This window comes from Hemitrygon akajei, chromosome 6 (genome assembly GCF_048418815.1).
Source record: "Hemitrygon akajei chromosome 6, sHemAka1.3, whole genome shotgun sequence".
In the NCBI taxonomy this organism is placed as follows: domain Eukaryota; kingdom Metazoa; phylum Chordata; class Chondrichthyes; order Myliobatiformes; family Dasyatidae; genus Hemitrygon; species Hemitrygon akajei.
Window position 1 is genome coordinate 133,896,917 of NC_133129.1, and position 128,190 is coordinate 134,025,106.

The window sequence follows — 128,190 nt, forward strand, 5'->3', positions numbered from 1 at the left end:
CTCCTCAAACTCCTAATGAAGTATAGCCACTGTCATGCCTTCATTGTAATTGCATCGATATGTTGGGCCCATGGTAGATCTTCAGAGATGTTAACTCCCAGGACCTTGAAACTGCTCACCTCTTCCACTGCTGATCTTGCAATGGGACAAGTGTGTGTTCCCTCAACTTCCCCTTCTTGAAGTCCACAATCAATTCCTTGGTCTTACACCACTCACCAGGAAAACCTATCCTGAGCCCAATATATTGATGCAATTACAAAGAAGACACAACAGTGGCTATACTTCATTAGGAGTTTGAGGAGACTTGATTTATCACCAATGACTCCCACAAATTTCTACAGATGTATCATGGAGAACATTCTTCGAGGGATGAAATCTTGTACACACAGCTCAAATTTGTCATCAACAGCACAATATCTTTATTGAATTCATCTTTCAGTAGTTGACAGCAAGATACAGTCAGATCCTGTTAACAGTGAGACCAGGGTCTATTTAACACATTTGTCATCAAACCCACAATTGCAAGACATTTTTATACCAAATTCCATCTTTATTGTTGCATAATATATTTGAATGTGTTTTAACTCATAAAAGTTTAGAGCAGTAAAAAAGTAAAATAATAATGCAATAAGTCTCATAACTGAGGATCTCCTACATTTACTTCTAGAGACATAGTATTGGCAAAACAACAATCTTACATTATTCCATATTTCCTTACATCATAGATGGAAAACATTTCAACTCATTGAATGTATTCTGGCTCACAGAGTCACTTCATCATCTCGCTGATGTTCTCCCCAACCTATTCTCCCCACTTTACAATTAGATCCTCCCAGATCACATCACTTGTCTACATCAAACTGTAGTTTCCATTTGGACAACTCTCTAGATATCCTCCAATTTTCAAATATGAGTAACTACTACCAGGACAAACAACAATACCTGCCCTAGATTCCATGGGAAAGGAAAAACAAAATACAGTTCCTGGCAACCAGAAATAAAAACAGAAAATGTTAGAAATATCCAACAGGTCAGGCAGCATCTGTGGAGAGTGAAACAGAATTTTTATGTTAGGCCTTCAATCTGAAACATTAACTCTCTTTCTCTTACCACAACTAACTTTGTTCCAGATTCAATGGTTTCAACAGTGACTGAGTGAAGTTGATTTCCATATCCCTGCATCAGTGAAGGAAAAAACACTCAACCAGGATTGACTGACTTCTTATGGAAAAGTTGTGTGATATTTGCTGAGGATGAGCATGATTAGCAATTAGCTCATGGCTTTCCATCATTAGCCTCACACATGATGAAGGACACCAGCATAATATTCAAAACTGTTCATTATCTACACAGATCTGCTTCCCCAACAAGAGTTGGACTTTCAGGACAGGACAGGGGGAGTGTGTCCCTAGACAGTACCTAAAGTAAGTAACCAGTGCCTAACACTCTTCATATTGCATGAAACCTGGCATTGTGGAAGTTTGCAAAATATCGAATATGCAGGTGTTTAAATGGTCTAAAACAAAATAATTACTGTAGGATACAGAGACTCAAATAATCTTACAGTTTACAGTAATACAGTTTCTCAAATAATCTGAGTGTGCATTTGAACTTATGCCTCATGTGTGAAAGAAGGGAAGTGACTACAACTTCCTCTGTCCAGCACAAACCAAAATGGCTCCTCTTATGACTTACCTGTGTGCTGAACTGCTGGCCTCCAGGCTGCGTGATCTTCTTTAACCTAAAGCAAGCAAACTGGTTCCCTCCAGACACTTGTTTCAGATAGGCAGCTGGCCTATCAGATAAACAGCCTGCTATCTCCTCTACTGAACACATCATCCCAAAGCTATTAAGCACAAAAGCTAAATCATCTGAGAGAGGAAGTTCCATGCTCTCCGCATCTTGTTTAAGTGTGGAAAGTCCCCCAATAGGGAATGCATGCATGCAAATCCCCTGATTGTGTTTAAAATGGGAGTTTTGATGTTTAATGATGTTTAAAATGGGAGTGAACTATACAACCTCTGACCCAACCTACCTTTCCCCTACAAGGTAACATATTAAAGTGACCCTCTGTGTGTTTGGTTTGTCTCTCATGTTGGTTTAAATAACAAGAAGAAGATCACTCACTCAGTTTGTCATTAAATACTGGGTCCCACCTCTCCTCTTTCAGGGATGAATCTGAATGCAGGCAATTTTATCAACCATCCAACCTTATCGGGCACGAAGTAAGCTGGATATCATTAGCAGAAAATGTGTGGCAGAAATCATTCCTCCAAGAAAGATTCTGCACTTTGTGACAGCTACATTACCTTATGAATACTAACATTTATAATTAAACACATTTTTAAATTATAGATAGATGTTAAGACTGCATTACAACCATTGGTGATAAGTAACAGCTTTCTCAACCTGCCATAGAGCACCACCTCTCTGTTCCTGTTCATTGATGGTCCAAAAATGAGCCATGCACCAAATGTTTCCAGTCTGACCCTCCTGATTTGTCCTTGGAGACCACAGGGAATTCATCAATGCAGGTCTCAAATTATCGGAAAAAAAAATCAAACCATGCAGACAAAGACTGATTTAATACAAAATTTATTTCATGCTAGAATTTTTTTTGCATATTATATTGTGCATGCACGTATTCAGAACTAAATTGCATACAGTGCCGAAGTATTGATTCCAACTTTAGGAGACCAAATTTCAGTAAAGATATTCGCTGACTTGGACTGATAGTCCTGCCATGGAAAATGGTGCCGATAAATTGGTACTGTTCAATGGAATGCACGCTTCCTAATTTAGAGTCTGCAAGTCTGAAATACACACTTTTAAATGCAAAGAGGCTAAGACCATCTGGATGAAGAGTTAATATTTATAGATACACATGATGTCCAGAAAATACAAGATTACTAGCATGCCAACCTAATCAGATACAGGGTCAGAAATGCTTTCTGAATACATGTTTTAACGGCTTGTTTCAGATGAAGATCTGAAGCATGGATGAGTGGTCAATATGACCAATCGCCATCTACATACAGTTTTCTCTAATCTTGCACTGTTTCATGAATATTACAAAAAAAAGCTATCCATTGCAAATAAATATAGTTAATTCTGACATTACTGTATGATTACATCAAACTTTTGTAAAAGTAAATTAGTTTGGAAGGAAATATAGCTTCTGATTTAAAGGTTACTCATAGAATTACATTTTCTATAACATGCAATTCATGCTAGCAAACAAATATAAATCTATCTTTTGTTTTAGAAACATTTGGGCTTTAGAAAGCCGACAATTCTGGGTCAAATCTGTTACATACAATGGTCCTTAGAAGCCTGTTTGGCTTGAAGTAGTTTTGCTTGTCCTAAAGAGGTGGGTCTTCTTCTCTTGAAATGTTCCCAATGGGCAGATAATTGCCCAGAGAGCGTCCAATTCTGTCCCAGCTCATTAAGTTACTCTGACTGCCCCTGCTTGCATATACTTAGCAATGACAGGAGTGCCTTTGCAGAAATCTGCATGCAAAGAATACAGTGAATACTTGACCTTCTTTCCCCTGCTTTTCAACATAAATGTGGCATTTTGTTTCTACTTTAAAAAAAATATAGCTACATGCAGCGGGGGCAGTGTCCTTCTTCTAGAGACCTTCACATGCACCCAGATTAACTGGGACCTCTACAGAGTATTGCTCACAACTGGTTTGGCTTCCATGCAATGGCATCTCAAACTGCATGTTTTGCGTGAACTCCCTCAGGGTTATATGGCTCAAAAGGTCCTGAGAAAGAAATCTTCACTCGTTGACCAGGTGCACTAATAAATATAAATGTTACCCATTTTCAAAGAGCCAGTGTTTCCACAAACGGACAAATGCACACCCAAAGCAATGGGCTGGATCATCAATGATTTGAAACTGCATGTAGCTGCATTATTTCCATCTATGCACCAAGCACATGGAGCATACAGACCACTGGTGCCATCATGTGCCTGTGCGATCCCATCTAGAAATCAACGAGGATTGTCCCACCTAATGTCAACAGTAGAATCACCAGCAGCAAGGTGCTACCTAGAGACATGCAATCTTCAGACTTATTACCTGGTTTTATGCAAGACAGTATAGGCTGTAGGACTAAAGCTTTGGACCATTCTCAGCTACTAATCCATGCTATAAAATGGATGGTATGGGAGACGGAGAAAGCCTCAATGGACAAGGAGAGCTGTAGAGTGAAGAAGACACTGAAGGCAATTTTAGTATATTTCTGCTCATGCCAGCTCTGTTGCTTAGGCTCCTTGAGTTTTCAAAACCTTTATGTAGGAAAAATGCAAAGTACAGCATTGGATCAACAATAGAATGGATAATGATGAGTCTACATCATTGCCAGTCTGATAAAGCATCTCCATGCACTTGCATGCTCAGAGTAGTATCAATGTTAATGAAAGACAAAGAGAAGCGGTTACTAGGGATTGTTTCTACATCCCTAAGTTAACAACCATTATTTCACCAGGCATTGATTTCTAAGGAAGAACTCAGGCGATGTGATAGGCTGTGTTGGATGTTAATGCTCTCTTCGATATTGTGCTGCTTTGCTAAATAGTCTATAGTTTTGTTTCTCTGAGCTATTCATTTTTTTTACTTTTATTGTGGTTTTATGTTCCATTTTCAGAGTTTTTCAGTGTAGGTTTTGGGGCAAGTTTCTACTTCAGCACAATTATAGGTTCAAATATTGTTGATATTATCATGTCTTCATTTCATCCCTGAGGTAGTAATATTTCAGTTATTGGTCCAGATCAAAGTGCAATGAACAAAGCAGCCAAAATCTACCCATCCTGCAATCAATTGCCAAATCTGCCCAGCCTCTGCTAGCCAAAGGCAGGCATGAATTTGTCATGCACTTGCACTTCTTTGCTTTATTGAATGTTTACCATACAGAGTGATTTATGAAGCAGTTGGCCTTTTATCGCATGAGCTGAGGGAATTTTTGTCCAAACTAAAATAATTCTCTAATACCAATATAGTTGACAATCCTGACTAAAACATGAGCTATATGCCAGGTTAAGATGATAAACAGTTTTGTAATATTTAAACTGTTATGTGCAAATACTGTGAGGAAGACCAAACAGGGAAATTGTGTTTTAAATTAAGTTTTGATTCAAAAGCAAGAATATAGAAATCAGTTTACTAGTTCCCACAATATACTGAATCAAGAGGTTGTTCAGCATTGGAGCCTACTCAGTCTGCATCACCGAATTTTTCTGAAGGAGGAGTTTGATTGTATAAAATGAGAAAAAAAAATTCTTTTAAGAATCTATATGTTAGGAGGCAGGGGAAATTAAAATTCATCCAAGCAATCACCATTGCAACCACACTGGCTCAGTGGGGATCATGGCAGAAAATTCTTTCCAGAGGTTCTTTCACACTGCTTTCAAGTCAAACATGTTCTGTGAATTGTGAAGAGTTAGGGGAAGGAATGGCAGTGTTGAAGAATCAGTGATTTCTATCCATCATTACTTGTATTCAACAACATCAGTTCAGTTAACATATAATTCATAGTCTCTAGTGAGTACCACCAGCAATCTTACCATTTCCAATACATTTCAGAATGTGAAATTGCCAAATAAGAGATAGGTTTGGGAGTATAATGGCCATTCTCATGCAGAAGTGCATTAAGGCCAGTCAGAACATCAGCCAACTAAAGAAGGATTTAATACATTGATAGAGTTTTGTGTTGATCCAGGGGACAGAGGTGAAAGGCCAACACTAATTCACCAAATGCCCCTGTCCCATCTCCTTTTCCCATTGGCAACTCCCCACTCCAAATGACAATTCACTCTTTTCAAATTAGGAGGTACCTAAGCCTCCTATTTTGAAAACATGATTGTAGAAAAAAAACCATCCTAGATAACAAGTACATCAGAAACACAAAACTATTATGTTAGTCTTTCATTAATATAGTAAACTAACCAGCAAGATATTGAATAGTTTATTCTATGTAGTTATTCTGTTTTGTAAGACACAAACATGCAACCCAACTAAAGTAAATGTTGAAACGATGTATAATTAAACCAACTGAACAGAAAATCCAATGTTCAGTCTGCATTGGTTAGATAGGCCATGCCAAAGTCATTTCGTTAGTCTATTTCTTTTATTAACAAATTTACTTCACCAAATTTAATTTAATGAAAACCCTTTTATAGGATATTGACGTCATATCAGTGGTGGAAATTTGATTAATTTGAGTTTGATCTGATATCTCACCCCATACAAGGTATGAATTGGCTTGAAGGAATGCCTGGGAACTCTTTAGTCTTTCATCGCAGTAAGAATTGGTCTCATTTTGATGCCAATTTGATACTATTCTGAAGTCCATTGAAGCATTTAAAGACTAGACATGCAACCAATTCCATTTCAAACATGCACAAGAACTTAACATTGAACAGATCTACAAGAACACATACAGGATGGATTTAAGCTGAAAGGTTTCCATCGTTCATGCTGGTAGAAACATACTTCCACGGGCCAACAATATGCTGACATTGAAACACACTAGTGAATTACTCTTTAGCCAATCTGTCCAATACGGAATCAAATTCAACACTTTGCTACAAAGATAATTTTAGCTGAGGTTTTCAAGCTACTTTCTTATGAAAGTGTTGTGATCAATTTTTTTTAGTCTGGCTTTTAATTTACTTTATAAATTATATTTACATATTAAGTGTTCTCTATAGAAGACTGTCCATCAGAAATGGCACATGAAGCTCCTATATACCACACCAATGGCATGGTTTGGATAATACTGTCTCTCTATGTATAGATCTATATATATATATATAATTTTATATATATATATACACACATACAATACACCAGTGAGAGGACTTGAATGAAATTCTACACTTTAATTCATGGCGCTTAGCGTCTTTCTAAAATCTCTATGGAATTTCATAGACAATTACTCTACACAGCTAAGCATTGCTTATTAATCCATGATAAACCTTCCCAATGCAGCTGTATATCCTAGCAATACTAGATTAACAGATTGATATATATACCTATAAGGTTACGTATCTTGCCTGTGTGTTACGTACCCTTTCTTATTCCTCCATCGGGTGGACATGCAAATTCCCCGGTTGATAAGAGGAAGCAGGGCCCGTCTCTGGCATTCCTCTCCCTGGTGTTAGAACGAGTGAAGGGGAGGTGATCTTCAGGCGTCATTGCCTGGTCAATATGAGGACAATCTTCGTTTGCCAATGCTGCATTTGCTGCATCACCGTTCTGTTTAAAATCTTCAAATATACAAGCAAAAGCTGAATGAAATGCTAAGTAGTATGTTTGTGTTTCTTACTAAAGGTTAGCAGAATCTATGGTTTGTAACACTCTATGCAATCAACTAAAGTTACTCCAGAGGCAGCACATTCAGCCAATAAAATATTTTGCATTGGCAAATAATATCACATAAATATAGTAAGCAACGGCACCAAAATTGTGAAAGATTGATCTCAACAATTATCAGCAAAAGCAACTACTCTTGGTGGCATGGAACAGAATGAGCAGGACTTTATAAATGAGAGACAACATTCTGTCACGACAGACCGATGGAGGGACAAGGAATCCACTGTTACAACTCATGCTTTCTGCAGTGGATACTTCAATGTGATTTCTATAGTTGAAACACCACCATCAAGGAGTTTAAACCAAGGCTATTGGGCTTAGTAAGGAAATAATGGGGCAGAGTCAAGTTATGCCTGTAAACCATCCTATTTGTTAAATGCTGAAGTTTTATGTAATATTTATTCCAACAGAATGTTATGCTCAATTTGTTTTAGGGACAACAAGCTTTTAATCACCTGCGCAACCAATTACCATGTGGCCCAGAACAACAATCATCTGAACTGTTAGCCACAAGCATCCTTTAACTGATTCCAATGTCAGCTAAATTTGGGGGCCACTCCCCTCATAGAAAGGTGCTGAAGTTACAGAATTGCAGCACAGAAGCCCGTTTGGCACATTGTGTTTTTTCCAGATCATTGATAAGGCTACCTACTTAGTCCCTTTCCCAAGAGTTATATAGCAAAGTGTTTAAACATCTAGCAGATAAAAACTAATAAATAACAAAAGCAGTTAGTGAAAGATGCAAAATGTGTTTCTAAATGCAGCACCCTGTTCCCCATTAATTTTCTTCCATAGGATTACTCCCTATTATCCCTCCCTTCTCAGATTCCCATTTGCAGCTCATTTCTGGCTTGATGCATTAAAATGCATTGAAGCACTTCATCCTAGGAAACACGGTGTGTGGGAAGGTAAATGAAACAAGCCATGAACAACAGGACAACAGATCTTTTTGCTCGAGGACCTACTGCCACAATCTTTCCAAACCCAAGCCACCCTGGAAAGAGCCTCATGCAATAAATATACCTAAAGACCATTTGTCTGATGTCACGAGACTGGTTCATGGATCACAGGTCAGTGGGGAGGGGGACAGGGAGAGAAAACCCCAAGCAAAGGAAATTACAAAACCTGGCCATTAGTTCAGAGGATTGAGGAATGGGCAGTTGAAATCAAGGTTGGAGAAGGTCTCATCGGGCTCTACAGCACACTACACAGTGAAGTCAGCCTGCTGTGTTCCTTACCCTTTAAGCTACAACAAAGCAGGATCGCAAGTCTGCCAAAGTCACAGGCCATGCACGTATGCATGAAAACAAAGCAAGCGTGCCTGTATGTGCAACTCAGGACTTTGGATGCTGCAATGCATACAAAGCACTCAGATGTCTTTGTGTATCTGACACACCAAGCACCCAGAAAGGAAAATCCCAGACTTGGCAGAGCACTCAGCAAGTCTTAGAGCATCCTTCATGAAGGATTATCTGATGAAATTATATCTTATAGCGCACATAAATAATGTGCTATAAGATACAATATCTTGGCCCTCACGTTATCAGTTGTTACAATGAAAAGAAAGGATCTCCCTCCTTCCCAAGCCTGCCAAATATGGTGAGTAAAATAGTGTAAATCAGTACAAATGGCAAAGACTATTGTGAATGGGGAAGGAAATACTGTGTTTTAGTGAGCGTAGTATACAACGGAAAACAGAAGATAGAAGTGTGAAAAATATTAAGGGGAAGTTGCCGATGCTTGGAAAAGCACACTGAATTGGAGACTAAAATACTGTAGTTCTCAGTAATTGAAATGGTTTTGGTTACATCATAATTGGACAGTATAAATACCAGCTCAATAATTAAAGAACGAAGATTTTATTCCTTTTATATAATTTAGCAGCATGTAGCTTTGCTTCCATAGGTCAAGATGTAAAACAAAGTGCTTCTTCTCACCTTCTCTCTTGCTCTCAGTTAGCCTTCACATATATTTTGATACATTCTGGTCTTTTGTGGAGTGTAAATGGACAACACATGGGAAGGGGAACAATGCCAGCTAGAGACTGCTAACTTTAGAAACATTTCAAAATGTGTATTATCCATCGTCCACTGGCTTCGTTCAATTAAATACCATTGTGCCTGCTCTGCCAAGGCACTTTTCTTAGAAATATAAGAGCAGATGTAAGAAGTTGAAGGTGGTGCAGGCTATTTACCCACATGTTGACTTCAATAAGATCATGGTTGATCTTTTACCTCAGCTCCACTTTATCCCCTTGATTCCTTTCATCAATAAATATCTATCAACCTCAGTGAAGGAATTTCTTATTTTGAATCAGCGTATCCTACTTATAAACAACCCAGTGTCATAAATGTATCCTTCCTTAGGTATAGAGATGATCTTGTACTCAATATTGCAGGAGTACCCTTACCAAGACCCTATATCATTATAGTAAGATGCATGGTGGAGCAGACTCGATGGGTTGAATGGCCTACTTCCTCTCCTATAGCTTATGGTCTTACGCCAATACTCATTATCAAGTGCTCTTGAAATAGACTTTTGCCTTCCCAAATGTTTTTTCTTTGTTATCTTTCAGGGTTTTGCATTCATGGATACACCAACAACTTTCAGTCTCTCACCATATAAAATGTTCTCTGCTATTTTTGCTTGCTTTATTCTACCACACTGGCTGAGCTCACAATTTTGCCACATCCTTTGGAATAGTTGAATTTTTATACAGCACGGAAACTGAAGCACACAGCTGATCATTCTCATCACTGCTAGTTCTACCAAGCAAACTAAGTTCAAAATTTCAAATTTAAACTTTTACTGGTAGGCGCAGGTTGAAAGATGTTTAAAAACAGAGGGGATCATGTGCCCCATAGAATATGAGAGTAAGAATCATGATGAACCATTATAAAGCCTTTATAAAATACTGGCTCAACCACTGTTGAAATATTGTTTGCAATTCTGTGTGCTTCCCTCTAAGTAAAATATAAAGCTTTTTAAGAGGGTGCAAAAGAGATTTACTAAGTTTATTCCAGGGATAGGGTAGACTGTAAAAGCTACAGTTCTTGAAACTGAGGAGGCTGTGAGGGGATCTGATAGAGAAATTAAAAAATCATGAAGGAGACAGACAATGGATAGAGAGAAAAATTATCAGTGGCAAAGGGCTATGAACTAGGGGTGAAAATTTGAAGGTGATTGGGAAAGGAATCTATAGTTAGATGAGATGTTTTAAAATTATGGAGTAGGTGAGTAGGGTGTTCAGTACACTGATTGGGATAATAGTAAATTTGACTGTGGTTTTCAAAAGCAGCTGAAAATTTATCCAAAAGGAAATATAAATTGCAGGACCATTAAGAGGGCAGATAAATTAGAGTAAGTAAGAGTGCTCACACGTAAGTTTGGTAGAGAACTCAATGGGCTGAATGACATCCTTCCCTGTTGTAACTCTTATGATCACATTCTTGGGAGTTGGGAAGGGCACGAGTGAAAATGGCCATGGTGCACAGATATGGAATTGGGAATGGGAATAGGACAGGAGACAGAATGTCTTGGGATCTGTGTGGAATAAAATCACTGGGCTGATTCTGAGATTGAAGGAATTGCAAAGTGAAGCAGGACAGAAGAAGATATATTCACTGAAGCTTGAAATAATGTAAGTAATCTCATTGAGGCATGGACAATTCTGAGAGGGAATGACAAGCTGGATACCAAGAAGTTGTCTCCATGAGATGGAGAGGTAAAGCTCATGATCATAATGAGATTTCATGGTGCAGAAGGCTTGAAAAGTTATAAGACCTATTACTGTCTCAGTTTCTTTCATTATATTCTAAAGCGTGGAGGCATGTGAGAGGACTGGAATGAGAAACAGGAGTGTGGAACTGGAAGTGAAGTTGACTCATCTTTGTAGAAAGTCTCATTCCGTTACCAAAGAACCCAGCAGGCTAGGCAAGATGAACAGGGTGGAACTCTGGATGTTGATTGCTATGAAAATATTGTTTTACCAAAGCAGAAATATTAAATACATTAGAGAAAGGTACATAATCAAACAAGAGTGAATTTTAATCAGTAAAGTGAAAATTGTGTCTATGACTTCTCCCTGCACTCCCTGATACTTTGTCTTTGATGATAATTGGTTAAAATTATTAGCTCATATCCCTGTTACAAAAAGAACAGAGAAAAGAGCATGTTGGGGTTGCAGTAATGTTATGAACCATAATCTTTCATGTCTGAGAAACACAGTTCATTGCTAAATAAACTAAAATTAATCTCTATATTTTGACGTTTCTTCAGAAGACTATTTGTAAAAGCAAAGTAAGACGTTACTGCTGTGATATTAGCAAACGCACAATTAAAGCATTTGATTGACACTCCTCTGTTAATGCTGGTGTTAACCTGTTTATTCTAAATGCTTCCATTAGTATACAAATAGCATTTTTAGACTAAAAATCTTTAATACTAAAATAGGTGTTAGAAACATCGTAATCTGATGTGATTATATGAGTATATTTCTCTCATTGAAAGAGTTAAATATTTTTTGTACTAAAATGCACAATTATTTTATGCTAATTCACTCAGAAACAGCAGGGAAGTGGCTTCTCACATTAGGTTACAAAGATAGAGCATTATTTGCACTATTATACTAAGTTATTTTGTAATTATAATGCATGGCAAATTTTTAAGAGCAACATTAAATATATTTACAAAGAAGCTACTAAGATCTGGAGTGAAACACTTCAATACTTTTCAGGCAGTAAACTGTACTACTTTTCTAGGAGTTTGAAGTCTATATTTGTATATCTTTTCATGCAGCAAGTTTCCTGTAAAAGAGCCAGTAATTAGACTATAGACAAATATTTAGAATCCTACGTCCTCAGTTTAGCCTGGGGTATAGTCTTTTTTAATCACACAGTTTTACCCTGATCTTGATCCTTACAATTGATCAAATAAAACCACACTCTGTTCTAAATCCACTTGATACTTCATTTTAGAGATTAGTAACCAATAAACTATGAGCAGTGCTAAATACTTCAGGGAAATATAGTAGATTCTGGTAGTCATTCTAAGGTATATTCGTATGCATTTTTGCTTTTCTTCTCTACAAGATAAACTGTCAGAAGCCATAATTTAACATATCATACTAAGATTCCAGGAGGAGCTTACCTCAGCAATGCATGGTTTCATTCCAATAAAGAAAGTTGCTAGACTGGCTGCACTCTATTTGGTAACGTGCTTACTAAAAGAATGTTTGATACAAAACACTAGCATGGCTTAAATGTGCTGCCTTTCCAGAAATCCAGAGCTGGTTGAGATATAAAATGACTACCAGGGGTAGGTGCAAAGGAGGCATTCGAGGGTCAGATGGACATTCCTCTAAGAGGTTTCCTACCTGCTCTGTTTATTTCTAAAATCTCTTCCTGAGCGAGTGGGCATGTATCACTCTGTGTACTGTGATGTGGAGAGTTTACACCAGATTTACAATAATTGGGGGATCCCAGCTGGGGCGGTCTCGGTATATGCTTCTTTTTCTTCTTTGGTAATTTTTGTTTGGCCATCGCTAAGGAGTAATACATTCCAAAATTATTGACAATGACAGGGACTGGCATAGCAATGGTCAGCACGCCCGAAAGAGCACAGAGGGCTCCTACCAACATGCCCGACCATGTCTTAGGATACATGTCTCCATAGCCAAGTGTAGTCATGGTTACCACGGCCCACCAAAATCCAATTGGAATATTTTTGAATTGTGTGTGGTTATCGGCTCTCAGGTCATGGGGGCTAGCACCTATCCTCTCAGCGTAGTAGATCATGGTGGCAAATATCAGGACGCCAAGTGCCAAGAAGATGATGAGCAGCAGGAATTCATTGGTGCTTGCACGCAAAGTATGTCCTAAAACTCTCAGTCCTACAAAATGACGGGTCAGCTTGAAGATTCGCAGGATTCGAACAAAGCGAACCACTCTCAGGAAGCCCAGAACATCCTTAGCAGCTTTGGAAGACAAAGCACTGAGTCCTACCTCCAGATAGAAGGGCAGAATGGCCACAAAGTCTATGATATTGAGAGTATTCTTGATAAACTCCACTTTGTTGGGACAGAAAGTGATCCTCATGAGAAATTCAAAGGTAAACCATACCACACAGACTCCTTCAATGTACATTAAGAAGGCTTCTGTTTCTGTTTCCTGAATAGTCTCCATCCGGGTTTCATTTCCATTCCTTACAATCTCCGTTCTATTAACGATGGGGTTGAATGCCTCATGAGTCTCGAGGCAGAAGGTGCTGATTGACACCAAGATGAAGAAAAGCGAAGCAAAAGCACAGTACTGTGAAGTAAATCAGAAAAACAAATATTAGTGGCAAGAACTGAAAGATCAGACAAATGCATGCGCAGCAGTTCAAAACAGTGAAGAAAGCAACATATTGGCACATAATGTCATTATTCTCAACAAAACCTTTTCCTTCCTGATTCCTCTCAAACCTCATCATCTCAGAGGTAAATTTAGCAATCTCCTGCCATAGATATTTTACCATAAAATTAAATTCTTTACTTCATAGAAAGTTGTACAGAAAATATTCTACAAACAAAGAAAGGCAACATTTTACGACTGTACAATCAATCATTTCACTTCATGAACATCTTGTAAATAACATGACACGGGCTAATTCCTGCATATTGTGTGCAAGGGATGTTTGGAGGGTATGGCCTTACAAATTTCCTTCTACTGCCAGTAGATATTTTGTACTGGTTGCACCTTGTCTAAGTAGTCCTTAATTAGTGCTGAATGCTGATACTTGGCAACATTCGGTCCATGGTAATTCTTTGAGTGGAAAGATCAGCAGCTTCAAGGCAAAGCACAGGACCTCTTTCACTGAGTTGATCCACAACGAGCACAAGTGGTGTCACAACCAAGACCAGAGAACAGCATGTACAGCACAGAATCCTGTGTAATCAAGATGTTGCTGATGAACCAAGAATGGTACAAATTCATCTTCAGGTTGTCATCCTAACCATAGCCTTGAGACAAGCTTGCAATAGCTCTGAGGTTCTGAGCATTGAAAGTAACCACAAAGCAACACCGAAAATATTCTGGCCAAAAGGTATCACCATTACTAGGTTTGAAGTGACCAAACAGCACAGGGAGGCTGATATTCCCTATCAAGCAACCTACAACCTGATGTCTACTGGAAGGTTCTGATTATGAGATGATTTTACCAAATGGTCTTGTCAGCAAATTATCCAGTTGGACCCACTCCCTCTTATCCTCTTAGGACATTAAACAGATTCTAAGCAGACCATTGTTCCATAGTTTTAGAGTTAAATATTCCTCTTCAGAAATCTCTCCACTTGAGAAAGTTGAAGAGAAAAATTCCACCTTGCTAAGATGTGCTGAGTCTGCTTTGTCAACATGACCAGACTCAGTCTTCTCAGAGTAGATAAACATTTAACTTTTGCAAGTTGTGACACCCAGTATTTACGATCTGGGGCTTTACAAACTTCCAGAAATTTAGACAAAGGTGGCCATCAACACCAGAACAATATTGGTGATTTCCCTCCCCATTTACTCTGAGTCTTGCATATAATGTCACTGAAGAAGCATGCTACCTTGGGACTCCAGACAAAATGTCTGTGACTACAATTCATTGGGAGGCTTGTGGCATTGTGAAAAGACCTTGGTCACATGGACAACACCACATGACTCTCAATTAATTGTCTGCATTTCAGCATCTGCAGGCTTTGATTGTGGGTAACTCATAAATCCTGATTGGAATGCAGAAGTTATAAATAGCAAGATACTGTCTGCAAAGCTCCTCCCTTTAATAAATCATGAACAACAGTGACCCACATTCTATATGGCTCTTAGATTCCTAGAAGATATATTGAAATGGAAGGCGGAAATTATAATTCAGCAGAATCTGTATCTGCCGCAAGGCCTTTCTTCAATTTCTATCGAAGAAACAAAACAATCACTATGAGAAAAGGCAGGGTGCAAAGTGATAAGCTATTTTAGTTCACAGTGGGGTGTGGGAATTGTGAGTCAGTTATGAGATGGTAATATGCAGACAAGATAATGTAGAATTTTTAAAATCACCGGTGTCCATGTTTTCTCTCATGCCGTAGTCCTAAGCTGTTCTAACAAAGCTCACACTTCTAATAATGGGTCAGGGATCTGAAGTATTCTCTGTTTAGCTTTCACAGATACTGTCTGACCTGCTGATTTTTTCCTAACATTTTCTGTTTTTTTATAATTTCAAGCATCTGCGGCTTTTTTTTAAATCTTGAAGCTTAAAATAGATTCAAGGATCAGCGCATCATCTTCTGATAGGCCAAATTATAATCTTCCTACCTCATTATTGGCATAGCTTTAAGTTCAACCCTCCTCCCCACTTTAGCAACCAACAGTGTATACTACAAACACTCCCATCCTATCCCCCAATATCCAGCTCATTGCAAGTTAATTACACCTTGCAAGAAGATGTATGATTGAGATTAGAAGCATAAAAAATGTTCAGGCCTATCCAGGCATATTCCATTTGAACCTTGACACCACTCTTTGGAAAGAGGACTTGGGAAAATGCACAAGATATAGTGAGGAAACTGGATATTGTATACTAAGCAAATTGAGCAGTATTTAAAGCAAATGAAATGGCCAATGAATAGTGAGTGCCAGTTTTGCTGAGTGTATTGGGTTTAAAAGCATACAGTTTGCTTTGTGTTTTGACTGCTCAAACCAAACCAGATGAAATGAGCTTTGCTGATATTCTGAAAGTAATGCAGAAACATTTTGAACCCAAGCCATTGTTAACTGCAGAATGATTTAGGTTCTATAAGCAGATACAAAAGGAAAGCATACTTCAGCATATGTAGCTAAATTGAAGAAGGTGTCTGAGCATTGTCAGTTCAGTGATGGGCCTAATGATGCACTGAGGAATCTTATAAGAAATCATCCAAAATTGGCTCCTAACTGAAGCACAACTTGGATTTAAAAGAGCAGTTTAAATAGCTGTATTAATGGAAACAGCAGAGACAAAATTAGGTTGGAGTCAGAAATGAAAGTGAGTGTGAACAAAATTGCAAGGTCTTAGTCAAGCAAATGGAATTACTGTCGTGGCAGGGACTCACATGTAACAGACCAATCCAGTTTTAAAGGTGAAACTTGCAGAAAATGCAACAAAGTAGGACACAGACATAGAGTATGTCAGGCAGACAAAAATAAATTAACTGCACATGGTATAGAAAAAGATAAAAAGTCAAGTTACAGTTTCAGAAAGAGCACTAAAGTGCATGCTTTTGATGAAAAATCTGATAATGATGAAAATGCCACAGAAGCCTATAAAATAACAATGTGAAAACTAACAATAGACAAGCGATATGGTTTACACTAGAAGTGAATGGTAAATTAATTAAAATGGAAATAGACACTCTCAACTGTTTCAATTACTCCACAAAATGAGTTTAAATGTTACTGTTCTATAGATTTGCTAAGTATACTCACAGAGAAAAGAATCTCAGAGTTGTACGTAGTGAGATACTAGACACTAGACACTAGAATACTACAGCACAGTACAGGCCCTTTGGCCCTCAATGTTGTGCCGGCCCAAATATTCCTCAAAAAAAGTACTAAACCCACATTACCCCGTAACCCTCTATTTTTCTTTCATCTATGTGCCTGTCTAAGAGGCCCTTAAATACCCCTAATGTTTTAGCCTGCACCACCATACTTGCCAAGTCATTCCAGGCACCTACAACCCTCTGTGTAAAAAACTTACCCCTGATGTCTCTCCTAAACTTCCCTCCCTTAAATTTGTATATATGCCCTCTGGTGTTTGCTATTCGTGCCCTGGGAAACAGGTACTGGCTATCCACCCTATCTATGCCTCTCATAATCTTGTAGACCTCTATCAAGTCTCCTCTCATCCTTCTACACTCCAAAGAGAAAAGTCCCAGCTCTGCTAACCTTGCCTCATAAGACTTGCTTTCCAATCCAGGCAACTTCCTGGTAAATCTCCTCTGCCCCCTCTCCATAGCTTACACATCCTTCCTATAATGAGGTGACCAGAACTGAACACAATACAAGTGTGGTCTCACTAGAGATTTGTCGAGTTGCAACATGACCTCTCTACTCTTGAACTCAAAATGTATGTCCTCTAATAATAAATTTTACTTTGAAGTTTGAACTTGTAATTGCAGTTCAAGGATATTAAACAGAAGGCTGCAGGTATTCAACTAAGAACTTATATTGAAGAAAAGATAATTCCTGTTGGAATTACATTTGTATCTGTGAAATACAACAAACATTGGGTTTGTTTGTGGTAGAAGCTAGGGGGCCAGAATTCAGAGGTCATAAATAGTTGAGACAACAACTTTATTGGAGATCCATCCACCATTTGCAAGCCACATCCCCTGCAAAAGAGTTCAACTGAAAGTGAAATAAGGAAAGTACTGGATGATGCCACAGCAGTGCTGAGAGAAGGAACTGGAAAATACAAACATATCAAGGGTAAAATAGTGTTAAATGAAAATACCACACCCATGTTTTACAAAGCTCGTCTGGTTCCTTATACCATCCGTGATAAAGTAGCCAGTGAGCTACATTGCAGGGAGACTGAAGGAATTCTTTCCAAGGTTAATTGGAGCCCATGGGCAATGCCTGTGGTCCCAGTGGCCAAGAAGGATGGGACTGTCAGGATCTGTGCTGATTTTAAGGTAACCGCCAACCCAATTCTGAAACCCTCTGACCAGGATAGAGGTTATCTTTCCAAACTTTCTGGAGAGAAAAACTTCAACAAATTGAATGTAGCTGAGGTCTACCTACAGAAGGAGATGGAAGAAGAGTCCAAAGTGTTTTTTTTTTACCATAAACACCCACAAAGGGCTTTATTGCTATAGTAGGCTTATTTCTGGAGTAGCATCGGCACCTGCACTCTGGCAGAAAGCCATGGGCCAGGTGCTGCAAGGCTGCCCAGGCACTCTGTGTTACTTAGATGACATCCTTGTTACCAGGAAAGATGACAATGGGAATCTCCAAAATGTCAAAACAGTGTTAAAAACAGCACAATGCAACAAGTGTGAATTCTTTAAACCAAGTATCCCTTATTGGGGTCACACCATTGATACTCAAGAACTACACGAGTGTGCTGAGAAAATTCAAGCAGTGGTGAATGCCCCAAGGTCAAAGGACGTGTCACAGTTGTCGTCCTTTTTAGGATTTGTCAATTACTATAACAGGTTCCTGCCAAACCTGGCTACTGTGCTCTACCCCTTGAACTCATAATTATAGACTGGGAGGAAACGGCAGTGTGAGCTGCCTTTGCAAAAGATGAAGGAAATGGTAATGCCAGACGCTGTACTCACACATTATGATCCACATCGTCCAGTGAAGCTTGCCATGCACTGTTCAGGATGCCAACACAACCAGAAGATGTGTCCAGAGCCATCAGAACCACTTTTTGCAGTCCCATATTCAACTCCTACAACCACCACAGAGGAGGTCCCAGAACCTGAGATTGTTTCACAGGCCCCAGAATCTGAGGCTGTTTCACAGACACAAGTCTCACCTGCCAAGCAGAGGGATCCCTCTTGTCAAGAAAGATGTTATCCCACAGGAGTAAGAAAGCCTCCAGGCTGATTAAATCTTTAGGCTTGAATGGGACAATTTGAAATTTACCATGCTGTGGATGTCTATATTGTAGTTGCATTATATAAAATACTTTATATAAAAATATATAGAAGTATTGATACATTCTATACTTCTATCTAAAAGTTGAGAGACATTCTATATTAAGTTGGAGTTTATAGCTAAGCATCGAGGGATGTTGTATATTTAATATTTCAGTAATATTTGAGTAATATTGTAATTTTTCATTTAAATAATTCTTTACAGATTATATCTATAAGTACGTGAACAGCATATGTCATCATGCCACCACGTTATACCTGCATGCTAAAAGTAAAAACTAATTATGTTATCCCCGTTCTCTATTTTTATTTTTATTAGTTTTATGTTTTGGAACTACAATACCATAGAGAATGTGGTGCCTTGTCTTTAGTCCTGGGCTGAGAAATCCTCTAGTGGAGCACCCTGTATGAATTAGTGTGCGATAATCTGAGGGATTTGATGGCATTCACCTACTTTGATGTACTGAAGTGAGCTTGGCTGTGTTAAAAGTCTTGACAGGGGGATCAAGTGATCATAGTTCAACATTAGCATGCAACAATAAGCAATGATGAATTAGAAAATGAATCTCCTGCCTTTACTACCTCCCAACCCCGCTTCCTCACAGTTCATTCTCAGCGATCTTTTTGATAGCTTGAAAGAGGCTTTCTGGTGGTTAACTATTCCAAATTGCCTGCATCAGTGCAATAAAAAAAGAGAAAATCAAAGAGATGTATGTGGAAGGTGCAAATAATTTCACTTGATATGTCACAGCAACAAATAAATACTAGGCTAGAAATCAGTCAATTAATCAATTATTTTTGAAAAACATTTTCTCTTTTTTTGTCACTCCAAAGTTGTCAGAACACTTAAAATTGTTTTGATGAATACTTCCTTACTTGCCCCAACCACCCGCATAATTAAGGATCACACTCTGAACGGTTAAAATTTCAGGACTGCAACCTGAAAACATTTACTACCTCTTTGCCTCCACAGATGCTCCCTGACCTGCTGAGTTCTTCCAGATTCCAATGAGATTTACGGGAATGTGTTGTTTCCTACTTGGCATTGCTGCCTGCCATACCTCCGACAGGGCCCTTAGGGCAGCTGAAGGGTTGTCAGCCAGGGACCACCACTCCCTTAGCCCTGGTACATCTCCTGGTGGCGGAGCATTGACAGGGAGGTCTCCCTTTCATCCCCTGCAGCTTCCAATGCGGTTGGTTGGTCCCCCAGTTTCTGTCCTTCCTCCTCGGTGTCCATTTGCAGTCTCTCATATTTTCTTTTAAACTTTCATTCTAGTAGACACTTGCAATGTCAATGCAAAATCCCAATGTAGATGTTAAATTTATACATCATCTTGCCTATTTATTATTTTAGGGGTGGTATGGTAGCATAGAAATTAGCACAATTGCTTTTTATTGCCATAGACTCAATTCCTGCCAATGTCTGTAAGGCGTTTGTATATTCTCCCCATGACCTCATGGGTTTCCTCCGTGTGCTCAGGTTTCCTCCCACATTCCAAAGGTGTATGGTCAAGGTTTGGGTTAGTGAATTGTGGGCATGCTACGTTGGCGTTGGAAGCTGGCCACACTTGCAGACTCCCCCAGCACGTCCTCACTGATATGATTTGCCACAAACAGCATGTTTCACCGTATGTTTCAATGTTTCACTGTATGTACAAGTGAGGAAAAAAAACAATCTTTAAAGCTAACCTTTTTCTTTACCTCATTTTAAAAACTGTTATATTGGCCTGGTAGAGCTACTGATCAAGATTGTAAATTCAAATGGAAATCTGATTTGTACCTGTCCTTGTCATCCTTGTTCTGAGTCTCAAGGGTATGTAATGGTGTTATATTTCATTCGGAAACACAAGGTCAAAAGAACTGTTGTAGTAATAGAGCAGGGGATGCAGAACTGAAGCTCCATGCCATAATGTTATACTGCATTACATATGACAGAAGAATCCCATATGCTGAACCAGCTGACCCAGACTGGTGTTATATTTTGTTTCATGAAGCTTCTACTGATGGTTTGCTTTGCAATGTTACAAGATGTGGACTGGAGAGTTGCAAAGGTATTGAAGGGCACTCAGTAAAATGTGTGTGTCCAAGGGCATTGCCCAGCTTTGCAAGCATTTCCTGATTAGTTATTGAAACCATCCCCAGTAAAACTTTCCATAATTCACTTCTGGAAATGCAACCCCACTGTCTGTCAGACCAGATGGCATTTCCTCCTTCTGCTCTAACAGCCTGAGAATTATGTGTACCCCAAAACACAGTCTCTTCTTCAAGCCTTAGTGGATTTCCCCCCGTCCCCCGTATGCTCTGATTAATATTCTTCTCTTGCTTGCATACAAGTCAGTGCATGTTTTCCATTTGTGGAGTGAAATATTCATCCTCTGAGTTGCATGAAAGGAAATTGAATATTCACTCTCCATCATTACCCCTGCCCCACTCCATCGCACTTTTGTACATTCATGCTCATGTCTAGTGAAAGTTCAGCCACTTCATTTACATCAAGGGCTAAAGTTCTTGGTTCTCTGACCATTTCTTCTTTGAATTTTCACTTTTTGATTTGATTTCAAATAAGAGTCACTCTTTGGAATCTTACATTTGGTTTCCAACACTCAAAATCAAACTATTTTGAAGGGGCACAGGTAGGAAGTCCACAAATTATACTTTTGGTTGAAAAATCTTATTTGAGGTAAAGTAATCAAGAACACCAATTCTTAAACACAGATCTAAATCACTAGAAGAGTCAGGATGGTCCTGCTTAGGACAGCAGCCTTTAATGATGGTAACAACTAATCTACCTGCATAACTTATCTTACTATCACATCAAACACAACCACAAACAGTCATAATCTGTACTGTGATCTTCTCTAAATGGTTGTTACTTTAAGTAATATTCAAAGAGTTAGCTTTCTCAGAAACAAAACTGGCTGTCAAATTATTGGTAACAGTTACTAAAATGCAAATTCAAGCTTGAATCTTAATTTGGAGTAACACGCACACAAAATGCTGGAGAAACTCGGCAAATCAGGCAGCATCTATTGAGAGGAATCAAAAGTCAACATTTCGAGCCGATAGCCTTCATCATCTAGACATGCTTGTGGACACCATTTCACACATAAATTGATATTTTAATTTTATTTTGAAAGCTAAATGTTTTGTAATACAGACTGTTTTTATATTATATATTTCTGTGGGCTAGCTTCAAAAGTTGTGTTAATGCGGTATATTCGCACATTTCCTACTGTCCCAGTTAATGCCCATTAGGGAAGTTCAGTGTAAATCAGATGTAGAGTAAGGCTCCGTCTACACTTTACCAGTGGCATGTCTGACCTTCTGTTGCCCAGTAGTGGTGTTCATTTTACCAGAGCCAGCGTAACAGTGAACTGAAGTAGCCTGAGGAATGTAAGCATTTTCTCACCTGCAAACCCACTCAGCACAGATTGGCAACAACATCTCCACAATCACCATTAGTAAAAATGCACCGTGTGTCTAGACCCCTGCTCCAATCACTTCACACTTTTAACTGTGAGACTAAGCACAGATCCAATGCCATATTTAAGATCCCTGTTGTTGGCCAAATTAAAGGTAGTGATAAATCAGCGTTTTGGAAGGAGATTGAAAACCTGGTTGAATGGTGCTCTAACAATCTCGCACTTAATGTCAGCAAAACCAAAGAGCTGATTATTGACTATAGTAAGAGGAAAGTGGAGGTCTTCATTAGGGAATCAATGGTGGAGAGGCTCAGTAACTTTACATTCCGTGCAGTTATCATAGAGTACTTGCCCTAGGACCAACATTTACGTGCCATCATAAAAAAGGCATGATAGCACCTCTACTTCCTGAGAAGTTTGTGCAAATCCAACATGTCATCTAAAGCTTAGACAAACTTCTATAGATTCTCAGTAGAGAGCATCCTGACAGGTAACATCACGGCCCAGTATGCAAACACCAAGACTTAAGAATGGAAGAGCGTACAAAAAGTGGTAGGCACAGCCCAGTCTATCACAGGCAAAACCCTCCCCTTCATTGAGCACATCTTCAAGGAGCACTGCTACAAGGAAACGTTGAGGCTGCAGTTCGATTATCTATTGCAGTGGTTAGTAATTATTCAAACCAGCGTATCAAAGGTATGAAGATAAGCAGTGAAAGCTATTAGAATAATCAAGAGTTGTGTTTTACATAGATAAATTCTGTTAATATTTTGTCACCCAGACATTGAAGTAGTCATAAAATGGAGAAAAATTTTGAATTTGTACAGTCACTTATGCATAGTCCCTTAATATCGTCTGGTTCTCTTAAAAAGTGTCATTGTTAGTTAACTAATTTGGAATAGAATAAGAACTGGAAGCACTTAGTGGGTCAGTTACCTCATTGGTGGTAACAAGAGTTTATGTTTCAGGTTAAAGACTTTGATGTGTCTTATAAATGTTAGGATGTCTCATCTGGTGATACATGCCACAAATATTAAAAACACGACAAATTCTGCAGGTTGGTGACCTGAAACAGTCTGACAAAGGGTTTTCAAAGTAAAATGTTCGCCTTGTTTCTCTTTTCACAGATGCTATCTGCCTCCACTGCAATCTTTGCTTTGACTTACAAATTCAAGCATCTGCAAGATTTTTTTGGGTTTTCATTAAGTAATTTGAAAATCCAGCCAATTTTATAAAGGCAAGTGTGATAGCCAATTTTCCACAAAGAAAGATCATGCACCGGCAGATAATATATTTAATTGGTTGATGGAATTGGAGAGATAAATGTGGCTATTGATAGCTATCCTGCTCTTCATTAAATAATACCACAGTGATTCTAAAATTGTTCAAAACTCTAGCTCCGCACCCATCCAGGCATGTGAGGAGTATTGATGTGTCCCTTAAGGCTTTGGAGAGTCAGGATGTAGGCAACTCAATGTAGAATATCCAGCCTCATATTAGATCTTATCTTCACAGTAGTTATGTGTATGATCCAAATAAATTTAATTCCAAGGAATATCTCAGAGATGCTTGAAATCAAAAGCATTCTATTGAGTCTCATTTGCAAATAATTTGTCCATTCTGCATTTATTAATGTCCTCCTGCAACGTGAAGCTGCCCTTCTGAAGAGAAACCATGTCCACCAAACTTGTAACTTGGAATCATCTGCAAATTTAGAAATTAGATTTTTCATTTCCGGTTCTAAGTCATTAATATAAATTGTGAACCATGATGAACAATTAACCTTTGCTGCCACTGCTTTCTGTCCTGAGGCTAACTAGTAACCTATTCTGCTTCTTCTTCCCTCATTCCACATCATTAGCTTACTCAAAGAGCGTATGTTTTTAGAACAATACAGCACAGATGCAGACTCTTCAGCCCAAACTAAACTAGTTATTAAACGCCTAACTAAACTAATCCCTTCTAACTACACTGTGTTCATATCCTGCCATTTTCTGTACAGTCATGTGACTATTAAAAGCTTCTTAAACACCTCTGTTATATACCAGATACCCATCACTCTCTAGGTAAAAATAAAGACATGCTCTGCACATTTCCTTTGAACTTACCTTCTCTTACCTTAAATGTCTGCCCTCTAGCATTAGGCATTGCGACCCTGGGAGAAAAAACTGATTGTTCACTCTATCTATGCCCCTCACAATCTTATAAACCTCCTCCACATCTCCACTGGGCCTCCACCACTCCAGAGAAGGGCACGAAGGCTCTTTGAAAATCTAGATAAATTACATCTACAACATTACCAGCCAAGGCTGCTCAGACAAGATTTTCAATTGTGAAATCTATGCTAATTGGATGTTCTTTTATGTTTCCTTTGCAATTCCCAGGATATGCCCTATACTTTCTGTTAAATGTACTCTTAAGCTATTTGCAAGTTCTCTGGTGCTACATTTTTCTAACAGTTTCATTAAATATGTGTAATGATGATGTCACTAAATTTGATTCCAGAGTGTGAATCATTAATCATTAATCGTTGCCTAGAAATGAAATGGGACATTTGGGTTGAGTCTCAGTGGAGCAGGAATCATAATATTAGCCAGTTTGGAGTTATGAAATTGGCTAAAGGACATAAAACAACGAGCAGTGGTGAATGGCTATTTTCGATACTGCGTCAAGGTGCATTCCACGGGTCAGTGTTAGGATCAATGCACTTTTAAAGGTTATAGCCAATTCTTGATATTATATTCTAGAAAGGATTTCAAGGCTATAGAAAGATTACAGAGGAGATTCACTAAGTACTATAGGAATACTGAATTGCAATTAAATTAGCTTTGCAGTACCTCATTGGGAGTGATCATTGATAACTGAAATACTGAACTTCAATCTTCATTTTAGGAAGCTGAGGTTGTTCTTAAGAGCAGCGAAGATGATGTGGGAGTGAGTAGTGGTGTGGAAAATCTGAAGTGTATTGATAAAACAGTGGAAACTGCAGTGGTGACCAAAGGGCAGGCAGCCAGAGGGAAAAGATTCAAATTAGTTGGCAGTAAAAACAGAGATGAGATTAGATGAGATTTTATTTTAACATCGTGAGCTGTTTTCCATTGACTGAAAAGGTGGTGGAAGCAATTCCATTCTTAGTTTCAAAAGTAACTGCATGAAAGAGAAAATTTACAGAAAATTGGGAAGCTGATATAGGCACGATGGGCTGAATGGCCTTCTTTGTTGTATCAAAAGCTCTATTACAACATTAAGTGGGTGAATGCACAGCTTGTTATAATTACCAGTATTATTTATACCCACAAGTAAAAGTTCATTCAGGGCAGAGTTATGGTATAATAGTTAGGGATCATGTAGTGCGAGGTATTACTGCAAAGCGATTCATCAGTACACCTCACTCTAATGAAAGAGTATGCAGTCCAGTTACAAGTGGCCAGTGAACATTTCAACAATCAGGATGAAAGGAAAAACATTGTTACTGTGGTATAGTATTGATTACCAATCACACTATATTACAGTTATTAACAATTACCCCAGAGGAACAACTGCCAAACTAAGAGCGTTTTCAAGATTCTCAACTATTTCTGATTTATCTGGTACAAATTAATCTAATTAATAAATTACAACTGGCATAATAATCAGTGATCACCAAGTATCTGGTACAGAATTGCACAGTGATCTGTGACCAGAAAGTATTATGGTAATCAATGAACACCAAACATAACCTACTGAGTTAAGAATTGTCCATTATGCTGTATTGGACTGATAAATTTATCAGACCGTTGCGGTAATCTGTAACTAATGCAATGTATTACAGTAAGCAGAAGTAATTAGTAATCACCCTGAGTATTATGTACTGTCTTGGTTATTGAACAATGAGAAGTCCAGCAGAGAAATCTGAGATTATTCAGAATGATATATGTTTTACGGAGCAGAATATTAGATTTCCTCGGCAATCATGCCATGCCAGAGGTTTTTATCCCTTTCCACCTTGGTGTTGCAAACCTCCTCTTGACAAACTGGTTGGAGCATCAGCTTATCAGAGGAACAAGCACAAGAATATGATTGCAATGCCCACAATGCAAGCACTGATATCTGCTATATTACATCATCATTCCAGTCAAGGTGATGTCCACATCACTGTGTGCCATGACAGGGACAGGTAACTCCTAGATTGGTTGCCACCTTGTCTTTTGCCTCCATCAATGCAGCTCAAAACACCAGTGCCAACAGAAGTATTGCCTCAAAAAGATCAGTGTGGAAGTTCTCAAGGACCTCACAAATGCAGTGCTACTCAGACAACAACTCACCAACAATCTGTCATCGCCCAGCCATCAGGAGCCACAAGCTACGGACTGCCCTGAAGTATATCACAATAGGCACCTAAAATTGGCTGATTTGTAGGAGTAATAATAATAATGATAATGTTCCTAGCAATTGACAAATGAGCTTGCCTAGCTCTATCCGTACCTCAGATTTTACCAGCTTGAGCTGAGAAAAAATATTAAGAAAAGATAAATAATAATAATAGCTTTATAGAGTGCTTTTGATGTAGTTCAAAGTGCTTTACAGGTGGATAAAAATACAAATATGAAAATAAAATAAAACATTTTAAAAACATGAAAATAAAAGACAAATGATGTTAGTTAAAGTAAGATTAAATAAATAGGCTTTGAGTTGGCGTTTAAAAGTGTCTACTGAGTCTGCATCCCCGATAGTTTTAGGTATTGAAGTCCACAGTTTAGGAGCATGGTTCAAAAAAGCTGACCTGCCAGTTATCTTTTGAAGGAGATTGTTCTAATTTAGGAGACCAACAGAAGAAAACCTGGAAGCTCAACAGGATTATAAAACGAAAACAATTCTGTGAAGTACTCTGGTCCCAGACCATTAAGAGCTTTAAAAACAAGTAAGAGAACTTTAAAATCAATTCTAAAAGATACAGGAAATCAATGCAAAATAGCTAGTATGAGAGTGATATGTTCCCTCGTCCTGGTTTTGGCTAGAAGTCTAGCAGCAACATTCTGAATGAGTTGAAGTTTGACAATAGATTGATTTGCAAGGCCAGTAAAAATTGCATTGCTGGAATCTAGTCTATTCAATATTAAGATGTGAATTTGCTTTTCAGCATCATTATGTGACAAAATGAACCTACCTTTGCAAGATTTCTTAAGTGTAGAAATGCTGCTCTGGTCACTATCTTATTGTGGGATTTAAAATTCAAATCTGAATCAAGAATAACACCCTGGCCAGTTACTTCTGTTTCACAAGAGGAGCTAAGTTCCCAAGTTTATCAAGAAGTTTATTTCTTTTGGCTTTGGCCAACCTAAAGTATTTCAGTTTTATCTTCATTTAATTTTAAGAAATTATTGCTCATCCATTTGTTTATTGCAGCCATACCAGAAGTCAGAGAAGATCGGGTGTTATCACTATCAGGCTCAACCGAGATATACAATTGTGTGTTATCTGCATAACTGTGGAAATCAAGTTTAGGCTCTATAACGATGTCTCCTAAGGGAGCATGTATAAAGAGAAGAGTAGGGGACCAAGACAGTTTCCCTGAATAACAACAAAAGGAACATTGTATCTCTTGGAAAATTGATCTCCAAGTCAGACAAAAAATTTGCTCTCTAAGATATATGATTGAAACCAATTAAGGACACTATCTTAGAGACCGACCCAGTTCTCAAAGTGGTTTAGGAGAACGGTGTGGTCAATAGCGTTGAAGGCAGCAATAGATCTAGAAGTGTTAGAACTGAGACTCTGTTGGCATTAGTGCTGAGCCAAAGCTTGCTGAAATATTTGGTAACGCTTTTAGTTTGTTCTAAAACCTGACTGAAACTCTTCTAGAATATTGCTCTCATTCAGAAAGAAGTTTGAATTGGTTGAAAATAACTTTCTCAAGAATCTTGCCCAGGAAGGGAAGATTTGATGTAGGCCTGTAGTTAGCTAATACCTCACTATCAAGGTTTGGCTTTTTAAGTAGGGGCTTGACAGCTGCAGTTTTGAAGGTATCTGGAAAAATTCCATTTTCAAGGGATGTGTTAATAATTTTCCCAACAGAATTGAAAACACTACTAAAAATGTCCTTAATAAGTGTGGTAGGGACAGGGTTGAGACAATAAGTAGATAGTTTACTCTTTGTTACAATCTTATGGAGTTCTGAATCAGAAATACTTGTAAAAATCGGAAATACTTATAGACCTGCTGGCTTGATTTTCTTCCAGAAAGAAGCAAAGCTTGTTTGTTAAGATCTAAAAGGAGACTGAAGTTCTCATTACCCACATATATAAGACATTCCTCAGCCGGAAGTTCCATCTCCCTCAAAAACAAACAGGAAGAGCTCTACAGGCAACAAAAGGCAAAGGTCCAGCTGAAAACCCATGACAATTGGAGAATGCAGAAGGTTCAACAACTCACCAACAGGCATGATATGGGCAGGTTCTGCAGGGCTGTGAGAGCCAACAATAAAGGCATCCCACTGAAAGTCAGGGGCCTATCTATCAGGGACAGAGAAGGACAAGTGGCAATTTGTTCAATCTACAGTGACTGCACCCCGGAACCATGGTCACCTGCCCTCTTAGTCAGTCTGCAGACAGCAGATAGTCAAACAGCTAGCACTATGCCATTATCGACACTTTCACTGAAACATACGGGAGAATGGACCTTATGTTCGACATTCCCAAGACAGAGCTCCTCTACCAACCTGCATCCTCTGCACCACACTGCCTTCTGACAATCAAGATTTGTAGTGTATAGGCCTCCATTAGTCTCGATAGACCATGGATTTGCGCCTTGGAAAGTTTCCAGGGTGCAGGCCTGGGCAGGGTTGTATGGAAGACTGGCAGTTGCCCATGCTGCAAGTCTCCCCTCTCCATGCCACCGATGTTGTCCAAGGGAAGGGCATTAGGACCTATACAGCTTGGCAAGATTGGGCAAGGTTCTTGAGAAAGTTATTTTCAACCAACTTCAAATCCTAGGAAACTCATGGCCTTATTCCTGCCTTCCTATAACCTTCTGAAAACTGGATTACCACGGCAGACACCTTAAAACATCAATGAATACCACCAACAACGCCTCCATAAAATCTACCAAATTTATTGGCATGATGAGCAAGTTAGCATCATTGTCCGGTCCTGATTCAACACCTGCAGCATTAGCAAAAGTAGTGTGATCACCTTAGTTGAGAATTATGTTCATTGAGGGGATGTCTATTGGTGGGTTCTCAGCTAGCAGTAGAGGTTGATCTGCGATTTACATATTCTGCTGCAGCGTGGACAAGGGAAAGTTGTGGCTATGGTTAGTGGATGGGCCTTTTTGGTTTACAGTCTCTCCTTTCGGAGCTGTAGCTTGTTCTCTGCGACACAACAGAAATCAGGCTAATGTAGCACAGTTCCCTCTTGAACAGATTCCTCCAGGTGTATTGATTTAGTGCAATGGATTTCCAGTTTTTAGATGTACTGTTGACTTTCTTCAAGCTGATTTTGATGTTATCTTTTAAAGGACCTTCCTTAGACTGGGAGTAAAGGATCTATTTGGGAAGACATGAGTTATGCATCCAGATGACATGACCTGTCCATCAGAGTTGGTGTTGCTTTATCATGGTGAAGATGCTGTTCAGGGTGGTCTTCTCCAGTATGCTGTCATCAGTGCGTCTGTCCTACCAGGTGATCATCAAACTCTTTTGTAAGGTTCTTTGGTGGTTTTGTTCCAAGGCCCTCTGTAGGTGCACCATGACTCAGCTCCATACAGTAACACAGGAAGGACGATTGCTCTATAGCCCAGAGATTTCATTTGGACCTGTAGGTCGCACTCTCCAGAGAATTTTCCATCTTGCATGGGCTCCACTAGCGCTACTGAGGTGGTGGTTGATCTCCAAGTCAAGTCTGCTGTCAAGGTAGGGGAAGTGGTCTACATCTTCAAGGGTGACATTGTCAATTTCTATCGAGGGCTGAATAAATGACTGGTTGGGCAGTGACTGATATAGCCCGTGTCTTTTTTACATTCAAAACAAGACCCAGGGCTCTATATGCTTTGGCAAAGGAATTCAGGATACATTAGAGGTCTTCTTCAGAGTGTGCTGTGATGGCATTGTCATCTACATGCTGAAATTCCATGATAGTGGTGTTGCTGAACTTGATCTTGGCTATGAACCAGCTGAGGTTGAAAAGCTTGCTATCCACTTGATATGTTGTTGGGATTCCCTGTGACAGGTCTTGGCCAATGAGATGCAGGATGGCAGCAATAAAGATGGCGAATTGTGTGGGTGCAATGATAGAGCCCTGTTTGACTCCTGTCTTGACAGTGAAGGGTTCTGATTCAGCATCACTATTACTGAGTACTGTGCAGTAGCCTTGGGATTTGTAAGTACTTGTCAGGGCAGCCACGTCTAAATAGTGGTCTACTGTATCAAATGCCTTTATCAGATCTATGAAAGCCAGGCACAAAGGTTGCCTCTGTCGTGGCATTTTTCCTGTAGTTGGTGTACTGTGAAGGTCATGCCAGTGGTAGCTCTAGATGGGTGGAAACCACACTCCAATTCAGGGAGCACTTCTTCAGATAGCGGAAGGAGTTCAATGACAGAAGGGAGCTGCCTCTGTAACTGCCACGATCTGCCTTGTCTCTCTTCTTGAATATGGTCACTATTAAAGCAGCCCAGAGTTCATCAGGAGCACGGTGAGTATGTGGTGCAGGACTGCTGGTCTACCTTCCCGGGATCCCATCAGGACCAGTGGCTTTGTTGCTTTTCAAGCTCCTGATGAACCTCTTTCATTCCCCATGTTTTCACTCACAGGTCTCTGAAGGATTTGCTCAGTAACCGCTAGTTCAGCAGTACTGTTATAATTAAGCAGTTCTTGAAAGTACTGTCTCCATTGATTGTTGATATCCTTCGGATCCCTTAGCAAGTTCTTCTCATCCTTTGAGTGCAGGGGGTTTAATCTTGGACCTTAGACTGCTTTGGTTGCATTGAAGAAGCCTCCTGTGTTACCAGAGTCTGCAGTCTCTGGATTTCTAGAACCTTCTCGGGCGTCGGAGACTGGAATGTGTGCACTCTGCAACACTACAGCCCTAGTTACACTCCGAGTAAGTCAGGTGATATTATTTACATGCCTGACACATGGCTCCTGAAACAGTTCCATGCTCCATATGGGAAGAGATTACAAGGCAGTTGGAGGGATAGATACAAGAATGTGTTCATAGCTTCCTTGAAAAAATACACGCCCACTGACTCCTGACAATCTCCGACCCAAAGCATTAAAGAGGTATTGAGAACTTCATCTGTGTGTTGTGAACACAGTTCTGTGGTAAAAGCAGAAGTAACTACCCTCCCACCAAGTGCTCCATCAACATTTCTTGCCACATTAGTGGTAAACCTGTGGCCCCATCAACCTCCTTGGAACTCACAAATGCAGAGTGGACACAGCCATCACCACTGCAAAGGACTGCCTAAAAAGATCTTATTATATTAATTTCTGATCACAGGAGCACTATGGATAGGGGAAGTTATTCAGCGCAATTCATTTTGTCCATCAAATACAATCCAAAATCATCCCTCTCCAGGATACAGTTGATTTGTAAATAATTCCAGGATTTCACCGCCACCATTTTATTGGTGAGGCTACTAGGCTAATAACTTCTCATATGTAAGTTTAGCTTCGTAGAATTTTATAACTTCCTCTTGGAAAGTTTGTTGTTCTCAATTTTCCTTTGAATGTTTATATAAGAAGAGCTCATTTTGCATGTACTTTAATTTTTCACAAATTCCTGCTCTGTTTATAGTACAGCATTTTGATAGATAGATAGATAGATAGATAGATAGATAGATAGATAGATAGATAGATAGATAGATAGATACTTTATTCATCCCCATGGGGAAATTCAACTTTTTTCCAATGTCCCATACACTTGCTGTAGCAAAACTAATTACATACAATACTTAACTCAGTCAAAATATGATATGCATCTAAAATCACCCTCTCAAAAAGCATTAATAATAGCTTTTAAAAAGTTCTTAAGTAGTTTACTTAAATACATTGAGTCCTAACCCCGGCACTTTAACATATCTTACCTCCTGGCGGTTGAATTGTAAAGCCGAATGGCATTGGGGAGTATTGATCTCTTCATCCTGTCTGAGGAGCATTGCATCGATAGCAACCTGTCACTGAAACTGCTTCTCTGTCTCTGGATGGTGCTATGTAGAGGATGTTCAGGGTTTTCCATAATTGACTGTAGCCTACTCAGCACCCTTCGCTCTGCTACCGATGTTATACTCTCCAGTTCTGTGCCCACGACAGAGCCCGCCTTCCTTACCAGCTTATTAAGACGTGAGGCGTCCCTCTTCTTAATGCTTCCTCCCCAACACGCCACCACAAAGAAGAGGGCGCTCTCCACAACTGACCTATAGAACATCTTCAGCATCTCACTACAGACATTGAATGACGCCAACCTTCTAAGGAAGTACAGTCGACTCTGTGCCTTCCTGCACAAGGCATCTGTGTTGGCAGTCCAGTCTAGCTTCTCATCTAACTGTACTCCCAGATACTTGTAGGTCTTAACCTGCTCCACACATTCTCCATTAATGATCACTGGCTCCATATGAGGCCTAGATCTCCTAAAGTCCACCACCATCTCCTTGGTCTTGGTGATATTGAGATGCAGATAGTTTGAGTTGCACCATATCACAAAGTCCTGTATCAGTTTCCTATACTCTTCCTCCTGTCCATTCCTGACACACCCCACTATGGCCGTGTCATCAGTGAACTTCTGCACATGGCAGGACTCCGAGTTATATTGGAAGTCTGATGTGTACAGGGTGAACAGGACCGGAGAGAGCACGGTCCCCTGCGGCGCTCCTGTGCTGCTGACCACCGTGTCAGACCTACAGTCTCCCAACCGCACATACTGAGGTCTCTCTGTCAAGTAGTCCACTATCCAATCCACCATGTGAGAGTCTACTCCCATCTCCGTTAGTTTGTGCCTTAAGATCTTGGGCTGGATGGTGTTAAAGGCACTAGAGAAGTCCAGGAATGTAATCCCACTTTTAAAATCAACTAACAAATAATACTAGTTGTAACAGACAATGTTTGGATTCTAAAGTCCACTTACACGTAGAAAAATGAACAATAAAAATTAAAGCACAAATCAAAATCAGCAAGGGGAGAAAAGCCTCTATCCCATTAAGAGTTCCAGCAGATACAAACCTACCCCAGGTATAGTCATAGAAAACTATAGCACTGGAACAGGCCCTTTGGCCCATCTAGTCTGTACCAACCCATTTAAACTGCCAAGTCCCACCAACCTGCACCCGGACCATAGCCCTTCATACCACTACCATCCGTGAATCTATCCAAACCTCTCTTATCAGGCTCCCGTACACCAATTGCGCTGGCAGCTTGTTCCACACTCTCACGACCCTCTGAGTGAGAAAGTTTTCCCCTCATGTTCCCCTTAAACATTTCACCTTTCCCACTTACCAATGACTTGCAGTTGTAGCCCCTCCCAACCTCAGTGAAAAAGCCTGCTTGCATTTACTTTATTTAGACCCTTCATCATTTTGTATATCTCTATCCAATCATTCCCTCAATCTTAGAACCATAGAACCATAGAACATTACAGCACAGAAACAGGCCCTTTGGCCCTTCTTGGCTGTGCCAAACCATTTTTCTGCCTAGTCCCACTGACCTGCACCTGGGCCATATCCCTCCAAACCCCTCTCATCCATATACCTGTCCAAGTTTTTCTTAAATGTCAAAAGTGAGCCCACATTCACCACTTCATCTGGCAGCTCATTCCACACTCCCACCACTCTCTGCGTGAAGAAGCCCCCCCTAATGTTCCCTTTAAATTTTTCCCCCTTCACCCTTAACCCATGAAGGCTGTTTTTTTTCTCCCCTGGCCTGCCCTGGCTTCTACATTCTAAGGAATAAAGCCCAAACCTATTTAATCTTTCCCTATAACTCAGGTTCTCCAGACCCAGCAACATCCTTGTAAATTTTTTCTATACTCTTTTAACCTTATTTGCACCTTTCCTGTAGCTAGGTGACCAAAACCGCACACAATATTCAAAATTAGGATTCACCAACATCTTATGCAACTTCAGCAAAATATCCCATCTCCTGTACTCAGTACCTTGATTTATGAAGGCCAATGTGCCAAAAGTTTTCGTTACGACCCTGTCTAGCTGTGCCACCACTTTCAAGGAATTATGGACCTGTATTACAAGATCCCTTTATTCTACCACAGTCCCCTATATTCTACCACACTCCTCAGTGCCCTACTGTTTATTGTATATGACCTATCCTGCTTGGTCCTCCCAAAATGCAACACCTCACACTTGTCCGTATTAACTTCATCTGTAATTTTTCAGCCCATTTTTCCAGCTGGTCCAGCTCTTGCTGCAAGCTCTGATATTCTTCCTCATTGTTCACTACACCCCCATTCTTGGTGTCATCGTAAACCTGCTGATCCAGTTAAGCACATCATCATCCAGATCATTGATATAGATGACAAAGAACAATGGACCCAGCACCAATCCCTGTGGCATTTCACTAGTCACAGGCCTCCAGTCAGAGAGACAACCTGACTTCTTCCACAAAGCCAATGTCTAATCCGGTTTACTACCTCATCTTGAATGCCAAGCAATCGCACCTTCCTGACCACTCTCCCATGCGGAAACTCATCAAATGCCTTTTGCCTTCAAATGAAGGCCACGTAAACAACATCCACTGCCTTGCTTTCATCAGCTTTCCTGGTAACTTCCTCAAAAAAACTCTGTAAGACTGGTTACTTACAAAGCCATGCTGACTATCCCTATCAGTCCCTATCCAAATGCTCATATACCCTTTCCCCTAGAATACCTTCCAATAACTTTCCCACTGCTGATGACTGGTTTATTTTTAGAGGGCTTCTTAAACAGTGAAACAAAATTAATTATCCTCCAGTCCTCCAGTACCTCACCTGTCACTAAGGATGATTTAAGTATCTCTGCTAGGGCCCCTGCAGTTTCTGCACTTGCCTCCTGCATGGTCTGAGGAAACGCCTTGTCACATCCTGGGGCTTTATCCACTCTAATTTGCCTCGGGACAGCAAACACCTCCTCCTTTGTAATCTGTATAGGGTCTATGACCTCACTGCTGCTTTGTCTCACTTCTGTCGTCTCTGTTTCCACCTCCTGAGTAAGTACAGATGCAAAAAGATCTATTTAAGATCTCCCCATCTCATTTGGCTCCACGCAAAGATTACTATTCTAATCTTCCAGATTTTCAGAATTTTGTCCTTTGCAATCCTTTTGCTCTTCTGCTCTATTGAATCCTTTTGCTCCATCACCTTGTCTACTAGAAGGCAATCTGATGCCTTCTTTTAACCCTCATGATTTCTTTATTAAGCGATCTCTTGCATTTCTTATATTCCTAAAGTTCCACATTTGTTTCTACCTGCCTGCACCTGCTATGTACTTCCTTTTCTTGATTAATCAGGGCCTCAGTACTTCTCAAAAACCAAGATTCCCTAAACATGTTATCATACCTGTTATTTTGACAGGCACATACAAGCTTTGTACTATCAAAATTTCACTTTTGAAGGCCTCTCACTTACCAAGTAAACCTTTGCCAGAAAACAGCCTGTCCCAATCCACAATTGCCAGATCATTTCTGATGCCATCAAAATTGGCCTTTCTCCAATTTAGATTCTCATTCTGTGGACCAGACCTATCCTTTTCCATACTTACTTTGAAACTAATGGCATTATGATCACTAAATGCAAAGTGTTTCCCTACACTAACTTCTGTCACCTGCCCTGTCTCCTTCCCTAATAGCAGATCAAGTATTGCTAAAAATGTAAGCATCCTGCTAAGCTAAAAACTCCTGTTTCTCACAAAAATCGCAACTGCATTATCAGCCATTAATAATTTACACAATGTTTAAAGCAAGAGCTCTCTTAACCATTAATTATTCTAGCAAAGAAACAATGCTTCCGTCTTGTGGCCAATAACATATTTATGAAATATGGTCACTATATAATGCGGTGAGTTTGTGGACCTGATGATTGGCAAGCCTTTCTAATTTGTGGCCACGAGGGATGATTGATTGTATTCCTGGAGAAAGAAAGGGCTAATGGAAGTAAGAAAAACGCAAGCTTGATCTCTTAAAAAGGAACCATCTAATTGAACTTAATGCTATTTCCCTGTCACTACACATTCTTCATAGTAAGAATACTCAAAATGTGGTGAAAATTAGTTCAGAGTTGGTTATGGAAGCAGGCCCTGGGTCACAGCTGTTCAATTAAATTACTCCTATTGATCACCATTCGCTGTTTCACAGACTCAAACTAATTCACTACTTGGATTATCACATCTTCAGTATTCCCAAGAGCTTTTAAGGAAATTACAGAACTTTTTAACTGCCTTCTTGAAGGACCAGCTGAATAATATGCTCAAAAATTGCACACGTATTTTTTCCTTCTGTTTTTCTTGAATCCATAAACATGTGGAACCATTAGACTTGCTCGTATTTAAAGAGTTCCTTCAATATAAACTGGAAGTAAATCACTGCCCATGTCTGTGCCAACAAATATATTGCTGGCAATTGTCATTCATCTTAATTAAAAATTGGGAAACCAGGATCAAGAATTTCCTGTTTCTGTTCTCTCACCAACGTTTCCCAAAAGGTAAACACAATAAATTCTGCAGATGCTGGAAATCCAAAGCAGCACACTCAAAAGCAAAGTAACAATGAAAATGTAAGCAAAACAATTGCTCAACTTCTTGGCTGCAAACCACTTATGCTTCCATTCTTTCCTTCTCAGTAATTTGAGAACTTTTCTCCCAAAATAAGCATTAGGAGGTAACATTGCTTCACAGCAGTTTGACTCCAGCAAAAACTTTCTTCAAAGTTGACCATAGCCCATTATTAAAACTGTTTGGACACCCGGTCATGATCAAAGATCTCTGCTTCCTTAGGATACAACCTAGTATCCTTCCCAACAGGGTCAACTACAGGTCCCCCACAGTGATAACATCCAAAAGTATAGCATCTGTTCCTACATGTCTATCAATGCTACACGTGCCTATGCCACCATTATAGCCACCCCTCCCCCCCCCCACCCCCCCCCCCCCCAGTCATCTCCAATTTGCAGGCTGCTTGTCCAGCTGAGTAATGGGGAGGCAGAAGTTTCCTCCAATTAAAATTCAGAAAGACTGAACCCACTATCTTCAAGCCTTGTGGTGATTTCTGTCCTGAAGAAATTGAATCTTTTTGCCAGGTATCTTAAGACTAAATTATATGGATTTCCACATGTTTGACCCTAAAAGGAACTCTGATGTATTTACTTACCATCACTATGGATGCCTTCTTCTGTAACCTTGCTTGAATCTGACCCTGTCTGCGCAAAGCAACAAATTTCATGGCACATGCCAGTGATATTAAACCTGATTCTAATTCTCCTGTAGCTCTCCCATCCTTTATCACCAATATTTATCTATCTACCTTCTTTAAACCTGCGCTGGCCAGAAGCTATCCTGAATTCACCTAGCAACCATGACCTACTCTGATTCTTGTTAAGCATGGCTAATTTCTCAGATTTATTTTCAAATCCCTCCTCCCCTCCCTATATCACTGCCCTCTGAAATATTAGTACTCCTCCATTCTGGGCTCAACAGAGACACTGATTTTAAACCCATTATCACTGGAAGCCACACCTTGAACTCACAAAGAGCTACTTTTTGGAATTGCCACTCTGAATGTCTCCACCTCTCTTGCTTTCCTTACAGTTTATAATTTGCTATTTTGATCAAGCTTTTAGCCACCTGTTCTTCTGTGGTTCAGTGTCAAATCTTGTTCAGTAAGTACCTGCGAAGTGCTTTGGATATAATTATTATATTAGAGGTGTAGCATCAGCATGTTGTTACTGTTGAATTGCAAACAGATGGCATAGTTTGAACAATACACAGAAAATGCTGGAGGAACTCAGCAGGTCAGGCAGCCTTGATGGAGGGAAATAACCAGTCGACATTTTGGTTGACCCTTCATCAAAACAGTCCTGATGAAAAGTCTCAGCCTGAAATGTTCCTTCATCAAAACATTCCTGATGAAAAGTCTCAGCCTGAAATGTTCCTTCATCAAAACATTCCTGATGAAAAGTCTTGGCCCAAAATGTTCCTTCATCAAAATAGTCCTGGTGAGAAATCTCGGCCTGAAATGTTGATTCTTTATTTAATTCCATAGATGCTGACTGACTGACCTGCTGAGTTCTTCCAGAATGGTGCGTTCAAAATGTCCAACATCTGCAGAATCTCTGTGGCATATTTTGAAAATGTGTTTAAAACAAATATTCATTGCTTGTAATTGTGATTGTGTTTGATAGATTTAAAACCTGTAAATCCCTTCAATTTTTACACAAGTAGCTTGTAGTATCATTTCGATACTGCTATAACTGTAACAATTTCTGTACTATCACCTAGGCCCAAGATGTTTATATATTATTTGAGATGCCAAAGTGCTATTGTCAATGTATCATTATCATCAGAGGATAAAGTTCCATTTATCAGAACATTATAAATATACAGCATATAAGGAGGTCACTGCTGGCTGAAGGGCAGTTATTCATGTTAATCCCAGCTTCTGACTTGTAAACTGGAGGCACCTTATTAGGTTTCTTCTAAACCTGAAAGGATTTTCTGCCTTAGCCAACCTTTAGTAATGAGTTCCAGGTTTCTGCTAACTTCTGGATGGAAAAAAAATCTTATCAATTCTCTATTAATCCTGATACCAATTACTTGAAATCTACAGCCTCTGGTTATTAGCTTCTCAGTTAAGGGACCTCTATTAATTCTATTTATACTCCTCATAATCCCATGAAATCTACATTCAGCACCACTGTGCCATCCAATATTTCTCTACAGGATGTTCACCAGACTCTAGTTGGTCTAACTGATATCTTGTACAGTTCTAGCATGATAACCCTTCTATTACAATCTCTCACTAAAAAGAGGCCGACAATTATCTACCATTTTTCACATCATGGTAAGGTAATCTCAAAGTATGTTTCAGGTAATAAGGCATTAACTGATCAAGTCAAGTCAAGTCAAGTCACTTTTATCGTCATTTCAACCATAACTGCTGGTACAGTACATAGTAAAAATGAGACAACATTTTTCAGGACCATGGTTTACATGACACAGTACAAAAAACTAGACTGAACTATGTAAAAGACAACAGAGAGAGAAAAAAAAAACAACTACACTAGACTACAGACCTACCCAGGACTGCATCAAGTACACAAAACAGTGCAGGCATTACAATAAATAAAGACAATAGGGCAGTAAGGTGTCAGTCCAGGCTCTGGGTATTGAGGAGTCTGATAGCCACGGGGAAGAAACTGCTACATAGTCTGGTCGTGAGAGCCCGAATGCTTCGGTGCCTTTTCCCAGACGGCAGGAGGGAGAAGAGTTTGTATGAGGGGTGCGTGGGGTACTTCATAATGCTGTTTGCTTTGCGGATGCAGCATGTAGTGTAAATGATCATGATGGCAGGAAGAGAGACCCCCGATGATCTTCTCAGCTGACCTCACTATCCGCTGCAGGGTCTTGCGATCCAAGATGGTGCAATTTCCGAACCAGGCAGTGATGCAGTTGCTCAGGATGCTCTCAATACAGCCCCTGTAGAATGTGATGAGGATGAGGGATGGGAGATGGACTTTCCTCAGCCTTTGCAGAAAGTAGAGACACTGCTGGGTTTTCTTTGCTATGGAGCTGGTGTTGAGAGACAAGGTGAGATTCTCTGCCAGGTGAACACAGGTGAACATCTCTGGTCACTGAGGACTCTAGGAAATATAGCGACACACAGATGGAAGTTCAGTGGGCTGGCAATATCTGGAAGCACACACTGCCCATGATGAGATCAAAAGAGAGGCACAGAAGTCCCATTGCTGGTGTTCTGCTGAGTGGAAGGCCACACCACAGCATCCACTCGTGAATTGCCAGGTTATCATCAGTTCACTGGCTGACCTGTCACAATCTCAGAAGATTCGTCTTGTTGGCCCCTCTCCAATTAAATTTCTCTACTTTGACTTCTATTTGTAAACATACTGACCAACTAGCCAGCCCACTGATATCTTCCTCAATTCAGAGTTTTATTCCACAATAACAGACACAGAGCCAATTTTTGCACAATCTGTGAATCTTTATTTTGCCTCCTCCATATAAACAAATCCATCTTACAGTCACTAAAATACCTGTCAACCATTACCTTTTTGCTTCTTGCTATTGAGCCAGTTTTGAACAGACCTATTTGTGAAGTTGGACCTTGCCAAAAGCCTCATCAAAAACCATGTATATTACTTCAGACACATAAGCTTAATGAATTTTTCTAGGTATATCTTAAAATTTCTATTGTATCATTCTGGATCATTGGGACCTCTTTTGGGGTAGGAGTGACCTGTACAAAAAGGGCGGGTTGCACTTGAATCCCAGGGGGACCAATATCCTGGCAGGGAGGTTTGCTAAGGCTGTTGGGGAGCATTTAAATTAGGATTGCTGGGGGGTGGGAACCAAACTGAAGAGACGGAGGAAGAGGCGATTGGCTCACAAATACAGAAAGTTTGGAGACAGTACAAGAGAGAGGATAGGCAGGTGAGAGAGAAGGGACATGCTCAGATGGTTTGAGATGTGTCTAATGCAAGGAGTATTAAGCGGATGAGCTTAGGGCGTGGATCAGTACTTGAAGCTATGATGTTGTGGCCATTACAGTGACTTGGATGTCTCAGGAGCAGGAATGGTTACTTTGAGTGCCAGGCTTTGGATGTTTCAGAAAGGATAGGGAGGGAGGCAAAAGAGGTGGGGGCATAGCACTCCTGTTCAGAGATAGTGTCACGGCTGCAGAAAAGGAGGAAGTCATGGAGGGATTGTCTACTGAGTCTCTGTGGGTGGAAGTTAGGAACAGGAAGGGGTCAATAACTCTACTGGGTGTTTTTTATAGACCAGCCAATAGTAACAGGGACATCAAGAAGCAGATAGGGAGACAGATTCTGGAAAGGCGTAATAATAAACAGGGTTGTCATGGTGGAAGATTTTAATTTCCCAAATATTGATAGGCATCTTCCTAGAGCAAGGGATTTAGATGGGGTGGAGTTTGTTAGGTGTGTTCAGGAAGGTTTCTTGACACAATCTGTAGATAAGCCTACAAGATTAGAGGCTTGATCTGGTATTGGGAAATGAACCTGGTCAGGTGTCAGATCTCTCAGTGGGAGAGCATTTTGGAGATAGTGATCACAATCCTATCTCCTTTACCAGAGCATTGGAGAGGGATAGGAACAGACAAGTTAGGAAAGCATTTAATTGGAGTAAGGGGAAATATGAGGCTATCAGGCAGGAACTTGGAAGCATAAATTGGGAACAGATGTTCTCAGGGAAATGTACGGAAGAAATATGGCAAATGTTCAGGGGATATTTGCGTGGAGTTCTGCACAGGTAGGTTCCAATGAGATAGGGAAAGGATGGTAGGGTACAGGAACCATGGTGTACAAAGGCTATTGTAAATGTAGTCAAGAAGAGAAGAAGAGCTCAGCCAAGGCATTCTACAAGTATGTGAAAAGCAAGAGGATAAGACATGAGAGAATAGGACCAATCAAGTGTGACAGTGGAAAAATGTGTATGGAACCGGAGGAGAGCACAGAAGTACTTAATGAATACTTTGCTTCAGTATTCACTACGGAAAAGGATTTTGGCGATTGTAGGGATGACTTACAGCAGACTGAAAAGCTTGAGCACATAGATATTAAGAAAGAGGATGTACTGGAGCTTTTGGACAGCATCAAGTTGGATAAGTCACTGGGACTGGACGAGATGTACCCCAGGCTACTGTGGGAGGTGAGGGAGGAGATTGCTGAGCCTCTGGTGATAATCTTTGCATCATCAATGGGGACAGGAGAGGTTCTGGAGGATTGGAGGGTTGCGGATGTTGTTCCAGTATTTAAGAGAGGGAGTAGAGATAACCCAGGAAACTATAGTCTTACTTCAGTGGTTGGTATGTTGATGGAGAAGATCCTGAGAAGCAGGATTTATGAACATTTGGAGAGGTATAATATGATTAGGAAGAGTCAGCATGGCTTTGTCAAAGGCAGGTCGTGCCTTACGAGCCTGATTGAAATTTTTGAGGATGTGATTAAACACATTGATGAAGGTAGAGCAGTAGATGTAGTGTATATGGATTTCAGCAAGGCATTTGATAAGGTACCCCATGCAAGGCTTATTGAGAAAGTAAGGAGGCATGGGATCCAATGGGACTTTGCTTTGTGGATCCAGAACTGGCTTGCCCACAGAAAGCAAAGTGTGGTTGTAGACGGGTCATATTCTGCATGGAGGTCGGTGACCAGTGGTGTGCCTCAGGGATCTGTTCTGGGACCCCCTACTCTTTGTGATTTTTATAAATGATCTGGATGAGGAAGTGGAGGGATGGGTTAGTAAATTTGCTAATGACACAAAGCTTGGGGGTGTTGTAGATAGTGTGGAGGGCTGTCAGAGGTTACAGCGGGACATTGATAGGATGCAAAACTGGTCTGAGAAGTGGCAGATGATTTCAACCCAGATAAGTGTGAGGTGGTTCATTTTGGTAGGTCAAATATGATGGCAGAATATCGTATTAATGGTCAGACTCTTGGCAGTGTGGAGGATCAGAGGGATCTTGGGGTCCGTGTCCACAGGACAAAGCTGCTGCGCAGGTTGACTTTGTTGTTAAGAAGGCATACGGTGCATTGGCCTTCATCAATTGTGAGATTGAGTTTAAGACCCAAGAGGTAATGTTGCAGCTATATAGGACCCTGGTCAGACCCCACTTAGAGTACTGTGCTCAGTTCTGGTCACCTCACTACAGGAAAGATGTGGAAACCGTAGAAAGGGTGCAGAGGAGATCTACAAGGATGTTGCCTGGATTGGGGAGCGTGCCTTATGGGAATAGGTTGAGTGAACTCGGCCTTTTTTCCTTGGAGTGACAGAGGATGAGAGTTGTATAAGATGATGAGAGGCATTGATCATGTGGATAGTCAGAGGCTTTTCCCCAGGGCTGAAATGGCTAGCATGAGAGGGCATAGTTTTAAGGTGCTGGGGAGCAGGTACAGAGGAGATGTCAGGGGTAGTTTTTTTATGCAGAGAGTGGTGAATGCATGGAATGGGCTGCTGGTGATGGTGGTTGAGGCAGATACGATGGGGTCTTTTAAGAGACTCCTGGCAGGTACATGGAGCTCAGAAAAATGGAGGACTATGGGTAACCCTAGGTAATTTCTAAGTACATGTTCGACACAGCTTTGTGGGCCAAAGGGCCTGTATTGTGCTGTAGGTTTTCTATGTTTCTATGTTTCTACATCAACATTAACATAATTTAATCTTGCGGGTTGCCCCCAGCACAACCTTCAGACTAATTTGCACCTTAACACAAATCAGCACATTTCGCTGTATGTTTCGATGTACCTGTGACAAATAAAGCTAATCTTTCATCCTTAGTGAGATGCCCACTTACTCCTGTCATTGTGCAGGGGTCAGTCTAGTCCCAGCAGCGTACGTGCAGCTATCATGTCTGAGATGGCAATATTTTAGGGAACTACTATTCTTGGAAGAGGCATTTTACTGCCAAGAGTGTTTGAGATGGTGGTCTCAAAATACCATAAAATACAATTCTGGAATGAAATTTCATGAAATTAGTGTGAGTGAACTGTCCATATATTACCCTTACTTTAAGCTGCATTACAGTGAATGAACAATGTGCTTCTATTACTTTCAGTGTTTGTGCCTATGTGTGAAAGATACCCAAGCATTAATATACTGCATTTCTGTCACATTGTTATTGCCCAGTTGTCAACATCTTGCTTTCAGTATTTGGAATATGAGATTATTGCTGTCAATGTATGAGATGATGGTTCAATACTGCCATTGTGCGTTTGTTTGAATATATTATTTAATATAATATGTTATTTGTCTATGAGATATAAATATATGATGATTGCTATCTCTGCATGAGTTGTCAATATGCTGTCTGTGTGTGAACTGCTGATGTTGCTATAATTACATGAGGTGACATTATGTTACCATCAGTGAATAGAATGTCAACATATTTCTATCAGTCTGCCAATATCCTACCATCAATGAAGGAGTTCTCACACTTGATCATATTACAGCCTTCAGCAACATACAGAACATACAAAAAGGATGAATCTTGGAGATGAGAGAGCCTGCCTTAATTCTAACACAGCTATAGAAGTCCATAAGTCCATAAGACATTGGAGCAGAATTAGGCTATTCAGCCCACTGATTTTTGCTGTGTTATACTGCCTCTCTTTTGCTGTTATGTTGGCTTTGACTTCCCATGTCAGCCATAGTTGTGGCATCCTTCCTTTAGAATACTTTCTTGGGATGTATCTGTCCTGATCCTTCCAAATTGCTCCCAGAAATTCCAGCTATTGCTGCTCCGCCATCATTCCTACTAGTGTCCACTTCCAATTAACTTTGACCAGCTCCTCTCTCATGCCTCTGTAGTTACTGTTATTCCCTTATAATACTGAACATCTGCCTTTGGCTTCTTCCCCCAATCTCAGGGTGAATTCTAACATACTATGATCACTGTCTCCTAAGGGTTCCTATACCTTAAGCTCCCTAATCAAGTCCGGTTCACTACAAAACACCAATTCAGAATAGCTGATTCTCTAGTGGGCTCAACCAGAAGCTGCTATAAAAAGCCATCTCATATGCATTCTACAAGTCCTCTCTCTTGCAAACCAAAATCAGTGCCAATCTAATTTTCCCAGTCTACCTGCGTATTGAAATCCCTCATGACAATCGTAACATTGCCCTTTTGACATTTTCTATCTCACATTGTCATTTGTAGCACACATCCTGGCTACTGTTTGAAGGCCTGTATATAACTCCCATTAGGGTCTTTTTACTATTGCAAATCCTTAACTCTCCCCATAATGATTCTACATCATCTAATCCTATGTTACCTTTTTGTAAGAAATTGATTTCATTTTTTCCCTTCAGAGCTACGCCACTCCCTCTGCCTACCTGCCTGCCCTTTTGATACACTGTGTATCCTTGGATACACAGTGTATCAATGTGTATCCTTGGATACAGTATATCAATGTGTATCCTAAGACTAAAGCAATCAATGGAAAACTCACCAATTGCTAGACCATAACCAGCATACATCACAAAGCATTGCAGATTTATGGATTATTGGGATCTTTTCTGGGGAAGGTATAACTGTACAACAGGAACAGTTACACCTGAACTCAAAGAGGACCAATATCCTTGTAGGTAGGTTTGCAAGAGCAGTTGGGGAGAGTTTAAACTGGTTTGGCAGGGGTGATGGAAATGGGAACCATAGAGATACGTCAGAGGATGGGACAGCTGTTATAAAGGTAGTTGCACCAGGTGGAGAGACTGTGAGAAAGGAAAGGCGGTGGAAAGGGTGTAATTGCAGTCAGTTGCATGGGTTGAAATGCATCTATTTTAATGCAAGAAGTTTAGGAAAAAAGATGATGAACTTAGAACTTGGATCAGTATATGGAACTATTAAGTTGTGGCCACTGCCAAGACTGGGCTGTCACCAAGACAGGAATGACAGCTGGATGATCTAGGGTTTAGATGTTTTAAAAGAGACACGGAGGAGTAAATGGTATTGCTGATCAGGGATAATAGCACATCTACAGATAGGGAGCACGTCATAAAGGGATCTGAGTCAGCATGATGGAAATAAGGAACAGGAAGGATGCAGTCACTCAATTGCGAGTACTCCATACACCTCAATAGCAACCGAGGAACAGATCAAGAGGCAGATTTGGAAAGATGCAAAAACAACAGGGTTGTTTTCATGGAGACTTCAACTACCCTAATATTGACTGGCACCTCCATATGTAAACAGTGTAGATAGGGCAAAATTTGTTAGGTATGTCCAGGAAGAATTAGGTATGACTAATTCTGACTAGAGGAGAGGCCATTGTGGATCTGACACTAGGCAATGAACCTGGTCAGGTGACAGATCTCTTGGCAGGTAAGCGCTTCAGAGACAGCAACCTCAACTCCCTGACCTTTACCATAATCCTAGACGGTGTGAGGAGCAGACAGTATGGGAAAGTATTTAATTGTGGGAGGGCTAATTATGATGCTATTAGGCAGGAACTTGGGTGTGTAAATTGGGAATGGATTTACTGAGGGAAATGCATAACAGAAATATGAAGGTTGATTAGGGAGCACGCATGGGGTTCTGGATACGTTTGCCCCATTGCAGCAGGGGAAGTTTCACGGGATGAAGGAAACATGGCTGTCAAGAGATGTGGAACATCTAGTCAAGAGGAAGAAAGAAAATTACTTAAGATTTAGGAAACAAAAATCAGACGAGAGTTACAAGGTAGCTAGGAAGAAGATTAAGAATGGACTTAGGAAAGTGACAAGAGCACATGAGAAGGCCTTGGAAAGTAGATTAGGGAAGGCTTCAAGGCATTCTACACATATGTGAAGAACAGGAGAATGACTAGAGGCAAGGGCAGGGCCAATCAGGTATAAAAGAGGAAACATGTGGCTGGAGTTGAAAGAGATAGGAGAAGAGATTTGCTTCAGTGTTCAACAGTGAGAGAGATCCTGACAAACATGAAGTCAGCGTAGAACAGGTTGGTATGTTGGAACATGGTGACATTAAGAAAGAATTTGCTGGAACTTTGGAAAAACATTAGAATAGATAAGTTCCTAGGGGCGAACAGGATATTCCCAAGATTTCTATGGGAAGTGTGGGAAGAGATTACTGTGTTTTTGACAATAAACTTTGCGTCCTCACTGATCGCATGAGTAGTGCCAGATGATTGGAGGGTGGAAAATGTTATTCCTTTGTTCTATAAAGGAAATAGGGATAACCCTGGGAATTACAGACTAGAGACTCTTACATCAGTGGTGCACAAACTATTGGAGAGTATTCTTAGAGACAGGATTCATAAGCATTTGGCGATGTATAGTCTGATTAGGAATAGTCACCATAGCTTTGTGAGGGGCAGGTTGTGCTTTATGACCCTGACCAAATTCTCTGAGAAAGTCCCATGATTATCCCATTCAGAAAGTCAGGAGGCATGGGATCCAGAGAAACTTGGCTGTGCATATTCTGAGCTGGCCTGCCCACAGAAGCAGAGAGTGGTAGCAGATGGAGTTTATTCTACCTGGAGGTCAGTGCCCAGTGTTGTTCAACAGGAATCTATTCTGGGGAACCTGCTTGTTGCAGTTTTTATAAATGGCTTGGATCAGGAATTGGAAGGGCGGTTTAGTAAGTTTGCAGATGACACAAAGGTTGTAAAGTACTGCCAGGTGTAGTAGTAGAAGCAGAAATATAATTACATTAAAGGGACTCTTAGATAGGCACATGGATAAAAGATAAATGGAAGGCCATGTGGGAGGAAAAAGTTAAATTGATCTTATAGTAATAATAATAATAATAGGCATCTGTTAGTCTCGAGAGACCATGGATTTGCACCTTGGAAAGCTTCCAGGATGCAGGCCTGGGCAAGGTTGTATGGCAGTTGTCCATGGCAACCGGCAGTTGTCCATGCTGCAAGTGTCCCCTCTCCATGCCACCGATGTTGTCCAAGGGAAGGGCAAGGGCCGATACAGTTTGGCACCAGTGTCGTCGCAGAGCAATGTGCGGTTAAATGCCTTGCTCAAGGACACAACACGCTGCCTTAGCTGAGGCTCGAACTAGCAACCTTCAGATCACTAGACCAACACCTTAACCACTTGGGTGCCAACACGGATCTTAGAGTAGCTTAAAGGGTCAGCACAACATCATGGGCTGAAGGGCCTGTACTGTAACATTCTGTTCAATGTACTATGTTCAAAGCATTTCCATCAGCTACAAGGCCCAAGTCAGAAGAGTGATGGAATACTCTGCATTTGCATAGATGATTGCAGCTAGAATAATATTCAGTACAATTCAGGACAAAGCAACGCACTTGAATAGAACTACTCTCTCCAATAAGCCTCCACTCACAGCCCACTGTCGCTGCATTGTCTCACAAGATATGCAGAAATAACTTGCCATGAATTCTTCCACAATGCAAGGGTGGAAGAGTGGACAATGAATATATGAGTTGCATTATATGGCAGATTGCACCATTGTAAGAGGTGTCAATATACACTAGTCTAAAAGTGAAATTTCAGTGCAATAGCCTTATCTGTGAGTACAGTTCTGCCATTATGTGAGGTTTTAGTATACCACAGTCAGTCAGTGAGGCATCAAATCATTAATTAGTAAATATCTTACTCACAGCTAATGATATCCACATTACTCTCTGTGCATTAAATGCATAGGTCTGATTATATAAATAACGTTATGTCCATTTACAATATATTACTAAGTAATATTAAAATAAAACTGAAAGAATATTGTATGTATTCATTCTTAATGATATATATGCATTCCTGCACAAAGTGGATTTGATGTCATATATTTTAGATACCACTGTATTAATGTCTTTCGGTGTTTGAGGATTCGGCGGTTAATGTGTAAGTTTACTATTACTGTTGTGTGATATACTAGGTTGTGTCAGTGTGCATTCTTTCATTGTAAGAGGTGCATGTTGCTCTCCTATTGTAGGCAGTTAGTTTATTGCAATTAATATGTGACTTATGAGCGTGTAACCATCATTGTATGAGGAATGAATGTATTAATCAGTCCTAGTTTAATATTCCCATTATGCAAGGATTCCATTTATTACTGTACTTAGGGTGTCAATACATTAATGTCCGTCCATTGTATGAGCTATCTCTATGTTGCCATCATTGTCTGAGCTTTCAGTATCTTACTGCATGACTTGACATGTCATTATTTTGCCAACAGTGGGCCAGATGATAAACTTATCCAACATTACCATCGGTATTGGGGGTATCAATATATTATATTAGTATCTCAGGATACAGTACATACTGTTGATATGTAAGTTATATGAATACATCATTGTTTGCATTTGTGATATCAGCATATCACAATGTATCACAATCACAGTATGTCAGCTTACATACTGCATTCGGTTTAGCCTGTTTTGATTGTGTATAATAATGGTGATGTGCATTTGAGGAAACATATTACCACTAATATTTCTGGTTTCTTGCTGTAACTTTGTAAGCTGTCAGCATATTATTTACATTCTGTAAGCTATCCATATTTTTCTGTCCGATTATATCCTGTCACAATACTACTACCAGTGTTTGAGATATTAATTTATTATTACTACTGCGTAACATATCTGACTTTGTCAGTACATGAGAATTCAATAAATTATCATAAGTCAGAGGGGAATCAATATATTGCTCTTGGTGTACAAGCTTTAAGTATACAGTATAATGTGTAAATGTCTAGTACTAAAACTGCCTATTTGAGACAAGTTTCACCGTATCACAATAAATATGTTAAATAATATATTAAATGATATATTAGATTCAGTAAATAAGGTCAAATATATCACCATTACTGTTGATTTATTATGTCAGCAAATGAGCTGTTATTACAGGTCAGTGAAAGCATTTAATGTCAATACCTGTCTGCATTTGAGGTCTCAATACCTGAAGAGTTATTTATTACTAGCAGTTTGAGAGGTATCAATATATCATTGCAACCTGTGGACTGTCAATCTATTCCCACTGTTGTCCGTAAAGAGTTTGTACGTCCTCCCCGTGACCACGTAGGTTTCCTTCGGGTGCTCCGGTTTCCTCCCACAGTCCAAAGATGTACCGACTGGTAGGTTAATTGGTCATTGTAACAACTGTCCGGTGATTAGGCTAGGGTTGCTGGGTTGCATGTCTCAAAGAGCCACGCCATATCTTAACAAATAAATAAATAAAATTATTGCAGCATGCAAGATGTCATTGTGCTATTGATACTAGTTTGTGTCATTTTGCTACTGCCACTGTTTTAATATCAATATGACAGTCCAGATCAGGACACTCTTTAGCCAAATATTCTAGGGAGAACGTCCGGCATGGGTCAGTCCAGTCGTGACCCCTGTATCTCCACTATGCAGCAATCAGTTGCACGTACAGAGGTCAACTGATCTCTGGATTCAGAATTGAATCTGTTCAATAATGCTGAGTCAACAGGTCAGTTACACCCCATAGTTATACACCAGTATGTGTAACGCGATCCCATTTGTTTGAATAGAATGACTGATCGAGATGGAAAAGTGATTTTTATTTTAATTATGACAAATCCCATAAATTAATTTTTCAATTACATGTGTTTTCACAGAATTATATTAGATTTTACTTTTTTAATCTATTCCATAAATTATTTAAATCTATTTCAGTTCTTTAAAATGTTTTTGATTAGCATGATCTGTCCATTATTGTTAAGGGTACAAATTGACAGCCTATTACCATAAAATAAAATAGCAGTGTATTACAATCAGTATCAACTTCGTACTGTTAGTGGTGTTGGTGCATTAGTCAGTAAACGGATTACTCTGAATGTATTTGGTGTAGATATATTGTCATTTTTTGAGGGACATGTGATTTTTTGTTATTGTGTGAAGTACTAAGTTATTACTGACAGTGTAGGGAGCCAATTTATTGCCATTGATGGGTGTTAAGTATTCATGAATGGATTTGTGCAGAATGACTCAGTCTTGGCTGGGTCAGTACCCATTTTATAACCTCATTGGAAGAGCAGAACACCGCACTGCTGTTTAATTAACCCCAGCTCAATTAACAATAGCTTTTAGGGGTGAAATTTGCACTGTTAAGCGATGCATTCATTCATCACTCTGAATGGCCTATTGATACGCCACGAAGGAGAATTGTTTGTTTTTACTTCTTATCCAGTAATCAAATCATAAGAATTACTTCAGTTACGTTGTACCTTATCTACTATACTCAAGGGCATATAAGAATAACTTATGTAATTTGACCTAATACTCTGCCCCAATTGGATCACAGAGCTACTTTGTAAGAATGGTAATAATACTTAGTTAAAGTAGGTACCCAAACTGTAGCTCTATTAATTTTAATGTGTTACCTGTATGTGTCAATGGAATAGAAATACTCTTGCGAAATTATAAAGATTCTATGATTTCTTGTTCAACAGAAGTCAAACGTGTTGGGTTTTGTTTGAAATCTCAGTGATTTTCAAAAAGATTTACTACTGTGCTGTAATTAGGTGTTGTCATCGTAGAAGCCTCTAAAATAGTTGAATCAGATTTAGCATAGGCAATTCTTAAAGTGGAAACTAACGTGAGTAGATGTATGACTCCTCAGCTGCATTAATGCACAATATGCTCCTGATGAACGGCCAATTCTTGCTACAGTCTGGACTGTGGACAGTTGAGTCAATAGGAACTGAGTGAAGAATGCACTGGAAAAAGATAATATTCACTTTCCTTATGACTTTGTGTGGATTTGAGAAATCAGACAAAGGCTTGTCACTATTTTTGATTGGAATTACTCCAAAATATCTAGTACTTATCAATTCTCTCAGGAAAGGGGTAGAATGCATAGATACAGAGGAATTCTTCGCTGCATTGTCAAACAACAAATTCTCACTCTCCTCCTTCACTATTATCATGTCCATGAATATATAACCAAAGTGGACAAAAAAATGACCAGCCAATCATTTTAGTCGATCTCGTAAAACAGAGTACACACAAACCATACTCACCTGGAGCCATATAATATCCTGGATTAGTAACAACAAGCTAAATCAGAGAGGAAATTTCCTAACCATCTTATAACCAATCCAAGCTAATCCTAATTCTGAAGGCACAATAACACTTCAATCATCTGTATGTGGTAGCCATGCCCCAAAGGGGAGTAGAGTTTTGTGGCACTCAAAAGAATACAGGGAAATCAGTCATCACTGCCCAAACCAACAATCTAATTCATTAGTTTATGATTTCCTGAGAAAGAATCAATTACTATCTGACCTAACACAGTTGTTGCATACTTTTCTGGTTCCGTTTATAGTATTTAATTGAAATATTAATTCCACATGAACAGACTGTAGTGCCCACATTATTTAATGAACCTTGATCAAATTATCTTTGATTCCACTCTCCTAGAAGCTCTTTAAGCCAATACAGGTAGTTGAGGTGTTGAAAACTCTGTTGTAGCCCATATCTTTCCCCCTTCCAAAGCATCAAATATAGAGAACCTCTCCTTTTATTTCTGTTAATATGTGTTATAAATGGAAAAAACAAAATTGTTCTCCGTAAAAATTGCAAACCAAAGAAAAAGATCAAGCACAGATGAGTCATTTAGCCACACAGATTCATGAGCATTCCTGTCATAATCTCCATGTAGAGTTCACAGTTTCAGCCTCATTAGGAAGTGAGTCAACACTTAAAGGACTTTTCTCATGGCATCCACAACACAGTAGTAGAAAATATTGTCCTGGAGATGAGGAGACAACTATGGGAGGAGATGATATTGTGATTCCCAGTTGGCCTGGGATTGAGTTACGTGTTATGAATTGCTCCATGCCTTTGTGAAGTGTAGGCTTGCCACCATGCCAGTTGCTGCCTGAAACTTACAATAAAGGTTACAGTTAGAGAAGGGAGCTCCAATGAATTATCTACATAAACCAGCCTTTGAACAGTGAGGCTTGAGAATGCTATGTCATTTCAAAGGGACCCTTTAATTCCAAAGTTTAGCAGGACCCTTTAACAGGCTCCGGGACAGCTTCTTCCACCAGACCATCAGACTGATTAATTCACAATGACACAATTGTATTTCTATGTTATATTGACTGTTCTGTTACATATCTTACCGTATTATTACAAATACTATTCTATTTGCTATAGTATTTATTACAAATTACTAATCTGCACATTGCACATTTAGATGGAGACGTAACGTAAAGACTTTTACACCTCATGTAAGTGAAGGATGTGAGAAATAAAGTCAATTCAATTCAATAGTTATCAGGCAACACACACAAAATGCTAGTGGAACGCAGCAGGCCAGGCAGCATCTATAGGAAGAAGTACAGTTGACGTTTCGGGCCGGGTCAAGGGTCTCGGCCTGAAACAGCGACTGTACTTCTTCCTATAAATGCTGCCTGGCCTGCTGCGTTCCACCAACATTTTGTGTGTGTTGCTTGAATTTCCAGCATCTGCAGATTTCCTTATGTTTGCATCAATAATTATCATCTTGTTTTGAAACCCTCGGTGATGTGCTTATACCTTCTTTGTGAGGTAACAATGAAGGTCATAGGTTTCCCCCAAAAGATATGCTGAGCGGGCTTTGACATTATTAGCTGCGAAACTCACATCAGGCAAACATCATCCCTACAAAGCTGAATTACACCAACAATTGTCCATTCTGGTTTTCTTTCCATCATTATCAAGCTAGAAATGGTTACTTGAACAACCTAAAATGGATAGATGGGTTGTGCTTCTAAGTATCAGTATTTTCCATATAAAGAGAGAAAACCTTCACACAGGATCCTGGAATTTGCAGTAAACAATGATTAGACCACAAGAACTGCTAACCCATGCTCAGTGGGAGTTTAAGGGGAGATACCCCATCTTTTGCGGAGAGATCCCGGTTGGGTGCACTCAGAATAAACAAAAGAAGTGATTGAAGCATTGACTGCTAGCTAAACCAGGTCTCCTGATCATCCACCAGAGGAATCAAGTGTTGAAGCACAAATGTGGGAAAAAACCTTGAAGAGCTGGTGTCAACGTCAGGCCTTTCAAACAAATACCAAAGCTGATTTAGGAAATTCGGGCAAAAATACAGGGAGCTATTGTCATTTCTCACTGAATCTGAGCCACTATCTTAACTGAGACTGCCTTCTCTATCAGTAAATGCAAGGCCAACAATTATTGCCAGTCTGCCTTATCCCCAAAGAGATGACATGACCTTGAACCTGTGATGACTAGTTGGTGGAGTTCCTCCCATGGTGTTATTTGATGATTAATTCACAATCTTCAACTCAAGAAGAAATTGGTGGTATGTGTCCAAGTCGGGCTAGTGTGAAATTTAGAGGGAAATTGCTTGCAAATTGCATCCTCAAGTGCCAGCTAGTTAGTAGAGGTCATCATTTTGGTGGGAGTTGTCAAATAAGATTTTCATAGTTGCCATGGTGTGTTTTGCAGTTTTGGGACAGTTCTGCAACCACAGTGGATGTGGCCAATAGTAAATGGAGTGATTAAGTGATGGATTGAATGTCAGGCATGCAGGTTGCTTTATTCTTGATGACATCACCCTTCTTGCATCTTGTTGGAGCTGCACTCAACTAAACGATGAAGAGAGTATTACATCACACATCTCTCTTGTGCCTTGCTGTTGATTGACAGGCAATTAGTAGTCTGGAGCTAGGTGAAATGCTAAACTTTTTAACTGCTCTTGCAACCATAGTATCTATGTGGCTAGCCTTTTTTAATTTCTGATCAATAGCGGCTCCCAGGATATTGATTGCAAGGAGCTTGGCGATAATAATACACCGTATCACTCTCTCTTGTTGGAGATGGTCATTGTCTGCATTTACCAGCCTGTGTTTGTCTGGATACTTGCTACTTGTATTCATGAGCTGCCTTAATACCTTAAGTATTGTGAATATAAATGGACAAGTATCAACAAGCATTGTCACTTCTACCATAGAGGGAAGGTCTATGATGAAGGAGTTACGAATGAGTGGACATAATACAATGTCCTGAGGAATCCTTACAACGATTTCCTGGACAAAGATTAACCTTCAACAACATCTTGTTATAGGTATGTCTCTAGACAGCACATGTTTTTCCCTAATAATTTCAGTTTTATCAAGGATCCTTGATGTCACATTCATTAAAAATATCAAAGGCAGTATCTCTCATCTTGCCTCTGCAAGGCATTTATTTTCTCCATGTTTCTGATTAGTTTACTTATGGGGCTATCTGCATTTGTGATATTTTTATAGGCAGACCATGACTTGGCAGGTTTCCACATTATCAGGTGGATGTCTGTATTGTAAATGTATTGGAACAATCTAGCTGGAGATGTAGGTAGTTATTGCTATATCCAGTCAAATTAACCAGTTATAGGTATCATAGGCAGAGAAGCAAGTTGGCTTAAAATTCGTTTCTGTGATGGATATCTCAGATGGACCCTTGTCCTTGACAGATCTTCCTGAAAGTGATTACAGATACTTCAGCCACATACAGCAAATACAGATCTCTACCAGGTATGAAGAAGAGGCCTTTGTTAACTATTTAATCATCCACATGACTGGATCTGACCTTTTTGACTATGTGGTTGCATAGCTACATATGTTGTATCTCCATTCTTCTGCGTATTGTATAAACAGTATAGTTCTGCGCCATACCTCATCTTTCAATATGTCTGATGTCAATTCTGGCAAGTCTTTCTGCACATGTTGAACCAGTGTTCATGCCTCCAACTTAATCATAGGGGAAGAGTGAATGATATGCCACACCATAAGTTACCAATTGTGTTGAATTGGGATTGTGGTGGAGAAGTCTAGAATATAGGAGGAAAGGTTTGGTTCAGTGAGCACAACTATGTCAAGCTATTGGTTAGCTAGTCTGGTGGTCATCTCACCAAATTTAGATATCAACCCATATCCCTCCATTCATGAAGAGACCAGTGAAAAGTAAGTTAGGTTGGGAATATCTTTTCCATGCCTGATTCCAGAGGCACCATTAACACTGAATTCTCTATGCAATTAAATTTTTAACAGTATTGGAGCAGCTTGATATACCCAACTGGCTTGCTGGGCTTTTTCAGAGGGCAGTCAGGAGTCACCCACACTGTTGTGTGACTGGATAAGGTTTTCATAACCAGCTCAGAGTGGATGTCCAATGATGACAGGAATAGGGGATTTCAAGAAGGAATTATTTTTCTAAACTTTGGAACTCAGTTTGATGTATCATGTGGTGGAATCTTACTGTTCCTGTACTTCCTTTTGTTCCTTACTTGGGAGTGTTTGATGGCAAGGTTTAGAGGAAGTCTTAAATACACATGGAACTGCATGCAGTGGGTAGACAGGATGAATTATGTTTAATACTTCTCTACTTTGTCTTTTCCAGTTACCTAAAGAGTACTTTACTTTATCTGTGATAACTGTTCCACCCCTCACATTGAGGAGGGGCTGGATTGCTCCAAACATAGATCAAAAATTCCAAGGGAAAGAAGCTGAAGATTCAAGAATACTTAATGCCATTTCCTGTACACAAGTGTAAAGGAGAACAACATCATTGTTACTCCTGATTTGATGCAGCACCAAAAGGCAAAGGACACAATAATATATTTTTTAAAAACACTCTAATTATAAATACACATAATAGCTTATATACATAGATTGACTGAATGCCCATAAAGTGATTCTAGGCTGTACATAACGAAATGGTAAAGTAGTGGTGGGTTAGTGGGTGCAGGTGTTGATCAGCCATACTGCCTGGGGTAAGTATGGTTTTTGAGTCTGGTGATCTTGGCATGGATGCTACCTAGCCTTCTCCTTGATGGGAGTGGGACCAACAGTCCATGAACAGCGTGGGTGGGATCCTTCATGATGTTACTGGCCTTTTGCTGGCACCTTTCTGTATATATGTCCTCGATGGTGGGTAGGCTGGTGCCGATAATGCATTGGGCAGTTTTGACCACCTGTGGCAGAGCCTTCCTGTCTGCCACAGGAGAGTTTCCAAACAAGCAGTGATGTAGCTTGTTAGGATGCTCTCTACTGCATATCTGTTGAATGACATGAGTATGGATGTGTAAGGTCCAGCTCGCTTCAGCCCCCTCAGAAAGCAGAGGTGTTGGTGAGCTTTCTTGACTGTGTAGGATCTGTTCTGGGACCATGAGAGGTTGGATGTGATGAGTAGTCCCAGGAGTTTGAAATTGCTCACAGTTCCCACGGCTGTGGTGCCAACGTTAAGAAGGGTGTGAGTGGTGCGAGTTCTCCTGAAATCGATAACCATCCCTTTTGCCTTGTTGACATTAAGGTTATTTGCCTGGCACCTCAGCTCTTCCAGTTTCTCTCTGTAGGGCATCTCGTAGTTGGTGATGAGCCCCACCACTGTCGTGTCATTGGCAAACCTGACGATGTGGTTTTTCAGGCCGAGCAGTCATGCGTGAGCAGAGTGAACAGCTGTGGGCTCAGCACACAGCACTGGGGGGCATCTGTGCTGAAGAAGATGAAAATCTATCCTATCCACCTGAAACAGAGTACTTGACACTGACTCTAGGTGACTTATTTTATGAAGTCCCATTTTGAATTAGAAACTGAAAATTCATGAAAGAAAATTCATTGAATGCTGAATACACCCTGAAGAGCTTGGCATAATCCCTCTACACACATGCTTGGTTCACACACAAACTCCCCCACATGGCAATCTTGAAAAGGAGAGGAGGGGGGCAAATTCTGTGAAGCAGGCAATTATTATTACGTAAGTAATTGGATGTTACTTATATCCCAGAACTAAAACAGCACCTAACTACTGTACAATCACATTAGCAAGCAATAGATTTGATTTTAAAATGCTGCAGCAACAGCATGAAATCAGATGGCTGATAGACAATGCCCTAACATAATTCATAGGCTGGATTTTGCTGAAAAATATATGTTTGACATAATGTTCATTTTATGTCATTCCATGTTTTTCCTTGGGCTCTTTTCTCTCTTTAAGAAAGAAGTCAATGACAAATTTATGTAGGATAAATGGAGAGAAATTATCCCCATGAACAGATGAGTCAAGGGATACAAATTTTAGTAATGGCAAAAAAAATTATGTGTGGGGTTGTGAAGAAAGCTTTCAGGAAAGGAGTATAATCTGAAACTTGTCTCTTGCTAGAGTATGGGAACAATCAATTAGTAAAAAACTAAATTGCCACGAGGGAAAATAACTCATAACAGCACTGAAAAGAGCAGAAAAATTCTACTGACTAAATTATAGAGGGTAAAGAGCTGTAATCAATCTGATGGGCCAAATATCCTCCGCTTGTTCCATGACACTGTTTTGCTATGATTCTATGATACTATCCCAGGATTTATGCTTCTGTAATCACCAGAACACATTTCTTATGCGTGTTTAAATGTGTGAATGAAAAATCATGAGCTGGCAAGCTGCAAGCTGACAGCCCCATCCATTGTACCAGTTTCTGATCCCGCAGGTAAATGCATGTATCCTACAACTAATGATGGGGTTAAATTCAGAGAAAAAAAAATGCATAAAAATTGGTTTGTGTTTCAAAGTTAAAGAATTTTAATTAAAAGCACCAAAAATACAACAATATAAATTTTGAGTCCACTTTGGACACAAAATTCAGTGCCTTTATATTTTACATTATGAAATTTTGTGTCGTATTTTTATTTAATTAAGGCAAAGGAAGAAAAGTGGAACTTTCTTTGGAATGGTATCACTGTCAAACATCTCCAGTTCAGATATAGAATAATCAGATGAAGACTAGTTTCCTTGACACTGATAGCACAAAATGCCCCAAAATCTAAGAAAGCATTAGAGAACAATTAAGTGACAATTCTCACTTCCTTAATTGTGAATTCTCTAGTTCAGAATCACTGTGAAGTCGTGAATAGTAAGATCCTTAAGGTATGGAGAATATTAGAATATATTAGGAGCGTATATTTTTATATACATCATCTCACTTCATTATTGACTCAATGAATGAATAGACTATTCTAGATGTAAATCTGCACAATAGGAGAGAGTTATTAATTATAAGAGGTCTTTAGAGAATACTGATCGTAACATGATGGAATTTTATGTCAAAATGGAAAATAATTTAATTTAATCTGAATACAGGGACTTGAGATTCAAGATTCAAGATTCTTTAATGTCATGTCCAATATACAAGTGTAAAGGAAATTGAAATACTTGTTACTCTGGATCGATGCAGCCAAAAAAAACAACAAAAATAAGATAAAGAACACAATAATAAACAAACCATAATAAATATAAATACATAAAATAGCTTATATACAGTGTCTATAAAAAGTATTCACCCCCCTTGTAAGTTTTCAATTTTAATTGTTTTACAACATTGAATCACATTGGATTTAATTTGGCTTTTTTGTCACTGATCAACAGAAAAAGACTCTTTTTTGACAAGGTGAAAACAGATCTCTACAAAGTGGTCTAAATTAATTACAAATATAAAACACAAAATAATTGATTGTATGAGTATTCTCCTCCTTCAAATCAGTATTTAATAGATGCACCTTTGGCAGCAATTACAGCCTTGAGTCTGTGTGGATAGGTCTCAGTCTGCTTTGCATATCTGGACACTGCAAGTTTTCCCCATCCTTCCTTACAAAACTGCTCAAATTCTGTCAGATTGCAAGGGGATCATGAATGAACAGCCCTTTTCAAGTCCAGCCACGAATTCTCAATTGGATTGAGGTCTGGACTCGGACTCCAAGACATTAACTTTGTTATTTTTAAGCCACTCCTGTATAGCTTTGGCTTTATACTTGGGGTCATTGTCTTGCTGGAAAACAAATCTTCTCTGAAGTCACAGTTCTCTTTGCAGACTGCATCAGGTTTTCCTCCAGAGTTTCTCTGTATTTTTCTGCATTCATTTTACAAGCCTGTTGCAATGCCTGTTGCAGAGCCTGCTGCAGTGAAGCATCCCACAGCATGATGCAGCCACCACCATGCTTCAGGGTAGGGTTTGTTTGTTTTTAATGATGTTGATGTTTCATGTTGAGTTTTTTTTAACAGTGGTTTTCTCTACGCCACTCTCCCATGAAGCTGTGACTGGCGAATCATCCGGGCAACTGTTGTTCTATGCACAGTCTCTCCCATCTCAGCCACTGAAGCTTGTAACTCCTCCAGAGTTGTCATAGGTGTCTTGATGACCTCCCTCACTAGTGTCATTCTTGCAAGGTCATTCAGTTTTTGAGGATGGCCTACTCAAGTCTGATTTTTAGCTGTGCCATATTCTTTCATGGCAGTGCCGTGATTGACTTAACTGTACTCCAAGGGATATTCAATGGCTGGGAAATGTTCTTGTATCCATCTCCTGATCTGTGCGTTTCAATAACCTTTTGGCAGAGTTGCCTGGAGTGTTCCTTTGTCTTCATGGTGTAGTTTTTGCCAGAATACTGACTCACCAGCAGTAAACCTTCCAGGTACCTGTGTATTTTTACTACAATCAATTGAAGCACCTTGACTGCACTCAGGTCTCCAAAAACAGATCTCCATTTAACTAATTATGTGACTTCTGAAACCAATTGGCTGAACAGTGATGATTTGGTGTGTCAAATTAAAGGTGGTGAATACTTATGCAATCAATCACTTTGCGTTTTATATTTGTAATTAATTTAGATCACTTTGTAGAGATTTGTTTACACTTTGACACAAAAGAGTCTTTTTCTGTTGATCAGTGTCAAAAAAAAGCCAAATTAAATCCACTTTGATTCAATGGTGTAAAACAATAAAACACAAAAACTTCCAATGGGAGTGAGTACTTTTTATAGGCACTATACATACTATAGATTGATTGTACGTCCATAAGGTGATGCTAGGCATAGGAGTGTCTGTACATAAGGTGACTGACAGGAAATAATAAAGTAGTGCTAGTGGGGTGTGTCAAGGATAGGGTTAATGGATAGAAAAAGCAGCAATAGGTCATGGTATATAGGAGCAATGTATTAAAAGGTATACAAGTAATGGCTAACTATTATTAAATTAATATATAGCTTTCAAGCAAGATTTATATCCCTTCAAGACATAAAAACTCAGTAAGGAAGGTGATCACATCCAATGAGGTATTGTTAGAGCAAGAGAAAATCATTGTCAAAAAGTGCAGTAAACCTGACAACAGGGAAATTAATCAGATTAATATCATATTTTCTTTAAAATTTGCTGTTTTTATGAAGCTTGATGGAATAGATTTGAGGATGATTTTTTCCGATGACTGAACTGTCTAGGACCAGGGATTATAGTCTCAAAATAAGATATTGGCTATTTAGGACTGAGGTGAAAAGAAAATTCTTCAGTGTGGACTCTCTACACTAGAGTGCTATTGTCAGTGACATAGATTGTTCAATACATAGATGGATTGATTGAATTCATGGATATTAAAGGAAATAGGGTTAGTGTAGGAATGTAGCACTGTAGTAAAATATAAGGCATGATTTTACTGAATAATGAATGAGCATGAGAGGTTCAATTGACCTAGATATGTAGACATAGATAGAAGTTTGTTTAAAATGACAATTAGAAAGAAATCTACTGATATACCCATTACACAATCTAAAAGTGAGCTAAAATGTGATATTTAACATCACCATCATAATATTAAGATATTCAATGTAAAATTAATAATCATTTGAAAAATGGAGACAAGTTGGCAATGGTGTGTGAGAGACAAAGGAAAATAGTTTGAAGATAAGGGGACAGCTATCTAAAGTGGAAGTGCAGAAATTTCTTTTCATTGAGGATAACAAATCTCTGGAATTTCCTGCTCCAGTAGGATGGGGAGTCTCGGTCATTAGAAGTATTTAAGATGGAGGTAGATGGTTTTATGAAAGATTAAGGGAATTGGTGTTTTGGGGAACTGGCATGAAGGAGGAGTTGAAGCCATAAGAACATCAAATGATGGGGCAAGTTCAAAGGGTGAGGGGGCCTAATACTGCTTCTAATTGTTTCAGTTCTTGTGTTCTGGAAATACTTCACCTTGGTTTCAAGAAAGGAAGTGAATATTAGGATTGTAAAATCAGTAGAAGGTGTTTATGTCCATTCATTTTAATTCAAGAGATGAGAATTAATAAATTGTTCAAATTTATGGTTGACAAACCACTAGAATGAAATGGTTAAAATTCTAGATTCAGATTGGAAAGGGTTATTAATTATAAGAGAAGCCTTTAGAGAACACTGATCGTAACATGATGGAATTTTATGTCAAAATGGAAAATGATTTAGTTTAATCTGAATCCAGGGACTTAAGATTCAAGATTCAAGATTGTTTAATGTCATTTCCAGTACACAAGTGTAAAGGAAATTGAAATTCTTGTTACTCTGGATCCAATGCAACAAAAAAACAACAAAAATAAAGATACACAGCACAACAATAGACAAAATATAAATACATAAAATAACTTATTACATACTTTAGATTGATTGTATGCCCATAAAATGACACTAGGCCCCGGAGTGTCTGTAGAAATGATAACGTAGTGGTGGTGCAGGGTGTGGAGGGTTGGGTTAATGAATGGAGAAAGCAAACGAGGGAGCAGCAATAGGCCTTGGTATAGAGGAACAATATATTAACTATCTATACTTAACTACTAAAATGAAGTGGTTATAATTCTGGATTCAGATTGATATGGTGAAGAATACTACCAGTGCAGAAAGACATGAGGAAATCTGTAAAATTTGTTATAAATCTAATATCGAACTGAAAGACCTAAAGAGGAAAAACATGAAGAAAGTGTTATAATAATTTATCATTATTGAGATGTTGATCTAGCAAATAACAGGATAAATAAATATTCCAATATATTTACTGAAGTATAACTTTGGTAGGAGACAAAAAGGTGGCAAAATTTCAATTTTGTTCAAAAAATGAGCAAGGGAATTACAGGTGCATTAAGCTTCAGTCTGTAATGTAGGTAAAATAAAATAACTGGGATTAGTCCCTGTATTTTTTCTAAAAGGAAGTCATTCTTAATGTATTTGAAATCTGCTGAAATCACCCAAGAAAACAAAAACAGAAAATTCACAGAATGTAATTTTGTAGAGATGCTCTAAAATAAGTCATATGGGAGGTGCATGGCAAAGAGAAATGCATGTGAAATTAAGATGAATATTGCTAAATAGGTAGTTAGAAAGAGATGAAGAAGTGAGGTACTTCTCAGTCTAGTGAATGATGAGTTGTGCCTTACAAGAGCTTAAACTGGGATTGTCAATATATTGTCAATATACCTTCAGCTTCATTATATTTTTCTATCAATTTTCCCATTATTAATGTCTATTTATAATGGAAACTGCCTGTGTAAACTACTTCACTTACCTACAAAACACAAAATAATTTCTGTTGAGTTTGTTGAAGTAAAAGGGATTTTTTTTTTGCAGTAGCAGCTATAGAATTGGGAAATGCAAAACTGAGGCACTATAGCGTATAAATCATAATGAAATCAGAGAGTGAACATATCAATAAAAATAATATGTATCCTTTTAAAATGGAGTCTGAGTTGCATTTGCATGTCTTGGTCAGAAATTTCTTAATGTCTCATGTCACCTCAACAATACAGATGACCTTGACTACCTGGGTGCAAAAAAAGTGAAAAATTGATTCATTCCCTCTTTAATTTGGGGGCTCATGATGAGGGAGGTGTAAGCAGCAAAATTTGAGGGTATCCCAGACTGCAATAAGGATTACAGTCTTAAAGAATGGCAATTGCACCACAAATACAGTTCAATGGAGAAAATAAAATGTGAGTTTATTTTGGAAGCAAAATACAGGCATCATAAATTATATAGGATTAAAGGCTCAATAAAGTAGCTCATGACTGTCACAGCTCCCATAATTTGGGTTCAGCTTGATCTCACGTGCAGTCTGTGACAGAAAGGCTTTCATCTAGATGTTTTGGTTTCCTCCCACGTTCATGGTGGGTTGGTAGGTTAGCTGGCCACTGTGAATTACCTGATGTGCGTCGATGAGTGGTAGAAACGTTGATGGGAATGTGGGGAAAATAAAATTCAATTAGAGGAGGGCTGGTGAAAATTAGTTCTTGTTGGTCAGTGCAGACTTTGCTGGGTTGAAGAGCCAGATTCCTTGCTAAATCTACAGCTTTGTGGTGGTGCAAAGAAAAAGCACCATAAGAAATCAAAACAGATATTGTTACTTGATAATCTGAACCTTGACTGTGCAACAAAATGACATCAATTTGAATTTGCAGAGAGTTTAAGTATTTTGTTATATTGTGTGCATTTTTGGCAGCTTATTGCATGGAGAATAGAAGCTCAGTGTAAGTAAGCTATATGTGCTCAAGGGAATAATGTCATGAAGGATGATAGCTTCAGAGTCTGAAGTTGCTACCCACAAAATTTTGAGGACCTTTTGGTTTCTCTTACAGTGGTTTAAGAAGTGGTTCATCTCCAATATCTCAAGAGAAATTAAGGATGCTGAGAAATGTTGTTCTTGCTGCTGATAGTCACATGAATGCATAAAGGTGTTTTTCTCCCCTATAATGATCTGTAATTTTGTTTTAGGACAGAATTGCCATCAACCATGTGCCTTGCGCACGACCAGCACCAGTATCTGGACAATTCTATGCAGGGTCAAAGCTATGAGAATTGACTTTTATCTCAAAATTCTGCTTGGTTTTGATCCAAGTTTCCAGGGGTGAAAGGGCACCAGGTGACCTGTTGTGTGATCTAACTTCAACATGACTGCTCCTTTAAAGAAGTACTGGTGAGAAGTTGTTTGGTTTAGTGGCATGAGCACAAAGAGCGGCTGATTACATAGATGACGTTAGAAATAATGTGCTCTGTATTCTGTATTCTACCCCAACAAACCCATTCTTAACACCCATATCACATCCACTGTCAACTAGAACAAAGTTTGTGTCTAACATATTTTCTCCTTCAGATGTTGTTTTTCAAGACCGTAGAGAAGAATTAGGAGACTAAAATCTGTCAAATTATTAATTTAGCAACACTAAGGAAGGTCAAATGAAAAACCATCTAACCTGCTAGAAGCTCTTTCTGAACGCTGCCCTCCATATTTTACTAATCTTCCAAAGAAACCTGTCCATGCATATTTCCTACTTCCCCCCTCGCCTTCTCATGCCTCCCACGCTGAATCCAACCCTTGAGAATTTCATTTAGCATGAATTGTCCCGATTTTAATGTGCAGTTATCTACATTGGTCCCCTGACAATTGTGAATTCATTCAAGAATAAGAAAACCATAAAAACGCAACAGAGAGCAAAACAATTGAATGTAAACGATCCTGCGGAATTAATTATAAACATTAATTACGGAGAGGTCCTTCCATATTATCGTTTATGCCTTCGTCATCAAATTATTCCCTCTTTTTTGTTTCTTGTGCTGAAAAGACATTTTCCAAGGTATGCTATTTACAACATTGCGTTAACTAAGCCAAGTAACTTATATTGTTACTTTAAAAAAAAGACCCTCGCTGGTTGATATTGGCTGGGGCATTCTATTCATGAACGTTATTTGTTTTTTTTTCAAATTTCCTGAGATAACGATTTCATAGCAGCTCCTGCAGCAATTTGTGGACAACCTGTAAGACAAGTCTTGTTTAATGTTCAGGAAGGCGCATTATTTCAGATTCAAGGTCAAGTGCTCTGTCTGAGCACTGCATCAAACTAAACGGTTAATTGCCAAGCTTCAAAGAATCGCTGCTGGGCGACGACGTTGTCTGTCTGGCTGTATTCTGCGGCTGGTTTAATCAGCTGTTCCCCTTTCCTACTGCAGAGATTTCAGGAAAATCGGACGTTGTGCGAGGTACCACCTGCTGGAACATCGAGGAAACACTCGCTGGTTCCTGAAAGCCTCGACCTTGCCCCTTGGTGCCTTTCTCTAGGATTTCTGTGAGGTAGTACAGTAAAAACAACAGGCAGAAACATGTTTCTGGTGCAGTCAGAGGGAGATAAATGAGAGGAACTATTCCTGGAAATAATAACGGAAGGAATCACATTAGACATCTTGGAAAGGCATCCTTGTGTCGCTGGTGATCCTTCCTTACAAACACAAACACGGATTGCTGTGCTTTGTTCAGGATGAACCGTTATACACGGAGGAAGAAGTATTGACTCTGGGCTACATTGCAATCAACAAGTAGCATGTAAAAAATACTGCAAATAAATAGGGATGTCGGTCTCACGATTTGTATTTCCGCTTTCTCCTGCCCATATCCCTGTACAATACTGTAATCGTTACCTAAATTCGTTCGGAAACCAGCTCAATAAACATAGTCTGTGCTCGCGGTTGCGTTATTAGTTAATACAGAGAACGATTTTGCACCCGAGCAGAAAGCGGATTCTTAGCATCTCTGATTAAGTGGTTTTGTTCTTTGGGCGCTAAGGTGTTTGAGTGGTCTGTGTGCTTGTCCGGCACCTGCACGCTGTCGTTAGTCTCTAAATAATCTGCGAATCGATAACCTTCATTTTCTGAGGTCAGCGATAGCACAACATCTTAGAGAGCGATAACAACAAAAAATGTGTTTTCAAACTGGGGGCACGTGACAGTCGCTCCCAGGAGCTTTAAGATTAGATAAATTATCGGCAATTTAACAGGAAATTTCACAAACTGTAGAACTGCTGAAATACACTCTGGCGCTTGTGGATGCTTTTGTTTGTAATAGTGCTTGGCTCTTTGCTGTAAATACTGTTGCGTTATCCTTGCTATTTCTAGCCGGAGTTTCTTTAAGAGAAAACAGATCGAAGCACGGTGTCGTGATTCATTATTTCATTTCAGTAAGATGATCCACAATTCTTTTTTTTTTTTTGCAAATGTATTTAAACCCAGGACTTGAGGTTAAAGTGGCGACTCTCAGATTCCTCTGCAGTCTGCACCCACAGTGTGCGCCTATGGAATATCAATGAGCCCCAATCTGAAACGCACTCCCGCTGTGCATAAACACCATTTCTTCGACAAGAAGGACTAGTTCTCCGAATTAAAAATAATCCTGCTTTCCAATATACGCAGATGCTTGAACCCCGTCCAACAAACATATCAATTTAATTAACAATTTCCAATATTTGTATCTTTAGAACGAAATACACACAGGAAGACAGTTCCTCAGCAAACGTTACCGGGAGCTGAAAAAAAAAATTGACTTTCTGTGCCCATCTGAACCATATATCTGAAACCTCTTTCCACTGTATGCGCTGAGCGAGATTACATTTATTGGTAGTCGGCGCAGTTTTGCTACAAACACGACTTGGCTCCATAAACCTGCTGCAATCTGCAATCTTCTCACTTCGCTGTACCAAAACGAGAGATACAGGATCTCAGTCTGGACCTCTTGGATTCTTCAAGCAATGATTCTGCATTCCCAGGCACTCCATGTAGTTTTGACTATTGGTTTCCCTTCCACACTTAACTCCCACCCTAGCTTCACCACCCGCGCCTCCCTAAATCCCTTCTTTCCATATTAATTCAATGGAAACTTGCCACTTACATTCTTTCATTTAAGATGCTTCTAGAAATTGAACTCCCCCTGCCCCTATTCATTTAACCAACAGGTTCTTAAACTGTAGTTCATATTTAAATGTTGCAGAGCCTTGCAGAGTATTTTCCCTTACCCGTGCATATTTAGATGAATAGGGGTCTTCAAAGAGAGCCCAGATGCGGCGTTGCCATTTCCTCCACCAACAGGCTTTCGCTCCCGCTTCAGGGGAGCAGTCTCCGAGGGCGAGGCGCTTGGTGTCCAGCTCGTCCTCCGAGTCCCCCACCCCGTCTCCTCCACCACCTCCGTCGCCATCGCCGCTGTTGAGATCGGGAGACTCGAAGCTGTCCAGAGCCTCCTCGGCGTCTCGGTGTTGCCGGTAAGTCATCCAGCAGCAAGGCTCAACGTCAGTCTCGTCGATGCCCCAGAAGGCGATCTCCTCCTCGTACAGGGGTCCGCACACGTCGGCCGGACAGTGCAGCTTCCCCGTGCGGTAGTAGTTGAGGATGTGAGCGAAGACCCCTGGGTGGCGGTCGAAGAAGAACTCGCCCGCCTTGGGGTCGTAGTCGAAATTGGCGAAGGCGCCGGGCTCGGTGAGCCATGCCAGCCGAGTGCCGGGCAGGGTCTTCAGGGTGCTCCGGTACGTTTCGTGCCTAGTCCCTCCCACGTTTATCACGATGCGATCGTTGTCGTCGCCCATGCCCATCTCCTCGACCAGACATGTCGCGGAGGGAGGTCGTTTTCCTGGTGTACTGCCGCGGGAGGTGGAGACGTGCACTGAGCTGATCATTCAGCACCGCGGCCAGCGGCCAGGCATCTGTCCGCCGCCCCTCCGCCTTCTCCCCGCCTCTTTCCTCGCCCCAGCGCTGACCTTTCTCCTTCTGGCTATACCCAGGCTCAGGTATAGCCACCTCCTCTGTAGCGCAAACCGATCACACAGCTTCGATGTTGATCGATCAAGTGATGCACTTACATTGTTCGGCTCGGTGGAGGCCGGCTCTGCTGGAAGGAAGCGAGCGAGAGGAAGAAAAGACAGCGCATTGGAAGGAGGAGCTCACTGCTCTCCGCTGGCAGCAACGCTGCGCAGCCGTGAATTCAAGGTCCACGCCACCATCACCAACCCCCCTCCCCCCCGCACCCCAAACACCATCACCGCCTCCTTCATGCACCGTGCGCCGTCCTAGAAACCGTGACAACTGTCAGAAGGTTGCTTCATGAACCGCACTAACATCGAGGGGTGCTCCCAACTAGAAAATCGCAATACTGCTCAAAAATAGCGATACTTCACTGTTCCAATTCAGTTTTTTTAGAATTATAAAAAAGCACTGGATTTTAGGATGATAGTTTGACAACCCAGCGATTAGCGCAAAACACAATTGCGCACGGATATACTTGTATACTGTATATATAAATTCGTCCTCTCAGGCGCATTACCCTCCCGCAGATACACAGATTCGCACAAAATATGAAAACACACACACACACACACACACACACACACACACACACACACACACACACACACACACACACACACACACACACACGCACACGCACACGCACACGCACACACACACACACACACACCATGCCAATGCATGTGTAAGCCTACGGTTGTGTGTTCATTGACAGTGCGGGCGCACATCACATACACACGGCCTTTACGCTTTGGACAGAGGTGATTAAATTTTACTGCTCAGTAGAGCTGAGGGTTAGTTTCCCAGAGCACGCCGACAGATATTTCTGCTGTACGGACCTCAGTGTCAATCACGCAGACTCTATATTTCAAAGGTCGTTACAGTTACTGTTGTGGTATATCAATTTCAGAGTCGCACAAAACCTTATTAATAACTGTCCGGGAATGGATTACAGAGTTGTATCAAGGGATTTAGATGATATGTTATCCAAAAGAAAAGTCATTTTAGCTTCTGAATGTCATCAGAAATACAAGATAGATTTTACTATCATTAACAGTTGGCAAGGACGTGTGAGATTGTATCAAACACAGTGCGCAGGTCTCAATTCCTTTGAGGAACTGTTGCTGCCTGTTTTGTGCCTTGTGTACTGAATTATGTCATGCTGAAGAAGTTAAATGAACATTTTGTTTTTACGTGTTTTGTGGTGTGAGAGTGTTCTTTTTTGTACTTATCTGGGATATTAAAATAGTACAGTATAGTAGAATCCTTCTACATTAGCGAAATGAATCAGAACTTTTTTCTTTTATACTTTTATATTTTCCTATATACTAACTGAATGTGTAAGTGCATCACTTGCTGTGCTCATTGTATTGCACCATTCTGTAATTGATCAGGGAAGTAGCACCATTCACCTTTCCCAAACGGTGTAATCCGTTCTAAAGGCAACAAAAGGTGTAGTTGCTGTTCTGGCGTAATAGAGCTCTACTTCAAAGGGAGTTAGTTGAATTATCACTGCCGAACAGCATACGTTCCTGACCCTTGATGGCCAACCAGTATCCACAAGAGTTAGTGCAGGAATATGATGAAATATCATCACCAAAGAAGCAAAGATGGACCACCACTCACAGGATAGAGTGCAGCCCAGGACAGATCAACCTGGCTGAATGGTATTTCCACCACTGTCCATCATCTGTGCTGCATTATCTACAGCTTAAACGATTTCCCATGGTTCCTTTGTCAGCGACCCACTCCTCTCCACTGAATCAAATATTGAAACACAAAATCATCTCAAAGCCGTTTGAGTCTTTAGGACATTTAGCAGTGCTTTCATTCAATGAAATAAATTTGTTTTAAGGTAATTAAAATGTAATTCTATTGAAATATTCTCTGGTGAATTTTATGTACATATTTTGTGGGCCACATGTGTATTCCACATTGACACAGGTGTTCCTTTCCTAAGTGAATTTTGTTCATTATTTATTGTCAGTTGTACACTGTGGTTTATCTGTTATGCGTGCATGTACTCTTGCTCTCTACGGAGTGGCTTGTTTCTAAATTACACAATGGGTCAGTTCTTGTGGAATCAGCCCCTCCACTTGGATCCATCTCTCTGGTCTCAAAACTCTTTTACATACATAAGTTTTGCATATCTCTGCCCAATACAATAAATTTCACAACATATATCAGTGATAATAACCCTGATTCAGATCTGCATGACACCACCCAAGATCTAATCAGCATCTGGAGTTCACAATCTGAATTAAGGGCAGCAGATCCAAAGGGCAAACAAGTCTTGGGGGGCAAAAGTACAACCCACAGAATGTTCCTGACAGAGTTTGACAGATGGTGAAGCTGGGGTAAGAGTCATAGAAAACATTCTCCAGTGAAGCTGGTGTGCTTAAACAGAGTAGAAAATACACAAGCACACAGCATGCTGGCTCCGGCTGCAGACCCCCACCCTCATTCCTGGCCCCGGTGGGAGATTGAAATGGAGTTTTACTGTACATGAGTAAATGATTGCATTCAGTTTTAAATTTTGTTTTGTGATTTCTTTTCATTATACTGTAATTTATGTGGATGATCATTGATTATTTTCTAATGGTTTATTGGAGCTCTGTCTACTTTTTATGGGGCAGATCTGGCAATGTTCTTTGCTTTTTGTTTTTGTTTACTTGACCTATATGTAGCTGCTTTGAGTTTTTGTGGGGGGAAAAAGAACTGGCTGGAGGACCAATAAACATGGTGGTAGTAAAAGACAGTCGTGAGTGAGATGATTTATGGTATTGATGTTCTGCAATCAATGGATTAGGTAAAATCTGCTTTTCAAACTCATTGTTCAAAGCAGGAAGTGAATGTATCTCATGACTTTGAAAACTATGTAGATCAGAAATGGTTAGAAATACAGTTGGTCACACAGCATCTGTGGAGAGAGAATCAGAGTTGATGTTTTGGGTTCAAACTGTCAAATTTGGGATGAGAGAAAATGAGTTTGCTTACAGTAGGGAAGCAGGTGTGGAAGGGAAGAGTAGAACAAAGGAAATATATCTGATAGGATAAAACCAAGGGGCTTCATAACACTGTTAGAAGCAAATCATGGTTCGTTGCCCAAGCCATTTGTTGCTAATAACACCACTATGGGATGTGGCAGTAGGCCAAGCTATTCTCATGGAGAGAGTAAAGCAGAACCAAAGTCAGAATGCAGATAGAAAGAAAGAGCAAGTTGTCTGAAGTTGGCTAATTCAATATTAAGATAGTCCCTTTGCAAAGCATCCTCGTTCAGTCTACGGGAGTGACCTTGAGCTTTCAGTTGCCTGCCACTTTAATTCTCCATTCCATTCTTATTCTGATCTATCCACCTGTGGTTTCTTGCACTGCTATGAGAACCTGTCCTTTCTGCCTCGACAGGTTACAGTCTTCCAGGCTAATATTGTATTTCAGGATCAACTTAATACTCAGGGGATTACATGCATAGTCATTTCAATAATTTCTCATATGAAAACCTCTACATTCAAAAGTAGTGAATTTCCATTCCACTTCATTTTACTCAAGTATTCCTTCTTTATGTGAACTGCACCACTTTACTCCTGGCACAAAGTCCAAGGCCTGTACAAAGTTAAAAGACTGGAAATCTGTCTGTGACTTCAAACACAAAATGAATATTGTGTAGAGTGTCCTGAAAATTTCAATTGAACTGGAACTAAATTTCAAAAGCAGACTACAATGAACATACATTACTTTATCATGCAATCAGTGCACATAACAGATCATTAAATTTATTCCCTTTGCTCATGCTCTAGCACCTTTTTAGTAAAGGCAATTTAGGCTTCGTTTTCCTGATGACTTGCTACACATGTGCCCTAACTTTTTTGTGATTCGTACATAGGGATGCTCAAGCTCCTCTGGATATGTCTAATACCTCATTTTTTAATAAATATTCTGTTTTTGCTCTGAATAGTTTACTTACCATTCTATCTAAGTTTGCGCTGTGATTCAGGCAGATTGCATCTTGTTCCTTCATCTACATTGTCTCAAACAATCAAAGCCCAAGCATGGATCATTGTAGTCTACTACACTGTCTTTGTAAATGTGCCAGCTGTGTAAATATTTTCACCCATGCAATAATACAGGATAGGCTCTGCTACTTCCAGTAATGTTTTTTTTTTGTGAGAAGACATAGATACTAAGAGTGACTTTGGTGGTAGTACAAGATAGTCATGAGTGAGATTATTTATGGTATTGATATTCTGAGCTCTTTCAATCAATAGATTAGGTAAAATCTGTTTTTTCAACTTCATTGGTCAATGTGATTATATTGGAAAGGTCAATATATATTGTGCATCCCTAACTGTCCTAATGATGGTGGTAATGAATCATTTTCTTGAACCATTTCAGTCCTCTGGTGAAGTTACACCATCAATATTTCCGAGGATGACATTCCGGCAATGATGGAACAGTGATAGATTTTCAAGTCAGGAATGAGTGATTTGGGGAAGATCCCGCAGGAAACATTGTTCCCGGGTACCTTCTGCAGCAATCTCATGAGGTAAGAAAAATGCTATTGCAATAGTTTAGGCAAGTGTATTTTCTAGAATCTTCACACTTCAGCCACTTTATAAACTCGTGGAGTAATGAATGTTGGCAGCTTTAAATGGATTGTGTCAAGCTTCAGGAGTGTTATTGGACTTGCACTCATCCCTAGAAGTGGAAAGTATTCTGTCAGATATTTTGATTAGTGTCTTGGAGATCGTCACATGGAGTTTGGGATAGTAGTGGGCCAAGTCACTCAATGCAGAAGACTCAGATCCTGCCCCCCTTTTGTAGACATTTAATTTAAGTGGCAAATCCCGTCTGAACTTCTGGTCAGCGTTAGCTGATGGTCAGGCCTCAGCAATGTTAATACCAAGTAATGGACCATCTGTTTTGTAATAATTAATGCATATATTGGAACATAAATCTGAATAGAAACCTCAATATTATTTCAAGGACTTTCCTGCCCAAGGCCTGCAATGAGGCTAAAATTATTTTTACACTCATACTTAATCCACCTTCTCTCATCCCTGTTACCCTTGATCCTACAACCTGTAAATTGTGTAAGCCTGACCTTTTCTTTTCATATTCTTCTCTCTATAACCCTATCATGTGCATTCATTAGAACACAAGAAATAAAAGCAAGAGTAGGCCTGCCCTGCTATTCAATATGATCATGGCTGACCTAAATTTGTGTTATGTGCCAGTTCCCCATAACCCTCAGTTCCTTAACCTTAGTTATCTCTGCCTGAAATACTTCATTTGATCTGGTTTCCACTACCCTCGGGGGTGAATAATTCCAGATGTCCACTAACCTCTCAGAGCAGAAATTTCTACACGTCTCAGTTTTAAGCGACCTACCCATTAACTTTTAACTTGCTCATTGCTGTATTGTGGGTGAAAACATCTCAACATCTACTCTGCTAAGCCCCTTTAAGAACGCATATGTTTGAATGAGGTCATTTTATCAAATTCCAATGAATGCAATTCTCTTCTTCCAGAAATTAGTCCAGTGAATCTCTGCCTTCAATGCTACTATGTCCTACCTTAGTTAGGAGGATTGAAACTGTGCACCAGTTCTGGTGTGAGCTCACCACACTCTGTACAAAAGTAACAAAACCTCCCTATTCTTAAATACGGCCCCTCCACAATTAAGTCTAATAACCTGTTTGCCTTCTTAATTACTTATTGTACTTGTTGCTAAATATTGTGATTACTGTATGAATGTTGATCATTACAGTGTCTCTCTCCTCTTGGTAATAATTCTTTTTTTGATTCCTTTTACCAAATGCACGACATCGTACTTCCTGACATTAAATTCTACTTACTAGGTTTTCACCCAATCACTCTACTTATTTATATTCCATTACCAAAACACAATGTCATCATCACAACATTCCCTTCCACCTACTTTGACTCATCAGCAAATTGGAAAATATTTTCTTCCATCTTTCAGATCATTAATGTAGATAGTAAAAATAATTGAAGGGCACGAACCAGATTCTGGGAAGCACCCCTAGTTACATCATTCTATCCTGAAAAGGATGCTTTTATTTATCCTTCCTGTTTTTCTTTAATGTGACAGCCAGTTTTGAATCCATGCTAACACGCTGCCTTAAATACCTAGAACTCTGCCATTGTATACAAGTCTCTATATGGCACCTTGTCAAATGCCTCTTGGAAATCTAAATATACTACATTTACAAGTCCACATCTATTACCTCTTCCTGCCATATCCTCAAAGGATTTGAGCAAATTTGACAAGCATTATTTACTTTCATAGAACCAGAGAAACTAGATTTGATTATATTCAGCTTTTTTAATTATTAGACTTCCCTTCTGATTATTCCCCTCTGCATCTTGCCAACACTAAGTGTTAGACTAGGTGCTTAAAGTTCCCTGCCTTCTATCTTCTTCCATTTTTGATCAAGGGAGTCACACTGGCTGTTTTCCAAACTTTGGTAATGTCATTGAATTTAGTGAGTTCTGAAAATTTTCCATCAACAGGTCCATCATCTCTGCAGTCACCTCCTTGAATCCACTGGTGCAGTGATTGGTTCCCAATGATTTGTTTATCCTTAGCCTCCTAAGTTTCTATAATAACTTATTCCTAGTGAATAACAATTTTACGTTCCTCCGTGTTATTTGAAATTAGCCCTCCTGTATCTTAAAGAGATTTGCAGTGTAAAGACTGATGCAAATGAGTTGATTTAACATATCTGCCATTTCCTTTCTACTCTCCGTTCAGAAATCCAAGAAGGCAGTCCAGCCAGTCTGCGAGTCAACCACAAGTAAGCGAAGGTGAAGAAGTACTGTCACTGAATTTGACCCTCCCAGAGAACAGTTGAAGGACAGTTTGCATTATGTCCAAATCACATTAGAGGTGGAATCAACAGATGGTGAGTCATCAATATAACACCCATAAAACAGGTTACTGTGCAGCAGAATTTTACACCTCATGTTCTTCATTATCACTTTAAATATTACAGCTGATTTCTTAATAATGTTTCTTCTCTGCTTTCCTCCTCAATCTTCTGTACTGAATGGCTCATCTTTCATCTCAGCTCCTCTTGTTCTTTTTCCTCTGAGTTCATCGTCCTCCTTTCCTCCTTAAGTCTCTTCATACTAGTAAAATCAACCACTCCCATCTTCATGGCCTTGTCATGAAACTGTTCAAAACACCTTGTAATAATCAATATTAAGGTGATCTCAGATTATTTTGTGTTGCGTTCTTCAATTCTTCATCTATTTTCTCTTTCCTTCTCTAACCTTACCTCTTTTCATTTCTGCTTCCTGAAGAAGCAGAAATAAAAAGAATTGAGATAGCCTCCAACCTGATAGTATAAACATCAATTTTCCTTACTTCCCATTCCTGCCTTTTCTCTTTTACCGGTCTCTATTCTGGTTACCCTCTCACCCGTTTTCCCCACCTGCCCATCTACTTCCTCTGGCTCCACTCCTCTTTCCTTTTCTTCCATGGTCCACAATCCACTCCAATTAGATTATTTTTTATTCAAACTTTCCACCTATCACTTCTCAGCCTCTTGTTTCACTCCGTCTCCCCCACCCACCAGAACATCTATCTCACCTACACCTGACGACCTGTGTGCCGTCCCCTCTCCCCACCTTATTATCCTGGCTACTACTCCCTTCCTTTCTAGTTCCAATGAAGGGTCTCAGCCTAAAATATCAGTTACTTATTACACCCCCCCCCCAACAGATGCTGCCTCACCTGCTGAATTCTTCCAGCATTTTATGTGTGTTGTTTAAGATTTCCAGCAACTGCTGAATCTCGTGTTTATTAATGCTGGTCTGCCTCTCTCTCATATCTTTGTTCTTTTGACTATATTTTTATTTCTGTGGTACACTTCCAGTTCCAATTAAAGAGCCATGAGTCATACAACATAGTACAGTAGAAGCAGGACGTTCTGCCCACTTCATCTATGCTGATGCTCACGCCTGTCTATACTAATCCCTCTTTTCTTTATTAATTCTATATCCTACCATGTCCTGCTTATTCCTGAATTTAGCCCTCTCCTCTTCTTCCTCTGGCCTCTTACCTCTTCTCACCTGCCTATCACCTCCTGCTGGTGTCCTCCTCCTTCCCTTTCCCCTTTGGTCCAATCTCCTCTCCTACCAGATTCCTTCCTCTCCAGCTCTTTACCTTTCCCACTCATCTGGCCTCACCTATCACCTTCTGGCTATCCCTCTTCCCATCCTCCCACCTTTTATTCTGTCATCTTCCCCCTTCCTTTCTAGCCCTGAAGATGGGCCTTGGCCAGAAATGTGGCCTGTTTGTTCATTTCCATAGATGCTGGCTGGCCTGCTGAGCTCCTCCAGCATTTTGTGTATATTCCTCTTAAATTGTGTTAGTGTTCTTGCCTCTACCAGTCTCTGGTAGCTCATTTCAACTATTGTTGCGTGAAAATTTAAAAGTTGCCCCTCGAATCTCGTTTAAACCTCTTCCCTCTCACTGTAATCTATACCAACCGGAATATATCTGTCAAGACAAACTAGTGAAGACAAGAATGTACTGTCACTGAGTTTGACACTCCCAGTCTAGAGCTGAAGGACCACTTGCGTAATGTAACATTAGAGGTGGGATGAGCACAGGGTGAATCATCAAAATAACACGTAGAAAACAGGGAGGGAGTGGGAGCACAGGAGGGAAACCCATGTAGTCACTGAGAAAACATGTCCGCACACAGAGCACCTGGAGGTCAGGATTGAACCATGAACACTAGAGTTATGAGGCAACAGCTACTAGCTGCTCTACTGTATTGCCCTTGATAAGCTGTTTTAAATCAGGCATTGGCTTGGCTGGATTAAACATTGTTCCTCTCCATCACTGCAGCTATGTTGCCTCTGCTGACGACATGAAGATTTTGTGTGTTTCTTTTCTCATAAAGATTTAAGACCAGCCATTTGGCTTCCTTTCTGTTGTTCTCTCTCCTTTGTGCTTTCCCAGGTCTTTTATGCTCTCCTGGTCCCATTATTACATGCATCTCTTGATCCTTCCCCATCTTCTGCCTTGCCCTGAACAAGCTTATCTTGCCCGTGAGGTCTACCTCTTTACACTCATGAGGTTGATCATACTACCTCCATTCCTGACCTCACTATTCGATGATTTTGATACTGCCTCCCTCTTCTTGCTTGTAGTTTTCCCCACTTTTAAATCCAATCTCATCACCCTCATGTAGAGACCCATCCTCTTCTTTGTAAACTGCTTCTCCAACTCCAACCTCACATTCTTACCTTTGAAGCTTCCTGAATCCAAGCCCATTTGATCCTCAAATGTATATCCAGGTCTCTTCTGGCTTGACGTCTGCCTCATTACATTAACAAAATAACCCTAATCAGAGTCACAGTGATGTTCTTTGGAACCTCAACTGTCACGAGCTAGCTTTCTTAATCTCTCTCAAATTATCTGCAGCTGGTAAGGTTCGGCACGGTAGTGTAGTGGTTAGCACAGTGCTTTAAAGTGCCAGCAGTGGGTTTAATTCCTGCCGTTGACTGTAAGGAGTCTGTATGTCCTCCCCATGATCAGGTGCTCCAGTTTTCTCCCACAATCAGAAGACATACTGGTTGGTAGGTTAATTGGTCATTGTAAATTGTACCGAGATTAGGCTAAGGTTGAGGTTGCTGGGTGGCACAGCTCAAAAAGCTGGAGGAGCCAGTCTGCACTGTACCTCAATAAATAAATAATATATATACAAGACAATCCTACTCCAAGGTGAGCTACCTCTGCTTGGCTCCATTATCTATCCAACCCATAATCAATGGCTTCCCTCCAATTGCTGCAATAACCCCTGGACCAGCTTCCATTTATCATCTGTAGGGTGTTCCTTGGCTTAATGTCTGACTTCAAGTTCCACTTGTATGTTGATGACACTAAGCTCAATCACACTGTAAACCTTTTTTCAGTTTAGCCACGGTTTACGTCACATAAAATGTTGGATAGAAACATAGAAAACCTACAGCACAATACAGGCCCTTTGGCCCACAAAGTTGTGCCGAACATGTCCTTACCTTAGAAATTACTTGAGGTTACCCATAGCCCTCTATTTTTCTAAGCTCCATGTACCTATCCAAAAGTCTTTTAAAAGACCCTATCGTATCCGCCTCCACCACCATTGCCGGCAGCCATTTCCACACACTCACCACTCTCTGAGTAAAAGATTTACCCCTGACGTCTCCTCTCTACCTACTCCCCAGCACCTTAAACCTGTGTTCTCTTGTGGCAACCATTTCAGCCCTGAGAAAAAGCTTCTAACTATCTACATGATCAATGCCTCTCATCATCTTATACGCCTCTATCAGATCACCTCTCATCCTCCATTGCTCCAAGGAGGAAAGGCTGAGTTCATTCAACCTATTCTCATAAGACATGCTCCCCAATCCAGGCGACATCCTTGTAAATCTCTTCTGCACCCTTTCTATGGTTTCCACATCCTTCCTCTAGTGAGGTGACCAGAATTGAGCATGGTACTGATTATAGAGACTAAAACCATTGTCTCTTAAGTTGGACTTATATTCTTTGTGGTTTAGAAGAGAAGAACGATGGTCTTATTGGAATATATAAGACCAGGATAGGATAGGTGTTAACAAGGAAGTACAATAGAATCAATTAAAAGACTGCACACAAAGACTGATAAGCAACCAATTGCAAAAGTAGGTGTGCAAATACAAAAATAAATACATATAAAAATAATACTGAGAACATGAGTTGTACAGTTATTGAAAGTGTAGAATCAGTTCAGAGTTGAGGTGAATGAAGTTGAGTGTAGTTTTCACCTCTGGATCAAGAGCCCCATGATTGAGGGGTAATAATGAATCTGGTGGTGTGGATCCTGAGGCCCCTGAACCTCCTTCCTGATGGCAGCAACAGGAAGAGAGCGCAGCCTGAATGGTGGAGGTCTTTAATGATAGCTGTTGCTTTCTTGGGGACTGTTTGAAGTCATTGGCAATATTCCAACAATACTCATCGTCCTCCCACCCTTAATTTCCCCGGCGGCACCATCAATGAAACATTCTACGATGCAAACCTGCTAAATCTTTCTTTCTTTCTCTCTCTCTCTCCCTCTCTCTCTCTCTCTTGCCCACACCCCACACACCCCAGACCCAACACTTATCATTAAACTTACCTCTGACCGAGTTTCTTAATCATCCGTCCTTGTATTTCTTTCAGCCCTAGGTGTCAACTTTTGACAATTTTATGCTTAATAGCATATTATGTTTAAGGTGCTAAGTAAATGCAAGGTATTGTTGCAGTTGTTGTGGTGTGACTGGAAACGAACGCTGATATTTATAGTAGGACATTGAAGGAACACTGATGGTGATGTGGACTAGGAAAGAATCACATGAGGATGGTAATGAGATCTGATGGTAATGAGAGTGATGGGTTTATAAAAAATTGACAGATTACTAATATTAGTGTTAAAGTGATCAGAGGTCAGCCATTGATTGTACAGATTAATGCTGGGAGATGTGCTAAACTGTAAGAGGGCATAAATATTAATAGAGATAAGGCAAGGAGAGGAGCCTTTGTGCCAAAACTGTTCCCAATGGGAATAAATATCAAAACAGGAGTCATTATTAAATTTAGTACTGGAAGTTTACTAGGGTTCCATCTGAGCTCAGTAACAGTTATTAACCTTGTCCATTGACCAATAATACAAGCAGACTGGAAGAGATCAGTGACGTGGCAGATGATGAAATAAGAAAGGATATCCAAAAGTGGTGATATTTCATTATCAAACTGTAGGTTAATTTGATGTTTGTAATGGCAGTGTAGAGGTTCCATTACAATGGTGCTGGATCAGTAGTATTGTTTGGGAGAGAGGCAAGGGTGTGGGGGTGCTAGGCCTGATGGTCTTGCGGAGTTTCAAGAATATTTGTGGCATTGATGATGGAACTGATAGTGAGAAAGGAGCTTTGCAGATCTCAGTGTGAATGGGGAGGAACTGATGCTGATAATGAGACCTGTGGGTAATGCTGTTAATGGTTTTATTGATCCTGGGATATAAAATTGATCCAATTCTTTGAACATGGAGGAAAATTACTAACAATAATGTTACTGGGATTGGCAAGTGACTGCTGCTGTGGTAGTAGTACATGTATGAAGTATTGTTGACATCGGCTCCTTTGAGGGTTAAAACCACAGCTTCAACTAAACCAACAGAGAACACTGGCATCAAGAATTCTGAGGATGAAAATTGTACTTCCATTGTTAAGGATGGAGCTGAGGGAGAAATCTTTCATGTTGATAGGACCTAGAGAGAAAATGACAAAATCTAGACAAAGAGAAAGGTTAAGTGTTCTTTGATAATCATTTCAAGTTGGGAAAGAATACTGATCCAGATGGTGAGGAGAATGGAGTTGTGATGGAAGAGTCAGATTCCCACCCTGCTCACAAACTGTTCTGGCCAAAGTCATCAATAACATTCTGTACGATCAATGCAATATTCTATTTTGATGACTCTGTGGTCTACTGTATCATTGCCCACACTATTCTTTTCCATTATCTGTCTCCTGGAGTGATTTTCCATGGTTTTGCATTTGTATTGTTTTGTTCATACCTGCCACGGTCACCATTATGACTTCTCCTGTAGTGCCCATTCTTCATCTCTTGTGCATTTTGTGACCCTTCTCTTTGGTGATGTCACAGCTAATAATGCACCACCAATTGGGGAACCATTGTTCACAATCTTTTAAATATGCCTTGTATAATGAAGTATCAATGCCCTCAGAGTATGCAAGGTACATTATGTTATCATAGCTTGATTGTAAATACCAATGCAGTTTTGAGTTTTGATTCATTACAGTAAGCCAGTGTTTTCTGTGCTAAATGCGGCAAGTCCTGGGGTGGATGTGTGGTAGGAGAATAGGTCCAAAAAGCATTTGAAAGCTTGGAAGAATGATTCCAGTGTTCAGTATATAGGAGCTGAAATGTCTACAATCTGCATGGACCTAAACTTCTGCTTGACTCTGCCTGCTTATTTTTACCCAGGCAAAAGTTTAATGTCCAGGTTTGAGAGAATTTATGGATAGACCTGCATGCAGATTTTGAAGGAAGGAGGAATTTCACAGAAGTATGCATTCATGTCAATTCCCTAAATAGACTGCACATGTCCTTGGTTATCTCTTTATCTGTAAGGGAAAGAGAGAAAAAGAATGTGCAAAATCATAAATAAAGAAGGGTTATCCCATTAAAGATTCTTGGTGAGACAGCTGTCTGCTTCTTCCACACCATTTTCATTCCCTTCACATCTAAAATATTCTAACTGTTCGTGATGACTCAAGGATTGCAACTTAAATTAACAACTTTCTATTTGTATTTGTTGGCACCATTTATATCACGCGCCCTGCAAACAAATATAATAAAAACGTATGCTGGAGGCAGAAATCTGAGCAGAGGCTTATGTGCATCCAGAAAAGCAGGCTCCTATATATGGGATTTAGCCATCTTGGCTTTCTCAGCCATCCTTCAGGAGCAACAGATCAAACATATTGTATGACATGGTGAAACATGTTTGCATGTGGTATGAATAGCAGACAAGAGGCAATAGAAAGCTTTGCATTGGTTCTCTGTGGTGATTAGGCATGCTCAGCCATGATACCCAAACCCCGACTTAAAAATCTCCGGGTCAAAAGCATGAACCTAAAATCCAGCATGATGTTTTTATGCAGGACTTCCATTGCTGTTTGTGGCATTTTTTCTACGCACATATCAGCTTTTATATTTCTCTACATTATTTTAGAGACTAAATTCCTAAAGTACTTTATTGCTGTAAAGTCCTTTCATTACTAAGGTTGTGTGGGGTGTTGTAAAATCACAAATGACTTAATTTTTCGTTTCAAATGTATTGAACTCACAACATTTCCAATGTATTGAGCCTCTTTTATGTAAGAAATATTTTAAGTTTCAGGCAAGGTTTAGTAAGTAAATTTCCTCAGTAAATTCACACTGCCCCATTAGCAATGCACAGTCAGGGAATTAATGGGAAGAAAGGCCAACGAGGTCAGGCTTCTTCAGGAAGCCTTGATCAGGTAGCACCTACATAGGTAAAGGCAAAACTCCAGCGCAGAGTACCAGCAACCCCTCCAGCAAACTGCAGGGCATTGACTTCGGTGACTGCCAACTCTACTCTCTAAGCATTGACTTCTTCTCCAGTCAAGCAACTCTCTGAGATTGAACCAGACTGCTCACAATATTATAAACATGAGGGATTTTGAAGATGCTGGATATCTTGAGCAACACACACACAAAATGCTGGAGGAACTCGGTAAGTTAGGGGAATGAATAGTCGATATTTTGGGCCGACACCATTCTTCAGGACTGGAAAGGAAGCTGGATTAAAAAGTGGGAGGGAAGGGAAAAACTACATGCTGACAGGTGAAACTGGGTGAGAGGGAAGGTGCGTGAGTGTGGGAAGGGAACTGATGTAAGAAGCTGGGAAGGGACAGGTGAAAGAGATAAAGACCATAAGACCTTAAGACCATTAGACATAGGAGCAGAATTAGGTCATTTGGCACATCAAGTCAGCTCCACCATTCAGTCATGGCTGATCCTTTTTTCCCCTCCTCAGCCCCACTCCCCGGCCTTCTCCATGTAACCTTCGATGCTGTGTCCAATCAAGAACCTATCAAACTCAGCCTTAAATACACCCAATGACCTGGCCTCCATAGCTGGCTGTGGTAATAAATTCCACAAATTCACTACCCTCTGGCTCAAGAAATTTCTCCACAACTCTGTTTTGAAAGGGTGCCCCTCTATCCTGAGGTTGAGCCCTCTTGTCCTAGACTCCCCCACCATGGGAAATATCCTTTCCACATCCACTCTGTCAAGGCCTTTCAACATTCGAAGGATTTTAATGAAATCCCCCCCCCCCCCCATCCTTCTAAATTCCAATGAGTACAGACCCAGAGTGATCAAACGTTCCATTTATGATAACCCTTTCATGCCCGGAATCTTCCTTGTGAATGTCCTCTGAACCCTCTCCAATGCCAGTACATCTTTTCTTAGATGAGCCCAAAACTGTTCACAATACTCAAGGTGAGGTCTCACCAATGTCTTATAAAGCCTCAGCATCACATCCCTGCTCTTGTACACTAGACCTCTTGAAATGAATGCTAACATGGCATTTGCCTTCCTCACCACCAACTCAACCTGCAAGTTAAACTTTAGAGTATTCTGCACAAGGACTCCCAAGACCCTTTACATCTCAGATTTTTGGATTTTCTTCCTGTTTAGAAAATAATACACACATTTATTTCTACTACCAAAGTACATGACCATGCATTTTCCAACATTGTATTACATTTGTCACTCTCTTACCCATTCCCCTAATCTCTCTAAGCCCTTTTTCAGCCTACCTGTTTCCTCAACACCTGCTCCTGCAGCAATCTTTGTATCATGTGCAAACTTGGCAACAAATTCATCTATTCCATCATCTAAATCATCAATATACAGCATTAAAAGAAGCAATCCCAACACTGACCCCTGCATAACACCATCAGTCACCAGCAGCCAACCAGAGAAGGATCCTTTTATTCCCACTCACTGCCTCCTACCAATCAGTCAATGCTCTAACCATGCCAGTAACTTTCCTATAATACCATGGGCTCTTAACTTGGTAAGCAGCCTCATGTGTGGCACCTTGTCAAATGCCTTCTGAAAGTCCAAATATGCAACATCCACTGCATCCCCTTCATCTATCCTACGTGTAATCTCCTCAAAGAATTCCAACAGGTTCGTCAGGCAAGATTTTACCTTAAGGAAACAATGCCAATTTTGTCCTATTTTGTCTGTGTCACTAAGTACTCCATAACTTCAGCCTTACCAATTGACTCCAACATCTTCCCAACCACTGAGGTCAGGCTAACTGGTCTATAATTTCCTTTCTGCTGCCTTCATCCTTTCTTAAGTAATAGAGTGACATTTGCAATTTTCCAGTCCTCTGGCACCATGCCAGAGTCCAATAATTTTTGAAAGATCATTGCTAATGCCTCCACAATTTCTACCATTATCTCCTTCAGAACCCTAGAGAGCAATTCATCTAGTCCAGGTGATTTATGTACTCTTAGCTCTTTCAGCTTTTTGAGCTACTTCTCCCTTGTAATAGTAACTGCACTCACTTCTCCCCCCTCACACCCTTCAACATCTGGCACACTTCTACTGTCTTCCACAATGAAGACTGATGCAAAATTCTCATTTATTTCATCTGCCATCTCCTTGTCCACATTATTATTTCTCTGGCCTCATTTTCTAGTGGTCCTATATCCACTCTCATCTCTCTTTTATTTTTTACATACTTGCAAAATCTTTTACTATCCACTTTGATATTGTTTGCTAGCTTGCTTTCATATTTCATCATTTGCCTCCTAATAGTTCTTTTAGTTGCTCTCTGTAGAGTTTTAAAAGCTTCCCAAATCTCTGTTTTCCCACTAATTTTTGATTTGTTCTATGCCCTCTCTTTTGTTTTCACATTAGCTTTAATTTCCCATGTCAGCCAAGGTTGTGATATTTTGTCATTTGAGTATTTCTTCATTTTTTGAATACATCTGTTCTGCACCTTCCTCATTTTTGCCAGAAACTCATGCCATTGCTGCTCTGCTGTCAGCCCTGCCAGCATCTCCTTCCAATTTACTTTGGCCAACTCCTCTCTCATACCACTGTGATTTCCTTTTCTCCAGTGAAACACCGTTACATCAGACTTTACTTTCTTGCTATCAAATTTCATTGAACTCAATCATATTGTGATCACTGCTTCCTAAGGGTTCTTTTACCTTAAGCTCCCTGATCCCCTGTGGTTCATTACATAACACCCACTCCAGTATAGCTGATCCCCTAGTAGGCTCAATGACAGACTGCCCTAAAAAGCCATTTTGTAGGCATTCAACAAACTCACTCTCTTGAGAAATCAAATCAAATCAGAGAACCTGATTTGCTTTCCCAATCGACCTGCATGTTGAAATCTCCCATGACCTTTTGACACACCTTGTCTATTTCCTGGTGTAATCTGTGGTCCAGAGTGTAACGAGAATGGGGAATGGAAAAAGAGATAAGGAGGGAGTGGGGAGAAATTACCAGAAATTGGAGAAATTGATGTTTGTGCCATCGGGTTGGAGGCTATCCAGATGGAATATGAAGTGTTGAACTTGCAACCTGAATTTGGCCTCATCATGGCAATCGAGGAAGCCACAGACAGACATGTTCACAATGTTGCTGTGGACTTCAGGCCAATTAATATATCCACATAGTCACTACAGTAGCTCATTTCAACTGCCTTGACATTGCTAAATCCCTCCTGGACCCAACACTACTGCTGGTGAATCACAAACACAAGGAAATCTATAGATGCTGAAAATCCAAAGCAACACACACAAAATACTGGTGGAGCTCTTCAGGCCAGGCAGCATTCATGGAAAAGAGTAGTTAGTCAATGTTTTGGGCCAAGACCCTTTATCAGGAATGGAAAGAAAAGGGACAAGTCAGAATAAGAGGGTAGGGGGAGGTGAGAAAGAAGTGAAAGATGGTTTGTGGTAGGTGAAACTAGGAAAAGGGGAGGGGTGAAGTAAAGAGCTGGGAAGTTGATTGGTGAAAGAGATAAAAGGCTGGAGAAGGGAGGATCTGGTTGGAGAGGACAGAAAACCATGGAGAAAGGGAAGGGGGAGGAGCACCAGACAGAAGTGACGGGCAGGAAAGAAGAGAAGGTTTGAGTGGAAAACAAGAATGGAACAGCTGGTGAAATGCTCATCCATTCTTTTGTTGACTCTCAGTTTATCTCTTCCAATCAATTCGTGGCCAACTGTGAATTTGAGCTAATGGTGCAACTCTGGTGCTGATCTCTTAACCCACACTAATCCTATTGACTTATCACTCCTGTGTTTGTTGGCCTGTTTCAGTTCCTGGTTAAACAAAGTCTTCATTTTTAAAATGGTCATATGTGTTGACACTTCCTTTCATGGCCTGATGTCAGTCTACTGTACACCCTTCCAGCTCAATCATTTTCTGTGGTACCTACTCTACTTTCTTCTATTTCTGGCCTCTCGAATAGCAACCTTCAACTACCAAGGACCTAAGATCTAGAATTCCTTCCCTGAACATTGCTACTTCCCCAGTCCTCTTCTAAAACTCAGCATTAAACCTATTTCTTTGACTAATCTGTCCTGCCCCAATATTTTCTTGTAAGGTTGGGCCTCATTATTTTTGTTCAATAGTGCTCCTGTGAAGTACCTTGAGATGTTTTGCTAAGAATGAATACAAATACATTGTGGTTGTTATTGAAGGTGCTATAAACATTTAAACTGATATTTTTAGTAGCTGCAGAGAAAACTCAATAAAACACAAGTTATATTGCTTAAATTATTTCTGGTCAAGAAAGTTGTGTTAAATCTACTTAACAAAATTGTAAGAATTATAATATCATAGTTGATTGAGTTACTTGGCATGGAAAAAGATCTTATCATCATCTTAAGCAGAATATTGTTCAAAAGATTCTGTTTATTATCAGAGAACGTTTACAATACACAACCTGAAATATTTAGCCTTCGCAGACATTCACAAAAGACAGAAGAACACCAAAAGAATGAAATGACAGAAAAGCATTTGAACCCTAAAGCCCCCTCTTCCCCTCACCCGCAGAAGCAGCAGCAAGCATCAATGCATCAAAAGCCCCCCTCCCCTCACCTGTATCAGCAAAAAAGCACCCACCACCCACCAAGCAATAGCAAAGTACCCAAGAAGAGAGCTTAATCTGCAGTCAACAGAAACAGTTCGACATACCACAGGCTCTCTCTGTCTTACTGTCTCACATGGGACAAAGAGCTGTCACCCAATTCACAGTGAAAGGGAGACTAACAGTCGCTGTTCCAATATTACAGTCTGCCACGTTGCTTTCTATTCTGAGATCCTCCGACTCGAGAATCGGCAGCAAACTGTCCCCACCATTGAGAGAAAGAGAGAGGGAGTGTGATTGCTCGACTACAGAGACTTCTTTCTGTACATCCGCCCACAGATAAATCCTGATGTTCCTTCTCCCACGACAACTCAGTTGGCAACAGCGGCCTGGAGTCGCCATCTTCCAAGCCGTGCCTCGACAATATTGGAAAATGGTCGTCCAGCGAGTTCCAGGAACGGGAACTCATCCGCCATAAGAAAAACCACAGTTTGAGTGCTGTTGCAGATCAGGACTTCGATAGAACCCCAGCCACCTTGAAAAGGGGGAGAAAAGACAGTAAAGAGAGGGATTAGAGCTGTTTCCACAGATGAGCTCAAAGAGGCAGCCACTTGGTGCCATCTTAACTCCACTTTCAGGGATTCTGGGTTGTAATCTCCATACAAACCCAGGTGTCTAACTGAGTTGGTTCCACTAGCCTCCAATCAGTTCTTATTCCTCTAAACCTTTCCTATCCATCTACCTGTCCAAATGTCTTTTAAACATTGCAGTTGCATCTGGGTCCTACCATTTCCTCTGACAACTTGTTTCCATATTGTATACTCACCACCCTCTGAGTGAAAAAGGTTCCCCTCAGGCCCCTTTAAACTTATGCCCTCTAGTTTTAGACTTCCCTTCCCAGGGATAAAGACCGTGACTATCTATGCCCCTGATGTTTATACATCTCTGTAAGGTCACTCCTTAATTCCGGTGCTCTAGGGAAAACAGTCCAGTTTCTCCTTATAACTCAAGCCCTCCAGTCCTAGCATCATCTTTATGAAATTTTTCTGCGCCCAATTATGAACAATTACATTTACTTCAACTGGAATAACTTGTTCTAAGGAAAAGTTTTATGAACTCTTCAAACTTCACCAGATCTTTAATATCATGATGGAACAATTGGAAACAGTCCTTTGAATAGTTGGACAGAACTTTCTTTTACATGTAACCTGCATTCTACAGGACTTGAAGCAATTGATTGAGAGAAAATAAAATCTAGTTAAAGAGCTCCATTACTATGCATCTGAAGAGGACAGAACAAACTTTGAAACTTGGATAATCATGTATCCAAGAAGGTTATTTTTAAAAACAGTATTGCTGTACTTTCTTAATGGAAGGTAACAGTGTTGTGGGGTCAGGAAAATAAGACTGTTCCTGCATAATTCTGATTATTATAAGTCCATATGTTTCATTAAGCTGAGTGACTGTATTACACTCTATACTTACCTTCCTTCGGTAACGCAGCGCTGATTAAAACACCACTCAGAGAGCCAGTAAATAATGATCTTCTATTTAAAATACAGATTACAAAACAGCCATTGAGGGCTACTTTCCACAGTTTTCTTTTCCCTTCTTCTAGCTAAGTTTTGGTTTATACTGGAGTGCAGTTCCAGTTCCAGTTCAGATACAATACAGTTCACAATTTTCATTCTCACTGCAATTTCTGAAAGTGCTCTGATCTGTTTCAAAGACTTCTTGAGAGGGGAGAAATTCAGTAATGGTTTTCACTCATTTTCAGTTTCCAGAGGTGTGTCAGGAAAAGGCATTTTGGTATCAGATTAGTTGAAAACAACATCCAGGATAACTAAAAAGGACTTCATAGTAGAATACTCTGATGGGATTCATTGCCTCGGCCAATAGATGAGAAGATCTATATGGCAATGTACTTAGATTCAGTGGAGACTGTACGGTTATCTCCAGCCGGAGTCCTACCTCGACCGTGAGAATAGGAAGATTTGGGGAAGAGAGCTACATACATAGAAAGTGCAGGTAAAATATGCTACAATATTCTGTGAAAATAATCTAAGCTCCCCATTTTGTTAATTTGTATGATGCTAGTCTGTTGCCCAATTCTAGTGGGGTAATTAGAAAAACATTTAATAGCAAAAGATTGTACTGTGAAAATAAGATACGTTTGGCTTAGATCTTCAGTATTACAAGCTACTGAAAATCTTAGGTGCATTGTCTTCTGTTCCAATGCCTGACTGTGTTAAGATCAGTAATAAATGATATTTATTTTTTCTAGTACAGAAATGGATAAAGGAGCAAATAGAACATCCAAGCTGCCTATAATGTGTAGTTTATTTAGGAAATTACACGATAATAATCTCTGGGATCATCTATATAACTATGCAACATTATATAACTCTACAAAGTATCTTGACACTTGCAGTCAGGATATCACTTTTGTTATTCATTAACGCTTTGGGCCATTATGGTTAAGTTCAAGGATTTACAGATTTCCTCTGTGAGGAATTACATACCTTTCTGGGACAGGTACTGCACAAGTTGAGACGAGAATAGGAATCAAATCTACAGCTCCACCTTCAATACTATAATTCCAAGAAAACTCATCACCAAACTCTGGACCTTGGGAGTCAACACCTCACTCTGTAACTGGATCCTTGACCATTGTACCAGCAGATTGCAACAGTAGGCAGCAACACCTTCGCCAAGATTATTCTAGACACTGTTACACCATAGGGTTGCATCCTCAACCCTCTGTTGTGTTTCCTGTACACTCATGTCTACAATGCTGGATTGGAGTACAGGAAGAAGATAGAGAGCTTCGTGACATGGTATCATAAAAACAACCTTTCCCACAGTGTTAGCAAATCCAAAGAGTTGGTCATTGACTTCAGATAGGGGGGTCGTGCACACACTACTGTCTCTATCCATGGTGTTCAAGTTAAGAGGGTTGAGAGCTTCAGGTTTCTTAGGGTCAGCATCACCAGTAGCATGACCTGGTCTAACCATGTAGATGTCACATCCAAGAAAGTTTACAAGCACCTCTACTTCTCAGGAGGCAAAGGAAATTTGGTATGTTCCCATCAAAACTTAGCAATTTTAATCAGTGCGCCATAGAAAGCATCTTATCTGGATGCATAACAACTTGGCATGGCAACTGCTCTGTACATGACCACAAGAAACTGCAGAGAGGTGTAGACACAGATCAGCACATCATGGAAACCAGGCTCGCCTCCACGGACTCTGTTAAGACTTCAGTAAAGCAGCCAACATAATCAAAGGCCTCACCTACCCCATATACTCTGTCTTCTCCCCTCTTCCACCAGGCAGAAGTTACAAAAGCCTAAAAGTGTGTACAACTAGACTCAAAGGCAGCTTCTACCCGACTGTAAAAAGGCTACTGAATGGTTCCCTTGCAGGGGATAAGATGGTCTCTTGACCTCATGGTCTAGCTCACTATGATGTTTCACTTTATCGTTTATTTCCACTGCACTTTCTCTGTAGCCGTTACACTTCATTCTACATTGTTATTCTTTTATTGTTCTATATCAATGTTCTGTCTGATAATGTGATGATCAAACAGCTGTTTTTAACTCATATACTTGATACATATGACAATTACAAACCAATATCAAACACATTTACCACCATGGTGCCTTTCTAATCTCAGAATGTTCCAATATTCTATTTAGATAGCAAAATTATTTGTCAGTTTTGGAATGTAGAAAATCTGCAAACAGCAAGATTCTACCAGCAACAATTAAGTAATTAAGCACGGAGTCACAATAGAGGTTTGTGACCAGTGATGCACTGCTGCTAGGATCTTTGTTGTTTGTGATATATGTTATGTGGTGGATTGGATAGTGGACTACTTGACAGATAGACCTCAGTATGTGCGGTTGGGAGACTGTAGGTCTGACACGGTGGTCAGCAGCACAGGAGCGCCGCAGGGAACCGTACTGTCTCCGGTCCTGTTCACCCTGTACACATCAGACTTCCAATATAACTCGGAGTCCTGCCATGTGCAGAAGTTCGCTGATGACACGGCCATAGTGGGGTGTGTCAGGAATGGACAGGAGGAGGAGTATAGGAAACTGATACAGGACTTTGTGATATGGTGCAACTCAAACTACCTGCGTCTCAATATCACCAAGACCAAGGAGATGGTGGTGGACTTTAGGAGATCTAGGCCTCATATGGAGCCAGTGATCATTAATGGAGAATGTGTGGAGCAGGTTAAGACCTACAAGTATCTGGGAGTACAGTTAGACGAGAAGCTAGACTGGACTGCCAACACAGATGCCTTGTGCAGGAAGGCACAGAGTCGACTGTACTTCCTTAGAAGGTTGGCGTCATTCAATGTCTGTAGTGAGATGCTGAAGATGTTCTATAGGTCAGTTGTGGAGAGCGCCCTCTTCTTTGTGGTGGCGTGTTGGGGAGGAAGCATTAAGAAGAGGGACGCCTCACGTCTTAATAAGCTGGTAAGGAAGGCGGGCTCTGTCATGGGCAAAGTACTGGAGAGTTTAACATCGGTAGCTGAGCGAAGGGCGCTGAGTAGGCTACGGTCAATTATGGAAAACTCTGAACATCCTCTACATAGCACCATCCAGAGACAGAGAAGCAATTTCAGCGACAGGTTACTATCGATGCAATGCTCCTCAGACAGGATGAAGAGGTCAATACTCCCCAATGCCATTAGGCTTTACAATTCAACCGCCAGGACTTAAGAACTTTTTAAAAGCTATTATTAATGCTTTTTGAGATAGTGATTTAGATGCATATCATATTTTTTACTGAGTTAAGTATTGTATGTAATTAGTTTTGCTACAACAAGTGTATGGGACATTGGAAAAAAAGTTGAATTTCCCCATGGGGATGAATAAAGTATCTATCTATCTATCTAATGACTTGGATGTGAATGTAGGAAGGAATTTTAAAATGGATCTGAGGGGATTTTTTTTTAACATAGAGTGGTTGATATCTGAAATGTGCTTATAGCCAGCTATACTAATCCCATTTATCCACTAAAGGTCGGTGTCCTTAAATGCCTTGCCTATGCAGGAGCCCATCTAAATGCTTCTGAAACATAGTGATTATATCTGACTCTATCACCTCCTCTGGCAGTGCATTACAGATGTCAACAACTTGTTATTGTTACGTAATCAGCAAGAATGAATATAGATTAGAGTCAGGACTTTATAAACAAACATATAACATTTATTAAACTCTGCTCAACAATAGTGAAAAGTATTCAAACGACTAACCTAATCGGAAGTTAACTGCTATATGGCTACCCTGGAACAGTTCTTAAAGTGGTAAATTCGAACACAGTCTTAAAGGGGTAAATTCAAAAGTCCAAGTGATTTATACAGTCAATTAGGAGAGACTTTCCTGAAGTAAAGAATTTCTCGTTGATGTGACGTTACTGCTGATCCCAGCCAAAATATGCCTTGTCTGAAGGATTTACGATGAAGGAAATAAAACAGTTTAAAGGAACTGACTTTTTATTCTGGATGATAGACACTGCACCAAACCTTCCTGCTCTTGCAGAGGTTATCTCAGATGCAGGCCACTATTCTTGAATGAAGGTTCAATAAGGTTGATCCTTTCTAACACCGCTGAACGACATCAACTTTTGCCCACTTCTTTCTTCACTCTCCAATCCTGGACTGTAAAGGAAAAATCATAGGTGCAACACACAAAACTGGCAGCGATTGGTGAAACTGCCAGCACCAATCTTTGCACCTTAAATAGAAAGTAAAACTCCGGTTTAAAACGAAACTGTGTCATGATACGAATACGCAGCAAAACTAAAAACTAACGAAGTAACTGACTAACCAACCAACACAAAACCTCCTGCGTCACAGCAGGCTTTCCCGTTTTATACCAGTTGGAACATGCCATCATGTGACCTCACACCAGTGGGAAAATTACATCACCCCACCATCACAAGACATCATGCTCACAAAATACTCAGTTACATCATGGTCATAAGACAGTCACAAGATACCCACAGGGTATGTAACACTATGTTAAAAACTTACAATCAGATCCCCTTAAAACTCCTTCCTCTGATCTAAAACCTGTGTCCTCTTTTTAATGATACCCATATCATAGGGAAAAGATACTGTCTACCCTAACCATGCCTATTATAATTTTACATACTGTACCTGCATCAGTTCACTCTTCTGCTTCTGATGGTCCCTGGAAAACAAGCCCAAGTTTGGGGCAGCAACATCGTGGAGGTGGACAGTGTTGAGATATCTGTCCAGTGTCATGACTTTGCAGTAGGTCATCCATCAGCCAGTCCTTAAATTGACTCTCTGATCTAAAGAGATCAAGAAGCACAAATTACCACAGGACAAATATCACCAAAGAAAATTACTCCTGGATAAAAGCATTATGCTGAAAGCCCGGGAATGTTACTATTCTTTTGTGGTTGGGGGTGGAATGAAAGCTATTGAGGCTGATGAATTCTTGTGATTGATTCAGAGGAGGATGGATTGCATTAGATTGCACTTGATGATACACTATATCTGTAGAAACTCAAAAAATCTTTATAGCAGGTGCCAACTTGTACTAACTAATGTCATTTCAGACAAAGGTGAAATTATTGGCAGTGTTGGTGCACAAACCTTCAATAAGTTTCCATTACCACTTCTGTGTAGCTGTTTACAAGAATGACGGGGGGATCTCATTGAAACCTATCAAATATTGATAGGGCTAGATGAGTGGATGAGGAGAGGGTGTTTCCAACAGTGGGAGAGTCTAGGACGAGAGGGTGCAGCCTCAAAATGTAAGTACATGGTGAATCTGTGGAATTCATTGCTATGGACAGCTATGGGGCCATGTCATTGGGTATATTTAAAGCAGAGGTTGATATGTTCTTGATTCGTAAGGGTGTCAATGGTTATGGGGAGAAGGTAGGACAATAGGTTTGAGGGGGATAATAAATTAGCCATGACAGATTGACAAATCAAATGGCCCAATTTGCTCTGGTCTTATGGTCTTTAAAAGCTGAACCTTGAAAGTAGCTTGAGACATGTAGTTAGAATGTGATGCTGGGCTTTGTGGTCATGAGTGTGGTCATCTGGTTCAGCAGGCAAAATATCTAATTCATGGACTTTGCAGCTGTTTCCACCTGGTGTGAAGTCCTAGAGCCCCTGAGGCATTGTGGCTCAACTGTAAATGATACCGAGTCAGCCTGTAGATATTGCTTTATGGATAGTGTCTCCTGTGAGCTGGATTTCTTTTATCTGCCAATCCCATCTCCTACTCCCTTCTTTACTGCCCAGATCTGCTGAACAAGACCAAGCCACTAGCCTTTCTTGTTCTTATGACCTCTTTGTTTTTTTTTACCTTCCCTAATGGCCTGACATACCTTTTAATTTCTAGAATCTGTTTCTCAGAGGACAGAAAGAGATCAAGTTAAAGAGGCTATTTAATTTTGGAAGTATATTCATTTTAGAGCCAGCTCAACACACAATGTGAAGGTTAAGCTAAATGTCTATGTTAAAATTAATCCTACTAAATATTAGATTATATTTAACCCTGTTCTATCTGAATTAATTTTCTTTGTACCTTATTCAAGTTAGTATCCTGTATTCACAAATAAATTTTTTTTATCACTGGTGAACAGTTCCTTTCAGACTCCAAACTCCCAGCGTCCCTATTGTTCTAAGCATTCACTTGCTCTCACTCTGAACTCCTGGTACTTAGACTCCTAATTGTTCTATTGAAGACCATGGGAGATCAGAACCACGACATCTATTGATTAGGCATTTTACACCCTTCCAGACTCATGATGAGTCCCTCTATTTCAAATCATAAACAGTGTCAATGTTTTACTTGATGTTGGTTGTGTTATTACCCTTTACAGTTTTTCTAGACCCTTATGTTATTTACATTGCCCACCATTACTCACCACACATTTTTCATGTACTATTTCCTTATTATTCTTTCATCTCTCCTGGGTTCTGTTCCACCTCAAATGTTCCCTTTTGCTCTTTCATTCTATCCCATCATCTCCCTTTGACTCTGAACTTACTAGGAATTGGTTGCATTGTTGAGTTAGAATTGTAGAGATTGTTTGGCCCATTTGACCTTGGTCATTCTCCAGATGTACCCAATCAAAATTGTCCCTGACATAAAATTTCCATCAATTATCTTCCAAGCCTTCTTCACTCTAGGGAGAAAACAAATCCTCCAACATTTCTATAGAATGATTCCCATCAACCTGGCACCATTTGAGTGAATCCTTTCATCATGATATTGAAGATTTTTTTTTGTAAAGATCACTCAGAATTGACTGTACTGTAATTCCAACTAAGTCAGAAGAATGTTTTACAAAGGCTTATCATGACTGCTTTAATTTTCTATTCATAAATCAAAGAATCCTGTATATATTTTTAAACAGCCTTTGTGTCTTTTTCTGCTCCAAGAGTTTTGTGGATATTTACTTGGTGTATTTCATACATCTCTTGAAAAACCGTCTGTCCAATATCTAATGCATTTGATATACTATTTAACTTCAAAGAATTCAATCAAGTTAAATTTGCATGATTTGTTCTTAACAATTTTGTGCTTTCATTTATTAATCAAAACTTTTCCAAATGCCAATTAATTTTGTCCTGGATTAGTGGGAGTTTTGAACTGATAGTGTCAGAATTTGTCTCCTTTCCTTTAATCCAGATGTCATCGCCTGTCAGCATCAAATGGAATCGAAGTCTGGGTCCAGAGCCAGCAGAATTTCTACAGCATAAGATGCATTCATCCAGACCAGGTAATCCCTTTAGTTACATGCATGTTATTTTGCCCATTTCCTTGTCATTTACTGCTCCATGAGAAGTATCCTTGTCCCAGATGAGGACATGCAAACTTCTCTGCTACCTCAACCCAGGTTCCACAAAGACAGCTCCTTTTGGACATCATTGAACCTCCAGACTTACTTAAACTTTTACTACCTAAATGAGTGCCTAAAAATAATTCTGAGCCCTATTATAGGAGTAATTAGTTTTGTCTCATATTCACTTTTTGCACTTCATTTGTTTTTTTTAGAATTCTTCTATTTCCTATATTCAGCCTGGTTCGCTGCTGTAACATGAACTTTGCAATCATCATTAATCTCATTTCTCAATTTCTATATCTTGTCTTAGCTTTAGATGTCCTTCCTTTACCTTTCAAGGTTCATTGATTTTTGATTCCAAATCCACCTGGGCCATGTCCTTTTATACCTCACTGAAGTTAATTCACCTCCAGTTAAGTACTCATTTTACATTTGATTGCATCTTGTCATTTTCCATAATCATTCTGAATCTGATGATGTTATGATCACTGTTCTCTTGCTGAAATATGTTTCCTTACTCTTCTTCAGTCACAGAAATGACATTTCTTCTTTTCAGACTGAGCTGGAAACTTAGTCAATAGCATTCTCGTATAGACATTACAGCCATACCACCCTCCCCAAGCCATCCCCTCCCAACATCCAAAAACATGCATACCAATGAACTGGGAATATTGAAGAATTTCAGCATTTTGGTTTATTATTGTCACATGTACTGAGACACAGTGAAAATCTTGTCTTGCATACTGTTTATACAGATCAGATCATTACACAATGCATTGAGCCAGAATAAGGTAAAACAGTAACGATGCAAAATAACGTGTAAAAGCTTCTGAAAAAGTGCGGTACAGATAAACAATAAAGTGCAAGATCATAATGAGGTAGATGTGAAGCCAAGAGTCCATCTTATCGTATAAGAGGTCCATTCGAGAGTCTGATATCAGAGGGGTAGAAGCTGTCCTTGAGCCTGATGGTACATGCTTTCAGCGTTTGCATCTTCTACCTGATGAGAGAGGGAGAAGAGAGAATGTCTGAAGTAGGTGGAGTCTTTGGTAATGCTAGCTGCTTTACTGAGGAAGGTAGAGTTATAGACAGAGTCCATAGAGGGGAGGCTGGTTCCTGTGAAGTGCTGAGCTGTGTCCACAACCCTCTGCAATGCATCCAGACAGAATGCTTTCTACAGTGCATCATTGAAAGTTGGTAAGAGTCCACATGTTCGGGTAATGGCCAAAGCTGCTGCTTCCTTCTGTTGAGGAAACTCCATTGTCTGAGGGCAGCAGAATGGTACAGTTAGTAAACCTACTGCCGTCCAACACCAGAGACACAGGTGATCTCTGCGTGGAGCTTGCATATTCTTCCTGTGACCACCAGTGCTCTAGCTTTCTCCCTCAAATCAAAGATGTGAAGTAGAATCACTGATTCACTTAGCACAGAAACATGATCTTCGTCCCAACCCGTGCCTACCAAACAATATGCTTATCTGGGATAGTCCCATTAGTCCCATCTGCTTTTAAGTTTTTTCTATTCATGGACCTGCCCAAATGTCTTTTAAACATCATATTTATACCCAAATCCTAATTTTTAAATGAGACTAGTGTAAGCGAGTGGTTGATGGTTGGTGATCGAAAGCCAGTTTCCATGCTGTATCTCACTGTCTCTATGTGATATTCAGTAGTGCTTGCAACTACTGTAATTTGTGGGCTAGAAACAAAGATGTCCAGGTCAGGTTCGAACTTCACCTCCTTACCTCAGGTGGTAAAATCAATTGTTTTGAATTTTAAATGTATTTTTAATGTCCTCCAGAGAAAAACAGATCGTCGACTTTCATTGCCTGTTTTTACCTACAGAACGGGTATGGCATAAGGTAACAAATGGGGTTGCAATGCTTGTAGGACCACACCTCACCATGAGTCAGGGCAGGAGACATGTAACGAAACAAGGAAAGCCATATTATATAGATAGATAGATAGATAGATAGATACTTTATTCATCCCCATGGGGAAATTCAACTTTTTTCCAATGTCCCATACACTTGTTGTAGCAAAACTAATTACATACAATACTTAACTCGAAACCTTTCTTAAGCCTTTAAAAGCTGCATCACATCTCCCATGTGATATTGTATAGAGAATGACCTCATCAGTTTTATATGATATATAATATATTCCACAAATAAACATGTACTGAGGCCCCAAGGATTTGTCTACCTGAATAAGGAAGTTTGTTCTTCAGAGATACTGAAATAAGTAAAAAAAAATTCTATTAGTTAGGATTAATCCCATAAGAGCGCAATAAATATCTTCTGTTCCAACCTTCTCTGATGCAGATACAACGAAAGAGGCTGATGTCTAAAAGCCCTTTCAGCTCCAGTAATTGTCGTTTTTTTGGACAGTACTTATCCTCAGACAGTATTGACAATCCACCTTCTTCAATACTTGCAGTCTCGAATGACTTGATCCAACAGACTGATGTACTAAACCACTTCAGAGGACAATAAAGAGATTTCACATCAATATCTCAGTCTCAAGGTCAACTTTGGACAGTTTGTTTTAAATTCCACATTTATTTTTACTGATTTCAAATTCTCCAACTAAAAAGGCAGGATTTGAAATCAAGATCTACCGATTAATAGTCTGGTAACATAATCATTACAGTATTGGCCAGAATTTGATATAAATGTTTTAATAATTATATATGAATGTTCATATTTTAATAAAGTCTACCTGTACTCGATTGTACTTCTCACACCAAAATTTCTATTGGTGCATTAAATTTGGAAAATAGAAACGGGGGCAGAACTCTAACTTCTCCAGGGTACTTCAACATTTCATTAGACCCAGACTGGTCTGCACCACCTCTTTGACAGTCTTTGATCCCTATTCTATGATAACAATAACCCCAATAAAAAAAAATCTGTGGAGCTGTCAGGATATGTTCAAATTGGCCCACATCCACAGCACTTTAAGGAAGATTATTTCCAGGTTTTGGTGTGAAAAGTTATATACTGATTTTTTTTCTTGAAAGACCTACCTCTTGTTCTGGACTCATCTACCAGGGAAACCTGCCTTCTCTCTCTATCTACCCTTTCAAACCTCTTTTTCATTTTAAATGCCTCAGTTTTGTCACACCTAATCGCCTAAATTCAAGGGAATGAAATCCTAGCTTATGCAAGCTGTATCTCTCGAACATCAATATTCTTGTTCAGTTTACAAATCTATGAGCAATATTCAGTACGGATTTGGATAGAGGTGCTGCACAATTACATATCATATCTTCTCCCTATACTGCAGCTCCCTTTGGATGAAGGTCAAGTTACCTTGAGCCTTTTTGATTTCTTTGCACAGAATATGATTGATACCCACGTTAGCCAGTGAGCTGGGCCTGCATGTATTGCCATCATTATCCCCAGGCAGAATTAAGGTCCTTGGGCAATTCTCCCACCTTACCTCACTGAGAACAGCATTGAAGTTAATGTCTAGAAATGAGTCCACACAAGTAATTTCTGTAAAACTTTTCCAGCGCTCACTGCAGACACAATAATGTTCTATTTTTCCAAGATCTTTATGTGAATAGATACTCCCGGCTGATGCTGCAGTGCATTTTAAATATCTTTTGTTTGTTCATTAAGTTGCTTACTATAAAATCACTATTTATTGATAACAGTGAATGCATCAGAGTGTAGGTATAGCACTGTCAATTGGAACTGACAGAATAATTCAGAATGGTTTATTTCAGAGCAAACAAACTTTGTTTACTCAACAATGTATTTCTATGTTAAATTGGATAATATGATAAGCAGTCTATTGAATTTATTTTGAAAATCTTCATAACTGAGAGAAAAGCAAGTTCCTTAAACAATAAGTACAACTTCTGATGGTTATTGCTCCATGGAGTTTTTGTGTCTGACTACCAGCATAGACTAAAGTGTCACTGTCTAGTTCTCAGAGAGTACAAAGAAAAGGACAAGCACTAACTCGGTCAGATTTTAAAGAGTGAGATCAATAAGAGCTGGTGCCTGAGGGGTCATTGTGTGGGAACCTAAGAGTACATGTCAGTAGTCAGTGTGAATAGTGGATGTCACATCTTTATGTGCCTCATGTGGTCATAACACAACACCATGTTCCTTGTAGTCATTTAGCTGGACATCTTCTGCTAGACACCTCTCCTCTCCTCTCCTGTCCCTTTGCTATGTTATGATTGATTGCAAGCTGTTGCTGCCTAAATCTGCGAACAGTGCAACTCCCTTCAAGGGCCAGAGCTCCAACGTAACAGCTGTTTGAAGTTCCACTGGGTGTGTTTGCAGGGCATGTCACATTCCAAATCAGCAAGCATCTGACAAAACACAAATACAGCAGTCTTACAGCAATCCTATGGCAACTTTTAAAACCAGAACTAGGGAAAAGCATCCCACAGTTCTACCACCCCTGTTTGAAACATGAATTTTTTGGCCTCTATATTTAAAGTGAGCTTGGGCAATTCTAATGGAATACAGGTTCAATTTTCTAACCAATCTTTTTTGATAACTTGCAAATCATCAGCTGGTGAGATCTTGATTTCCATTATTCCCTCCCTGACAGTTACTTATTGTTTTGTAATTAATAACTTCCTCCCCTAATTTATTTCTGGTCTCTCGCATTCTTGATCATGTTTTTCTTCCTCTGCCGTGACAATGCATATATATGTGAATTTGACAGGACTGACATTGCCTTATCAATTGTTACTGTGTTACCAGCATTTATCTTTAGTTGGCCCGCATTCCCCCTTTAACATTCTCTTTCTCTATACTTAGCTAATAAAAACTTTTATTAGTATTGACAACCTTAGCAGCCACTTTTTATTCCATGCTCCCATTTTGATTCACCTCGTGTGCAGACTTCATTTATACCTTATGTGCATGTTACTTTTTTATATTTCTTGCAGTCTGCATGGGATTCTAATCACTTTTGCAATTGTGCACTTCTGGCTGTTTACTGCCTCTTCATTCTTTAGTCACTCATTGTGGCTGAGTTGCATACAGTAAGTGGCTGCATGTAGTTTTGACAGCACATACAAGTTTGATTTTGTACCCAGCATTAGTCTAAAATAATTCCTGCTGTTTATGTGTATATTTTTACCCCCCCTTCACAGATGCTGCTGACCTGTTAAGTTTTTACACCCTTTTCTGAAACCTAATTTACTAAGTTTCAATGGTTTCAAGTCAAAATAAAAAAGGAACTTATATGGTCATTGGTTGCAATATGTTACAGTCCTTACTCATCATTGAGTTTATCACCATCAGTTCCAGTAATCTGTTGTCTCTACCTTTTAAGCCATTCTGCTTATTCCAGTTTGTGAAAATTAGTACATATATCCTATTATAATCACATTGATTCTGCTACATACATCCGTAATTTCCGTGCTTATACCTTCCTCCGCCCTGATTGCCTTCAATTCTGCAGATCTTTCTCCATATTTTGTTTTAGCTTACATTGCTTCCGTCACCTGTCCACTCAAGCTGATATTTTAGTCCAGTGCCCTTAATTGTTCTTTCTTAATGAATCAATTTCATGCCCTTTGATTCTGTAGTAGTAATGACAGTGAAGCTATCACTGTTTACTATTGTTATTCAGTGAGGTGCAACTTCAGAGTTTCTGCATGAGCTATTTTTAGGGCCATGTGATTGGTGAAGCAATACACCTTTAAAATTCAGTTTTGCATTTTGCTTAAAATTCTCAGGGTGCTGCTGGGCTGCCTTGCAAATAGTTGAACCACCTCCATTCAAGTGATTTCTTTCATTTACAGAGGAGAAGCTGGAAAAGGCTGGGAGTTGTGACAGAATTCACAGAGATCCCAAGTTGCTCCCAGTTTCACCTAGTGAGACTGGAAAAGACCAACAACTTTGCCCTCATTATCACCACAAAATCTGGGCCATCATACCACTTCCTTAAATTATAAGCTTATCTAGAAATAGCAGTACTATAGAAGACAAATTCAATTGAAGCATGCTTCTCCAAGAGCGTGACAGATTCCAGGTTCCTAGAATGATAAAACCTTTACCGACCTGAGAGATTTATCACAGTCTGACTGACTGCCAAACACCTTTATTCCTGATGCGGACAATTTTTATCATGTACTCAGAGCAAGTAAATAACAGACAAATTAAAATTATTTTGACTGATTTGTTTCCATATCTGTCATTACCTGTTTGCTGGTGGATTTACATAGATCTGAATTATAATTAATAAAGTTGAATGTGAATTAACAAATTTGAATATCAGTCAGACAGCTGAATGAATTTGCATTTAGCTGAATACATTTGCTGGAAGAACTTGAACCTTAGCCAATTTACGCTGCAAGCATCTGAATAATTTCAAGATGAGATATTTTCACATATGAAGTGTGAAGTCAAGGTGTCACAAGGATGTGTAACTCAGAAACTGTTAGAAAATCACGCTCTGTGATATTACTGGTGAGCACACCATAGTGTGGCTCGTTGTAAGTCAGAAGATAACAATAACCATGTAATGCCTTGTGATGAATTGTGTTTATCAGGCAGACTGAAGTAACGTGACTAAATGAACCCGATTCTATTTCAATTGCATCGTCTCCCAGGATTTTTGTTTTGTCACACCAGAACAATAAATAAACTCATGGCTGCTTCAATGTTTATTTCTGCTTTTCAAGGGGCTAACCATGTCAGAATATGCTTGTTGTCAACAGGCTTTTACAAATTAGTGATTGCCCAGTTTTGGTATTAATTATTAAAAAAAATTCAGAATGTATTAGTGATAGTATTGTTCATTATAAGGAGTAAGGAGTCAGCTGTGGCCCGCTCTTGCTCATGAGTCAGAAAGGTCAATTAACACTCGAGAAAGCTAAGCATTAAGCCCAAAGTGATATCTTAAAACTAGAAAAGAAATTAAGCGAATGGCAAATAAATTGGGTGGGATGTAAATTTGCAAATAAACAAAAGCGGCTAATACTCTTTCTTCCCTGAAAAGCTCTTCACCTGCTTCTGGTTATTTGCCTAACAAAGTTCTAATATTTACTAGAATTGATTTTTAAAAATAGCTTTTCAGTTTGCTCTTCTGGTTTTTCATCAACTAATTTGGAAAAACAGCTAAATATGCTGTAAAAGAAGATGAGAAACATTCTTCCAGAGAGGAATTCTCACCTTTAATTTTAATCCTTCCCTGTTCTCCTCCCTTCATGTTCCTGTAACTTCCTACAGCTAAATCGCTACAGAACATCTTGAATTCTGGCCGTTTAAACCTTCAGATTTAGAGGGAAATATAGCAATGATTAGCTACTGCATATAGGACAATAGATAGTTCTACATAATGTATGTAGCTAAATGCGTTATACTTGAGTGAATGCCTCACGTTTGTCATCTCCAAGCCCCAACCCTGCATGATCTCCGCAGCTGCACAAACTGTTCAAGGCTGCACTAATCATCTGGAATTAAGCTCTGGAATTCCTCCCAAATTCCTCCTTACCTAGAATACGCAATAAAAGCAATTTTCAGTCAATCAACTGATAGGTTGTTGGTGCCTCTGTACTAATTTTATTTTATGAGGTTCCTTTGAAGTGCCGGTAAATATTACAACATTAATGGGACTGTATAATGGAAGTTATTGTGCTAACTCTTCTACTGCTTGTTGTCACAAGTTGCCTTCTCCCTGCTCCTGCTGATTCTGCCATTGTGAGTCGAGGCAGCCTTTTGCTGGAAAGTTGGCTTCCAGTTCATTAGAAACAGGAGACATAAGAGGCTGCAGCTGCTGAAACCTGGAGCAACAATCTGCTGGAGGAACAGCTGGTAAAACAAGGTTGATACAGTACTGGCGCACCTCAGGAGTGTGTGCTTAGCCCACCACTCTACTCTCTCTATACCCGTGACTGTATGGCTAGATATACCTCAAATACCATCCATAAATTTGCTGACAATACAACCACTGTTGGGAGCATCTCAGATGGAGATAAGAGGGCATATAGGAGCGAAATATACCAGCTAGTTGAGAGGTGTCACAGCAATGACCTTGCATTCAATGTTAGTAAGATAAAAGAGTTGATTACGGACTTCAGGAAGGGTAAGAAAAGGGAACGGAAACCAATGCTCATAGAGGGATCAGAAGTGGAGTAATTTCAAGTTCCTGGGTGTCAAGATCTCTGAGGATCTAATCTGGTCCCAGCATTTCAATGGAGCTATAAAGAAGGCAAGACAGTGACTATATTTCATTAGGAGTTTGAAGAGATTTGGTTTGTCAATTAAAACTCTTGAAAACTTCTATAGGCGTACTGTGGAGAACATTCTGAAAGGCTGCGTCACTGTCTGGTATTGTGTGCGGGGGGGTGTGGCTTCTGCACAGAACCAAGCTAAGCTACAGAAAGCTGTAAAATTAGTCAGCTCTATCTTGGGTACTAGCCTCCATAGTGACCAAGACATCTTCAGGGAGTGGTGCTTCAGAAAGGTGATGTCCATTATTAAGGACCCCCATCACTCAGGACAATTCCTTTTCTCAATGTTACCGTCAGGATGGAGGTACAGAAACCTCAGTGATTCAGGAACAGCTTCTTTCTCTCTGCCATCTGATTTCTAAATGAACATTGAACCCACTTTTTAATATATATTATTTCCGTTTTAGCACTATTTTTAATCTATTCAATATACATATATACTTACTCTAGTTAATTTACTTATTCACTTATTTATTTTGCTTTCTATATTATTACGTATTGCATTGAACTGCTGCTGCTAAGCTAACAAATTCCACGACACATGCCGATGATAATAAACCTGATTCTGATTCTGATTTCAACCTGAAGTATCAACAGTTCTTCCCCTTCTCACACTGAAGATGCTGCCTGACCCACTGAATTCCTCCTGCAGATTGTTCATTAGCAACAGTTGGGATTTGCAGGGCCACCTGTAGGTTGAATGACCTGCTGTGCTGAGAGAACAGCCTCCACACAGCAGGACTGGTGGAAGGGGTTGGGGCTAGGCAGTGTCTGTGGGAGTTAGGGACCAGTGACTTCACTGGGCCTGAAATCATCAGTTGAGTGCTTCCGGCATTCTTTTGGCTTTGCTTCCTCATCAGTTTCTTTGCTTCTTAATCCCTGACCAGTTCTGACATGAATATGTTTTTCTCTCTCCTGATCTCCCAAGCATTCTCCTTTATTTCAGATCCCCAGCAAAAACTGCATTCTGTACTTGGTGGTTCCAGCTGGTCGTTCTCTTTTCCTCTCTCCTCCCTGTACTTCCATCTCCTCCAGGCACATTAGTTGCCATTAACAAGCCTTAGACATCTGTATTTTCTTGGGCTCCAGCCTATCACAGACCTTTTCTGTTCTCTTCATCCTTCCTAGTTACTTCAAAGGGTAATTTCTCAAATCTGCCATATTTCTGAAGCAAGGACAATGACCTGCAGCATTGAAGATGTTTCACTCTCCACAGGTACTGGTGTGACTTGCAGAGTACCTCCCCTAGTTTCTGTTCTTATTCAAGTTCCTTGGATCTTTTTCTGTAAAAACACAGCAATTTGCCATCTCTGTATGTTAGATCTCCAACTGGTTGCTTGTACTGGATTACTCTGACCAGACGCTAGCTCAAAGTGGGATCCTTTGGACTCCAGAGCATCACAAGAGAAAAGAAATTCAAAGTTCCATTATTATATTCAGGTGAAATTCTTCCCTTGAAACAATCATTGTTTAAGTAGATAGCAAGCAGAAGGAAAAGGAATTTCACACCAGCTCTCTGTTTCTTAGTTCTCTGCTTTTGCCTATGTACATTCTACCTGACTAGATGAGCTTTTGTGACATCTTCGTTCTCATTTCATTTTAGAGCATTTTTTGCTAGTTTGGCATGGAAGGACATTTAAATGGAAGACTGGGTCCCTGTGCTGAGAAGAGTGGATGTCAGGTGAAAATGTTTAACTGTGATTCACTATACTTTCTATGTTGTAGACTGTGGGTTTACCCGTGACTAACCATGATTTGGACAAGGTATGAGGGAGAAGTATGGACTTCTGGAAATATAGCTGCCACTGTCTGTATTTCTCTTGCCGTGCCTGCTTTAGCACGGGAAGAGAAAACGTGACTGGCCAGCACTCTTCAGAATCTAGTTTCTAGTCAATGCATTGCAAGAGCTCCAGTCATCTCAGAATTGCAATGACACCTAATTCCACTTTATGAGTAAGTGCTGACGAGTGCATTAACATTACAGGCAGCACTGCCAGACACCTGTCATCAGTGTTCACTAACACAGGTCTGGCAGCCCAAGTTCCCTGTGATTACAAGAGCCATTTGGGGACTGGTTATTGATGTTTAAACCTGTCTACACACAGTGAACCACAGGAGACATTTCTCAGACAGTCCAAGGAGATTCACAAGACCAGTTCCTGAGATGACGGTCGGGTCTGTATTCTTCAAAGTTTACAAGAATGAGGGGTGATCTTATTGATACGGACAACATTCTAAGGGGACATGGCAGGGTGAAGAATGTTGAGATGATTTCACTAGTGGGAAAGACTTGAAGGTGGGGACAGAGTTATAAGATAAGGAGCCATTGTTCAGAATGGAGATATGTAGAAATTTCTTTTCATGGAAGGTTGTGGATGCCTGATCATTAGATTTATTGATGAAGGAGGCAACTAAATTTTAGAAGGATTGCGGAATTGAAGGCTGTGGGGAGCTAGCACATATGAGGAATTGAGGCCATAATCATGTTGACTGGTGGCGCAGTTCTGAAGGACTAAATGGCCTCCTCCTGTTCCGATATCCTTATGTGCATTCTTCTTGTGTGCAGATTCCTGGAAACTGCTAATACAGTCTTCAGTAATTCATGGAGTTTTTGTGAATGTTTTGATAGTGAAATTAGGGTACTTGCAGTCATAAACCATTGTCAAAGATACAAATTGTTAGTAATTTTGTTTGAAAGTATCTGTGTTGTCTCTAATGTTGTGCCTAATACTCATCCATAAGCTGCTTACAACTTTATAGACGGACTAAGAATGATAATTACAGGCTGCTAGCTCCATCTGCTGATGGCTTTTCAAAGCAGATTTACTGTGGATGAGAGGCTTCCACTGTCAAATGAACTCCACATAGATCTCAATCTACCAAACTTGTATTTCAAAAACTGTAGCAACAGTAATCCCAGCTCTAAAAGTCAACCTTGTGGAAATGGTGCCAACTCACAAGACATTATTAGATACAGATGTGTTAAAACCCAGAGGCCCCTCCGAGGGCAGTGACCTGAACCAGCATCCCCTCTGAGGGCAGCGTCCTGAACCAGCGCCCTCTCCGAGGGCAGCGACTCGAACCAGTAGACCATTTTGAGGGCAGCGACTCGAACCAGCCAGCTCCTCTGAGATCATCGGGACCCAACAGCCTCTCCGAGGGCAGCGACTCAAAACAGCCACATCCCACCCACCCCCCCCCCCCACCCCCATCAGCAGTGGCCGCTCTGAGAACTGCTCGCTCTCCTCCACAATTGCCTGGATGATCCAATCTACCTCGATGTTTTAGTCGGTGAGAAATGTAGTCGATCATGGCCCCTCATCTCATCTGTGAGCTTCTCCTCGTAGTAACTCTCGCTCACATTGCCCTCCTGGAGTTTTCTCAGGGACGGCAGAGCGCTATCTCACTCGATCAAACTACAGTCTGTAAGTCCCAGGCTCCAGCAGTTTCAAAACAAAACTCAGATAAAGAGAATAAGGAGAAGACGTAGAAACTCTGAAATGATTGACTATTTAGAAACATAGAAAACCTACAGCACAATACAGGCACTTTGGCCCATAAGGGTGTGCCGAGCATGTCCCTATCCTAGAAATTACTAAGCTTACCCATAGCCCTCTATTTTCCTAAGCTCCATGTACCTAACCAAAAGTCTCTTAAAAGACCCGATCGTATCATTTCTAAATCAATATATAGAGGTACCGACTAGAGAGGATGTAATATTAGATCTTCTATTGGGAAACAAGTTAGGACAGGTGACAGAAGTGAGTGTAGGGGAACACTTTGGTTCCAGTGATCATAACACCATTAGTTTCAACTTGATCATGGATAAAGATAGATCTGGTCCTTGGGTTGAGGTTCTAAACTGGAAAAAGGCTAATGTTGAAGAAATGAGAAAGAATCTAAAAAGAGTGGATTGGGACAGGCTGTTCTCTGGCAAAGATGTCATTGGTAAGTGGGAGGCCTTCAAAGAAGAAATTTTGAGAGTGCAGAGTTTGTATGTTCCTGTCAGGATTAAAGGCAAAGTGATTAAGAATAAGGAACCTTGGTTCTCTAGGATATTGGAATTCTGATAAAGAAGAAGAGAGAGATGTATGACATGTATAGGAAACAGGGAGCAAATAAGGTACTTGAGCAGTATAAAAAATGCAAAAAAATACTTAAGAAAGAAATCAGGAGGGCTAAAAGAAGACATGAGGTAGCTTTGGCAGTCAAGGTGAAGGATAATCCGAAGAGCTTCTACAGGTATATTAAGAGCAAAAGGATAGTAAGGGATAAAATTGGTCCTCTTGAAGATCAGAGTGGTCGGCTATGTATGGAACCAAAAGAAATGGGGGAGATCTTAAATGGTATTTTTTTGCGTCTGTATTTACTAAGGAAACTAGCATGGAGTCAATGGAAATAAGGCAAACAAGTCGTGAGGTTATAGAATGTATACAGATTGAAGAGGAGGAGGTGCTTGCTATCTTGAGGAAATCAGAGTAGATAAATCCCCAGGACCTGACAGGGTATTCCCTCAGACCTTGAAGGAGACTAGTGCTGAAATTGCAGGGGCCCTGGCAGATATATTTAAAATGTCGGTATCTCAGGCGAGGTGCCGGAGGATTGGAGGATCCTTCATGTTGTTCCATTGTTTAGAAAAGGCTCTAAAAGTATTCCGGGAAATTATAGGCCAGTAAGTTTGACGTTGGTAGTAGGTAAATTATTGGAAGGAGTACTAAGAGATAGGATCTACAAGTATTTAGATAGACAGGGACTTATTAGGGAGAGTCAACACGGCTTTGTGCGTGGTAGGTCATGTTTAACAAATCTATTAGAGTTTTTTGAAGAGGTTACAAGGAAAGTGGATAAAGGGAAGGCAGTGGATGTTGTCTGCATGGACCTTAGTAAGGCCTTTGACAAGGTCCCACATGGGAAGTTAGTTAGGAAGATTCAGTCGCTAGGTATACATGGAGAAGTAGTAAATTGGATTAGACATTGGCTCAATAGGAGAAGTCAGAGAGTGGTAGTGGAGGATTGCTTCTCTGAATTCAGGCCTGTGACTAGTGATGTAGCACAGGGATCAGTGCTGGGTCCATTTTTATTTGTCATCTATATCAATGATCTGGATGATAATGTGGTAAATTGGATCAGCAAATTTGCTGATGATACAAAGATTGGAGGTATAGTGGACAGTGAGGAAGGTTTTCAAAACTTGCAGAGGGATTTGGACCAGCTGGAAAAATGGGCCGAAAAATGGCAGATGGAGTTTAATACAGACAAGTGTGAGGTATTGCACTTTGGAAGGAAAAACCAAGATAGAACATACAAGGTAAATGGTAGGGCACTGAGGAGTGCAGTAGAACAGAGCGATCTGGGAATACAGATACAGAATTCCCTAAAAGTGGCGACACAGGTAGATAGGGTCGTAAAGAGAGCTTTTGGTACATTGGCCTTTATAAATCAAAGTATTGAGTATAAGAGTTGGAATGTTATGGTGAGGTTGTATAAGACATTGGTGAGACCGAATTTGGAGTATTGTGTGCAGTTTTGGTCACCGAATTACAGGAAGGATATTAATAAGGTTGGAAGAGTTCAGAGAAGGGTTACAAGGTTGTTGCCGAGACTTGAGAAACTGAGTTACAGAGGAAGGTTGAATAGGTTAGGACTTTATTCCCTGGAGCGTAGAAGAAGGAAGGCAGGTTTGATAGAGGTACAGTATATAAAATGATGATGGGTATAGATAGAGTGAATGCAAGAAGGCTTTTTCCACTGAGGTTAGTGGAGAAAAAACTAGAGGACGTGGGTTAAGGGTGAAGGGGGAAAAGTTTAAAGAGAACATTGGGGGGGGGCTTCTTCACACAGAGAGTGGTGGGAGTGTGGAATGAGCTGCCAGATGAAGTGGTAAATGCGGGCTCACTTTTAACATTTAAGAAAAACTTGGACAGGTACATGGATGAAAGGTGTATGGAGGGATATAGTCCAGGTGCAGGTCAGTGGGACTAGGCAGAAAAATGGTTCGGCACAGCCAAGAAGGGCCAAAAGGCCTGTTTCTGTGCTGTAATGTTCTATTGTTCTATGGTATCCACCTCCACTGCCTTTGCCGGCAGCCCATTCCACACACTCACCACTTTCTGAGTAAAAAACTTACCCTTGACACCTCCTCTGTACCTACTCCCCAGCACTTTAAACCTGTGTCCTCTTGTAGCAACCATTTCAGCCCTGGGAAAAAGCCTCTGACTATCCACACGATCAATGCCTCTCAACATCTTATACACCTCTATCAGGTCACCTCTCATCCTCGGTCGCTCCAAGGAGAAAAAGCTGAGTTCACTCAACCTATCCTCATAAGGCATGCTCCCCAATCCAGGCAACATCCTCGTAAATCTCCTCTGCACCTTTTCTATGGCTTCCACATCCTTCCCGTAGTGAGACGACCAGAACTGAGCACAGTACTCCAAGTGGGGTCTGACCAGGGTCCTATAAAGCTGCAACATTACCCCTCGACTCTTAAATTCAATTCCATGATTGATGAAGGCCAATACACCGTATGCTTTCTTAACCACAGAGTCAACCTGCACAGCTGCTTTGACCATCCTATGGACTCGGACCCCAAGATCCCTCTGATCCTCCACACTGCCAAGAGTCTTACCATTAATACTATAATCTGCCATCATATTTGACCTACCAAATTGAACCACTTCACACTTATCTGGGTTGAACTCCATCTGCCACTTCTCAGCCCAGTTTTGCATCCTATCAATGTCCCTCTGAAACCTCTGCAATAAGCCTTGCATGGGGTACCTTATCAAATGCCTTGCTGAAATCCATATACATGACATCTACTGCTCTTGCTTCATCAATGTGTTTAGTCACATCCTCAAAAAATTCCATCAGGCTCGTAAGGCACGACCTGCCCTTGACAAAGCCATGCTGGCTACTTCTAATCATATTATACCTCTCCAAATGTTCATAAATCCTGCCTCTCAGGATCTTCTCCATCAGTTTACCAACCACTGAGGTAAGACTCACTGGTCAAAAATTTCATGGTCTATCTCTACTGCCTTTCTTGAATAAAGGAACAACATTCGCAACCCTCCAATCCTCCAGAACCTCTCCTGTCCTCATTGATGATGCAAAGATCATTGCCAGAGGCTCAGCAATCTCCACCCTCACCTCCCACAGTAGCCTAGGGTACATCTCATCCAGGCCCAGCGACTTATCCAACTTGATGTTTTCCAAAAGCTCCAGCACATCCCCTTTCTTAATATCTACATGCTCGAGCTTTTCAATCTGCTGCAAGTCGTCACTATTATCACCAAGAGCCTTTTCCATAGTGAATACTGAAGTAAAGTATTCATTAAGTACCTCTGCTATTTCCTCCAGTTCCATACACACTTCCCCACTGTCACATTTGATAGGTCTTATTCTTTGACGTTTTATCCTCCTGCTCTTCACATACTTGTAGAATGCCTAGAGATTTTCCTTCATCCTGCCTGCCAAGGCCTTCTCATGGCCCCCTCTGGCTTTCCTAATTTCCTTCTTAAACTCCTTCCTGCTAGCCTTATAATCTTCTAGCTTCCTATCATTATCTAGCTCTCTGAACCTTTTGTAAGCTTTCCTTTTCTTCTTGACCAGATTTATTACAGCCTTTGTACACCACGGTTCCTGTACCCTACCATAACTTCCCTGTCTCATTGAAACGTACCTATACAGAACTCCACACATATATCCCCTGAACATATGCCACATTTCTTCCGTACTTGTCCTTGAGAACATCTGTTCCCAATTTAAGCTTCCAATTTCTTGCTTGAGAGCCTCATAATTCCCCTTACTACAATTAAATGCTTTTCTAACTTGTCTGTTCCTATCTCTCTCCAATGCTATGGTAAAGGAGATAGAATTATGATCACTATCTCCAAAATGCTCTCCCACTGAGAGATCTGACACCTGACCAGGTTCATTTCCCAATAGCAAATCAAGTACAACCTCTTCTCTTGTAGACTTATCTACATATTGTGTCAAGAAACCTTCCTGAACACACCTAACAAACTCCACCCCATCTAAACCCCTAGCTCTAGGGAGATGCCAATCAATATTTGGGAAATTAAAATCTCTCATCACAACAACTCTGTTATTATTACACCTTTTCAGGATTTGTTTCCCCATCTGCTCCTCAATATCCCTGTTACTATTGGGCAGCCTATAAAAAACACCCAGTAAAGTTATGGACCCCTTCCTGTTCCTAATCTCTACCCACAGAAACTCTGTAGACAATCTCTCCATGACGTTCACCTTCACTGCAGCCGTGACACTATCTCTGATCAACAGTGCCACGCCCTCACCTCTTTTGCCTCCCTCCCTGTCCTTTCTGAAACATCTAAAACCCGGCACTTTAAGTAACCATTCCTGTCCCTGAGCCATCCAAGTCTCTGTGATGGCCACCACATCATATCTCCAAGTGCTGATCCACGCTCTAAGCTCATCCGCTTTGCTCGCAACGCTCCTTGTGTTAAAATAGACACATCTCAAACTTTCGGTCTGAGTGCATCCCTTCTCTATCACCTGCCTATCCTCCCTCACACGTTGTCTCCTATCTTTCTCTATTTGAGTCAGACGCCTCTTCCCCAGTCTCTTCAGTTTGGCACCTGAGAATATTTCTATCCCATACGAACCTTTGATCTCTGCCCACTCAAGCGGTCCTCGCATGACCTTTATCCTCCTCCACCTCACCACCTGCTCTAACACTCTGGTTCCCCTCCCCCTGCAAATCCAGTTTAACCTCCCTTCCCCATGAGCAGCACGAGCTAACCTACCTGCAAGGATGTTAGGCCCCTTCCAGTTCAGATGCAAACCGTCCCATCGGAACAGGTCCCACCTTCCCTGAAACAAGGCCCAATCGTCCAGAAACATGAAGCCCTCCCTCCTGCACCAACTCCTTAGCCACGCATTTAGCTGCATTGTCTTCCTATTTCTAGCTTCACTAGCACGTGGCACGGGGAACAATCCTGAGATTGCAACCCTGGAGGTCCTGTCCTTCAACTTTGCACCTACCTCCCTAAACTCTATTTGGAAGAGGTGGCCCAAAGAATCATTGTTTGCTGATGCCATCATGTCCGGAAGCTCCATGTGGAATATAAGGTATGGCTCTTCTAGTCTGAGTTGGGTCTCATCCTGGTAAAACCAAGGCAAAGGTTAGACAGGTCAGTGCGGAACTGGGCAATGGAGAGCTCAAGATGCCCTGTGCAGACTAATCATAGGTGTTCAATGAACTTGCACTTGGTCTTACCACATCAGAAGCATGTGAAGTTGGAGGAGATGCATGTGAGCTTTTGGTTCATCTGGAAGGGCTGGTTAGGTCCCTGGATGAGTGATGAAGGAGGAGATTAAAATCAAGTGTTACATCTATTGTGATAGTAGGGGTCAGGGAGGGATGAATAGACCACGGGGTCCCTACAGAAGGCAGAAAGGGATGGGAAGGAGAAGATGTGGTTGGCAGTGGGATTTCATTGCAGCTGGTGGAAGTAATAAGGGATGGTATGCTGGATACCGAGGCTCATAGGGTGAAAGGCAAGGACCAGAGGAAGTCTACCTCTGTTCTATCTAGGAGAGGCAAAGTGAGTGCAGGAATGCAAGAAACAGAAAAGATGCAAGATTAGGTTCCATCAACCAGAGCAGAAGGAAAATCATACTTCCTGAAAAAGGAGGACATTACGGATGTCCTGAAACAGAAAACCTCATCTGGGAGAAAGGAATAGCGTCCCTACAAGAGACAGGGGAGGAAGAGGAGTCAGGGGGTTTGTAGTAAATATCAGTGTATAGTTTACCTCCTGAGGTGGAGACAGAGAGATCTAGATAAGGGAAGAAAGTGTTAGAAGTGGTCCATGTGAATTTGAGAGCACAGTGGAAGTTGGTGGCAAACTCCACCAGATTCCAGGGTGGAAGTTGGTGATGAATTTGATGAGCTCGGAGCGGTGCAAGGAACAGTACTAATGGAGAAAGAGTTGGGAAGTGGTGTTGGAGAAGGTTTGTAATGTAACCAAGAGAAAGACAGGCATAGCTATGATCCATGCCTGTGGCTAGATCTTTAATTTGTAGAAAGTGGGAGGTGTCAAAAAGAAGTTGTTTAAGGTAAGAACAGATTTTTCTAGGTGGATGAGAGGGTTGATTGAGAGGAAGTGGTTTTACCTTCATTGGAGAAAGAAACAGGGGGCTTTTAGTATTTCCTGATGGTTTCTTGAGGTATATAAAGACTGGACATCTGCAGGAAAGATAAGGTAGTGAGGGCTGGAGAATTGGAAGTTGTTGAAATGTGGAGGGCATGTGATGTGTCTCAAATGTAGGTGGGAAGGGACTAGACAAGAGGGGGCAGGATAGAGTCAAGTTCTGTGGAGATAGGTTTGGTGGGGCAAAAAGAGGCAGGAACAGTGTGTTTACCAGGACAGTTCTGTTTGTGGATCTTGGGTAAGAGATAGAAGCAGGCAGTGTGGTGTTGGGACACTGTCAGGTTAGAGGCTGCGGAAGTGAACTGTCTTGATGTAAGAAGATCTCTGACAGTGCAGGAGATGATAGCCTGGTGTTTGTCGATGAAGTTATTGTACAGGTGTTGCAGCAGGCATCCATGAACTGTTGTCTGGCCTCTCCAAAGTGAGTGGAGGTCTGGGCGTTCTGATGGACTGAGGTCAGAGAGGGCCAGGGGAGTGAAGATGTCAAAATGGCTGATGACACAGTGGTAAATGGAGATGGAAAGGTTGAGGGAGGGTGAAAGGCCTGAAGAAGGTGTCCAAGAGGAAAGGTGGGGTGCCGTTAGATATGTGAGAAGGGTGAGAGCTCTTTAGAGAGTGGGAGGTCAGTGGAGGGCAGGAATGATAAAGATATAGCAGGTTTGGAGCTGGACCAAAGATTAGGGTCATTAGCAGGAGATGAGGGTAATGAGAGGGGGACAGGGGAGATGAGATGAGAGAAGGTGGTGGGGTGAGAAGGGGGATCTCAGGGGAAAGAGGGTGAAGTAGTAAAAGTAGTAAGTGTAAAGTGGGAGCAAGTGATGGGATAAAAGGTGAGAAGGTGAGCAACTGTGGTTAGAACATAAAAGAAAGAGCCAGTGGAATGTTGGGAGCTTGTGGCTGAGCAAGAGGGAACAAGAGGTACTGACAGAGCTTTAGAAGAGAGAGGAAGTCCCGATGGATCTTCGGCTGTCTGGAGTCAGGAGAGTTTCTGATACTTCATGGAGGTCATGGACAAAAAGAGCTGCTATTTGAAGGAATGGATCCATTGGAGACTGAAGAAGAATTGTAGACCACAGCACATTTGGAAAAGCGAGATCCAAAGCTGTGGGAAAGAAGGATAGAGGATCAATGCATGTCCAAGATCATAAGGGAGAAATGGTGAACTGAATGAACATACATGAGACTAGGTCCCTAGTTACTTTCATAAGTTACAGGAAAATCCCTATAAAAGCTGAAGCTATTTTAAATCTGTCTCTATTGTCAAATTTTACTTTATATCATCTACGCATGTCACTGCTTAAGGCACGGTGATTAAAAGGTGGTCAACCTTAGTGGGTATCACTAGTCAGCCAGTGCAGTCGCATCAGCACATTGTGCTCTGCTGCTAAACGACTTTCCATTGAAGTCAAAGGACTACTTTTAGATTTGCAAGCTTTTTTATTGACTGATTGATTGAGATACAGCATGAAATAGGGCTTCCTGGCCTTTTGAGCCACAACACCCAACAATACTCTGATTTAGCCCTGGCCTAACCATGGGACAATTTACAATGACCAATTAACCTACCAACCAGTATGTCTTTGGACTTTGGGGGGAAGCCCACACAGTCATGGGGAGAACGTACAAACTCCTGACAGGCAGTGGCAGGAATTGAACCCAGGTCGCCTGTACTGTAAAGCGTTGTGCTAACCACTATGCTAACATGCCATGAAGTCTGGACCCATCTATCTCATAGATCATAACATACTTTGATAGTCTTCTCATTTCCTATCTTGTGACATCTTTGAGAGAATGGATTAGTTCCAGATTGTTCGATCAGTCAGAACTGGACAGAGAGTGAGAGGCACATCTCACTTTGTCAGTCAACAGACAGACCTTCATCCTGCCATTGGTGGATTTCAGAAGAGAAACGAAGCTGGCCAGCACAGTGCATCAATTCTTAGTGCTGATGTATGAAGGGACAGAAGTTAAATAATGGATCAGCTAAAAATAACCTTGATAGATTTATTTACAAGAAATAGTTAATTAATTTTCTCCATAGATCTCAAAGTGTAGAATAGGACCAATCATCCATGCTAGAAGCTGACTTTGTGTACAGGTTGGACCGCAAGCCATGCTCTGGTTCACTAAACAAATCCCAGCAATGGGAGTATGCATGAAGACTACTATTGGTCCAGCATTTTATAAATACAATCAAGACCAGCTAAACTGTTCAACAGAAGGCAAAATAGATGAAAGAGCAAATACGTGCCTGTAGTTGGAAGAGGTGGGGGGTGGGGTCCTTAATAAATATTTTGCCTCAGTATTCACCAGTGAGGGGGAGTTTGGCAAATGTGAGATTAGCATAAAACAGGCTGATATGCTGGAACATGTCAAAGTTAAGAAAGAGGATGTGTTGGAACTTTTGAAAACATTATGATAGGCAAGTCCTTGGGGCCTGATGGGATAAACCACAGGTTAACGTGGATATGAGGAAAGAGATTTCTGTGCCTTTGGTGAAGATCTTTGCATGCTCACTGTCCAGAGGAGTTGTGCCAGAATATTAGGGTGTTGGAAATGCTATTCCTTTGTTCAAGAAAGGTGATAGGAACTATAAACCAGTGAGTCTGAAGTTAGTGGTGGACAAACATGGCTTTGTGAAGGGGCAGATCATGCCTCATGAATCTAATTGAATTCTTTGAGGAAGTGACAAAACACATCAATGAAGCCAGAATAGTGGATTTGGTGGACACAGACATTATTATGGTGCTTGGTAGGCTCATTGAGAAAGTCAGGAGGTATGGAATCCGGGGAAACTTGGCTGCATGGATTCAGAATTGGCTTGTTCATAGAAGGCAGAGGGTGGTAGTTGATTGAGCATAGAGTCATAGAAAAGTACAGCACAGAAACAGGCCTTTTGGCCCATCTAGTCCATGCTGAAACCATATAAACTGCCTACTCCCATCGACCTGCACAAGGACCTTAGCCCTCCATACCCCAAACATACATATACTTATCCAAACTTCATTTAAACATTGAAATTGAGGTTGCATGCACCACTGGAGCTGGCAGCTCATTCCACACTCTCATGGCCCTCTGAGTGAAGAAGTTCCCCCTCATGTTCCCTTTAAATTTTTTTACCTTTCACCTTTAACCCATGACCTCTGGTTGTAGTCCCACCCAACCTCAGTGGAAAAAGCCTGCTTGCATTAACCGCATTTATCTATACCCCTCATAGTTTTGTATACCTCTATCAAATCTCCTTTCAGTCCTAAGCAATTCAATCTTTCCTTGTAACTCAGGTCATCCAGAATTGGCAACATCCTTATAAACTTTCTCTGTACTCTTTCGACCTTGTTTATATTTTTCCTGTAGGTAGGTGACCAAAACTGGTCACTTAAAATGGTCACAACTGGTCACAAGAATTAGGCCTCACCAATTATCATATTCAACTTCAATGTAATATCCCATCTCCTGTACTCAATGCATTGGTTTAAGAAGGCCAATGTGCCAAAAGCTTTCCTTGCGACCCTATCTACCTGTATCACCACTTTCAATGAATTATGCACCTGTATAGTAATTGATCAGCCATGATCTCAAAATGGCGGTGCAGGCTCGAAGGGCCAAATGGTCTACTTCTGCACCTATTGTCTATTGTATTCCCTTTGTTCTACAACACTCCTCAGTGCCCTACCATTCATTGTGTAATGTCTACCCTGGTTGGTCCTACCAAAGTGCAAAACATCACAATTTTGAGCCCATTTTCCCGGCTGATGCAGATCCATCTGCAAGCCATGATAGTCTTCATCACTGTCTACTACACCCCCAATCTTGGTGTCATCCGCAAATTTACTGATCCTGTTAGCCACATTATCATCCAGATCATTAATACAGACGACATACAACAACAGTCCCAGCACCAATCCCTTCCAGTCAACCACTACCACTCTCTGGCTTCTCCCACAAAGCCAATGTCTAATCCAATTTACTGCCTCATCTTGAATGCCAAGTGATTGAACTTTCTTGACCAATCTCCCATGCAGGACTTTACCAAGTACCTTCCTAATGTCCATGTAGACAGCATCCACTACCTTGTCTTCATCCACTTTCCTGGTAACTTCCTCAAAATTCTCTACAAGATGGTTAGACATGACCTACCATGCACAAAGCCATGCTGACTAACTTTAATCAGTCCATGTCTATCCAAATACTTGTATATCTGTTCCCTTAGAATGCCTTCCAATAACTTTCCCACTATTGATGTCAGACCCACCGGCCTATAATTTCCTGGTTTATGTTCAGAGTCTTTCTTAAACAGTGGAACAACATTGGCTATCTTCCAATCATTGGTACCTCTCCTGTGCCAAGAATAATTTAAGTATCTTTGCTAGGGCCCTGGCTATTTCTACATTTTCCTCTCACAGGTCTGAGGGAACACTTTGTCAGGCCATGGGGATTTATCCACCCTCAGGATAGCAAACATCTCCTCTGTAATCTGTACATGCTCCACGAATTTGATGCCATTTACCTCACTTCTATAGATTCTGTGTCCTTCTCCAGTGTAAGTACAGATATGTAAAAAAAAATTAAGGTCTCTCCAATCTATTTTGGCTCCACACATGGATTACCATTCTGTTCTTCCAGAGGACCAGTTTTGTCCCTTGAAATCCTTTTTTTCCATATTCTGCTGGGAATTCGGTGACCCGTGTTGTTCCTCAAGGATCTGTTCTGGGATGCCTGGTCTTTGTGATTTTTATAAGTGACTTAGATGAGGAAGTGGAAAGGTGAATTGGTAAATTTGAAGCTGACTGGAGGATTGATGGTGATGTGGCAGATCTCATCAATCTCCCATAGGTTACAATAGGATACTGACAGGATGAAGAGCTGCAAGAAGTCATGGATGGAGTCCAGTCCAGAAGCAAATGAAAAGAGTTCAAGAGCCATGAGGTAATGTTGCAGCTCTATAAAACTCTGGTTAAACCATACTTGTGTTCAGTTCTGCTTGCCTCATTATAGGACGGATGTGGAAGCTTCAGAGAGGATGCAGAGGAGATTTACCAGAATCTGTCTGTATTAGAGAACATGTTTTATGAGGAGACGTTGAATGAGTAAGGGCTTTTCTCTTTAGAGAGGTGAAGGATGAGGGCGGTCTTGAAGGAGGTGTACAGGATGATAAAAGGCACAGATGGAGTGTACAGCCAGAGACTTTTTCCCAAGACAGAAATAGCTAATACAAGAGGGTATAACTTTAAAGTATTTGGAGGAAAGTGTACAGATGTTGTCAGAGAAAGGTGGTTTCCACAGATAGTGGTAGGTGTATTGAATACACTGCCATGAGTAGTGGTAGAGGCAGATACTTTAAGGACATTGATCTTCCAGCAAGTTAAAGGGCCGAAGGGCCTGTACTATGCCCTACTCTTCTATGTCCTCTATTCTATAACCTTGCCATAACATCTTGTAGGTAACTCAGTTTTAATGACCTTGAACTTTCTAGGCCATTTAGTCCAATGAGCTCTGGCCTCATTCATGCTGTTTAAACTGAGGGAGGTTATTTCACGAAATAATGTGGGTTTCCTGTAGCTCTCCCAAGCTTGCAAGGCTACCATGCACACAGCAGACCCACAGTTTGCTAAGGCTACTGGGGAGAGTTTTAACTAGAATTGTTCGGGGGTGCGAACCGAACTGAAGAGTCTGGGGATAATGCAGTTGGCTCACAAATAGAGAAAGCCAGGAGACAGTGTGAGAGGAAGGATAGGCAGGTGATAGAGAAGGGACACACTCTGACAGAAGGTTTGAGATGTGTCAATTTTAACACAAGGAGCGTTGCGAGCAAAGCGGATGAGCTTAGAGCGTGGATCAGCACTTGGAGATGTGATGTGGTGGCCATTACAGAGACTTGGATGGCTCAGGGACAGGAATGGTTACTTCAAGTACCGGGTTTTAGATGTTTCAGAAAGCACAGGGAGGGAGGCAAAAGAGGTGGGGGTGTGGCACTGTTGATCAGAGATAGTGTAATGGCTGCAGAAAAGGTGGACGTCATGGAGGGATTGTCTACGGAGTCTCTGTGGGTAGAGATTAGGAACAGGAAGGGGTCAATAATTTTACTGGGTGTTTTTTATAGGCTGCCCAATAGTAACAGGGATATTGAGGAGCAGATAGGGAAATAGATCCTGAAAAGGTGTAATAATAACAGAGTTGTCTTAATGGGAGATTTTAATTTCCCAAATATTGATTGGCATCTCCCTAGAGCAAGGGGTTTAAACGGGGTGGAGTTTGTTAGGTCTGTTCAGGAAGGTTTCTTGACACAACATGTAAATAAGCCTACAAAAGAAGAGGCTGTACTTGATTTGCTATTGGGAAATGAACCTGGTCAGGTGTCAGATCTCTCAGTGGAGAGCATTTTGGAGATAGTGATCATAATTCTATCTCCTTTACAATAGCATTGGAGAGAGATAGGAACAGACAAGTTAGAAAAGTAAGGGGAATTATGAGGCTATCAGGCAGGAAATTGGAAGCTTAAATTGGAAACAGATGTTCTCAGGGAAAAGTACGGAAGAAATGTGGCAAATGTTCAGGGGATATATGTGTGGAGTTCTGCATAGGTACGTTTCAATGAGACAGGGAAGTTATGGTAGGGTACAGGAACCGTGGTGTACAAAGGTTGTAATAAATCTAGTCAAGAAGAAAAGAAAAGCTTACAAAAGGTTCAGAGAGCTAGGGAATATTAGAGATCTAGAAGATTATAAGGCTAATAGGAAGGAGCTTAAGAAGGAAATTAGGAGAGCCAGAAGGGGCCATGAGAAGGCCTTGGTGGGCAGGATTAAGTAAAACCCCAAGGTATTCTACAGTATGTGAAGAGCAAGAGAATAATACATGAAATAATAGGACCTATCAAGTGTGACAGTGGGAAAGTGTGTATGGAACCGGAAGAAATAGCAGAAGTACTCGATGAATACTTTACTTCAGTATTCACTATGGAAAAGGATCTTGATGATTGTAGTGATAACTTGCAGCAGACTGAAAAGCTTGAGCATGTAGATATTAAGAAAGAGGATGCGCTGGATATTTTGGAAAGCATCAAGTTGGATAAGTCACCGGGACTGGATGAAATGTACCCCAGGCTACTGTGGGAGATGAGGGAGGAGATTGCTGAGCCTCTGGCGATTATCTTTGCATCATCAATGGGGACGGGAGAGGTTCCCAAGGATTGGAGGGTTGCAGATGTTGTTCCTTTATTCAAGAAAGGGAGTAGAGTTAGCCCAGGAAATTATAGACCAGTGAGTCTTACCTCAGTGGTTAGTAACCTGATGAAAATGATCCTGAGAGGCAGGAGTTATGAACATTTGGAAAGGTATTATATGATTAGGAATAGTCAGCATGGCTTTGTCAAGGGCAGGTCGCACCTTATGAGCCTGATTGAATTTTTTGAGGATGTGACTAGGCACATTGATGGAGGTAGAGCAGTTGATGTAGTGTATATGGATTTCAGCAAGGCATTTGACAAGGTACCCCATGCAAGGCTTATTGAGAAAGTAAGGAGGCATGGGATCCAAGGGGACATTGTTTTGTGGATCCAGAACTGTCTTGCCCACAGAAGACAAAGAGTGGTTGTAGATAGGTCCTATTCTGCATGGAGGTCAGTCGCCAGTGGTGTGCCTCAGGGATCTGTTCCGGTACCCTTACTCTTCGTGATTTTTATAAATGACCTGGATGAGAAAGTGGAGGGATAGGTTAGTAAGTCTGCTGATGACACAAAGGTTGAACATGTTGTGGATAGTGTGGGTTGTCAGAGGTTACACTGGAACATTGATAGGATGCAAAACCAGGCTGAGAAGTGGCTGTTGGAGTTCAACCCAGATAAGTGTGAAGTGCTTCATTTTGGTAGTCAAATATGATGGCAGATTATAGTATTAATGGTAAGATTCTTGGCAGAGTGGAGGATCAGAGGGATCTTGGGGTCTGAGTCCATAGGATGGTCAAAGCTGCTGCACAGGTTGACTCTGTGGTTAAGAAGGCATACGGTGTATTGGCCTTCATTAATTGTGGAATTGAATTTAAGAGTCGAGGGGTAATGTTGCAGCTATATAGGACCCTGGTCAGACCCCACTTGGAGTACTGTGCTCAGTTCTGGTCACCTCACTACAGGAAGGATGTGGAAACCATAGAAAGGGTGCAGAACAGATATACAAGGATGTTGCCTGGAATGAGGAGCATGCCCAATGAAAGCAGGTTCAGTGAACTCGGCCTTTCCTCCTTGGAGCAATGGAGGATGAAAGGTGACCTGATAGAGGTGTATAAGATGATGAGAAGCATTGATTGTGTGGATAGTCAGAGGCTTTTTCCAAGGGTTGAAATGGTTGCCACAAGAGGACGCAGGTTTAAGGTGCTGGGGAGTAGGTACAGAGGAGATGTCAGGAGTAAGTTTTTTACTCAGAGAGTGGTGAGTGCGTGGAATGGGCTGCCGGCAATGGTGTTGGAGGTGGATACGATAGGGTCTTTTAAGAGACTTTTGGATAGGTCCATGAAGCTTAGAAAAATAGAAGGCTATGGGTAAGCCTAGTAATTTCTGAGGTAAGGACATGTTCGGCACAACTTTGTGGGCCAAAGGGCCTGTATTGTGCTGTAGGGTTTCTATGTTTCCGTGTCTCTACCTCCTAATGCTTTGTGATTTAAAATGTTTGTATACTGAGCCAGAGCCAAGCTGGCAACAGGACACGTGAAAACACTAAATATTCAGATGATTCATATCCACGTTAACCTTACAATAGTGCAATTTAATGACCAAGAGTGAAATCCCAGACTAAAACATGGTTATGCAGCAGACATGGATTCACAGATAGAAAAGATGTATATAAGGACTGCATGAAATCCAAGGAAAGGGCATATAAGGTAGCAAAAGTGAGTGGGAATTTGGATGATTGGGAAGTTTTTAAAATCCAGCAAAAGGCAACAAAAAAGCTATAAGAAGGGGAAAGATTAAATATGAGGGCAAATTAGCCAATAATATAAAGCAGAATACTATGTTTTTCAGTTATGTACAGAGTAAAAGGGAGGTGAGAGTAAATATTGGGCCACTGAAAAATGATGCTGGTGAGGTAATATTGAGGGACAAGGAAATGTGGATGAACTTAATAAGTAATTTGGGCATCAGTCTTCACTGTGGAAGACACTAGCAGTGTGCCAGAGGTCTGTGAGTGCCAGGAAGCAGGACTGAGTGTCATTGCTATTACAAAGGAAAAAGTGCTAGGCAAACTGAAAGGTCTGAAGGTGGATAAGTCACCTGGACCAGGTGGACTACATCCCAGAGTCCTGAGAGAGGTTGCTGAAGAGACTTGGAAGCTAATGATAAAATAAGTCAAAGTCAGCATGGTTTCTACAAAGAGAAATGTTGCCTGACCAATCTGTTAGAGTTCTAACAGGGTGGACAGAGGAGAGGCAGTGGATGTCATTTACTTGAATTTGCAGAAGGCATTTGATAACATGTCACATGTGAGGCTGCTTAACAAAATAAAATCCTTTGTCATTACAGGAAAGATACTGGCATGGATAGAGGAATGACTGACAGGCAGGAGGCAGCAAACTGGAATAAACCCACTACTGGTGTTCCTCAGGAGCCAGTATTGGGGCCACCAGTTCTCAGATTGTTTGTCAATGCGTTAGATGATGGAATTGATGGCTTTGTGGCAAAGTTTGCAGATGATGCAAAGATAGGTGGAAAGGCAGGTAGTCACGAGGAAGCAATGTGATTGCAGAAGGACTTAGACTAATTGGAAGAATGGGCAAAAAGGTGGCATAAGGAATACAGTGTTGAGAAATGCATGATAATGCATTTTGGTAAAAGGAACAATAGTGCAGACTATTATCTAAATGGGGAGAAAATTCAAACATCAGAGGTGCAGAGGGACTTAGGAGTCCTCGTGCAAGACTCCCAGAAGGTTAATTTACAGGTTGAGTCTGTGGTAAAGAAGGCAAATGCAATGTTGGCATTAATTTCAAGGGGAATAAAATATAAAAACAAGGAGGTAATGCTGATGCTTTATAAGACACGGGTCAGGCTGCACTTAGAGTACTGTCAACAGTTTTGGGCCCCATATCTCAGAAAGGATGTGTTGTCATTGGAGAGAGTCCAGAGCACCGGGAATGAAGGAGTTAACATATGAGGAGTGTTTGGCAGCTTTGGGCCTACACTCAGTGGAATTTAGAGGAATGCAGACGGATCTCGTTGAAACCTACCAAATGTTGAAAGACTAGATAAAGCGGATGTGAAGAGGATGTTTCCGATGGTGAGGGCGTTCAGAAATAGAGGGCAGAGCCTCCGAATTGAGGGGTGACCCTTTAGAACAGAAGTAAGGAGGAATTTTTTTTTTGCCAGAGGCAGCTGTGGAAGTCAAGACCATGGGTATATTTAAAGCCAAAATTGATAGTTCCCTGATTGGTCAGGGTATCAAAGGTTATGGCGAGAAGGGGGTTGAGTGGGATCCAGGATTAGCCATGATGGAATGGCACAGCAGACTTCATTGGCTAAATGGCCTAATTCTGCTCCTATGTCTTATGGTCTAATACAGTCAAATGAAATAGTGTTACTCTGGGGACAAGGTCGAAAAGACGGTAGCAACAGGCACACAAAGCACGAGACACATATAAGATATCAATAAAATACAGTCACATAAAAAATATAGTCCAAGTCCCTGAGTCCATGAATAGTGCAGCAGTCTGCAGTCAAACACAATACAACTTGCCTTCAAATGAACAAACAACAGGGTGCAGCACCGACTCCAGTTTGGATGTGCGGCACACCACCTGCAAAGGAGCACACCGACTCCAATGCTTCTCTCCTGGGCGGCTGTAAACAGGCAAGAGCGCGACTTGAGGCCTAATCCTCAGTAGAACCAAGGTCACGCAGCTCCTTTGCCGCTTGCCAATAAATCAGTGAATCAGACTTGCAGCATTCTACATTAACAATGTGATCACAACAAAAGGGACTAAGATAATCATTTGCCATTGGACACTGCCTTTGTGCACTAACTCCTTTGGCACTTCTCTGACGCAGGCAGTTCACAATCTGTACAAAGTCCAGCTCTTTCAGTTTCTCTGGTAATGAGCAACTCTCTGATGGGGCAGACCTGCAGTACTTTAAGTTCTTAAAGTCCAGCAGGGTCTTGCGATGATATAAAATATAAAAGACAACACTTCTGGTTGACCCTGTAGAGGCCACTGCAAATGAATCCATTGCCATCTTACCTGAAAACAGTGATTAGTTTAATTTTAAAAATTTAAAAGCAATAACAGAAACAAAATGTTTTCCTCTGTTAATACTGCTTGATCTGCTGAGTTTCCAATATTTTCTATTTTCACTTTGGATTAATGGAGGTTTAAATTCCAGGAAAATATTCTCTTTCAAAGGTAACTGACTTTCTAATTGATTGTGTGTTGACCCAGTACCACATACCTCCTTGTTCATACAAAAACTAAATAGGTTCCTTGCAGAAAACACAGAACAAAAGGAACAAGATTAAATCTGGTATTTGAGTGAAAATATCTCAAAACGTCACAAGATGGAGCTCATGTCCATTGCCAGAGCTCTGCAAATACTGAATCTATTGAATCTAATAAGCCACAGACTAAGCTTTTGGTTTCATCAACAATAAGTGCATGTGCCTATTCTAATTTGCTACCGAATGAATTATTTATCCATTGAGTTCGCGAAGGCCTGATGCCATTTTGCTGGATGAAGTCAGATTTGACAAGGTGTCCACTTGCTATTAAACCCTGGAGCAGACAAATCTGAGCTGCGGTCAGATAGCTTGTCTGGAAGCTGGGTAGAGGCCCATATTTTATCAAGTACGTTTGGGTGTTGGATAGGTGTGAGTGATGGTGGACTCATTGGGAAGAGCCAGATACCAGGACCCAATACTTTCTCAATGGTTTTCAGATGGGAGGAGGTACCAGAAAGTGGGGCAAGAGAGACATCAATCCAGTCTTTGTAAAGGGGAAGAGAAACATTGATGGAAACAGGCAACTTGCTAAAGATGATTGGGATGAAGGAACTTGAGAAACAGTCAAAATGTTTCTCAATACCTTCTTAACATGTGCGGAGCTGAAGGGTCAGGTTCTACAGGACTAGGATTAAAACTGTCTCGTGGCAAGTTATTGTGGCAGAGAGAACTCCCAATTGATTTGGTTATACAAACAACAAGTTCAAAGTTCTTGCTGGAGCTGATTAAGTAAGGGGCATGTATCTTGATGCCCTCAGTGCAACACTCACGCAGGCCTGCTGACTTCCTCCAGCATTTTGTATGTAATATGAAATATAGTTTTTAAGGTATGTTCTTTGTTTTTTGTGGAAAATTGAATATTTGGTGGTCTGTCTACAATAAAAAAGATTGCTAAATTGGACCTCTATTGCAAAATTGTCACCGTTATCTTTCACCGTTTTATCTTATAAATGATAGCATTTTTGTCAAGATTTTTGTGTGATTTAGCCTTGCCCTACATATTATTCTCAGTTATTTTCCCTCTTCTCCCTACTTTCTATTCATAATGTGGACATAAGTGAAAGTGACAGTATTAAATACCCAGAAGGAACTGATTTTTCCTCTGGAAATATGGGAACAAATATAGATCAATCTTGAAGCAAAGTTGATGCTTCTGGAAAATGTTAAGTAATTCAAGAAATATCAATGCAAGTTGCTGGTTTGATAGATCATGCACACAAGTTTTAGTTTGTTCACAACCGTAACTTGACATGCAATGTGATACAATGACAAAATTACTTTGATCCACAAATTTGTCCTTCATGATACATCCAGTGGCCACTTGATTAGGTACCTGCTATATCTGATAAAGTGGCTTTTGAGTGTATGTTCGTGGTCCTCCGCTGCTGTAGCCCATCCAATTCAACGTTCAACATGTTTGTGTTCAGAGATGCTCTTCTGTACTCACGTTGCAATGCATAGTCATTTGAGTTACTGCCAGCTTCCTATCAGCTTGCACTCATCTGGCCATTCTCCTCTGATCTCTCTCATTAACAAGGGGTTTTTACTTACAGAACTGCCTCTCACTGAATGTTATTTTTTGTTTTCACACCATTCTCTGTAAACTCTAGAGACGTTGTGTGTGTGGAAAATCCCAGGAGATCAGCAATTTTGAGATAAACCACCCGATCTGACACCAATTATCATTCCACAGTCAAAGTCACTGAGATCACGTTTCTCTCCCCCACCCCCCCGCACTATGCTGATACATGATTGGCTGATTAGATAATTACATTAATGAGCAAGTGTACAGGTGTAGCTAATAAAGTAGCCACAAAGTGTACACTTCTTGAGAAATGGGCACATCTTCTGCCAACAACCAATTCTGTAAAAACACCAAAGCTTACTGGATACTTTAAAGTTTGTCAAACCAACTTCTGTTTTGCTCTGTGCAAGAAAAAAAAATCAGACCTTGAGTAATATTTGTTTCTCATTTCCTTTTAATGGATTTATTTCCATGGTTGGAGAAATTTATATTTTCTACAGACCATCTAATCGACTGCTCATAGAGCACACCATTAGGATTAAAGAGTTAGGAGCTAAGTTAATTCAGATGATCTGGAGAACCATGGTGGAGATGCTCAGAATCAGTTTGAATGGATACCTTGCAATGAATTCTAAAATTTCACATCTTGCTGAGTAGTGAGGAGATAGAATATTTTGTCCAGGAAAGAGAGAAATATTCAACAGGAGCCATCTGAAAATGTGGCATAATTGCAT

The 128,190-nt window shown here is 40.4% G+C and overlaps 1 protein-coding gene across 2 annotated transcripts; it reads right to left on the reverse strand.

The window, feature by feature from the left end:
• Nucleotides 1-395: 395 nt before the first annotated feature.
• LOC140729492 (voltage-gated potassium channel KCNC1-like) lies at nucleotides 396-68,644 on the reverse strand. Of its 2 annotated transcripts, none has more exons than XM_073049280.1 (4): nucleotides 67,706-68,644; nucleotides 12,757-13,690; nucleotides 7,079-7,276; nucleotides 396-3,510 (listed from the first exon to the last, which is right to left on the reverse strand). In XM_073049280.1, the coding sequence occupies exons 1-4, from the start codon at nucleotides 68,357-68,359 to the stop codon at nucleotides 3,446-3,448; spliced, it is 1,851 nt and encodes a 616-aa protein (XP_072905381.1). In that variant the 5' UTR covers nucleotides 68,360-68,644; the 3' UTR covers nucleotides 396-3,445. The 2 variants fall into 2 exon arrangements, with proteins under 2 accessions (XP_072905381.1, XP_072905380.1); XM_073049279.1 differs by having other exon boundaries at nucleotides 396-4,297.
• Between the last annotated feature and the right edge of the window lie 59,546 nt (nucleotides 68,645-128,190).

Excerpts from the sequence above, each read along its gene's own strand:
- LOC140729492 (XM_073049279.1), bottom strand. The coding sequence starts at position 68,359 with ATGATCAGCTCAGTGCACGTCTCCACCTCCCGCGGCAGTACACCAGGA. Across the intron at positions 7,277-12,756 it reads TTTAGAAATAAACAGAGCAG|ATTTTAAACAGAACGGTGAT; the intron begins GTAGGAAACCTC and ends GTATATTTGAAG. Across the intron at positions 4,298-7,078 it reads CGATGGAGGAATAAGAAAGG|GTTTTGAAAACTCAAGGAGC; the intron begins GTACGTAACACA and ends TCCTACATAAAG.